General features: G+C 46.0%; 4 protein-coding genes across 8 annotated transcripts; 2 read left to right on the top strand and 2 right to left on the bottom strand.

Moving 5' to 3' along the window:
* Nucleotides 1-48,358: 48,358 nt before the first annotated feature.
* On the bottom strand, nucleotides 48,359-49,185 carry LOC130338364 (uncharacterized; the record flags this gene model as incomplete). The annotated part of the gene is made up of 2 exons (XM_056553984.1): nucleotides 49,024-49,185; nucleotides 48,359-48,940 (listed from the first exon to the last, which is right to left on the bottom strand). Coding segments are annotated over exons 1-2 (670 nt in total), but the record flags the coding sequence as incomplete, so codon positions are not given.
* A 4,459-nt stretch (nucleotides 49,186-53,644) lies between these two features.
* LOC130338369 (oocyte zinc finger protein XlCOF22-like) lies at nucleotides 53,645-109,413 on the top strand. Its single transcript, XM_056553991.1, is given in 7 exon segments — nucleotides 53,645-53,658; nucleotides 56,663-56,789; nucleotides 56,873-56,937; nucleotides 57,104-57,482; nucleotides 59,818-60,200; nucleotides 60,202-60,633; nucleotides 108,669-109,413. Coding segments are annotated over 6 exon segments (1,959 nt in total). The 5' UTR covers nucleotides 53,645-53,658; nucleotides 56,663-56,701; the 3' UTR covers nucleotides 109,281-109,413.
* Nucleotides 75,352-96,872, bottom strand: LOC130338365 (oocyte zinc finger protein XlCOF7.1-like). Of its 4 annotated transcripts, none has more exons than XM_056553985.1 (7): nucleotides 96,833-96,872; nucleotides 95,149-95,296; nucleotides 94,475-94,654; nucleotides 91,554-91,680; nucleotides 91,406-91,470; nucleotides 90,957-91,239; nucleotides 75,352-77,130 (listed from the first exon to the last, which is right to left on the bottom strand). In XM_056553985.1, the coding sequence occupies exons 2-7, from the start codon at nucleotides 95,224-95,226 to the stop codon at nucleotides 76,292-76,294; spliced, it is 1,572 nt and encodes a 523-aa protein (XP_056409960.1). In that variant the 5' UTR covers nucleotides 95,227-95,296; nucleotides 96,833-96,872; the 3' UTR covers nucleotides 75,352-76,291. The 4 variants fall into 4 exon arrangements, with proteins under 4 accessions (XP_056409960.1, XP_056409961.1, XP_056409962.1 ...); XM_056553986.1 differs by lacking the exon at nucleotides 96,833-96,872 and adding an exon at nucleotides 96,799-96,826; XM_056553987.1 differs by lacking the exon at nucleotides 96,833-96,872 and adding an exon at nucleotides 96,719-96,773.
* Nucleotides 97,210-103,586, top strand: LOC130338366 (oocyte zinc finger protein XlCOF7.1-like). 2 transcript variants are annotated; one of them, XM_056553989.1, is made up of 6 exons: nucleotides 97,210-97,298; nucleotides 98,621-98,768; nucleotides 98,971-99,117; nucleotides 102,685-102,811; nucleotides 102,895-102,959; nucleotides 103,126-103,586. In XM_056553989.1, exons 2-6 carry the CDS (start codon nucleotides 98,691-98,693, stop codon nucleotides 103,459-103,461), a joined length of 753 nt encoding a protein of 250 aa, XP_056409964.1. In that variant the 5' UTR covers nucleotides 97,210-97,298; nucleotides 98,621-98,690; the 3' UTR covers nucleotides 103,462-103,586. The 2 variants fall into 2 exon arrangements, with proteins under 2 accessions (XP_056409964.1, XP_056409965.1); XM_056553990.1 differs by lacking the exon at nucleotides 97,210-97,298 and having other exon boundaries at nucleotides 98,727-98,842.
* Nucleotides 109,414-116,558: the final 7,145 nt, after the last annotated feature.

The following is a 116,558-nucleotide window of genomic DNA, read 5'->3' as shown; positions in this document are numbered from 1 at the left end:
ATCTGCAGCGTGATTAACACTTATCCCCTATCCACAGGATGGGGGATAAGTGTTTGATCGCGGGGGGTCCGACCGCTGGGACCCCCTGTGATCTCCTGTAAGGGGCTGCGTCTCTCCCGTGCAGGGGGCGTGCCGGCCGCAGCATGACGTTGCAGCCGGCACGCCTCCTCCATACATCTCTATGGGAGAGGCAGGGAGGCAGCGTTCGTGCTGTAGAACTGTATGGGGACGGGGAGGAGACGGGGCGTCACCCTCTACCTCTAGGTCGACACTACGTCACCATGAGCGCTGATGGCGGCGCCCCGTTAGGGAGATCTCAGGGGGGTCCCAGCGGTCGGACCCCCCGCAATCAAACACTTATCCCCTATCCTGTGGATAGGGGATAAGTGTCACACCGCTGCAGTTGTCCTTTAAGGACCAAGACAATTAGGTCTGTACGCCCCTTATAGCCCCGGCCTGTATTTTATATCAGGGGTGTCTGACGTTATTAGAGAATAATTCTGGTTACGTTTTGTCAATCACGATAATTCTGACTTTATTCTTTTTGTCACACGACGTCCTTCATGTACATAGAAAAAGTAAGAAAATATCATTTGTAGGTTTTTTACAATGCAAAAAATAATGAAGTTTTAAAAACTAGACCCCTCAAGGTATTTACTAGGGGGTACAGTGAGTATTTTAACACCATCGTTTTTTGGCAGGAATCATTACAGTGTTAAAAATTCACAAATCCATCATTTGTGGGACATATTTCCTGTTCATCACTTCTGAAAAGTAGGAAACGCCCCCGATATGTTATGGAGCTGCTCGTCCCGTGTTCGGTAAGGGGAGAAGAGGGGAGGGGAGGAGAGGGGAGGGGAGGAGAGGGGAGAAGAGGGGAGGAGAGGAGAGGGGAGGGGAGGAGAGGGGAGGAGAGGGGAGGGGAGGAGAGGGGAAGAGAGGGGAGGGGAGGAGAGGGGAGGGGAGGAGAGGGGAGGGGAGGAGAGGGGAGGAGAGGGGAGGAGAGGGGGAGGGAGAGGGGAGGGGAGAGAGGGGAGGAGAGGAGAGGGGAGGAGAGGGGAGGAGAGGGGAGAAGAGGGGAGGGGAGGAGAGGGGAGGAGAGGGGAGGAGAGGGGAGGAGAGGGGAGAAGAGGAGAGGGGAGGAGAGGAGAGGGGAGGAGAGGGGAGGGGAGGGGAGGAGAGGTGAGGGGAGGAGAGGGGAGGGGAGGGGAGGAGAGGGGAGGAGAGGAGAGGGGAGGAGAGGGGAGGAGAGGGGAGGAGAGGGGAGGAGAGGGGAGAAGAGGAGAGGGGAGGAGAGGGGAGGAGAGGAGAGGGGAGGAGAGGGGAGGAGAGGTGAGGGGGAGGAGAGGGGAGGGGAGGGGAGGAGAGGGGAGGAGAGGAGAGGGGGAGGAGAGGGGAGGAGAGGAGAGGGGAGGAGAGGGGAGAAGAGGGGAGGGAGGGGAGGAGAGGGGAGGAGAGGGGAGGAGAGGGGAGGAGAGGAGGAGAGAGGGGAGGAGAGGAGAGGGGAGGAGAGGGGAGAAGAGGGGAGGGAAGGAGAGGGGAGGAGAGGGGAGGAGAGGAGAGGAAAGGGGAGGAGAGGAGAGGGGAGGAGAGGGGAGGAGAGGGGAGAAGAGGGGGAGGGGAGGAGAGGGTAGGAGAGGAGAGGGGAGGAGAGGGGAGGAGAGGGGAGGAGAGGGGAGGAGAGGGGAGGAGAGGAGAGGGGAGAAGAGGGGAGGAGAGGAGAGGGGAGGGGAGGAGAGGGGAGGAGAGGGGAGGGGAGGAGAGGGGAGGGGAGGAGAGGGGAGGAGAGGGGAGGGGAGGAGAGGGGAGGGGAGAGGAGAGGGGAGGAGAGGGGAGGAGAGGGGAGGAGAGGGAGGAGGGGAGGGGAGGAGAGGGGAGGAGAGGAGAGGGGAGGAGAGGGGAGGAGAGGAGGAGAGAGGGGAGGAGAGGAGAGGGGAGGAGAGGGGAGGAGAGGGGAGAAGAGGGGAGGGAAGGAGAGGGGAGGAGAGGGGAGGAGAGGAGAGGAAAGGGGAGGAGAGGAGAGGGGAGGAGAGGGGAGGAGAGGGGAGAAGAGGGGAGAAGAGGGGAGGGGAGGAGAGGGTAGGAGAGGAGAGGGGAGGAGAGGGGAGGAGAGGGGGAGGGAGAGGGGAGGAGAGGGGAGGAGAGGAGAGGGGAGAAGAGGGGAGGAGAGGAGAGGGGAGGAGAGGGTAGGAGAGGGGAGGGGAGGAGAGGGGAGGGGAGGAGAGGGGAGGAGAGGGGAGGGGAGGAGAGGGAGAGGGGAGGAGAGGGGAGGAGAGGGGAGGAGAGAGGGAGGGGAGGAGAGGGAGGAGAGGGGAGGAGAGGGGAGGAGAGGGGAGAAGAGGGGAGGGGAGGAGAGGGGAGGAGAGGGGAGGAGAGGGGAGAAGAGGAGAGGGAGGAGAGGGGAGGAGAGGAGAGGGGAGGAGAGGGGAGAAGAGGGGAGGAGAGGAGAGGGGAGGAGAGGTGAGGGGAGGAGAGGGGAGGGGAGGGGAGGAGAGGGGAGGAGAGGAGAGGGGAGGAGAGGGGAGGAGAGGGGAGGAGAGGAGAGGGGAGGAGAGGGGAGAGAGGGGAGGGAGGAGAGGGGAGGAGAGGGGAGGAGAGGGGAGGAGAGGGGAGGAGAGGAGGAGAGAGGGGAGGAGAGGAGAGGGGAGGAGAGGGGAGGAGAGGGGAGAAGAGGGGAGGGAAGGAGAGGGGAGGAGAGGGGAGGAGAGGAGAGGAAAGGGGAGGGGAGGAGAGCGGAGGAGAGGAGAGGGGAGGAGAGGGGAGGGGAGGAGAGGGGAGGAGAGGAGAGGGGAGGAGAGGGGAGGAGAGGGGAGGAGAGGGGAGGAGAGGGGAGGAGAGGAGAGGGGAGAAGAGGGGAGGGGAGGAGAGGGGAGGAGAGGGGAGGAGAGGGGAGGAGAGGAGAGAAGAGGGGAGGAGAGGGGAGGAGAGGGGAGGGGAGGAGAGGGGAGGAGAGGGGAGGAGAGGGGAGGAGAGGGGAGGAGAGGGGAGAAGAGGGGAGGGGAGGAGAGGGGAGGAGAGGGGAGGAGAGGGGAGGAGAGGGGAGGAGAGGGGAGGGGAGGAGAGGGGAGGGGAGGAGAGGGGAGGAGAGGGGAGGAGAGGAGAGGGGAGGAGAGGGGAGGAGAGGGGAGGAGAGGGGAGGAGAGGGGAGAAGAGGGGAGGGGGAGGAGAGGGGAGGAGAGGGGAGGAGAGGAGAGGGGAGGAGAGGGGAGGAGAGGAGAGGGGAGGAGAGGGGAGGAGAGGAGAGGGGAGGAGGAGGGGAGGGGAGGAGAGGGGGAGAAGAAGGGAGGGGAGGAGAGGGGAGGAGAGGGGAGGAGAAGAGAGGGGAGGAGAGGGGAGGAGAGGGGTGGGAGGAGAGGGGAGGAGAGGGGAGGAGAGGGGAGGAGAGGGGAGGGGAGGAGGGGAGGGAGAGGGAGAGAGGGGAGGAGAGGGGAGGAGGGGGAGGGGAGGAGAGGGGAGGAGAGGGGAGGAGAGGGAGGGAGGAGAGGGGAGGGGAGGAGAGGGGAGGAGAGCCATTTGGCTTTCAGGAAATCATTATACAAATTATAGGCTGCACTTCATCTTGTAAAGCTGCACCCGCAGAAGTGACCCCATTATATATACTGCACCCCCAGAAGTGACCCCATTATATATACTGCACCCCCAGAAGTGACCCCATTATATATACAGAACCCCCAGAAGTGACCCCATTATATATACTGCACCCCCACAAGTGACCCATTATATATACTGCACCCCCAGAAGTGACCCCATTATATATACAGAACCCCCAGAAAATACCCCATTATATATACTGCACCCTCAGAAGTGACCCCATTATATATACCGCACCCCCAGAAGTGACCCCATTATATATACAGAACCCCCAGAAGTGACCCCATTATATATACAGAACCCCCAGAAGTGACCCCATTATATATACTGCACCCCCAGAAGTGACCCCATTATATATACTGCACTCCCAGAAGTGACCCCATTATATAAACAGAACCCCCAGAAGTGACCCCATTATATATACTGCACCCCCACAAGTGACCCCATTATATATACTGCACCACCAGAAGTGACCCCATTATATATACAGAACCCCCACAAGTGACCCCATTATATATACCGCACCCCCAGAAGTGACCCCATTATATATACCGCACCCCCAGAAGTGACCCCATTACATATACCGCACCCCCAGAAGTGACCCCATTATATATACAGAACCCCCAGAAATTACCCCATTATATATACTGCACCCCCAGAAGTGACCCCATTATATATACTGCACCCCCAGAAGTGACCCCATTATATATACAGAACCCCCAGAAGTGACCCCATTATATATACAGAACCCCCAGAAGTGACCCCATTATATATACAGAACCCCCACAAGTGACCCCATTATGTATACAGAACCCCCACAAGTGACCCCATTATATATACAGAACCCCCACAAGTGACCCCATTATATATACAGAACCCCCAGAAGTGACCCCATTATATATATACAGAACCCCCAGAAGTGACCCCATTATATATACTGCACCCCCAGAAGTGACCCCATTATATATACAGAACCCCCAGAAGTGACCCCATTATATATACTGCACCCCCACAAGTGACCCCATTATATATACTGCACCACCAGAAGTGACCCCATTATATATACAGAACCCCCACAAGTGACCCCATTATATATACCGCACCCCCAGAAGTGACCCCATTATATATACCGCACCCCCAGAAGTGACCCCATTACATATACCGCACCCCCAGAAGTGACCCCATTACATATACCGCACCCCCAGAAGTGACCCCATTATATATACAGAACCCCCAGAAATTACCCCATTATATATACTGCACCCCCAGAAGTGACCCCATTATATATACTGCACCCCCAGAAGTGACCCCATTATATATACAGAACCCCCAGAAGTGACCCCATTATATATACAGAACCCCCAGAAGTGACCACATTATATATACAGAACCCCCACAAGTGACCCAATTATGTATACAGAACCCCCACAAGTGACCCCATTATATATACAGAACCCCCACAAGTGACCCCATTATATATACCGCACCCCCAGAAGTGACCCCATTACATATACCGCACCCCCAGAAGTGACCCCATTATATATACAGAACCCCCAGAAGTGACCCCATTATATATATATACAGAACCCCCAGAAGTGACCCCATTATATATACTGCACCCCCAGAAGTGACCCCATTATATATACAGAACCCCCAGAAGTGACCCCATTATATATACTGCACCCCCACAAGTGACCCCATTATATATACTGCACCCCCAGAAGTGACCCCATTATATATATACAGAACCCCCAGAAAATACCCCATTATATATACTGCACCCCCAGAAGTGACCCCATTATATATACAGAACCCCCAGAAGTGACCCCATTATATATACAGAACCCCCAGAAGTGACCCCATTATATATACTGCACCCCCAGAAGTGACCCCATTATATATACTGCACCCCCAGAAGTGACCCCATGATATAAACTGAACCCCCAGAAGTGACCCCATTATATATACTGCACCCCCACAAGTGACCCCATTATATATACTGCACCACCAGAAGTGACCCCATTATATATACAGAACCCCCACAAGTGACCCCATTATATATACCGCACCCCCAGAAGTGACCCCATTATATATACCGCACCCCCAGAAGTGACCCCATTACATATACCGCACCCCCAGAAGTGACCCCATTATATATACCGCACCCCCAGAAGTGACCCCATTATATATACTGCACCCCCAGAAGTGACCCCATTATATATACCGCACCCCCAGAAGTGACCCCATTATATATACTGCACCCCCAGAAGTAACCCCATTACATATACCGCACCCCCAGAAGTGACCCCATTATATATACAGAACCCCCATAAATTACCCCATTATATATACTGCACCCCCAGAAGTGACCCCATTATATATACAGAACCCCCAGAAGTGACCCCATTATATATACAGAACCCCCAGAAGTGACCCCATTATATATACAGAACCCCCACAAGTGACCCCATTATATATACAGAACCCCCACAAGTGACCCCATTATATATACAGAACCCCCACAAGTGACCCCATTATATATACAGAACCCCCACAAGTGACCCCATTATATATACAGAACCCCCACAAGTGACCCCATTATATATACAGAACCCCGACAAGTGATCCCATTATATATACTACACCCCCACAAGTGACCCCATTATATATACAGAACCCCCAGAAGTGACCCCATTATATATACTGCACCCCCAGAAGTGACCCCATTATATATATACAGAACCCCCAGAAGTGACCCCATTATATATACTGCACCCCCAGAAGTGACCCCATTATATATACTGCACCCCCAGAAGTGACCCCATTATATATATACAGAACCCCCAGAAGTGACCCCATTATATATACCGCACCCCCAGAAGTGACCCCATTATATATACCGCACCCCCAGAAGTGGCCCCATTATATATACAGAACCCCCAGAAGTGACCCCATTATATATACCGCACCACCAGAAGTGACCCCATTATATATACCGCACCCCCAGAAGTGACCCCATTATATATACCGCACCCCCAGAAGTGACCCCATTATATATACAGGACCCCCAGAAATTACCCCATTATATATACCGCACCCCCAGAAATTACCCCATAATATATACTGCACCCCCAGAAGTGACCCCCTTATATATACAGAACCCCCACAAGTGACCCCATTATATATACAGGACCCCCAGAAATTACCCCATTATATATACCGCACCCCCAGAAGTGACCCCATTATATATATACAGAACCCCCAGAAGTGACCCCATTATATATACAGAACCCCCAGAAGTGACCCCATTATATATACCGCACCCCCAGAAGTTACCCCATTATATATACCGCACCCCCAGAAGTGACCCCATTACATATACCGCACCCCCAGAAGTGACCCCATTACATATACCGCACAACCAGAAGTGACCCCATTATATATACTGCACCCCCAGAAGTGACCCCATTATATATACAGAACCCCCAGAAGTGACCCCATTATATATACAGAACCCCCACAAGTGACCACATTATATATACAGAACCCCCACAAGTGATCCCATTATATATACAGAACCCCCAGAAGTGACCCCATTATATATACTGCACCCCCAGAAGTGACCCCATTATATATATACAGAACCCCCAGAAGTGGCCCCATTATATATACCGCACCCCCAGAAGTGACCCCATTATATATACTGCACCCCCAGAAGTGACCCCATTATATATAAACAGAACCCCCAGAAGTGACCCCATTATATATACAGCACCCCCAGAAGTGACCCCATTATATATACTGCACCCCCAGAAGTGACCCCATTATATATACTGCACCCCCAGAAGTGGCCCCATTATAAATACAGAACCCCCAGAAGTGACCCCATTATATATACTGCACCCCCAGAAGTGGCCCCATTATATTTACAGAACCCCCAGAAGTGACCCCATTATATATACCGCACCCCCAGAAGTGACCCCATTATATATACTGCACCCCCAGAAGTGACCCCATTATATATACCGCACCCCCAGAAGTGGCCCCATTATATTTACAGAACCCCCACAAGTGACCCCATTATATATACCGCACCCCCAGAAGTGACCCCATTATATATACAGAACCCCCAGAAGTGACCCCATTATATATACTGCACCCCCAGAAGTGACCCCATTATATATACAGGACCCCCAGAAGTGACCCCATTATATATACAGGACCCCCAGAAATTACCCCATTATATATAACGCACCCCCAGAAATTACCCCATTATATATACAGAACCCCCACAAGTGACCCCATTATATATACATGACCCCAAGAAACTACCCCATTATATATACCGCACCCCCAGAAATTACCCCATTATATATACTGCACCCCCAGAAGTGACCCCATTATATATACAGAACCCCCACAAGTGACCCCATTATATATACTGCACCCCCAGAAGTGACCCTATTATATATACAGCACCCCCAGAAGTGACCCCATTATATATACCGCACCCCCAGAAGTGACCCCATTATATAAACCGCACCCCCAGAAGTGACCCCATTATATATACAGAACCCCCACAAGTGACCCCATTATATATACCGCACCCCCAGAAGTGACCCCATTATATATACCGCACCCCCAGAAGTGACCCCATTATATATACCGCACCCCCAGAAGTGACCCCATTATATATACCGCACCCCCAGAAGTGACCCCATTATTTATACCGCACCCCCAGAAGTGACCCCATTATATATACCGCACCCCCACAAGTGACCCCTTTATATATACTGCACCCCCAGAAAATACCCCATTATATATACCGCACCCCCAGAATTGACCCCATTATATATACCTCACCCCCAGAAGTGACCCTATTATATATACAGCACCCCCAGAAGTGACCCCATTATATATACCGCACCCCCAGAAGTGACCCCATTATATAAACCGCACCCCCAGAAGTGACCACATTATATATACAGAACCCCCAGAAGTGACCCCATTATATATACAGAACCCCCACAAGTGACCCCATTATATATACCGCACCCCCAGAAGTGACCCCATTATATATACCGCACCCCCAGAAGTGACCCCATTATATATACCGCACCCCCAGAAGTGACCCCATTATATATACCGCACCCCCAGAAGTGACCCCATTATATATACCGAACCCCCACAAGTGACCCCTTTATATATACTGCACCCCCAGAAAATACCCCATTATATATACCGCACCCCCAGAATTGACCCCATTATATATACTGCATCCCCAGAAGTGACCCCATTATATATACCGCACCCCCACAAGTGACCCCATTATATATACTGCACCCCCATAAGTGACCCCATTATATATACAGAACCCCCAGAAGTGACCCCATTATATATACCGCACCCCCACAAGTGACCCCATTATATATACCGCACCCCCACAAGTGACCCCATTATATATACAGGACCCCCAGAAATTACCCCATTATATATACCGCACCCCCACAAGTGACCCCATTATATATACCGCACCCCCAGAAGTGACCCCATAATATATACTGCACCCCCAGAAGTGTCCGAAATATATATACCGCACCCCCAGAAGTGACCCCATTATATATATACAGAACCCCCACAAGTGACCCCATTATATATATACAGAACCCCCAGAAGTGACCCCATTATATATACCGCACCCCCAGAAGTGACCCCATTATATATACTGCACCCCCAGAAGTGACCCCATTACATATACCGCACCCCCAGAAGTGACCCCATTATATATACAGAACCCCCAGAAATTACCCCATTATATATACTGCACCCCCAGAAGTGACCCTATTATATATACAGAACCCCCACAAGTGACCCCATTATATATACAGAACCCCCAGAAGTGACCCCATTATATATACAGAACCCCCACAAGTGACCCCATTATATATACAGAACCCCCACAAGTGACCCCATTATATATACAGAACCCCCACAAGTGACCCCATTATATATACAGAACCCCCACAAGTGACCCCATTATATATACAGAACCCCCACAAGTGACACCATTATATATATACAGAACCCCCAGAAGTGACCCCATTATATATACTGCACCCCCAGAAGTGACACCATTATATATATACAGAACCCCCAGAAGTGACCCCATTATATATACAGAACCCCCACAAGTGACCCCATTATATATACAGAACCCCCACAAGTGACCCCATTATATATACAGAACCCCCACAAGTGACCCCATTATATATACAGAACCCCCAGAAGTGACCCCATTATATAAACTGCACCCCCAGAAGTGACCCCATTATATATATACAGAACCCCCAGAAGTGACCCCATTATATATACCGCACCCCCAGAAGTGACCCCATTATATATACAGAACCCCCAGAAGTGATCCCATTATATATACCGCACCGCCAGAAGTGACCCCATTATATATACCGCACCCCCAGAAGTGACCCCATTACATATACAGAACCCCCACAAATTACCCCATTATATATACTGCACCCCCAGAAGTGACCCCATTATATATACTGCACCCCCAGAAGTGACCCCATTATATATACAGAACCCCCAGAAGTGACCACATTATATATACTGCACCCCCAGAAGTGACCCCATTATATATACAGAACCCCCACAAGTGACCCCATTATGTATACAGAACCCCCACAAGTGACCCCATTATATATACAGAACCCCCACAAGTGACCCCATTATATATACAGAACCCCCAGAAGTGACCCCATTATATATATACAGAACCCCCAGAAGTGACCCCATTATATATACTGCACCCCCAGAAGTGACCCCATTATATATACAGAACCCCCAGAAGTGACCCCATTATATATACTGCACCCCCACAAGTGACCCCATTATATATACTGCACCCCCAGAAGTGACCCCATTATATATACAGAACCCCCAGAAGCGACCATTATATATACAGAACCCCCAGAAAATACCCCATTATATATACTGCACCCCCAGAAGTGACCCCATTATATATACAGAACCCCCAGAAGCGACCATTATATATACAGAACCCCCAGAAGTGACCCCATTATATATACTGCACCCCCAGAAGTGACCCCATTATATATACTGCACCCCCAGAAGTGACCCCATGATATAAACAGAACCCCCAGAAGTGACCCCATTATATATACTGCACCCCCAAAAGTGACCACATTATATATACTGCACCCCCAGAAGTGACCCCATTATATATACCGCACCCCCAGAAGTGACCCCATTATATATACCGCACCCCCAGAAGTGACCCCATTATATATACCGCACCCCCAGAAGTGACCTCATTATATTTACTGCACCCCCAGAAGTGACCCCATTATATATACCGCACCCCCAGAAGTGACCCCATTATATATACTGCACCCCCAGAAGTGACCCCATTACATATACCGCACCCCCAGAAGTGACCCCATTATATATACAGAACCCCCAGAAATTACCCCATTATATATACTGCACCCCCAGAAGTGACCCTATTATATATACAGAACCCCCACAAGTGACCCCATTATATATACAGAACCCCCAGAAGTGACCCCATTATATATACAGAACCCCCACAAGTGACCCCATTATATATACAGAACCCCCACAAGTGACCCCATTATATATACAGAACCCCCACAAGTGACCCCATTATATATACAGAACCCCCACAAGTGACCCCATTATATATACAGAACCCCCACAAGTGACACCATTATATATATACAGAACCCCCAGAAGTGACCCCATTATATATACTGCACCCCCAGAAGTGACACCATTATATATATACAGAACCCCCAGAAGTGACCCCATTATATATACTGCACCCCCAGAAGTGACCCCATTATATATATACAGAACCCCCAGAAGTGACCCCATTATATATACCGCACCCCCAGAAGTGACCCCATTATATATACCGCACCCCCAGAAGTGACCCCATTATATATACAGAACCCCCAGAAGTGACCCCATTATATATACAGAACCCCCAGAAGTGACCCCATTATATATACCGCACCCCCAGAAGTGACCCCATTATATATACCGCACCCCCAGAAGTGACCCCATTATATATACAGAACCCCCAGAAGTGGCCCCATTATATTTACAGAACCCCCACAAGTGACCCCATTATATATACCGCACCCCCAGAAGTGACCCCATTATATATACAGGACCCCCAAAAGTGACCCCATTATATATACAGGACCCCCAGAAATTACCCCATTATATATACCGCACCCCCAGAAATTACCCCATTATATATACAGAACCCCCACAAGTGACCCCATTATATATACAGGACCCCCAGAAACTACCCCATTATATATACCGCACCCCCAGAAATTACCCCATTATATATACTGCACCCCCAGAAGTGACCCCATTATATATACAGAACCCCCACAAGTGACCCCATTATATATACTGCACCCCCAGAAGTGACCCTATTATATATACAGCACCCCCAGAAGTGACCCCATTATATATACCGCACCCCCAGAAGTGACCCCATTATATATACCGCACCCCCAGAAGTGACCCCATTATATATACCGCACCCCCAGAAGTGACCCCATTATATATACCGCACCCCCAGAAGTGAACCCATTATACATTATATATACCGCACCCCCAGAAGTGACCCCATTATATATACCGCACCCCACAAGTGACCCCTTTATATATACTGCACCCCCAGAAAATACCCCATTATATATACCGCACCCCCACAAGTGACCCCATTATATATACTGCATCCCCAGAAGTGACCCCATTATATATACTGCACCCCCAGAAGTGACCCCATTATATATACCGCACCCCCAGAAGTGGCCCCATTATATTTACAGAACCCCCACAAGTGACCCCATTATATATACCGCACCCCCAGAAGTGACCCCATTATATATACAGGACCCCCAGAAGTGACCCCATTATATATACAGGACCCCCAGAAATTACCCCATTATATATACCGCACCCCCAGAAATTACCCCATTATATATACCGCACCCCCAGAAATTACCCCATTATATATACAGAACCCCCACAAGTGACCCCATTAAATATACATGACCCCAAGAAACTACCCCATTATATATACCGCACCCCCAGAAATTACCCCATTATATATACTGCACCCCCAGAAGTGACCCCATTATATATACAGAACCCCCACAAGTGACCCCATTATATATACTGCACCCCCAGAAGTGACCCTATTATATATACAGCACCCCCAGAAGTGACCCCATTATATATACCGCACCCCCAGAAGTGACCCCATTATATAAACCGCACCCCCAGAAGTGACCCCATTATATATACAGAACCCCCACAAGTGACCCCATTATATATACCGCACCCCCAGAAGTGACCCCATTATATATACCGCACCCCCAGAAGTGACCCCATTATATATACCGCACCCCCAGAAGTGACCCCATTATATATACCGCACCCCCAGAAGTGACCCCATTATATATACCGCACCCCCAGAAGTGACCCCATTATATATACCGCACCCCCACAAGTGACCCCTTTATATATACTGCACCCCCAGAAAATACCCCATTATATATACCGCACCCCCAGAAGTGACCCCATTATATATACCGCACCCCCAGAAGTGACCCTATTATATATACAGCACCCCAGAAGTGACCCCATTATATATACCGCACCCCCAGAAGTGACCCCATTATATAAACCGCACCCCCAGAAGTGACCCCATTATATATACAGAACCCCCACAAGTGACCCCATTATATATACCGCACCCCCAGAAGTGACCCCATTATATATACCGCACCCCCAGAAGTGACCCCATTATATATACCGAACCCCTAGAAGTGACCCCATTATATATACCGCACCCCCAGAAGTGACCCCATTATATATACCGCACCCCCAGAAGTGACCCCATTATATATACCGAACCCCCACAAGTGACCCCTTTATATATACTGCACCCCCAGAAAATACCCCATTATATATACCGCACCCCCAGAATTGACCCCATTATATATACTGCATCCCCAGAAGTGACCCCATTATATATACCGCACCCCCACAAGTGACCCCATTATATATACCGCACCCCCAGAAGTGACCCCATTATATATACAGAACCCCCAGAAGTGACCCCATTATATATACCGCACCCCCACAAGTGACCCCATTATATATACCGCACCCCCACAAGTGACCCCATTATATATACAGGACCCCCAGAAATTACCCCATTATATATACCGCACCCCCACAAGTGACCCCATTATATATACCGCACCCCCAGAAGTGACCCCATTATATATACTGCACCCCCAGAAGTGTCCGAAATATATATACCGCACCCCCAGAAGTGACCCCATTATATATATACAGAACCCCCACAAGTGACCCCATTATATATATACAGAACCCCCAGAAGTGACCCCATTATATATACAGAACCCTCACAAATGACCCCATTATACATACAGAACCCCCAGAAGTTACCCCATTATATATACAGAACCCCCACAAGTGACCCCATTATATATACTGCACCCCCACAAGTGACCCCCTTATATATACAGAACCCCCACAAGTGACCCCATTATATATACCGCACCCCCAGAAGTGACCTCATTATATATACTGCACCCCCAGAAGTGACCCCATTATATATAATGCACCCCCAGAAGTGACCCCATTATATATACTGCACCCCCAGAAGTGACCCCATTACATATACCGCACCCCCAGAAGTGACCCCATTATATATACAGAACCCCCAGAAATTACCCCATTATATATACTGCACCCCCAGAAGTGACCCCATTATATATACAGAACCCCCAGAAGTGACCCCATTATATATACTGCACCCCCAGAAGTGACCCCATTATATATATACAGAACCCCCAGAAGTGACCCCATTATATATACAGCACCCCCACAAGTGACCCCATTATATATACTGCACCCCCAGAAGTGACCCCATTATATATACTGCACCCCCAGAAGTGGCCCCATTATAAATACAGAACCCCAGAAGTGACCCCATTATATATACCGCACCCCCAGAAGTGGCCCCATTATATTTACAGAACCCCCAGAAGTGACCCCATTATATATACCGCACCCCCAGAAGTGACCCCATTATATATACCGCACCCCCAGAAGTGACCCCATTATATATACTGCACCCCCAGAAGTGACCCCATTATATATACCGCACCCCCAGAAGTGGCCCCATTATATTTACAGAACCCCCACAAGTGACCCCATTATATATACCGCACCCCCAGAAGTGACCCCATTATATATACAGGACCCCCAGAAGTGACCCCATTATATATACAGGACCCCCAGAAACTACCCCATTATATATACCGCACCCCCAGAAATTACCCCATTATATATACTGCACCCCCAGAAGTGACCCCATTATATATACAGAACCCCCACAAGTGACCCCATTATATATACTGCACCCCCAGAAGTGACCCTATTATATATACAGCACCCCCAGAAGTGACCCCATTATATATACCGCACCCCCAGAAGTGACCCCATTATATAAACCGCACCCCCAGAAGTGACCCCATTATATATACAGAACCCCCACAAGTGACCCCATTATATATACCGCACCCCCAGAAGTGACCCCATTATATATACCGCACCCCCAGAAGTGACCCCATTATATATACCGCACCCCCAGAAGTGACCTCATTATATATACTGCACCCCCAGAAGTGACCCCATTATATATACCGCACCCCCAGAAGTGATCCCATTATATATACCGCACCCCCAGAAGTGACCCCATTATATATACCGCACCCCCACAAGTGACCCCTTTATATATACCGCACCCCAAGAAGTGACCCCATTATATAAACCGCACCCCCAGAAGTGACCCCATTATATATACAGAACCCCCACAAGTGACCCCATTATATATACCGCACCCCCAGAAGTGACCCCATTATATATACCGCACCCCCAGAAGTGACCCCATTATATATACCGCACCCCCAGAAGTGACCCCATTATATATACCGCACCCCCAGAAGTGACCCCATTATATATACCGCACCCCCAGAAGTGACCCCATTATATATACCGCACCCCCACAAGTGACCCCTTTATATATACTGCACCCCCAGAAAATACCCCATTATATATACCGCACCCCCAGAATTGACCCCATTATATATACCGCATCCCCAGAAGTGACCCCATTATATATACTGCACCCCCACAAGTGACCCCATTATATATAACGCACCCCCAGAAGTGACCCCATTATATATACAGAACCCCCAGAAGTGACCCCATTATATATACCGCACCCCCACAAGTGACCCCATTATATATACCGCACCCCCACAAGTGACCCCATTATATATACAGGACCCCCAGAAATTACCCCATTATATATACCGCACCCCCACAAGTGACCCCATTATATATACCGCACCCCCAGAAGTGACCCCATTATATATACTGCACTCCCAGAAGTGTCCGAAATATATATACCGCACCCCCAGAAGTGACCCCATTATATATATACAGAACCCCCACAAGTGACCCCATTATATATATACAGAACCCCCAGAAGTGACCCCATTATATATACAGAACCCCCAGAAGTTACCCCATTATATATACAGAACCCCCACAAGTGACCCCATTATATATACCGCACCCCCAGAAGTGACCCCATTATATATACTGCACTCCCAGAAGTGTCCGAAATATATATACCGCACCCCCAGAAGTGACCCCATTATATATATACAGAACCCCCACAAGTGACCCCATTATATATATACAGAACCCCCAGAAGTGACCCCATTATATATACAGAACCCTCACAAGTGACCCCATTATATATACAGAACCCCCAGAAGTTACCCCATTATATATACAGAACCCCCACAAGTGACCCCATTATATATACTGCACCCCCACAAGTGACCCCCTTATATATACAGAACCCCCACAAGTGACCCCATTATATATACCGCACCCCCAGAAGTGACCTCATTATATATACTGCACTCCCAGAAGTGACCCCATTATATATACTGCCCCCCCCCAGAAGTGACCCCATTATAAATACAGAACCCCCAGAAGTGACCCCATTATATATACCGCACCCCCAGAAGTGACCCCATTATATATACAGAACCCCCAGAAGTGACCCCATTATATATACAGAACCCCCAGAAATTACCCCATTATATATACTGCACCTCCAGAAGTGACCCCATTATATATACAGAACCCCCAGAAGTGACCCCATTATATATACAGAACCCCCAGAAGTGACCCCATTATATATACAGAACCCCCAGAAGTGACCCCATTATATATACAGAACCCCCACAAGTGACCCCATTATATATACAGAACCCCCACAAGTGACCCCATTATATATACAGAACCCCCACAAGTGACCCCATTATATATACAGAACCCCCAGAAGTGACCCCATTATATATATACAGAACCCCCAGAAGTGACCCCATTATATATATACAGAACCCCCAGAAGTGACCCCATTATATAAACTGCACCCCCAGAAGTGACCCCATTATATATATATACAGAACCCACAGAAGTGACCCCATTATATATACCGCACCCCCAGAAGTGACCCCATTATATATACCGCACCCCCAGAAGTGGCCCCATTATATATACCGCACCCCCAGAAGTGACCCCATTATATATACCGCACCGCCAGAAGTGACCCCATTATATATACCGCACCCCCAGAAGTGACCCCATTATATATACCGCACCCCCAGAAGTGACCCCATTATATATACAGGACCCCCAGAAATTACCCCATTATATATACCGCACCCCCAGAAATTACCCCATTATATATACTGCACCCCCAGAAGTGACCCCCTTATATATACAGAACCCCCACAAGTGACCCCATTATATATACAGGACCCCCAGAAATTACCCCATTATATATACAGGACCCCCAGAAGTGACCCCATTATATATATACAGAACCCCCAGAAGTGACCCCATTATATATACCGCACCCCCAGAAGTTACCCCATTACATATACCGCACCCCCAGAAGTGACCCCATTACATATACCGCACCCCCAGAAGTGACCCCATTATATATACAGAACCCCCAGAAATTACCCCATTATATATACTGCACCCCCAGAAGTGACCCCATTATATATACTGCATCCCCAGAAGTGACCCCATTATATATACTGCACCCCCAGAAGTGACCCCATTATATATACAGAACCCCCAGAAGTGACCCCATTATATATACAGAACCCCCACAAGTGACCCCATTATATATACAGCACCCCCAGAAGTGACCCCATTATATAAACCGCACCCCCAGAAGTGACCCCATTATATATACCGCACCCCCAGAAGTGACCCCATTATATATACCGCACCCCCAGAAGTGACCCCATTATATATACCGCACCCCCAGAAGTGACCCCATTATATATACCGCACCCCCAGAAGTGACCCCATTATATATACCGCACCCCCAGAAGTGACCCCATTATATATACCGCACCCCCACAAGTGACCCCTTTATATATACTGCACCCCCAGAAAATACCCCATTATATATACCGCACCCCCAGAATTGACCCCATTATATATACTGCACCCCCAGAAGTGACCCCATTATATATACTGCACCCCCAGAAGTGACCCCATTATATATACCGCACCCCCAGAAGTGACCCCATTATATATACCGCACCCCCACAAGTGACCCCATTATATATACCGCACCTCCACAAGTGACCCCATTATATATACTGCACCCCCACAAGTGACCCCATTATATATACCACACCCCCACAAGTGACCCCATTATATATACTGCACCCCCAGAAGTGACCCCATTATATATACAGAACCCCCAGAAGTGACCCCATTATATATACCGCACCCCCACAAGTGACCCCATTATATATACCGCACCCCCACAAGTGACCCCATTATATATACCGCACCCCCACAAGTGACCCCATTATATATACAGGACCCCCAGAAATTACCCCATTATATATACCGCACCCCCACAAGTGACCCCATTATATATACCGCACCCCCAGAAGTGACCCCATTATATATACTGCACCCCCAGAAGTGTCCCCATTATATATATACAGAACCCCCACAAGTGACCCCATTATATATATACAGAACCCCCAGAAGTGACCCCATTATATATACAGAACCCTCACAAGTGACCCCATTATATATACAGAACCCCCAGAAGTTACCCCATTATATATACAGAACCCCCACAAGTGACCCCATTATATATACTGCACCCCCACAAGTGACCCCCTTATATATACAGAACCCCCACAAGTGACCCCATTATATATACCGCACCCCCACAAGTGACCCCATTATATATACCGCACCCCCACAAGTGACCCCATTATATATACCGCACCCCCACAAGTGACCCCATTATATATACTGCACCCCCAGAAGTGACCCCATTATATATATACAGAACCCCCAGAAGTGACCCCATTATATATACCGCACCCCCACAAGTGACCCCATTATATATATACAGAACCCGCAGAAGTGACCCCATTATATATACTGCACCCCCACAAGTGACCCCATTATATATACCGCACCCCCAGAAGTGACCCCATTATATATACTGCACCCCCAGAAGTGACCCCATTATATATATACAGAACCCCCAGAAGTGACCCCATTATATATACCGCACCCCCAGAAGTGACCCCATTATATATACCGCACCCCCAGAAGTGACCCCATTATATATACTGCACCCCCACAAGTGACCCCATTATATATACTGCACCCCCAGAAGTGACCCCATTATATATACAGAACCCCCAGAAGTGACCCCATTATATATACAGAACCCCCAGAAGTGACCCCATAATATATACTGCACCCCCAGAAGTGACCCCATTATATATACCGCACCCCCAGAAGTGACCCCATTATATATACAGGACCCCCAGAAGTGACCCCATTATATATACAGGACCCCCAGAAATTACCCCATTATATATACCGCACCCCCAGAAGTGACCCCATTATATATACAGAACCCCCACAAGTGACCCCATTATATATACCGCACCCCCAGAAGTGACCTCATTATATATACTGCACCCCCAGAAGTGACCCCATTATATATAACGCACCCCCAGAAGTGACCCCATTATATATACCGCACCCCCAGAAGTGACCCCATTATATATACAGAACCCCCAGAAGTGACCCCATTATATATACAGAACCCCCAGAAATTACCCCATTATATATACTGCACCTCCAGAAGTGACCCCATTATATATACAGAACCCCCAGAAGTGACCCCATTATATATACAGAACCCCCAGAAGTGACCCCATTATATATACAGAACCCCCAGAAGTGACCCCATTATATATACAGAAGCCCCACAAGTGACCCCATTATATATACAGAACCCCCACAAGTGACCCCATTATATATACAGAACCCCCACAAGTGACCCCATTATATATACAGAACCCCCAGAAGTGACCCCATTATATATATACAGAACCCCCAGAAGTGACCCCATTATATATATACAGAACCCCCAGAAGTGACCCCATTATATAAACTGCACCCCCAGAAGTGACCCCATTATATATATATACAGAACCCCCAGAAGTGACCCCATTATATATACTGCACCCCCAGAAGTGGCCCCATTATATATACCGCACCCCCAGAAGTGACCCCATTATATATACCGCACCCCCAGAAGTGACCCCATTATATATACTGCACCCCCAGAAGTGGCCCCATTATATATACCGCACCCCCAGAAGTGACCCCATTATATATACCGCACCGCCAGAAGTGACCCCATTATATATACCGCACCCCCAGAAGTGACCCCATTATATATACCGCACCCCCAGAAGTGACCCCATTATATATACAGGACCCCCAGAAATTACCCCATTATATATACCGCACCCCCAGAAGTGACCCCATTATATATACCGCACCCCCACAAGTGACCTCATTATATATACAGAACCCCCAGAAGTGACCCCATTATATATACTGCACCCCCAGAAGTGACCCCCTTATATATACAGAACCCCCACAAGTGACCCCATTATATATACAGGACCCCCAGAAATTACCCCATTATATATACAGGACCCCCAGAAGTGACCCCATTATATATATACAGAACCCCCAGAAGTGACCCCATTATATATACAGAACCCCCAGAAGTGACCCCATTATATATACCGCACCCCCAGAAGTTACCCCATTACATATACCGCACCCCCAGAAGTGACCCCATTACATATACCGCACCCCCAGAAGTGACCCCATTATATATACAGAACCCCCAGAAATTACCCCATTATATATACTGCACCCCCAGAAGTGACCCCATTATATATACTGCATCCCCAGAAGTGACCCCATTATATATACTGCACCCCCAGAAGTGACCCCATTATATATACAGAACCCCCACAAGTGACCCCATTATATATACAGCACCCCCAGAAGTGACCCCATTATATAAACCGCACCCCCAGAAGTGACCCCATTATATATACAGAACCCCCAGAAGTGACCACATTATATATACCGCACCCCCAGAAGTGACCCCATTATATATACTGCACCCCCAGAAGTGACCCCATTATATATACCGCACCCCCAGAAGTGACCCCATTATATATACCGCACCCCCAGAAGTGACCCCATTATATATACTGCACCCCCAGAAGTGACCCCATTATATATACCGCACCCCCAGAAGTGACCCCATTATATATACCGCACCCCCACAAGTGACCCCATTATATATACCGCACCTCCACAAGTGACCCCATTATATATACTGCACCCCCACAAGTGACCCCATTATATATACCGCACCCCCACAAGTGACCCCATTATATATACTGCACCCCCACAAGTGACCCCATTATATATACCGCACCCCCACAAGTGACCCCATTATATATACTGCACCCCCAGAAGTGACCCCATTATATATACTGCACCCCCAGAAGTGACCCCATTATATATACAGAACCCCCAGAAGTGACCCCATTATATATACCGCACCCCCACAAGTGACCCCATTATATATACCGCACCCCCACAAGTGACCCCATTATATATACCGCACCCCCACAAGTGACCCCATTATATATACAGGACCCCCAGAAATTACCCCATTATATATACCGCACCCCCACAAGTGACCCCATTATATATACCGCACCCCCAGAAGTGACCCCATTATATATACTGCACCCCCAGAAGTGTCCCCAATATATATACCGCACCCCCAGAAGTGACCCCATTATATATATACAGAACCCCCACAAGTGACCCCATTATATATATACAGAACCCCCAGAAGTGACCCCATTATATATACAGAACCCCCACAAGTGACCCCATTATATATACAGAACCCCCAGAAGTTACCCCATTATATATACAGAACCCCCACAAGTGACCCCATTATATATACCGCACCCCCAGAAGTGACCTCATTATATATACTGCACTCCCAGAAGTGACCCCATTATATATACTGCCCCCCCCCAGAAGTGACCCCATTATAAATACAGAACCCCCAGAAGTGACCCCATTATATATACCGCACCCCCAGAAGTGACCCCATTATATATACAGAACCCCCAGAAGTGACCCCATTATATATACAGAACCCCCAGAAATTACCCCATTATATATACTGCACCTCCAGAAGTGACCCCATTATATATACAGAACCCCCAGAAGTGACCCCATTATATATACAGAACCCCCAGAAGTGACCCCATTATATATACAGAACCCCCAGAAGTGACCCCATTATATATACAGAACCCCCACAAGTGACCCCATTATATATACAGAACCCCCACAAGTGACCCCATTATATATACAGAACCCCCACAAGTGACCCCATTATATATACAGAACCCCCAGAAGTGACCCCATTATATATATACAGAACCCCCAGAAGTGACCCCATTATATATATACAGAACCCCCAGAAGTGACCCCATTATATAAACTGCACCCCCAGAAGTGACCCCATTATATATACCGCACCGCCAGAAGTGACCCCATTATATATACCGCACCCCCAGAAGTGACCCCATTATATATACCGCACCCCCAGAAGTGACCCCATTATATATACAGGACCCCCAGAAATTACCCCATTATATATACCGCACCCCCAGAAGTGACCCCATTATATATACCGCACCCCCACAAGTGACCTCATTATATATACAGAACCCCCAGAAGTGACCCCATTATATATACTGCACCCCCAGAAGTGACCCCCTTATATATACAGAACCCCCACAAGTGACCCCATTATATATACAGGACCCCCAGAAATTACCCCATTATATATACAGGACCCCCAGAAGTGACCCCATTATATATATACAGAACCCCCAGAAGTGACCCCATTATATATACAGAACCCCCAGAAGTGACCCCATTATATATACCGCACCCCCAGAAGTTACCCCATTACATATACCGCACCCCCAGAAGTGACCCCATTACATATACCGCACCCCCAGAAGTGACCCCATTATATATACAGAACCCCCAGAAATTACCCCATTATATATACTGCACCCCCAGAAGTGACCCCATTATATATACTGCATCCCCAGAAGTGACCCCATTATATATACTGCACCCCCAGAAGTGACCCCATTATATATACAGAACCCCCACAAGTGACCCCATTATATATACAGCACCCCCAGAAGTGACCCCATTATATAAACCGCACCCCCAGAAGTGACCCCATTATATATACAGAACCCCCAGAAGTGACCACATTATATATACCGCACCCCCAGAAGTGACCCCATTATATATACTGCACCCCCAGAAGTGACCCCATTATATATACCGCACCCCCAGAAGTGACCCCATTATATATACCGCACCCCCAGAAGTGACCCCATTATATATACTGCACCCCCAGAAGTGACCCCATTATATATACCGCACCCCCAGAAGTGACCCCATTATATATACCGCACCCCCACAAGTGACCCCATTATATATACCGCACCTCCACAAGTGACCCCATTATATATACTGCACCCCCACAAGTGACCCCATTATATATACCGCACCCCCACAAGTGACCCCATTATATATACTGCACCCCCACAAGTGACCCCATTATATATACCGCACCCCCACAAGTGACCCCATTATATATACTGCACCCCCAGAAGTGACCCCATTATATATACTGCACCCCCAGAAGTGACCCCATTATATATACAGAACCCCCAGAAGTGACCCCATTATATATACCGCACCCCCACAAGTGACCCCATTATATATACCGCACCCCCACAAGTGACCCCATTATATATACCGCACCCCCACAAGTGACCCCATTATATATACAGGACCCCCAGAAATTACCCCATTATATATACCGCACCCCCACAAGTGACCCCATTATATATACCGCACCCCCAGAAGTGACCCCATTATATATACTGCACCCCCAGAAGTGTCCCCAATATATATACCGCACCCCCAGAAGTGACCCCATTATATATATACAGAACCCCCACAAGTGACCCCATTATATATATACAGAACCCCCAGAAGTGACCCCATTATATATACAGAACCCCCACAAGTGACCCCATTATATATACAGAACCCCCAGAAGTTACCCCATTATATATACAGAACCCCCACAAGTGACCCCATTATATATACCGCACCCCCAGAAGTGACCTCATTATATATACTGCACTCCCAGAAGTGACCCCATTATATATACTGCCCCCCCCCAGAAGTGACCCCATTATAAATACAGAACCCCCAGAAGTGACCCCATTATATATACCGCACCCCCAGAAGTGACCCCATTATATATACAGAACCCCCAGAAGTGACCCCATTATATATACAGAACCCCCAGAAATTACCCCATTATATATACTGCACCTCCAGAAGTGACCCCATTATATATACAGAACCCCCAGAAGTGACCCCATTATATATACAGAACCCCCAGAAGTGACCCCATTATATATACAGAACCCCCAGAAGTGACCCCATTATATATACAGAACCCCCACAAGTGACCCCATTATATATACAGAACCCCCACAAGTGACCCCATTATATATACAGAACCCCCACAAGTGACCCCATTATATATACAGAACCCCCAGAAGTGACCCCATTATATATATACAGAACCCCCAGAAGTGACCCCATTATATATATACAGAACCCCCAGAAGTGACCCCATTATATAAACTGCACCCCCAGAAGTGACCCCATTATATATATATACAGAACCCCCAGAAGTGACCCCATTATATATACCGCACCCCCAGAAGTGACCCCATTATATATACCGCACCCCCAGAAGTGGCCCCATTATATATACCGCACCCCCAGAAGTGACCCCATTATATATACCGCACCGCCAGAAGTGACCCCATTATATATACCGCACCCCCAGAAGTGACCCCATTATATATACCGCACCCCCAGAAGTGACCCCATTATATATACAGGACCCCCAGAAATTACCCCATTATATATACCGCACCCCCAGAAATTACCCCATTATATATACTGCACCCCCAGAAGTGACCCCCTTATATATACAGAACCCCCACAAGTGACCCCATTATATATACAGGACCCCCAGAAATTACCCCATTATATATACAGAACCCCCACAAGTGACCCCATTATATATATACAGAACCCCCAGAAGTGACCCCATTATATATACCGCACCCCCAGAAGTTACCCCATTACATATACCGCACCCCCAGAAGTGACCCCATTACATATACCGCACCCCCAGAAGTGACCCCATTATATATATACAGAACCCCCAGAAGTGACCCCATTATATATATACAGAACCCCCAGAAGTGACCCCATTATATATACCGCACCCCCAGAAGTTACCCCATTACATATACCGCACCCCCAGAAGTGACCCCATTACATATACCGCACCCCCAGAAGTGACCCCATTATATATACAGAACCCCCAGAAATTACCCCATTATATATACTGCACCCCCAGAAGTGACCCCATTATATATACTGCATCCCCAGAAGTGACCCCATTATATATACTGCACCCCCAGAAGTGACCCCATTATATATACAGAACCCCCAGAAGTGACCCCATTATATATACAGAACCCCCACAAGTGACCCCATTATATATACAGCACCCCCAGAAGTGACCCCATTATATAAACCGCACCCCCAGAAGTGACCCCATTATATATACCGCACCCCCAGAAGTGACCCCATTATATATACCGCACCCCCAGAAGTGACCCCATTATATATACCGCACCCCCAGAAGTGACCCCATTATATATACCGCACCCCCACAAGTGACCCCTTTATATATACTGCACCCCCAGAAAATACCCCATTATATATACCGCACCCCCAGAATTGACCCCATTATATATACTGCACCCCCAGAAGTGACCCCATTATATATACTGCACCCCCAGAAGTGACCCCATTATATATACCGCACCCCCAGAAGTGACCCCATTATATATACCGCACCCCCACAAGTGACCCCATTATATATACCGCACCTCCACAAGTGACCCCATTATATATACTGCACCCCCACAAGTGACCCCATTATATATACCGCACCCCCACAAGTGACCCCATTATATATACTGCACCCCCAGAAGTGACCCCATTATATATACAGAACCCCCAGAAGTGACCCCATTATATATACCGCACCCCCACAAGTGACCCCATTATATATACCGCACCCCCACAAGTGACCCCATTATATATACCGCACCCCCACAAGTGACCCCATTATATATACAGGACCCCCAGAAATTACCCCATTATATATACCGCACCCCCACAAGTGACCCCATTATATATACCGCACCCCCAGAAGTGACCCCATTATATATACTGCACCCCCAGAAGTGTCCCCATTATATATATACAGAACCCCCACAAGTGACCCCATTATATATATACAGAACCCCCAGAAGTGACCCCATTATATATACAGAACCCTCACAAGTGACCCCATTATATATACAGAACCCCCAGAAGTTACCCCATTATATATACAGAACCCCCACAAGTGACCCCATTATATATACTGCACCCCCACAAGTGACCCCCTTATATATACAGAACCCCCACAAGTGACCCCATTATATATACCGCACCCCCACAAGTGACCCCATTATATATACCGCACCCCCACAAGTGACCCCATTATATATACCGCACCCCCACAAGTGACCCCATTATATATACTGCACCCCCAGAAGTGACCCCATTATATATATACAGAACCCCCAGAAGTGACCCCATTATATATACCGCACCCCCACAAGTGACCCCATTATATATATACAGAACCCGCAGAAGTGATCCCATTATATATACCGCACCCCCAGAAGTGACCCCATTATATATACTGCACCCCCAGAAGTGACCCCATTATATATATACAGAACCCCCAGAAGTGACCCCATTATATATACCGCACCCCCAGAAGTGACCCCATTATATATACCGCACCCCCAGAAGTGACCCCATTATATATACCGCACCCCCAGAAGTGACCCCATTATATATACCGCACCCCCACAAGTGACCCCATTATATATACTGCACCCCCAGAAGTGACCCCATTATATATACAGAACCCCCAGAAGTGACCCCATTATATATACAGAACCCCCAGAAGTGACCCCATAATATATACTGCACCCCCAGAAGTGACCCCATTATATATACCGCACCCCCAGAAGTGACCCCATTATATATACAGGACCCCCAGAAGTGACCCCATTATATATACAGGACCCCCAGAAATTACCCCATTATATATACCGCACCCCCAGAAGTGACCTCATTATATATACAGAACCCCCACAAGTGACCCCATTATATATACCGCACCCCCAGAAGTGACCTCATTATATATACTGCACCTCCAGAAGTGACCCCATTATATATACCGCACCCCCAGAAGTGACCCCATTATATATACCGCACCCCCAGAAGTGACCCCATTATATATACAGAACCCCCAGAAGTGACCCCATTATATATACAGAACCCCCAGAAATTACCCCATTATATATACTGCACCTCCAGAAGTGACCCCATTATATATACAGAACCCACAGAAGTGACCCCATTATATATACAGAACCCCCAGAAGTGACCCCATTATATATACAGAACCCCCAGAAGTGACCCCATTATATATACAGAAGCCCCACAAGTGACCCCATTATATATACAGAACCCCCACAAGTGACCCCATTATATATACAGAACCCCCACAAGTGACCCCATTATATATACAGAACCCCCAGAAGTGACCCCATTATATATATACAGAACCCCCAGAAGTGACCCCATTATATATATACAGAACCCCCAGAAGTGACCCCATTATATAAACTGCACCCCCAGAAGTGACCCCATTATATATATATATACAGAACCCCCAGAAGTGACCCCATTATATATACTGCACCCCCAGAAGTGGCCCCATTATATATACCGCACCCCCAGAAGTGACCCCATTATATATACCGCACCCCCAGAAGTGACCCCATTATATATACCGCACCCCCAGAAGTGGCCCCATTATATATACCGCACCCCCAGAAGTGACCCCATTATATATACCGCACCGCCAGAAGTGACCCCATTATATATACCGCACCCCCAGAAGTGACCCCATTATATATACCGCACCCCCAGAAGTGACCCCATTATATATACAGGACCCCCAGAAATTACCCCATTATATATACCGCACCCCCAGAAGTGACCCCATTATATATACCGCACCCCCACAAGTGATCCCATTATATATACAGAACCCCCAGAAGTGACCCCATTATATATACTGCACCCCCAGAAGTGACCCCCTTATATATACAGAACCCCCACAAGTGACCCCATTATATATACAGGACCCCCAGAAATTACCCCATTATATATACAGGACCCCCAGAAGTGACCCCATTATATATATACAGAACCCCCAGAAGTGACCCCATTATATATACAGAACCCCCAGAAGTGACCCCATTATATATACCGCACCCCCAGAAGTTACCCCATTACATATACCGCACCCCCAGAAGTGACCCCATTACATATACCGCACCCCCAGAAGTGACCCCATTATATATACAGAACCCCCAGAAATTACCCCATTATATATACTGCACCCCCAGAAGTGACCCCATTATATATACTGCATCCCCAGAAGTGACCCCATTATATATACTGCACCCCCAGAAGTGACCCCATTATATATACAGAACCCCCACAAGTGACCCCATTATATATACAGCACCCCCAGAAGTGACCCCATTATATAAACCGCACCCCCAGAAGTGACCCCATTATATATACAGAACCCCCACAAGTGACCCCATTATATATACCGCACCCCCAGAAGTGACCCCATTATATATACTGCACCCCCAGAAGTGACCCCATTATATATACCGCACCCCCAGAAGTGACCCCATTATATATACCGCACCCCCAGAAGTGACCCCATTATATATACTGCACCCCCAGAAGTGACCCCATTATATATACCGCACCCCCAGAAGTGACCCCATTATATATACCGCACCCCCACAAGTGACCCCATTATATATACCGCACCTCCACAAGTGACCCCATTATATATACTGCACCCCCACAAGTGACCCCATTATATATACCGCACCCCCACAAGTGACCCCATTATATATACTGCACCCCCACAAGTGACCCCATTATATATACCGCACCCCCACAAGTGACCCCATTATATATACTGCACCACCAGAAGTGACCCCATTATATATACTGCACCCCCAGAAGTGACCCCATTATATATACTGCACCCCCAGAAGTGACCCCATTATATATACAGAACCCCCAGAAGTGACCCCATTATATATACCGCACCCCCACAAGTGACCCCATTATATATACCGCACCCCCACAAGTAACCCCATTATATATACCGCACCCCCACAAGTGACCCCATTATATATACAGGACCCCCAGAAATTACCCCATTATATATACCGCACCCCCACAAGTGACCCCATTATATATACCGCACCCCCAGAAGTGACCCCATTATATATACTGCACCCCCAGAAGTGTCCCCAATATATATACCGCACCCCCAGAAGTGACCCCATTATATATATACAGAACCCCCACAAGTGACCCCATTATATATATACAGAACCCCCAGAAGTGACCCCATTATATATACAGAACCCCCAGAAGTTACCCCATTATATATACAGAACCCCCACAAGTGACCCCATTATATATACTGCACCCCCACAAGTGACCCCCTTATATATACAGAACCCCCACAAGTGACCCCATTATATATACCGCACCCCCACAAGTGACCCCATTATATATACCGCACCCCCACAAGTGACCCCATTATATATACCGCACCCCCACAAGTGACCCCATTATATATACTGCACCCCCAGAAGTGACCCCATTATATATATATACAGAACCCCCAGAAGTGACCCCATTATATATACCGCACCCCCAGAAGTGACCCCATTATATATACTGCACCCCCAGAAGTGACCCCATTATATATATACAGAACCCCCAGAAGTGACCCCATTATATATACCGCACCCCCAGAAGTGACCCCATTATATATACCGCACCCCCAGAAGTGACCCCATTATATATACCGCACCCCCACAAGTGACCCCATTATATATACTGCACCCCCAGAAGTGACCCCATTATATATACAGAACCCCCAGAAGTGACCCCATTATATATACAGAACCCCCAGAAGTGACCCCATAATATATACTGCACCCCCAGAAGTGACCCCATTATATATACCGCACCCCCAGAAGTGACCCCATTATATATACCGCACCCCCAGAAGTGACCCCATTATATATACTGCACCCCCACAAGTGACCCCATTATATATATACAGAACCCCCAGAAGTGACCCCATTATATATACCGCACCCCCAGAAGTGACCCCATTATATATACTGCACCCCCAGAAGTGACCCCATTATATATATACAGAACCCCCAGAAGTGACCCCATTATATATACCGCACCCCCAGAAGTGACCCCATTATATATACAGGACCCCCAGAAGTGACCCCATTATATATACAGGACCCCCAGAAATTACCCCATTATATATACCGCACCCCCAGAAGTGACCCCATTATATATTCTGCACCCCCACAAGTGACCCCATTATATATACAGAACCCCCACAAGTGACCCCATTATATATACAGAACCCCCACAAGTGACCCCATTATATATACAGAACCCCCACAAGTGACCCCATTATATATACCGAACCCCCAGAAGTGACCCCATTATATATACCGCACCCCCAGAAGTGACCCCATTATATATACCGCACCCCCAGAAGTGACCTCATAATATATACTGCACCCCCAGAAGTGACCCCATTATATATACAGAACCCTCACAAGTGACCCCATTATATATACCGCACCCCCACAAGTGACCCCATTATATATACCGCACCCCCAGAAGTGACCACATAATATATACTGCACCCCCAGAAGTGACCCCATTATATATACCGCACCCCCACAAGTGACCCCACTAAATATACCGCACCCCCACAAGTGACCCCATTATATATACCGCACCCCCACAAGTGACCCCATTATATATAAAGCACCCCCACAAGTGACCCCATTATATATACCGCACCCCCAGAAGTGATCCCATTATATATAAAGGACCCCCAGAAATTACCCCATTATATATACCGCACCCCCACAAGTGACCCCATTATATATACCGCACCCCCAGAAGTGACCCCATTATATATACTGCACCCCCAGAAGTGACCCCATTATATATATACAGAACCCCCACAAGTGACCCCATTATATATATACAGAACCCCCAGAAGTGACCCCATTATATATACAGAACCCCCACAAGTGACCCCATTATATATACAGAACCCCCAGAAGTGACCCCATTATATATACTGCACCCCCACAAGTGACTACATTATATATACAGAACCCCCACAAGTGACCCCATTATATATACCGCACCCCCACAAGTGACCCCATTATATATACCGCACCCCCATTATATATACCGCACGCCCAGAAGTGACCCCATTATATATACCGCACCCCCAGAAGTTACCCCATTATGTATACAGAACCCCCACAAGTGACCCCATTATATATACCGCACCCCCACAAGTGACCCCATTATATATACAGAACCCCCACAAGTGACCCCATTATATATACAGAACCCCCAGAAGTGACCCCATTATATATACCGCACCCCCAGAAGTGACCCCATTATATATACTGCACCCCAAAAAGTGACCCCATTATATATAAAGAACCCCCAGAAGTGATCCCATTATATATACAGAACCCCCACAAGTGACCCCATTATATATACTGCACCCCCAGAAGTGACCCTATTATATATACAGAACACCCACAAGTGACCCTATTATATATACAGAAACCCCAGAAGTGACCCCATTATATATATACAGAACCCCCAGAAGTGACCCCATTATATATATACAGAACCCCCAGAAGTGACCCCATTATATAAACTGCACCCCCAGAAGTGACCCCATTATATATATATACAGAACCCCCAGAAGTGACCCCATTATATATACCGCACCCCCAGAAGTGACCCCATTATATATACCGCACCCCCAGAAGTGGCCCCATTATATATACCGCACCCCCAGAAGTGACCCCATTATATATACCGCACCGCCAGAAGTGACCCCATTATATATACCGCACCCCCAGAAGTGACCCCATTATATATACCGCACCCCCAGAAGTGACCCCATTATATATACAGGACCCCCAGAAATTACCCCATTATATATACCGCACCCCCAGAAATTACCCCATTATATATACTGCACCCCCAGAAGTGACCCCCTTATATATACAGAACCCCCACAAGTGACCCCATTATATATACAGGACCCCCAGAAATTACCCCATTATATATACAGGACCCCCAGAAGTGACCCCATTATATATACCGCACCCCCAGAAGTTACCCCATTACATATACCGCACCCCCAGAAGTGACCCCATTACATATACCGCACCCCCAGAAGTGACCCCATTATATATACAGAACCCCCAGAAATTACCCCATTATATATACTGCACCCCCAGAAGTGACCCCATTATATATACTGCATCCCCAGAAGTGACCCCATTATATATACTGCACCCCCAGAAGTGACCCCATTATATATACAGAACCCCCAGAAGTGACCCCATTATATATACAGAACCCCCACAAGTGACCCCATTATATATACAGCACCCCCAGAAGTGACCCCATTATATAAACCGCACCCCCAGAAGTGACCCCATTATATATACCGCACCCCCAGAAGTGACCCCATTATATATACCGCACCCCCAGAAGTGACCCCATTATATATACCGCACCCCCAGAAGTGACCCCATTATATATACCGCACCCCCAGAAGTGACCCCATTATATATACCGCACCCCCAGAAGTGACCCCATTATATATACCGCACCCCCACAAGTGACCCCTTTATATATACTGCACCCCCAGAAAATACCCCATTATATATACCGCACCCCCAGAATTGACCCCATTATATATACTGCACCCCCAGAAGTGACCCCATTATATATACTGCACCCCCAGAAGTGACCCCATTATATATACCGCACCCCCAGAAGTGACCCCATTATATATACCGCACCCCCACAAGTGACCCCATTATATATACCGCACCTCCACAAGTGACCCCATTATATATACTGCACCCCCACAAGTGACCCCATTATATATACCACACCCCCACAAGTGACCCCATTATATATACTGCACCCCCAGAAGTGACCCCATTATATATACAGAACCCCCAGAAGTGACCCCATTATATATACCGCACCCCCACAAGTGACCCCATTATATATACCGCACCCCCACAAGTGACCCCATTATATATACCGCACCCCCACAAGTGACCCCATTATATATACAGGACCCCCAGAAATTACCCCATTATATATACCGCACCCCCACAAGTGACCCCATTATATATACCGCACCCCCAGAAGTGACCCCATTATATATACTGCACCCCCAGAAGTGTCCCCATTATATATATACAGAACCCCCACAAGTGACCCCATTATATATATACAGAACCCCCAGAAGTGACCCCATTATATATACAGAACCCTCACAAGTGACCCCATTATATATACAGAACCCCCAGAAGTTACCCCATTATATATACAGAACCCCCACAAGTGACCCCATTATATATACTGCACCCCCACAAGTGACCCCCTTATATATACAGAACCCCCACAAGTGACCCCATTATATATACCGCACCCCCACAAGTGACCCCATTATATATACCGCACCCCCACAAGTGACCCCATTATATATACCGCACCCCCACAAGTGACCCCATTATATATACTGCACCCCCAGAAGTGACCCCATTATATATATACAGAACCCCCAGAAGTGACCCCATTATATATACCGCACCCCCACAAGTGACCCCATTATATATATACAGAACCCGCAGAAGTGATCCCATTATATATATACAGAACCCCCAGAAGTGACCCCATTATATATACTGCACCCCCAGAAGTGACCCCATTATATATACTGCACCCCCAGAAGTGACCCCATTATATATATACAGAACCCCCAGAAGTGACCCCATTATATATACCGCACCCCCAGAAGTGACCCCATTATATATACCGCACCCCCAGAAGTGACCCCATTATATATACTGCACCCCCACAAGTGACCCCATTATATATACTGCACCCCCAGAAGTGACCCCATTATATATACAGAACCCCCAGAAGTGACCCCATTATATATACAGAACCTCCAGAAGTGACCCCATAATATATACTGCACCCCCAGAAGTGACCCCATTATATATACCGCACCCCCAGAAGTGACCCCATTATATATACAGGACCCCCAGAAGTGACCCCATTATATATACAGGACCCCCAGAAATTACCCCATTATATATACCGCACCCCCAGAAGTGACCCCATTATATATACAGAACCCCCACAAGTGACCCCATTATATATACCGCACCCCCAGAAGTGACCTCATTATATATACTGCACCCCCAGAAGTGACCCCATTATATATAACGCACCCCCAGAAGTGACCCCATTATATATACCGCACCCCCAGAAGTGACCCCATTATATATACAGAACCCCCAGAAATGACCCCATTATATATACAGAACCCCCAGAAATTACCCCATTATATATACTGCACCTCCAGAAGTGACCCCATTATATATACCGCACCCCCAGAAGTGACCCCATTATATATACAGAACCCCCACAAGTGACCCCATTATATATACCGCACCCCCAGAAGTGACCTCATTATATATACTGCACCCCCAGAAGTGACCCCATTATATATAACGCACCCCCAGAAGTGACCCCATTATATATACCGCACCCCCAGAAGTGACCCCATTATATATACAGAACCCCCAGAAGTGACCCCATTATATATACAGAACCCCCAGAAGTGACCCCATTATATATACAGAACCCCCAGAAGTGACCCCATTATATATACAGAAGCCCCACAAGTGACCCCATTATATATACAGAACCCCCACAAGTGACCCCATTATATATACAGAACCCCCACAAGTGACCCCATTATATATACAGAACCCCCAGAAGTGACCCCATTATATATATACAGAACCCCCAGAAGTGACCCCATTATATATATACAGAACCCCCAGAAGTGACCCCATTATATAAACTGCACCCCCAGAAGTGACCCCATTATATATATATACAGAACCCCCAGAAGTGACCCCATTATATATACTGCACCCCCAGAAGTGGCCCCATTATATATACCGCACCCCCAGAAGTGACCCCATTATATATACCGCACCCCCAGAAGTGACCCCATTATATATACTGCACCCCCAGAAGTGGCCCCATTATATATACCGCACCCCCAGAAGTGACCCCATTATATATACCGCACCGCCAGAAGTGACCCCATTATATATACCGCACCCCCAGAAGTGACCCCATTATATATACCGCACCCCCAGAAGTGACCCCATTATATATACAGGACCCCCAGAAATTACCCCATTATATATACCGCACCCCCAGAAGTGACCCCATTATATATACCGCACCCCCACAAGTGATCCCATTATATATACAGAACCCCCAGAAGTGACCCCATTATATATACTGCACCCCCAGAAGTGACCCCCTTATATATACAGAACCCCCACAAGTGACCCCATTATATATACAGGACCCCCAGAAATTACCCCATTATATATACAGGACCCCCAGAAGTGACCCCATTATATATATACAGAACCCCCAGAAGTGACCCCATTATATATACAGAACCCCCAGAAGTGACCCCATTATATATACCGCACCCCCAGAAGTTACCCCATTACATATACCGCACCCCCAGAAGTGACCCCATTACATATACCGCACCCCCAGAAGTGACCCCATTATATATACAGAACCCCCAGAAATTACCCCATTATATATACTGCACCCCCAGAAGTGACCCCATTATATATACTGCATCCCCAGAAGTGACCCCATTATATATACTGCACCCCCAGAAGTGACCCCATTATATATACAGAACCCCCACAAGTGACCCCATTATATATACAGCACCCCCAGAAGTGACCCCATTATATAAACCGCACCCCCAGAAGTGACCCCATTATATATACAGAACCCCCAGAAGTGACCCCATTATATATACCGCACCCCCAGAAGTGACCCCATTATATATACTGCACCCCCAGAAGTGACCCCATTATATATACCGCACCCCCAGAAGTGACCCCATTATATATACCGCACCCCCAGAAGTGACCCCATTATATATACTGCACCCCCAGAAGTGACCCCATTATATATACCGCACCCCCAGAAGTGACCCCATTATATATACCGCACCCCCACAAGTGACCCCATTATATATACCGCACCTCCACAAGTGACCCCATTATATATACTGCACCCCCACAAGTGACCCCATTATATATACCGCACCCCCACAAGTGACCCCATTATATATACTGCACCCCCACAAGTGACCCCATTATATATACCGCACCCCCACAAGTGACCCCATTATATATACTGCACCCCCAGAAGTGACCCCATTATATATACTGCACCCCCAGAAGTGACCCCATTATATATACAGAACCCCCAGAAGTGACCCCATTATATATACCGCACCCCCACAAGTGACCCCATTATATATACCGCACCCCCACAAGTGACCCCATTATATATACCGCACCCCCACAAGTGACCCCATTATATATACAGGACCCCCAGAAATTACCCCATTATATATACCGCACCCCCACAAGTGACCCCATTATATATACCGCACCCCCAGAAGTGACCCCATTATATATACTGCACCCCCAGAAGTGTCCCCAATATATATACCGCACCCCCAGAAGTGACCCCATTATATATATACAGAACCCCCACAAGTGACCCCATTATATATATACAGAACCCCCAGAAGTGACCCCATTATATATACAGAACCCCCACAAGTGACCCCATTATATATACAGAACCCCCAGAAGTTACCCCATTATATATACAGAACCCCCACAAGTGACCCCATTATATATACCGCACCCCCAGAAGTGACCTCATTATATATACTGCACTCCCAGAAGTGACCCCATTATATATACTGCCCCCCCCAGAAGTGACCCCATTATAAATACAGAACCCCCAGAAGTGACCCCATTATATATACCGCACCCCCAGAAGTGACCCCATTATATATACAGAACCCCCAGAAGTGACCCCATTATATATACAGAACCCCCAGAAATTACCCCATTATATATACTGCACCTCCAGAAGTGACCCCATTATATATACAGAACCCCCAGAAGTGACCCCATTATATATACAGAACCCCCAGAAGTGACCCCATTATATATACAGAACCCCCAGAAGTGACCCCATTATATATACAGAACCCCCACAAGTGACCCCATTATATATACAGAACCCCCACAAGTGACCCCATTATATATACAGAACCCCCACAAGTGACCCCATTATATATACAGAACCCCCAGAAGTGACCCCATTATATATATACAGAACCCCCAGAAGTGACCCCATTATATATATACAGAACCCCCAGAAGTGACCCCATTATATAAACTGCACCCCCAGAAGTGACCCCATTATATATATATACAGAACCCCCAGAAGTGACCCCATTATATATACCGCACCCCCAGAAGTGACCCCATTATATATACCGCACCCCCAGAAGTGGCCCCATTATATATACCGCACCCCCAGAAGTGACCCCATTATATATACCGCACCGCCAGAAGTGACCCCATTATATATACCGCACCCCCAGAAGTGACCCCATTATATATACCGCACCCCCAGAAGTGACCCCATTATATATACAGGACCCCCAGAAATTACCCCATTATATATACCGCACCCCCAGAAATTACCCCATTATATATACTGCACCCCCAGAAGTGACCCCCTTATATATACAGAACCCCCACAAGTGACCCCATTATATATACAGGACCCCCAGAAATTACCCCATTATATATACAGGACCCCCAGAAGTGACCCCATTATATATATACAGAACCCCCAGAAGTGACCCCATTATATATACCGCACCCCCAGAAGTTACCCCATTACATATACCGCACCCCCAGAAGTGACCCCATTACATATACCGCACCCCCAGAAGTGACCCCATTATATATACAGAACCCCCAGAAATTACCCCATTATATATACTGCACCCCCAGAAGTGACCCCATTATATATACTGCATCCCCAGAAGTGACCCCATTATATATACTGCACCCCCAGAAGTGACCCCATTATATATACAGAACCCCCAGAAGTGACCCCATTATATATACAGAACCCCCACAAGTGACCCCATTATATATACAGCACCCCCAGAAGTGACCCCATTATATAAACCGCACCCCCAGAAGTGACCCCATTATATATACCGCACCCCCAGAAGTGACCCCATTATATATACCGCACCCCCAGAAGTGACCCCATTATATATACCGCACCCCCAGAAGTGACCCCATTATATATACCGCACCCCCACAAGTGACCCCTTTATATATACTGCACCCCCAGAAAATACCCCATTATATATACCGCACCCCCAGAATTGACCCCATTATATATACTGCACCCCCAGAAGTGACCCCATTATATATACTGCACCCCCAGAAGTGACCCCATTATATATACCGCACCCCCAGAAGTGACCCCATTATATATACCGCACCCCCACAAGTGACCCCATTATATATACCGCACCTCCACAAGTGACCCCATTATATATACTGCACCCCCACAAGTGACCCCATTATATATACCGCACCCCCACAAGTGACCCCATTATATATACTGCACCCCCAGAAGTGACCCCATTATATATACAGAACCCCCAGAAGTGACCCCATTATATATACCGCACCCCCACAAGTGACCCCATTATATATACCGCACCCCCACAAGTGACCCCATTATATATACCGCACCCCCACAAGTGACCCCATTATATATACAGGACCCCCAGAAATTACCCCATTATATATACCGCACCCCCACAAGTGACCCCATTATATATACCGCACCCCCAGAAGTGACCCCATTATATATACTGCACCCCCAGAAGTGTCCCCATTATATATATACAGAACCCCCACAAGTGACCCCATTATATATATACAGAACCCCCAGAAGTGACCCCATTATATATACAGAACCCTCACAAGTGACCCCATTATATATACAGAACCCCCAGAAGTTACCCCATTATATATACAGAACCCCCACAAGTGACCCCATTATATATACTGCACCCCCACAAGTGACCCCCTTATATATACAGAACCCCCACAAGTGACCCCATTATATATACCGCACCCCCACAAGTGACCCCATTATATATACCGCACCCCCACAAGTGACCCCATTATATATACCGCACCCCCACAAGTGACCCCATTATATATACTGCACCCCCAGAAGTGACCCCATTATATATATACAGAACCCCCAGAAGTGACCCCATTATATATACCGCACCCCCACAAGTGACCCCATTATATATATACAGAACCCGCAGAAGTGATCCCATTATATATACCGCACCCCCAGAAGTGACCCCATTATATATACTGCACCCCCAGAAGTGACCCCATTATATATATACAGAACCCCCAGAAGTGACCCCATTATATATACCGCACCCCCAGAAGTGACCCCATTATATATACCGCACCCCCAGAAGTGACCCCATTATATATACCGCACCCCCACAAGTGACCCCATTATATATACTGCACCCCCAGAAGTGACCCCATTATATATACAGAACCCCCAGAAGTGACCCCATTATATATACAGAACCCCCAGAAGTGACCCCATAATATATACTGCACCCCCAGAAGTGACCCCATTATATATACCGCACCCCCAGAAGTGACCCCATTATATATACAGGACCCCCAGAAGTGACCCCATTATATATACAGGACCCCCAGAAATTACCCCATTATATATACCGCACCCCCAGAAGTGACCCCATTATATATACAGAACCCCCACAAGTGACCCCATTATATATACCGCACCCCCAGAAGTGACCTCATTATATATACTGCACCTCCAGAAGTGACCCCATTATATATAACGCACCCCCAGAAGTGACCCCATTATATATACCGCACCCCCAGAAGTGACCCCATTATATATACAGAACCCCCAGAAGTGACCCCATTATATATACAGAACCCCCAGAAATTACCCCATTATATATACTGCACCTCCAGAAGTGACCCCATTATATATACAGAACCCACAGAAGTGACCCCATTATATATACAGAACCCCCAGAAGTGACCCCATTATATATACAGAACCCCCAGAAGTGACCCCATTATATATACAGAAGCCCCACAAGTGACCCCATTATATATACAGAACCCCCACAAGTGACCCCATTATATATACAGAACCCCCACAAGTGACCCCATTATATATACAGAACCCCCAGAAGTGACCCCATTATATATATACAGAACCCCCAGAAGTGACCCCATTATATAAACTGCACCCCCAGAAGTGACCCCATTATATATATATATACAGAACCCCCAGAAGTGACCCCATTATATATACTGCACCCCCAGAAGTGGCCCCATTATATATACCGCACCCCCAGAAGTGACCCCATTATATATACCGCACCCCCAGAAGTGACCCCATTATATATACCGCACCCCCAGAAGTGGCCCCATTATATATACCGCACCCCCAGAAGTGACCCCATTATATATACCGCACCGCCAGAAGTGACCCCATTATATATACCGCACCCCCAGAAGTGACCCCATTATATATACCGCACCCCCAGAAGTGACCCCATTATATATACAGGACCCCCAGAAATTACCCCATTATATATACCGCACCCCCAGAAGTGACCCCATTATATATACCGCACCCCCACAAGTGATCCCATTATATATACAGAACCCCCAGAAGTGACCCCATTATATATACTGCACCCCCAGAAGTGACCCCCTTATATATACAGAACCCCCACAAGTGACCCCATTATATATACAGGACCCCCAGAAATTACCCCATTATATATACAGGACCCCCAGAAGTGACCCCATTATATATATACAGAACCCCCAGAAGTGACCCCATTATATATACAGAACCCCCAGAAGTGACCCCATTATATATACCGCACCCCCAGAAGTTACCCCATTACATATACCGCACCCCCAGAAGTGACCCCATTACATATACCGCACCCCCAGAAGTGACCCCATTATATATACAGAACCCCCAGAAATTACCCCATTATATATACTGCACCCCCAGAAGTGACCCCATTATATATACTGCATCCCCAGAAGTGACCCCATTATATATACTGCACCCCCAGAAGTGACCCCATTATATATACAGAACCCCCACAAGTGACCCCATTATATATACAGAACCCCCACAAGTGACCCCATTATATATATACAGAACCCCCAGAAGTGACCCCATTATATATACAGCACCCCCACAAGTGACCCCATTATATATACCGCACCCCCAGAAGTGACCCCATTATATATACTGCACCCCCAGAAGTGACCCCATTATATATACCGCACCCCCAGAAGTGACCCCATTATATATACCGCACCCCCAGAAGTGACCCCATTATATATACTGCACCCCCAGAAGTGACCCCATTATATATACCGCACCCCCAGAAGTGACCCCATTATATATACCGCACCCCCACAAGTGACCCCATTATATATACCGCACCTCCACAAGTGACCCCATTATATATACTGCACCCCCACAAGTGACCCCATTATATATACCGCACCCCCACAAGTGACCCCATTATATATACTGCACCCCCACAAGTGACCCCATTATATATACCGCACCCCCACAAGTGACCCCATTATATATACTGCACCCCCAGAAGTGACCCCATTATATATACTGCACCCCCAGAAGTGACCCCATTATATATACAGAACCCCCAGAAGTGACCACATTATATATACCGCACCCCCAGAAGTGACCCCATTATATATACCGCACCCCCACAAGTGACCCCATTATATATACCGCACCCCCACAAGTGACCCCATTATATATACAGGACCCCCAGAAATTACCCCATTATATATACCGCACCCCCACAAGTGACCCCATTATATATACCGCACCCCCAGAAGTGACCCCATTATATATACTGCACCCCCAGAAGTGTCCCCAATATATATACCGCACCCCCAGAAGTGACCCCATTATATATATACAGAACCCCCACAAGTGACCCCATTATATATATACAGAACCCCCAGAAGTGACCCCATTATATATACAGAACCCCCAGAAGTTACCCCATTATATATACAGAACCCCCACAAGTGACCCCATTATATATACTGCACCCCCACAAGTGACCCCCTTATATATACAGAACCCCCACAAGTGACCCCATTATATATACCGCACCCCCACAAGTGACCCCATTATATATACCGCACCCCCACAAGTGACCCCATTATATATACCGCACCCCCACAAGTGACCCCATTATATATACTGCACCCCCAGAAGTGACCCCATTATATATATATACAGAACCCCCAGAAGTGACCCCATTATATATACCGCACCCCCAGAAGTGACCCCATTATATATACTGCACCCCCAGAAGTGACCCCATTATATATATACAGAACCCCCAGAAGTGACCCCATTATATATACCGCACCCCCAGAAGTGACCCCATTATATATACCGCACCCCCAGAAGTGACCCCATTATATATACCGCACCCCCACAAGTGACCCCATTATATATACAGAACCCCCAGAAGTGACCCCATTATATATACAGAACCCCCAGAAGTGACCCCATAATATATACTGCACCCCCAGAAGTGACCCCATTATATATACCGCACCCCCAGAAGTGACCCCATTATATATACCGCACCCCCAGAAGTGACCCCATTATATATACTGCACCCCCACAAGTGACCCCATTATATATACCGCACCCCCAGAAGTGACCCCATTATATATACAGGACCCCCAGAAGTGACCCCATTATATATACAGGACCCCCAGAAATTACCCCATTATATATACCGCACCCCCAGAAGTGACCCCATTATATATTCTGCACCCCCACAAGTGACCCCATTATATATACAGAACCCCCACAAGTGACCCCATTATATATACAGAACCCCCACAAGTGACCCCATTATATATACAGAACCCCCACAAGTGACCCCATTATATATACCGAACCCCCAGAAGTGACCCCATTATATATACCGCACCCCCAGAAGTGACCCCATTATATATACCGCACCCCCAGAAGTGACCTCATAATATATACTGCACCCCCAGAAGTGACCCCATTATATATACAGAACCCTCACAAGTGACCCCATTATATATACCGCACCCCCACAAGTGACCCCATTATATATACCGCACCCCCAGAAGTGACCACATAATATATACTGCACCCCCAGAAGTGACCCCATTATATATACCGCACCCCCACAAGTGACCCCACTATATATACCGCACCCCCACAAGTGACCCCATTATATATACCGCACCCCCACAAGTGACCCCATTATATATAAAGCACCCCCACAAGTGACCCCATTATATATACCGCACCCCCAGAAGTGATCCCATTATATATAAAGGACCCCCAGAAATTACCCCATTATATATACCGCACCCCCACAAGTGACCCCATTATATATACCGCACCCCCAGAAGTGACCCCATTATATATACTGCACCCCCAGAAGTGACCCCATTATATATATACAGAACCCCCACAAGTGACCCCATTATATATATACAGAACCCCCAGAAGTGACCCCATTATATATACAGAACCCCCACAAGTGACCCCATTATATATACAGAACCCCCAGAAGTGACCCCATTATATATACTGCACCCCCACAAGTGACTACCTTATATATACAGAACCCCCACAAGTGACCCCATTATATATACCGCACCCCCACAAGTGACCCCATTATATATACCGCACCCCCATTATATATACCGCACGCCCAGAAGTGACCCCATTATATATACCGCACCCCCAGAAGTTACCCCATTATATATACCGCACCCCCACAAGTGACCCCATTATGTATACAGAACCCCCACAAGTGACCCCATTATATATACCGCACCCCCACAAGTGACCCCATTATATATACAGAACCCCCACAAGTGACCCCATTATATATACAGAACCCCCAGAAGTGACCCCATTATATATACCGCACCCCCAGAAGTGACCCCATTATATATACTGCACCCCAAAAAGTGACCCCATTATATATAAAGAACCCCCAGAAGTGATCCCATTATATATACAGAACCCCCACAAGTGACCCCATTATATATACTGCACCCCCAGAAGTGACCCTATTATATATACAGAACACCCACAAGTGACCCTATTATATATACAGAAACCCCAGAAGTGACCCCATTATATATTCCGCACCCCCACAAGTGACCCCATTATATATTCTGCACCCCCACAAGTGACCCCATTATATATACAGAACCCCCACAAGTGACCCCATTATATATACAGAACCCCCAGAAGTGACCCCATTATATATACAGAACCCCCAGAAGTGACCCCATTTTATATTCAGAACCCCCACAAGTGACCCCATTATATATACAGAACCCCCAGAAGTGACCCCATTATATATACAGAACCCCCAGAAGTGACCCCATTATATATACTGCACCCCCAGAAGTGACCCCATTATATATACAGAACCCCCAGAAGTGACCCCATTATATATACAGAACCCCCAGAAGTGACCCCATTATATATACTGCACCCCCAGAAGTGACCCCATTATATATACTGCACCCCCAAAAGTGACCCCATTATATAAACTGCACCCCCAGAAGTGACCCCATTATATATACTGCACCCCCAGAAGTGACCCCATTATATATATACTGCACCCCCAGAAGTGACCCCATTATATATATACCACACCCCCAGAAGTGACCCCATTATATATATACCGCACCCCCAGAAGTGACCCCATTATATATATACTGCACCCCCAGAAGTGACCCCATTATATATATACTGCACCCCCAGAAGTGACCCCATTATATATACTGCACCCCCAGAAGTGACCCCATTATATATACCGCACCCCCAGAAGTGACCCCATTATATATACTGCACCCCCACAAGTGACCCCCTTATATATACAGAACCCCCACAAGTGACCCCATTATATATACCGCACCCGCACAAGTGACCCCATTATATATATCGCACCCCCACAAGTGACCCCATTATATATACCGCACCCCCACAAGTGACCCCATTATATATACTGCACCCCCAGAAGTGACCCCATTATATATACCGCACCCCCAGAAGTGACCCCATTATATATACAGAACCCCCAGAAGTGACCCCATAATATATACTGCACCCCCAGAAGTGACCCCATTATATATATACAGAACCCCCAGAAGTGACCCCATTATATATAGCGCACCCCCAGAAGTGACCCCATTATATATACCGCACCCCCAGAAGTGACCCCATTATATATACTGCACCCCCAGAAGTGACCCCATTATATATATACAGAACCCCCAGAAGTGACCCCATTATATATACCGCACCCCCAGAAGTGACCCCATTATATATATACAGAACCCCCAGAAGTGACCCCATTATATATACTGCACCCCCAGAAGTGACCCCATTATATATATACAGAACCCCCAGAAGTGACCCCATTATATATAGCGCACCCCCAGAAGTGACCCCATTATATATACCGCACCCCCAGAAGTGACCCCATTATATATACTGCACCCCCAGAAGTGACCCCATTATATATATACAGAACCCCCAGAAGTGACCCCATTATATATACCGCACCCCCAGAAGTGACCCCATTATATATACCGCATCCCCACAAGTGACCCCATTATATATACTGCACCCCCAGAAGTGACCCCATTATATATATACAGAACCCCCAGAAGTGACCCCATTATATATACCGCACCCCCACAAGTGACCCCATTATATATATACAGAACCCCCAGAAGTGACCCCATTATATATACTGCACCCCCAGAAGTGACCCCATTATATATATACAGAACCCCCAGAAGTGACCCCATTATATATACTGCACCCCCAGAAGTGACCCCATTATATATATACAGAACCCCCAGAAGTGACCCCATTATATATACTGCACCCCCAGAAGTGACCCCATTATATATATACAGAACCCCCAGAAGTGACCCCATTATATATACTGCACCCCCAGAAGTGACCCCATTATATATACCGCACCCCCAGAAGTGACCCCATTATATATACAGAACCCCACAAGTGTATTGTCTGGACCAGGGAGCGCTCTGATTGGTCCTTGGTCTTCTAGCAGTGACGCGCGGCTGTCTGTGACAGTTATAGTTCCTGATGGATATATCCGCCATGTTGTGGGAATAATCATCCGCTCATGGTGAATATATCCATCACTGGGTGTTTGGGTGATCGTCCCCATTCATACAGCATTTCTGCAGTATCGGTGTCCATTGTCATGTCAGAAAAGGGATCCAATGTATACTGGACCCGTCTCATTCAGAAATGACTGGAGCTGCTACAGTATATGTTAGAATCACTTTTATTGACATGATGCTGACGGATACCTGTAACATAACGCTGAAACGCAGTATGAACGGGACGCAGTGTAGGGTCACATAGAGCGCAGAGTATTTCACACTGCGGATGCCCCCGGCAGTCACAAGGGCAAGATCACTGCTGCGGCTGGGTAGCTCAGTGTGTCCGCTCATGACTGCCGGCGGGAAATCCACCGCTATGAGTGGACACACAAAGATACCCAGCCGCAGCAGGGAGCTCACTATTGTGACTGCTGCCGGGCATCCGCAGCATGTAATATGGGATGTGCGCCGTGTAATCCTACACATTATGCATTTTTATTTTTCATTTATTTAATAAATGTATTTTTTATTTTTACACGGTCCAAGCAGTGCAGCAGGCCCCTGCCTGCCGGGGATTACACACAGCACCCCGCGGTCGTGCTGCGGGGTGCTGCAGGGAAGACAGAGAGAGCTCCCTCCGTCAAAACACTTACAGCCCACGGTCACTTCTGATCGCGGCTGTAAGGATTGAACTGCTGGGACCAAAGTTTACTTCGGTCCCGGCAGTGCGACAGGGTCCCAGCTGTATGTTACAGCCAAGTCCCTGCCACAATCTCTGGGTACACTGGGCAGTACCCACAAGAACTATTGACGTGTATACTCCTCCAGGTGCAGGAATGTGCATCCCCCCTGGACATGTATACTCGTCCATGGTCGTTGTCATGTTAAAGGAAAACTCTAGTACATGAGTACTTATCCCCTAGTCACAGAATCCTGTGGGGATAAATGTCTGATTGTGAGGGGTCCGACCACTGAGACCCCCGCGATCTCCTGCCTGTCATCCCGTTTGTATATCTCTGGCTCTCCCATAGAGATTTATAGAGAGGTATGTCGGGCACCTCTTCATGCAGTGGTTGACAGTAATCCCTGCACGGAGCAGAGGTCACTTGTGCCCAGAGGAGCTGGGAGGCCCCCAGTCTGAGATATGTTTTGGGGGAGGGGGATGGTAATCCAAAATTTGGCCTGTAGTCCCAGAGATTCTAGTTACACCAATACTTCCCCCAAAATATTATTGTAGCCGGTGACTGAATAGAATCTGTGACCCTTCTCTGTGTTTAGTGATCACTACTTACCTGGGTGGTTACCTGTAGAAATGTCCTCCTTATACTGCTCATCACCGCTCACATCTGTCTCTTCTGCTTTTACTATTATGTCTGGAGCATTAATATAGATCAGATCTTTCCCTGTAGGAATGTCCACCTTATACTGCTCATCACTGCTTACATCTGTCTCTTGTTCTTCTTCCTTTATATCTGTAGTATTAATATAGATCAGATCTTTCCCTGTAGGAATGTCCTCCTTATACTGTTCATCACTGCTCACATCTGTCTCTTGTTTTTCTTCCTTTATATCTGTAGTATTAATATAGATCAGATCTTTCCCTGTAGGAATGTCCACCTTATACTGCTCATCATTGCTTACATCTGTCTCTTGTTCTTCTTCCTTTATATCTGTAGTATTAATATAGATCAGATCTTTCCCTGTAGGAATGTTCTCCTTATACTGCTCATCACCGCTCACATCTGTCTCTGCTTCTTCCTTTATATCTGTAGCATTAATATAAATGAAATCTTTCTCTGTAGGAATGTACTTCATATTCTGTTCATCAAGAGGACGGGGACACCTCTCTGGTGCTGTTCTCTTACTGGATCTGACTGTAGGGAACACATACAGAGACTGAATTCATTCTTTACATACAAATAATGAGAGGACGTGTGTATATAGTCATGTCTATTACCTGGTGATGTGAGGGGCTGCTGATCCTCCATCATGACCTGATCCTTGTACTGATCCTTGTGTCCTTCTACATACTCCCACTCCTCCATGGAGAAATAGACCGCCACGTGCTGACACCTTATAGGAACCTGTATTGTGAATAAACATTTAATTCTATACAATTCCAGGATGTTATATGGAGACATTTGAGGGGATATTCCTGCACATGATTTATCTTCTTGCTCTCGGATGATGAGGTGAATACTTGTCGGGGCAGATCCTCTATATTATGGTCACATGTCCTGAACTGACCCCAAGTCTGATGATCCAGCTGTCAGTTCAGCTCATTATACCCAAATCGCCCATCCCATGGAGTGTAAGGAGTTAAGTGATATTTCATAGTATCACTGCTCCCCTCCCCCGGGACTATATAGATGGCTACTTACTGTCTGGTCCCTAAGGATAGAATTGGCAGTGCTGTGCGCCACTTAACCCTAGATAGACTGGTTGTTCTTATCCCAGTGAGTAGAAGGGACAATAAGCAGCTATCTGTATAGTGTGTGGCCCCAAAAAGTTAAGTGGCAATGCATCACCACCATTTAACTCCTTCATGGCTGACTGGGCAGGAGGTATATAATGTATAGCCATGGGCACAGCTCCGGGGCAGGAGACGCATAAAATCTGACATATCTTCTGCTCTTGTGCAGGAAACCCCTTTCAGAGCAGGGACTCCTGTCATTAAAGTGATAAGATTTGGAGGGGAGGTAGGCTGCTGCCAGTCTATGAAGCACAGTCAGGAGTTCAGCACGATTCATAGCCCCTAGGTCCTACCTGCTATCAGCATCTGGGACTCATTGCTAATGCCGGACATCACCAATGCCAAAAATCTATTTCTGGTAGCTCAGTGGAGCTGATAAGGACACCCACAGTGAAATAGCGGGGTCCCGGTCAGCTGAGAGAACGGGTGGAGGTCCCTAACCTCACTCCACGCTGTCTGAACGACGCTCCAATCCTGCAGGCAGCCTCAGCATCACAGCATTGATCAGTGTATGTAATCTATAGATTCCATGTAATAGTCTACTACAGGGACTGAAAAACTGGGAATAAGGTAAAAAGAACATTAACTTAATGTGAATAAGCCCCTCCCCTAATAAACGATTGAATCTTCCCCATTTACCAATTTTTTAAAATAAAATTGCGTAAACGTAAAAAAATACAACTTCATGGACCAAAAGAAAAGTCTTAAAAAACGATCAAAAAGTCTCATTAAAACTAAAGTGTTTCCGATAAAAATTACAGATCACAGCACAAAAATTGACTTTCATACATCCCGGTATACGGAATAATAAGAGAGTTATAGGGGTCAAGGTAGGACGATCTGATACAGACTCATTATTGTACAAAAAGTTCGAATTTTTTTATATTTTAAAAGTATTAAAATAAAACCTATATAAATCATTGATCATTGTAATCGTTTGGACCTACAGAATAAAGAGAATTATTACCGTAATGTGCACTGCGTATAAACAGAAGACCCCAAATTTCACCCCACAAATAAAAATTTTTGTCCCTTGTTGTAGATTTTGCAGTAAAATGAGTGATGTCATTACAAGGTACAAACCGGTGGTGAAAAAAAACAACAACAAGAACAAGAAGCCTCATATGGGTTTGTAAAGAGGAAATCACAATCATTATGGCTATTAGAAGACGAGAAGGAAAACATTAAAAAGAGAAATCACTGTGTCCTTAAGGGGTTAAAACGCAAAACTGTTGGGTTCTGAAGGGGTTAATAGTAGAACAAAACATCTAACAGCAACATGTGACCTCACACATACCTCCACCTGCAGAGCTGTACAGGAGCCGTGTACTTACAGGACCTGCGATGATGTCACAGTCATGTGATCAATCGGGACTCTGCTGTCACATGACCATTCTCACAGGTCCTTAACTCACCATCCCGTCTATCCTGCACGGCTGACCTCCGCCCACTCCTGTCACATGATCCTCCCCACAGGTCCTTCAGCCTCAGTCACATATTTACTGCTATACTTTGCCCCCAAATGTACTGGTCACATGATTGTGACATCATCACAGGTCCAACACCTCCAGCATGTAGCAGATACAGAGCAGGTCCTGGTGGGGCAGTCACTGCTGTTGTGTGTGGAGATCTCTCAGAGCGGCAGCCCCTGATCATGTGACTCCTCCTCCTCCTCCATGTGACTGATCACATGACGGTGACATCATCGCAGGTCCTGTAAGCACACGGCTCCTCTACAGATAAAAGTATGTGTGTGCGGTCACCATCAGATCAGGATTATTGGGGATGTTTATTATTAACCCTTAAGGACACAATGTATATTTACATTCTGTGCCCCATATGGGACTTTGAGGTGAGCTCAGGAGCTATAAGCAGCCAGGACTCACCACTAATGACGCGCATCACCATTAACCCTTTAGATTCCATGATCAAAGTCGATTGCAGGATCTAAAATGAGTAAAATGCAGTTGTTGGGGGGCGGAGTCTAGATCAGCTGAGATGAGGGCCGGAGGGCCCCTTACCGTGCTCTGTGCTCAGATCGGTGCTCTAAGTATACAGACACATCCACAGCCTGTATAAGCCGAGCACCGATAACACTGATCACTATGGCAGAGCGTTATTCAGGGTTTGTAATAGAAGCCCCTCCCCTAATAAGTTTATATCCCATTTTTGTAATAAAATAATGTAGGTGGGCGTGGCTTAGACATGGCGCTGTACGGTTGTTTTTCTAGGGAGCGCCGTGCCGACCAGCGGTTGTTTGCCTGATTTCCTGCCTATACTGCCCCCAGGGGATGTCTGGATGGTGAAGGTATCAGGTCACTTACCCGCCCATCCTGTCACCTGATCAGTCTCTTTTCTCCGGGTATCAGCCACTTCTTCCATACAGGACTATGTAAGCATCAGGTTTTTTAAGTTTCTCCCGCGCCCCTATTATTACTATAGACAGTGTTTCCAAACCAGCGTGCCTCCAGCTGTTGTAAAACTACAACTCCCAGCATGCCCTGACAGCCAAATGCTGTAACAGCTGGAGGCCCCCTGCTTGGTAAACACTGACTCCGGTGGTGGCCCAGACCCTGCGTGTGTAACGGTATATGATGCTCGGCCTCTGCTGCAGGTAATAGCAGGTTCTTCCGGGGGGACATATCGCAATTCACATAAAATCCTGATGTAATTGTGATGTATATTGTGCCCCCTAGTGGACACATTTCAGTATTTTTCATTGGACAATGTCATATTGAATCCCTCTATTCTTCTCCCTGCTCTGATGAAGACGTTCTGAATACACCGCAGCCTCAGAGATTAGGAGAAATGGATTCACAACGTCTTCAGCAGAGCAGGGAGAGCGACCTCAGAAGACCTGGAGGACCAGAGCGCCACCACTGGACGGGAGAGGGGAGTGCGCTCTAGTCTCTTATTTTACAGCCCTCGGACAATGGATTTTGTTTTATAGAGAAATCTGAAAACTCCTATAATGTCTCCTCAGATGTTTCCCAGATTATCTCCAGGAAATGGATTTTATTTCTCCATAGAATCTGATGCGGTTTATCATCGTCTCCTCTTCTTCCCTTCAGGTTTCTCCAATCCAGGATCCTCTGCTGATATCTTCTATATAAGAGAATTCTCCTGGATGACCCATCAACCATGGAGAGAGACAGGAACAAGATGGCCGACAGGATCATAAACCTCACCCTACAGATACTCTTCCGGCTTACTGGAGAGGTGAGGGATGCTGGGAGTGATGTCACAGGACCTCATTCTTATCTATGTAATAACAGATGGATATGACTGGAGAGGTGAGGGATTCTGGGAGTGATGTCACATGACCTCATTCTTATCTATGTAATAACAGATGGATATGACTGGAGAAGTGAGGGATTCTGGGAGTGATGTCACATGACCTCATTCTTATCTATGTAATAACAGATGGATATGACTGGAGAGGTGAGGGATTCTGGGAGTGATGTCACATGACCTCATTCCTATCTATGTAATAACAGATGGATATGACTGGAGAGGTGAGGGATTCTGGGAGTGATGTCACATGACCTCATTCTTATCTATGTAATAACAGATGGATATAACTGGAGAGGTGAGGGATTCTGGGAGTGGTGTCACATGACCTCATTCTTATCTATGGAATAACAGATGGATATGACTGGAGAGGTGAGGGATTCTGGGAGTGATGTCACATGACCTCATTCTTATCTATGTAATAACAGATGGATATGACTGGAGAGGTGAGGGATTCTGGGAGTGATGTCACATGACCTCATTCTTATCTATGTAATAACAGACGGATATGACCGGAGAGGTGAGGGATTCTGGGAGTGATGTCACATGACCTCATTCTTATCTATGTAATAACAGATGGATATGACTGGAGAGGTGAGGGATTCTGGGAATGTATGTAGTGATATTAATGTGTCTCTCCATACACAGGATTACACAGTAGTGAAGAAGTCCTCTAGTGGGCGCTGTCGGGCCCCTGTGTGTGAAGGATGGGGAAGAACCCTGAGCCCAATCCCGGGGCCCCCACCTCACTCCCTGATACATGAGGAAATGGATGAACAGAAGATCCTAGAACTCATCAACAAGATGATGGAGCTGCTGACTGGAGAGGTGACCCTGCTGGGACATTATACAGTAATGGAGGGGTCTGGTGATGACTGGAGAGGTGACACTGCTGGGACATTATACAGTAATGGAGGGGTCTGGTGATGACTGGAGAGGTGACACTGCTGGGACATTATACAGTAATGGAGGGGTCTGGTGATGACTGGAGAGGTGACACTGCTGGGACATTATACAGTAATGGAGGGGTCTGGTGATGACTGGAGAGGTTACACTGCTGGGAATGCTGGGACATTATACAGTAATGGAGGGGTCTGGTGATGACTGGAGAGGTGACACTGCTGGGAATGCTGGGACATTATACAGTAATGGAGGGGTCTGGTGATGACTGGAGAGGTTACACTGCTGGGACATTATACAGTAATGGAGGGGTCTGGTGATGATTGGAGAGGTGACACTGCTGGGACATTATACAGTAATGGAGGGGTCTGGTGATGACTGGAGAGGTGACACTGCTGGGACATTATACAGTAATGGAGGGGTCTGGTGATGACTGGAGAGGTGACACTGCTGGGACATTATACAGTAATGGAGGGGTCTGGTGATGACTGGAGAGGTGACACTGCTGGGACATTATACAGTAATGGAGGGGTCTGGTGATGACTGGAGAGGTGACACTGCTGGGACATTATACAGTAATGGAGGGGTCTGGTGATGACTGGAGAGGGGACACTGCTGGGATATTATACAGTAATGGAGGGGTCTGGTGATGACTGGAGAGGTGACACTGCTGGGACATTATACAGTAATGGAGGGGTCTGGTGGTGACTGGAGAGGTGACACTGCTGGGACATTATACAGTAATGGAGGGGTCTGGTGATGACTGGAGAGGTGACACTGCTGGGACATTATACAGTAATGGAGGGGTCTGGTGGTGACTGGAGAGGTGACACTGCTGGGACATTATACAGTAATGGAGGGGTCTGGTGATGACTGGAGAGGTGACACTGCTGGGACATTATACAGTAATGGAGGGGTCTGGTGATGACTGGAGAGGTGACACTGCTGGGAATGCTGGGACATTATACAGTAATGGAAGGGTCTGGTGATGACTGGAGAGGTGACACTGCTGGGACATTATACAGTAATGGAGGGGTCTGGTGATGACTGGAGAGGTGACACTGCTGGGACATTATACTGTAATGGAGGGGTCTGGTGATGACTGAAGAGGTGACACTGCTGGGAATGCTGGGACATTATACAGTAATGGAGGGGTCTGGTCATGACTGGAGAGGTGACACTGCTGGGAATGCTGGGACATTATACAGTAATGGAGGGGTCTGGTGATGACTGGAGAGGTGACACTGCTGGGACATTATACAGTAATGGAGAGGTCTGGTGATGACTGGAGAGGTGACACTGCTGGGACATTATACAGTAATGGAGGGGTCTGGTGATGACTGGAGAGGTGACACTGCTGGGACATTATACAGTAATGGAGGGGTCTGGTGATGACTGGAGAGGTGACACTGCTGGGACATTATACAGTAATGGAGGGGTCTGGTGATGACTGGAGAGGTGACACTGCTGGGACATTATACAGTAATGGAGGGGTCTGGTGATGACTGGAGAGGTGACACTGCTGGGACATTATACAGTAATGGAGGGGTCTGGTGATGACTGGAGAGGTGACACTGCTGGGACATTATACAGTAATGGAGGGGTCTGGTGATGATTGGAGAGGTGACACTGCTGGGACATTATACAGTAATGGAGGGGTCTGGTGATGACTGGAGAGGGGACACTGCTGGGATATTATACAGTAATGGAGGGGTCTGGTGATGACTGGAGAGGTGACACTGCTGGGACATTATACAGTAATGGAGGGGTCTGGTGATGACTGGAGAGGTGACATTGCTGGGACATTATACAGTAATGGAGGGGTCTGGTGGTGACTGGAGAGGTGACCCTGCTGGGACATTATACAGTAATGGAGGGGTCTGGTGATGACTGGAGAGGTGACACTGCTGGGAATGCTGGGACATTATACAGTAATGGAAGGGTCTGGTGATGACTGGAGAGGTGACACTGCTGGGACATTATACAGTAATGGAGGGGTCTGGTGATGACTGGAGAGGTGACACTGCTGGGAATGCTGGGACATTATACAGTAATGGAGGGGTCTGGTGATGACTGGAGAGGTGACACTGCTGGGAATGCTGGGACATTATACAGTAATGGAGGGGTCTGGTGATGACTGGAGAGGGGACACTGCTGGGAATGCTGGGACATTATACAGTAATGGAGGGGTCTGGTGATGACTGGAGAGGTGACACTGCTGGGACATTATACAGTAATGGAGGGGTCTGGTGATGACTGGAGAGGTGACACTGCTGGGACATTATACAGTAATGGAGGGGTCTGGTGATGACTGGAGAGGTGACACTGCTGGGAATGCTGGGACATTATACAGTAATGGAGGGGTCTGGTGATGACTGGAGAGGTGACACTGCTGGGACATTATACAGTAATGGAGGGGTCTGGTGATGACTGGAGAGGTGACACTGCTGGGACATTATACAGTAATGGAAGGGTCTGGTGATGACTGGAGAGGTGACACTGCTGGGACATTATACTGTAATGGAGGGGTCTGGTCATGACTGGAGAGGTGACACTGCTGGGAATGCTGGGACATTATACAGTAATGGAGGGGTCTGGTGATGACTGGAGAGGTGACACTGCTGGGAATGCTGGGACATTATACAGTAATGGAGGGGTCTGGTGATGACTGGAGAGGTGACACTGCTGGGACATTATACAGTAATGGAGGGGTCTGGTGATGACTGGAGAGGTGACACTGCTGGGACATTATACAGTAATGGAGGGGTCTGGTGATGACTGGAGAGGTGACACTGCTGGGAATGCTGGGACATTATACAGTAATGGAGGGGTCTGGTGATGACTGGAGAGGTGACACTGCTGGGAATGCTGGGACATTATACAGTAACACCACTGGAGGGGTCGGGGTGATGACTGTATCATTATGTGTCAGGTTCCTATAAGGTGTCAGGACGTGGCGGTCTATTTCTCCATGGAGGAGTGGGAGTATGTAGAAGGACACAAGGATCAGTACAAGGATCAGGTCATGATGGAGGATCAGCAGCCCCTCACATCACCAGGTAATAGACATGACTATATACACACGTCCTCTCATTATTTGTATGTAAAGAATGAATTCAGTCTCTGTATGTGTTCCCTACAGTCAGATCCAGTAAGAGAACAGCACCAGAGAGGTGTCCCCGTCCTCTTCTTCCACAGGATGATCAGGTAGATGGAGATATTCCCTATGATCTGTAGAAGGGCTGTGAAGCTCTTGTGGTCAGTCCCCTCACCCTCCATGACTCCTCATCTCCTGCTCATCTATAACATCCCACGTGACTTCTCCTACTGTCTGATGACTTTTACTATATTTCTTCCACATCTTATGAATCAGGGAGATGATCCGAACAATATTAATGCTCCAGAGACAGATGTGAGCGGTGATGAGCAGTATAAGGAGGACATTCCTACAGAAAAAGATCTGATCTATATTAATGCTACAGACATAAAGGAAGAAGATGAGACAGATGTGAGCGGTAACGAGCAGTATAAGGAGGATATTCCGACAGGGAAAAAGCTGATCTATATTAAAGCTACAGACACAAAGGAAGAAGAAGAAGAGACAGATGTGAGCGGTGATGAGCATTATAAGGAGGACATTCCTACAGGGAAAGATCTGATCTATATTAATGCTACAGAGATAAAGGAAGAAGAGACAGATGTGAGCGGTGTTGAGCAGTATAAGGAGTACTTTCCTTCAGGTAACCACCCAGGTGAGTAGTAACCACTAAATGCAGAGAACAGTCCTAGATTCTTCTTGGTCACTTGCTGCAGTTATTCTTGGGTGTAACTCTATTGGTGTAACTAGAGGTTTTTGGGAGGCTCCAAGGCAAATCTTAGACCACAGGCCCTTCTGTGCGCTCTTACTATAGATTCTACACCTTTTATGCCCCCACACTATTACTGTGCCCCACAGACTGTTCTGTATCTTCTGTTCACCCCACACTGTGTATATACCCACTTTGTTCCAGTGGAAGAATAAATACCTCTCCCCATCATCCCCCCAGAGCGGCTGTGTCCTCCGGCAGATGTCACCTGGTGTTGGCTGCTTTATGATCTGATCATGTGGCCTGTACCTGGCAGACATTACTAGCTGCTCCAGAACACTGCCTGCGGGATACAAGTGGGGTGGAAATCATGGGGCAGAGAGAAAAAGAAGCGGAGACAGTTGAAGCGGTGCTCCCCCGAGGAGCTGAGACATATACCCCGGACCCCCAGAGGAGCCCCCCCTGCAGCCATGATCATTACACCCCTGGATGGAAACATTGCTGCTCAGTAGAGACTGGGAGGAAGAGACCTCGATGACGGACGATCAGTCATAGACCCTATGGGAAGGACAGTTCAGCTAAAGCCATGTCAGCAAAGTGAATGTACAGGATATGAAGCTTGAAAATAAGAACAAGTCTTAGCAGTTTAGGCTTCTGGTCGGTAGAGTCTAGTCAGGTGATCAGGTTGGTCTCATTAGGTGAACTGCAGTGATCAGACTCCACCTCTCTCTCTGCAAAGTCAGAAGAATCATGGGAAATGTAGGCAGGATGAGAAAACCATTTATGTTCTGTGGCTTAAAGGGGTACTCCGGAGGGGAAAAAGTTAAAATCAACTGATGACAAAGTTATACAGATCTGTAAATTATTTTAATTTAAAAACCTTTACCCTTCCAGTACTTATCAGCTGCTGTATGCTTCAGAGGAAGTTGTGTAGTTCTTTCAGTCTGACCACAGTGCTCTCTGCTGCCACTTCTGTCCATGTCAGGAACTGTCCAGAGCAGGAGAGGTTTGCTATGGGGATTTGTTCCTACTCTAGACAGTTCCTGACCGGACAGAAGTGTCAGCAGAGATAAGTACTGGAAGGGTTAAATATACACTGCAGGGAGCTTAGTGGAGCTGATCGGGATCATCGCGGGGAAATCGCGATGTCCCGATCAGCTGAGAGGATGGTGGGAGGGCCCTTAACTGCCTCCTCGCTGTCCGATCGGTTCTCCAAGGCTCCAGTCCACCATGTCAGGCTGGAGTAATGGAGTACTGATAACACTGATCAATGCTATGCTGCAGTATTGTTCAGTGTATGTAATCAAGGATTGTATGTAATAGTCCCCTATGATTTAACCCCTTCCCTAATAGAAGTTTGAATCACCCCCTTTTCCCATATAACAAAAAATAAACATATGTGGTATTGACACATGTGTAAATGTCCAAACTATAAAAATTTTACGTTTCTAAAACCGCACGGTCAAGATACCAAAGTCCAAAATTTCGTATATTTGGTCACTTTTTATACATTTTTTTAGGGTATACAAAGTGAACAAAAAGTCCCATTAAAAAAATGGTACAGATAAAAATTTACACACCCTGTATACGGAAAAATAATAGTTATAGGGGTCAGATGAGGACAAATTTAAACATGCAAATTTATATACAAAAAATTCTAATTTTTTTAAATGAAGTAAAACAAAATCAAACCTATATAAGTTGGGTGTCCTTATACCGTATGGACCTACAGAATAAAGGTAAGGGGTCATTGTTACCGAAAAGTGCTGCGTAGAAACGGAAGCCCCCAAATGTTACAAAATAGTGTTTATTTATTATTTGCCTTCGCCGTAGATTTTGTGGTGAAATGATTGACGTCATTATAACGTAAAATTAGTAGCGCAAAAACCAACAACAACCTCATATGGGTCTGTAGGTAGAAAACTGAAAGCGTTCGGATTTTTAGAAGGTGAGGAGGAAGAAACAAAAGTGAAAAAACCCTTAAAAAGTCCTTAAGGGGTTAAAGCATTTTTTAAAATTAAAGCATAAGGAAAACTCTACAAGATGATACTGACCTGATGGATAAGTATAACGTCAGTTGTGACATCACGTTATATGGTAGGTGATGAAAAAATCACAAATTTGCAAAATTGTACTTTATTTCAATTGAATTTTATCCCAAATTTGTTTTCTATTTCACAGTAAAATTGGTCCCACAAAAAACAAACTCTCATGTGACTCTAGATGGAAAAATGTAAATAAGGTTAATACTCAAACATATAATCTGTGTTATTCTCTGCAGATTCTTGTAGCAGGAGATCAGAGGAGAATCTTATATCTTCAGATTATAAAGCAGATGATGATATCACACAAGATACATATGAAGAACATTCCATTATCCCAGATACACCCTCAGCCCTTCACAGCCAAGATCTGTCATCTCATCCTTATATACAGGTCCTGTCTTCTCACTCATCACAGAAAGGTCACAGAAGGGGTGTTGGACATCAACGAGCTCATACAGGAAAGAAACCATATTCATGCTCAGAATGTGGGAAATGTTTAATTAAGAAGTCAAGTCTTGTTGAACATCAGAAAATTCACACAGGAGAGAAACCATTTTTATGTCCAAAATGTGGTAAATGTTTTATTCAGAAATCAGCTCTTGTTCAACATCAAAGAACTCACACAAGGGGAGAAGCCATTTTCATGTTCAGAATGTGGGAAATGTTTTACTAAGAAATCAAATATTGTTAAACATCAAAGAACTCACACAGGGGAGAAGCCATTTTCATGCTCAGAATGTGGGAAATGTTTTACTTGCAAATCAAATCTTCTTAAACATCAGAGAATTCACACAGGAGAGAAGCCATTTTCATGCTCAGAATGTGGAAAATGTTTTACTGAAAAATCACGTCTTGTTCAACATCAAAGAACTCACACAGGGGAGAAGCCATTTTCATGTTCAGAATGTGGAAAATGTTTTACTGAAAAATCACATCTTGTTCAAGATCAAAGAACTCACACAGGGGAGAAGCCATTTTCATGTTCAGAATGTGGGAAATGTTTTACTGAAAAATCATGTCTTTTTAAACATCAAAGAACTCACACAGGGGAGAAGCCAATTCAGAGCAATAAATGATGCAGATAACACATCTATATATTCACCATGTACATAGGATATCTGACATTTATACATATATCATATACTGCATCTCCAAACTTGTTCCCAATTGATAATAAAAGTTTTCTTTTAGAACGTAGTCACCGATCCAGCGATGTCATCACTATAGTTTACATGGTAGGAGAAGAGTGTGATATATGGTTGTGATATTCATTGCTCCTCATGGAGAAGACCCAACAGGCATAATCCATGGGGAGCTGCTACTGGAGACCCAAACACCTCACAGAGAAGGGACTTATTCCAGTGATGAAGAATTCCAGGACGGTCCGGGCTTCACCTGCTGAGACCCTTTTAGAAAGGTTGTGTTATCCCGATCCTAGCTGATCATGTGGCGTCCGATCACTGGACACCTCACTCTGTGCTCGGCTGTTTCTGCAGCTCCCATAGTGAATGTACCTCCTCCCTACCTGGGGACACTGGGGTCCCTGTTATTGAGATACAGGGGTACATGACACAACCCCCTCACCACCCCGTGATGTACTTTTTTTTTTTAAATCAGATATTTTTATTAATAGTTTAACCATTTTTAAACATACAACAATATTTCCCCAACAATAAACCCCCCACCCACCATACATACAAACAATCTGTCACTTCCCTCTACAGGAGCAGGAATATACACAAGCAGTAAACTATAGGTTTCAATATACTCAAATTCCACTAGGGAGACTCCCCCAATCCCAGCGCACACGACTCCAGCATGCAGCACCCCCAGGCAATCCAACACAGCCACCAGAAGAGGAGAAAAAGAAAAGGGCAGACAAGGAAGAGAGTGACATACAGAGAGTCCCCAGACCATAAGCCAATCCTAAGATATACACAGGCCGAGGGGTCACAAGCAATTACGAACCAGTCCTCAGGGGGTCAAAATGGTGTACCCAGGGTCCCCAAATATTATTAAATTTCCATTCAACGTTACGTTTAATATATATCCCTTTCTCCAAGCGTACTATCTGCCATATTCTGTTAATAAGATCAGCTACACCCGGAGGAGCCGGTCTAATCCAATACTGCGCAATGAGTTTCCTGGCTTGGTACAGCACACGTAAGATCCCCACCTCTCTCATGGAAGGTTCCCTATCACATCCAATAAGACCAAGTAAGCATACCTTAGGTTCTCTAAGCAGAGTAACCCCATAAACATCCCTGACAAGGCGTAACACATCAGCCCAATAAGCATCTAAAACGGGGCACTCCCACATCATGTGAAGCAAGTGAGCCTCCAACTCCCCACACCTAGGGCAGGCAGAGTCGGACCGTACACCAACCTTATATAAGAACAGAGGGGTCTTATACACCCTATGTAGAAAGAACAGCTATGACAGCCTGTTAGCCTCCGACAGAGACAACGACGGGGTAAGCGACAAGACTATACACCATTCCTCATCACTCAGCCCACCAAGGTCTCTCTCCCACTTATGTCGGACCGTCAAAGGGAACTGTTCATGGTAAAAACTCAATAGCTCACCGTACAGCCAAGAAATAACTCCAGCAGATTCCCGTCTCACAATAACCGATTCTAGGACCCTGTTAGTTTTCACCTCCATCAGCCGCAGACGATTTTGAGTTTCGTACACGTGACAGAGTTGCAGGTACCGATAAAACGAGGAGCGCGGTAAAGCAAACTCCTCCTGCAAGTCCGTGATGTACTTTTATGTCCTGGGCGGGATTACTTTCCCGACTGTCTTGGCAGTGTAACCCTATGTATGCCACAGTCAGTACTGATTGTGGCATCTATAGGGTTAAACTGTCTTGCTCCCCCAGTCATGGCCTCCAGGTCTACCAGGCGCTGTTGCCTATGAGGCCCGACCTCGGTAACACTGACAATTATTATACCGCGCTGTAGTACAGATGTATGGTGGTGTAGTATAACAGCGATTAGACGAAAGCAGCTTCAGGTCCTAAATAAAAACGTATGGTCCCTGTCCCAATAAAGCCATATATTATTACAAAAAAAACTCCAAAACATACATAGCAGGTATTCTCTGTACTAACTTGTACTTTAACCCCTTCCCGCAGAATGTCATATATAAACGCCGGGTTGTGCAGTGCGTTCGCGCATCCCGGCGTTTATAAATGACATTCAGTTAACCCGGCGATGCGCAGCATCGCACGGGTTAACTGGCAGAAGTCTTGCTGTTTCCAGCAGGGGACAACTTCTGCTTCACCCCCAGGACCATCCATTGATGGTCCTGGTCAGCGATCACTGTGATTGGTCCCTGTGGACCAATCACAGTGATCTGGGGTGAAAGTTCAGATCCCCCGCACTGCCCGCCCCTGGAAGTCGGGCAGAACGGGGGACGAAGGCTGCAGGGGCTCGCGGGGACCTGCGGCATAGGTGGGGGAACACGTGGGGACCGGCGGACTTACCCAACCCAGCGGCGGGACCGAGGAGCAGCGCGGGACCGGCCACGTGGACGAGCAGCGACGGGTAAGTATGTAGTCCTCAGAGGCAGCAGTGAAGATCTTCACTGCTGCTTCTAGGAGTCTGAAAACTACAACTCCCAGCATGCCTAGACAGCCTTTGGCTGTCTGGGCATGCTGGGAGTTGTAGTTTTGCAACATCTGGAGGGCCTCAGTTTGGAGACCATTGTATAATGGTCTCCAATCTGTGCTCTTCCAGCTGTTGCAAAACTACAACTCCCAGCATGCACTGACTGTCCAGGCATGCTGGGAGTTTTAGTTAAGCAACATCTGGCCCTTCAGATGTTGCCGAACTACAACTCCCAGCATGCCCTTCAGCTGTCTGGGCATGCTGGGAGTTGTAGTTTTGCAACAGCTGGAGACACACTGGTTGGGAAACATTGTTTCTAACTCAGTGTTTCCTAACCTGTGTGCCTCCAGCTGTTGCAAAACTATGACTCCCAGCATGCACTAACAGACCATGCATGCTGGGAGTTGTAGTTTTGCAACATCTGGAGGGCCCCAGTTTGGAGACCATTGTATAATGGTCTCCAATCTGTGCTCTTCCAGCTGTTGCAAAACTACAACTCCCAGTATGCACTGACTGTCCAGGCATGCTGGGAGTTTTAGTTCAGCAACATCTGGCCCTTCAGATGTTGCCGTACTACAATTCCCAGCATGCCCTTCAGCTGTCTGGGCATGCTGGGAGTTGTAGTTTTGCAACAACTGGAGACACACTGGTTGGGAAACATTGTCTGTTTCTAACTCAGTGTTTCCTAACCTGTGTGCCTCCAGCTGTTGCAAAACTATGACTCCCAGCATGCACTAACAGACCATGCATGCTGGGAGTTGTGGTTTTGCAACAGCTGGTGCACCCCCCCCCCTGTGAATGTACAGGGTACATTCACATGGGCGAGGCTTTTACAGTGGGTTTCTCGCATCTTGAGATGCAGCAAATTTTGCGCTGGGAAACTCGCTGTAATCCCCCGCCCATGTGACTGTACCCTAAAAACACTACACTAACACAAAATAAAATAAAAAGTTAAAAACACTACATATACACATACCCCTACACAGCCCCCCTCCCCCAATAAGAACGTCCGGTACACCACTGTTTCCAAAGCAGAGCCTCCAGCTGTTGAAAAACAACAACTCCCAGTATTGTCGGACAGCCGTTGACTGTCCAGGCATGCTGGGAGTTTTGCAACAGCTGGAGGCACCCTGTTTGGGAATCACTGGCGTAGAATACCCCTATGTCCACCCCTATGCAAATCCCTAATTTAGGCCTCAAATGCACATGGCGCTCTCACTTTGGAGCCCTGTCGTATTTCAGGGCAACAGTTTAGGGCGACATATGGGGTATCGCCGTACTCGGGAGAAATTGCGTTACAAGGTTTGGGGGGCTTTTTCTTCTTTAACCCTTCATGAAAAGGAAATGTTGGGGTCTACACCAGAATGTTAGTGTAAAAATTTTTTATTTTTTACACTAACATGCTGATGTTGCCCTATACTTTACATTTTCACAAGAGGTAAAAGGGAAAAAAGCCCCACAAAATTTGTAACGTAATTTCTCCCGACTACAGAGATACCCCATATGTGAGCGCAAAGTGCTCTGGGGGCGCACAACAAGGCCCAGAAGGGAGAGCGCACCATGTACATTTGAGGTGATTTGCACAGGGGTGGCTGATTGTTACAGCGGTTTTGACAAACGCAAAAAAAACAAAACCCCACATGTGACCCCATTTCGGAAACGACACCCCTCACGGAATGTAATGAGGGGTGCAGTGAGAATTTACCCCCCACAGGTGTCTGACGGATCTTTGGAACAGTGGTCCATGAAAATGAAAACTTGTACAGCCCACTGTTCCAAAGATCTGTCAGACACCAGTGGGGGGCAAATGCTCACAGTACCCCTTGTTACGTTCCTCAAGGGGTCTAGTTTCCAAAATGGTATGCCATGTGTGTTTTTTTTTGCTGTTCTGGCACCTTAGGGGCTTCCTAAATGCGACATGCCCCCGAGCAAAATTTGCTCTCAAAAAGCCAAATATGACTCCTTCTCTTCTGAGCATTGTAGTTCGCCCATAGTGCACTTCAGGTCAACTTATGGGGTACCTCCATACTCAGAAGAGATGGGGTTACAAATTTTGGGGAGTATTTTCTGCTATTAACCCTTGCAAAAAGGTGAAATTAGGGGGGAAACATACATTTTAGTGGAATTTTTTTTTTTTTTTTTACATATGCAAAAGTCATGAAACACCTGTGGGGTAATAAGGCTCACTTTATTCCTTATTACATTCCTCAAGGGGTCTAGTTTCCAAAATGATATGCCATGTGGGTATTTTTTGCTGTTCTGGCACCATAGGGGCTTCCTAAATGCGACATGCCCCCCGAGCAAAATTTGCTCTCAAAAAGCCAAATATGACTCCTTCTCTTCTGAGCATTGTAGTTCACCCATAGTGCACTTCAGGTCAACTTATGGGGTACCTCCATACTCAGAAGAGAAGGGGTTACAAATATTAGGGGGTATTTCCTGCTATTAACCCTTGGAAAAATGTGAAATTTGGGGGGAAACACACATTTTAGTGAAAAAAAAATAATTATTTTTTACATATGCAAAAGTCGTGAAACACCTGTGGGGTATTAAGGCTCACTTTATTCCTTGTTACGTACCTCAAGGGGTCTAGTTTCCAAAATGGTATGCCATGTGAGGGTTTTTTGCTGTTCTGGCACCATAAGGGCTTCCTAAATGCAACATGCCCCCAAAAACCATTTCAGAAAAACGTTCTCTCCAAAATCCCCTTATCGCTCTTTCCCTTCTGAGCCCTCTACTGCGCCCGCCGAACACTTTACATAGACATATGAGGTATGTGCTTACTCAAGAGAAATTGGGCTACAAATATAAGTATACATTTTCTACTTTTACCCCTTGTAAAAATTTAAAAATTGGGTCTACAAGAACATGCGAGTGTAAAAAATGAAGATTGTGAATTTTCTCCTTCACTTTGCTTCTATTCCTGTGAAACACCTAAAGGGTTAAAATGATGACTGAATGTCATTTTGAATACTTTGGGGGGTGCAGTTTTTATAATGGGGTCTTTTGTGGGGTATTTCTAATAAGAAGACCCTTCAAATCCACTTCAAACCTGAACTGGTCCCTGAAAAATAGTGAGTTTGAAAATTTTGTGAAAAATTGGAAAATTGCTGCTGAACTTTGAAGCCCTATGGTGTCTTCCAAAAGTAAAAACTCGTCACTTTTATGATGCAGACATAAAGTAGACATATTGTATATGTGAATAAAAATTTTTTTTATTTGTAATATCCATTTTCCTTACAAGCAGAGAGCTTCAAAGTTAGAAAAATGCAAAATTTTCAAATTTTTCATCAAATTTTAGGATTTTTCACAAGGAAAGGATGCAAGTTACCACAAAAATTTACCACCATGTTAAAGTAGAATATGTCTCGGAATCAGAATGATAACTAAAAGCATTCCAGAGTTATTAATGTTTAAAGTGACAGTGGTCAGATGTGCAAAAAACGCTCTGGTCCTTAAGGCCAAAATGGGCTTGGTCCTGAAGGGGTTAAAGGGGTACTCCGGTGGAAAAACTATTTATTTTTTTCTTTTTAAATCAACTGGAGCCAGAAAGTTAAACATATTTGTAAATTAGACTCCAAATAAATCCTCCTGAGGACTAGAACCGTCCACCAGGGTAGTAGAAAACAGTGTCCCAACTAACAGCATATACTCCAAAAAATAGGGAAACACTCCAAAATTATAATGAAAATATAAACCAACTTTATTAAAGTACACACAATATAAAATGTATTAAAATGACACTCACAGGAAATAGATCACGGAATACAAGCAAAAAGGTAGGCCAGTAAAAAAAATGACAAAAAAAGTATCACACCCGGAATCTGCGGAATCTGTAGGCGCTATATAAATAAATAATTATTAAATTATTACTATTATTCTACCATAGTAAATTATTACAATCCTAACAATAGGAGTAAATAGGCAGAGAGGGAGATAGACGCCGTAAATAATACACAAATACATGATGAGCCTTACCAAATACACATGCAATACCCCTACATATGTTTTGCTCCGTTGAGCTTCCTCAGGGGGCGTGGCTACCAACGGGTATAGTGACACTATTTATATGCATATGCAGCCAATAACAATAATCCATGTATGCATCGCTCTATCTGTCCTCCAATAAACACAATCCTACCTTACTCCGCTTGCCGCCTGTAACACGTAATATATCCTGTTCCGGCCGTAATACCGGAAGTCTTACACCCGGCCGGATCACGTGCTCAAAATGGATCACATGACCGGCCGGTGAAACAGCTCTCGCGAGAACTGTGTATCGAAGATGGTGCACATCTGGCAGTATAATGCAGTGAATAGAAGCGGGCTGAGTAACCGTAGCAACGCTGAGACGCTTGCGCATGTGCAGGTAAGAATATAGTAGTAACGCACCGCTAACTAGAGTCAAAAACAATAAGGGAGATCAAAATAAAAAAGAAAAGAAAGAAAAAGCAAATCAGAAAAGCCACCAGTGTTATATGTGTACAAAAAAGTGATAAATGTGAAAACAAGTGTATGTAACAATAAAGTGTTATACCTACCACCATCCGGAAAATCAAGTAAGTGAAAAGAACAAAGTGAATGAAGCACCCGACATCCCAAGTATGATCTGAAAAAGAAAGTACATGAATGAATATAAATATAACATAATAAATCTAGTATAATTCTAATATATAAGGTGCAACAGTGCCACCTACTGGTACATAATCATAAAGTGCAAAAAGTAGTGTATTATGTAGTTATATATAAAAAAAATTATAGTGTCTATCAATAAATGATATAAAATATATAAATATATATATAATATAAAGTGCTAATCAGTATAAAAATAATGACTATATAATGTGCGACCAATAAAAGTCATAATAAAATAAATATGATAATGAAATAAATATAAAAAATAATGTGTATGTAAGGAAAATAGTGTAATAAAGTGCTAGAGTGTATATATGAAATATTGTGAAAAATATTTAAAAAATTATATAATAATATAATGTGTATGTGAACTAAGTATATATAATCCATAATGATAAATAGTGGCATAAAATTATAAGTGTATAAGACAAAAATAATAATAATAATGAAAATAATATTATTAATAATGAATTTAATGATGAAAGTTATAATTAGTAAGGATAATAGAATAACTAAATAATAATATATTTTTGACTCATAAAATTTATCAGTGAAATAATTGTAAATAAGGAGGGTACCCTCAAAGATTGTAATAAATATTATAAATAAGAAATGTATCCCAATAATAATAAGTAAAAAACCACAATGTATATTGGATAAGGCTCATCATATAAGAAAAAAACTGATACGAGAAAGAGGAAAATCCGGATGGAGGCATCATCCCAAAGCAGCAAGCTGAAAAAATAACAAATATGACATAAGGAGGAGATAAGAGGAACAAATATGACTACACATATAAACATAAAAACCATAATAATAAAAAATAAATAATAAAGGGGGAATTATGACTTACCGATAATTCGGTTTTCTTGAATCATCACATCAGCACCACAATGAGATTGCTCCCCATTGACCCTAAAGGAACAGGAAGCACAAAGAGGTTAAAAGGCCCCTCCCCGGACAACCCCTCAGGGTTTACAAATGACTAAGAAGCATACATATAAATAACTAAACATACGTACACTACTTAGGGAGGGATTAAAGGGTGCTGATGTGATGATTCAAGAAAACCGAATTATCGGTAAGTCATAATTCCCCCTTTTCATATCATCATCACATCAGCACCACAATGAGACATACCAGATAAATGATGTCTAGGGAGGGACTACAGCTTGCAGCACTTTCCGTCCAAAGGCCAAATCCTGAGACGAGGCTACATCCAATTTGTAGTGTTTAAAGAAGGTGCGAGGTGTCAACCAAGTCGCTGCTCTGCAGATCTGCTCCAATGAAGCAGAAGATTTTTCAGCCCAGGAGACCGCCATTGCTCTGGTTGAGTGAGCTTTTAGCTGTTCAGGAACTTGTTCTCCAGATCTTCTGTAAGCCTCAGCAATAGATGACTTCACCCATCTGGCAATAGAGCTTTTAGAGGCTTTCTTCCCTTTATTAGGGCCCTGGAACTGAATAAAGAGATTTTGATCTTTCCTCCAATCCTTGGTCTGTTGTAGGTAGAAAAGGATGGTTCTCCTGACATCCAAGGAATGGAATATCTCTTCTTTTTTATTTTTTGGGGAATTACAAAAGGTTGGTAAGATAATATCTTGAGACCTGTGAAAGTTTGTTACCACTTTCGGTAAAAAAGCTGGATTTAATTTCAGTATAATTCTGTCTTCAAGCACGGTAAGGTAGGGTTCTTCAATTGATAATGCTTGAATCTCACTCACTCTTCTTGCAGTTGTGATGGCTGTCAGGATGACCGCTTTCCAGGTTAGGAATTTTATAGAGGAGTCTGAAAGTGGTTCAAAAGGTTCCTTGGTGAGACTAGAAAGCACTAAATTGAGATCCCAAGGCGGAGACAGGTTAGATATTTTCGGCTTCAGTCTTGACACCGCACCAAAAAATCTTCTGACCCACTTATGCTCCGCGATACTTGTATAAAAAAAGCAACCTAAGGCTGCTGCCTGTACTTTCATAGTACTGATGGATAATCCTTTGTCAAATCCTTCTTGAAGAAAGTTTAAGATTTGTGGTATATCAGGGTTCAAAGGATTTGGAGGGGAGGAACCACACCAGGAGACAAATTTTTTCCATTGTTTCCAATAAATAGCCGAAGTAGAAGGTTTTTTGTTTTTTAATAGATTATCTATTACTCTGTGGGACAGGCCCCTCTGAATCAACACTGACCGCTCAAAAGCCAGGCTGTCAACTGCCGGTTTGTTAGATCCTTGAATAGTAGAGGACCCTGCTGCAGGAGATCTTCTCTTACTGGTAGAGGGTAAGGGTGATCTATGGAGAGATGTTGAAGTAGAGTGTACCAACCTCTTTTGGGCCACCTATGAATATCACTTTGGTCTTCTCTATCCGTATCTTCTGTAGAGACCAGCTGATCAGAGGGAAAGGAGGGAACGCATAGGCTATGTTGAAGTGCATCTACTTTCTCCGGGAGATCGCCTGGAAACAGGGAAAATAATTTGTTTACCTTCCCATTTTTCCTTGTGGCGAATAGATCCACTTCTGGAATGCCCCACTTCAGGACAAGATCTTGAAAAACTTGTGGATTGAGCTCCCATTCCCCTGGATTGATCTGATATCGGCTTAAATAATCTGCTTGGATGTTTTCGCTTCCCTTGAGATGCACAGCAGAAAGTGACAATATCTTGTCTTTCGCCCAAAGAAACATCTTTTCTGTCAAGGCTTGTAGAAGGCTGTGTCTTGTTCCTCCCTGATGATTTAGGAAGGCTACTGTGGTAGCGTTGTCGGTGTAAACCTTCACATGATGATTTCAGATTTGATGTTGAGAAGCCTTCAGCGCCTTGAATGCGGCTTTCAGTTCTATGAAGTTGGAGGCGCGCAGACGAGTTTCCTCTGACCAAGTGCCCTGTAGGTAAGAATTCTGAACATGCGCGCCCCAACCTCTTTGACTGGCGTCTGTTGTGACTGTCACCACAGGAAGGGGAACCCAGGATACTCCTTTTTCCAGGTTTTTCCTCTTCATCCACCAAATGAGAGAATTTTTGACAGAAAGAGGAATTTTCGTCTTCTTCTCCAGCGAACTCTGCGAGCGGTTCCAGACTTTGAGAATGTGTTTCTGAAGGATTCTTGTGTGACTCTAGCACCATGGGACTGCTGGAATGGACATAAAAGACGGAGTCTCCTGCTGAACAATCCTGGCCGTACAGGAATTACATAAGGATTTTAAGGTAATTTTTCAAAGCATATGGCACATTTCTTAGGCTTGACTTGAGGGCCAGATACTCACTGGGCTGATCGACTTCCCTAGCTCCGCAGACTCAGAGCGAATTGCAGAGGTAGCGTCCATTTTAGCATAAGACATAAAATGGGTGAGTCTTACCTTTAAATAGCCCAGCTGATTCGGGTTTTGGCGCCTTCCAATCGGCGTCCCCACGTGCAGCACCGCCCGGCCATGATTCAAAATCCGCGCTGAGAGAGGAGGCGGAACTTCCGGTCTCTGGCAATCCCAGCACCCTGCGCAACGTGATGTCACACGCCAGCGCCGGAACCGCCGGAGACCAGAAAAGACCAGGGGGGACACGCGCGTGCGCCCGAGGTCCCGCACGCCTATCTCCCCGCTGCTTAAACTCACCGAGCGCCGTGGCGGAGACTTGGAGGGTCCGGGAGACTAGCGCAGAGCGCGCAACCCGGAGCGGCATCTGAGAGGGGGAAATCCTAGGACGACCGACCTCTGCCGCCTGGCTTGGCCCACACCGATCCTGACACCAGCCCCAGGACCAGGAGGTAAAACCTCAATGCTTCCTAAAGGAACAGGAAACACTGAGGGGTTGTCCGGGGAGGGGCCTTTTAACCTCTTTCTGCTTCCTGTTCCTTTAGGATCAATGGGGGCAATCTCATTGTGGTGCTGATGTGATGATATGAAAAAATAAAATTATTTGTGGGACAAAATGTAAAGAAAACATAATTTTACTGTTCAGTGCTCTGCCATAGGATAGCCCTGATCAGTGATATCTGCACTCTTCTAATATAGTCTGATTTGAGGGGCGACTTTGGCCACCATTTGGACTATTGTATTGTATGCCCCCCATGATTCCTCTGCATACAATACAATAGTCCAGCAATTGATCGATTGCAGCATCTGAAGGGTTAATGGCGGACATCAGCTGCATGACCCGCCGATTATGAAGTGAGAGGAAGCACCTGCACTCACCTATGTACGTGACGTAAACGTACATCACGGTGCGCTACGTACCAGGATATTATGACATTTTCCCCTGTGGATATGGTATTTGGTAAGACGTTTCTGGAGTCGCTTCAATTGCCCTCGCTGACCTCCGATCACCAATATGCTCTTAATGGGGACTTCACTGAAGATGAAGTTCGGCAGAACATTAAAGGTCTTCATAATGCGAAAGGGCCGGGCCCTGATGGTTTCTCCGGTGAATTTTATAAGGTCTTGATTGATGAAGTGACGCCCCCATTAACGTCTTACTTTAACCATCTCCTAAATTCTGGCTCTCGGCCTTTGCACTCAAACACAGCCGTCATTAATATCCTTCTAAAGCCCGGCAAGGATCCCCTCCTGCCCCAATCCTACCATCCCATATCTCTTATTAACCAAGACCTTAAGCTAGTGTCTAAAATGCTTGCTGATCGCTTAAGTCTGTTTCTGCTCTTGTTGATAGGTCCTTCCCAAGTGGGCTTTGGGTCATCAGTGACTAATATCTGCAAAGTGTTAACTGTCGTGGATAGGATGCAGCACCGTCCTGAGCCTGGGGAACAACCACTGTTTCTGGCACTTGATGCCAAAAAGGCATTCGATAATGTCAGGTGGGACTGGCTTGGGATGGTGTTGGACAAGGTTGGCATTACTGGTCATTTCCATAAATTTTTAGGGGGTCTCTATGCTTCCCCCCCCAGGCACAAATTCACACCAGGCATATTATCTCCCTCCTTCCCTCTTTTTAAAGGGATGCAACATTGATGTCCCCTGTCCCCTCTTTTATTCAATCTGGAACCTTTAGCCGTCACCTGGAGGACTCTGATTTGTATCAGGGCATTGCAATCCAGCGCAAAACAGTCAAATTGACCCTTTTTGTGGATGATGTTTTGATCTTCCTAGCCAATCCGAGTGCCCATTACACCCCCCTGATGTCCACTTTAGCTCATTTTGGTACCTCCTCTGGGTATAAAATCAATCAACTAAAAAGTGAACTACTCCCGCTGGGACCCTCTAGGTCTACCTCTTATTGGAATACCCTGGGAATACCCGGGGATCTTGTCAAGCCCCATATCACTTACTTAGCTATAAAAATTGGTAGAGACCCCTCTTCCCTCTACACCTTGAATTATCCCCCTTTGTTCGAGCAGATCCAGGATGAGCTTCGTCGCTGGCATCAATTACCAATCTCCTTCCTAGGCAAATGTCATTTGATCAAAATGATCAGCTTTCCTCGACTCTTATACCAGTTACAAACCCTGCCTGTTTTATTTAAACATAAGGCTGTGAGTACTCTAAACTCAGCCTTCACATGCTTTATATGGGCGGGTAAGCGCCCGCGAATTGCCTTACAAAAAATTATGCTTAGTAGGGCTGATGGCGGTGTGGGTTTTCCCAACCTCTGTGGCTATAACTCTTATGCCTCTCTAGACATGTCATGGATTTATATAACCTCTCATGCCTCTCTAGACATGTCATGGACTTATAGAACCTCTCATGCCTCTCTAGACATATCATGGACTTATAGAACCTCTCATGCCTCTCTAGACATGTCATGGACTTATAGAACCTCTCATGCCTCTCTAGACATGTCATAGACTGGCTCCATGAGTCTAGTTTTCATTCCAACAATTCTCTGGAGGCGGATCTCACTTCTCCTTGGAATTTGGTTTTGTGCCTCCATATCCGCATCCCATGCCTTCCCACCCATATAATGCGTTCATTAGTAATTATGGACACGATGTTAACGTAGAAAGCTGTTTGTAGGGCCTATGGTCTACCTTTTTTGCTATCTGGGCGTCTCAATCTCTGGGGTCATCCAGAATTTCTCCACGGCAGAGAGAACAGTTTGTCTGAGGTTTGGCGTAGCAAGGGGATAAATGTGGCAAGACAGTTGATGCATGCCGAGGAAAGACAGTGGCTCCGCCCGCAGGAAATTACTAACTTCTCTCTGCCGCCTTCTCATTTTCTCCAAGTGTCTCAACTTCTTTCTTTTTGCACGTCCCGGCTCAGGAACTGTCCTCCGAATTGTCTTCCTCCTCTTTTGAAGACAAGGTAGGTCCATAAACTAGGAAGGCGTCTATTTCGGCTTTGTATAGATACTTTAATGACCGTCTTTTAAAGGTCTCCAAACATACACTTTTTGCTAAATAGGAGTCAATTCTTCAGGATCCTGATGTACGCGAGCGGATATTGGGGGGTTGGTGAAAAGTGAGGGTTAATGTCATCAATGAGCGCTGGTGCGAAAAAATTTTTAAGCTAATGCACTTTGGCTACTTGGGCTTTAATATCCCGGCTACCTCTGCATTCCCAGACAGACATACTGCCTGTCCGAAATTCAATACTCCCGACAGGGATTTTTATCATGGCATTTGGTCCTGTTCCAAGTCGCAGAGCTTTTGGGGGGACGTTGTAGACTATATCACTAGGTATTGGACCGTTCGGGTTCCATTGACTCCTCAGTCTGTTGATCTTTCTGTTGCAAAGTACGCGCATAATTATGTGTGACTGGATAAAGACTCCCATGCCGGCCATAGCCGATGTGGTAGGTGTAGGTGGACAGACTGGACACAGAAAGACACAGAGAACACAATGCGAGGAAATTCTTTGCAAAGTGGCGTACTTTCCTGTCCGCTCACTATACCAAAACCCAATTGATGCCATAGTGTTACTTTTCCGTCACACTGAATGGTACTCCCTGGCGTCCCTTACTAATACCCTTGGTCCTCTTCGTCTTTCAGCTGGTCTGGAGTGAGCTTCCTGGGGTTTCACATGTGTCTGCAGGTCTTCTATCTTTTCCTTTTCTTTGTCTTTCGTGGCCCCCTCCCCTCTTCCCCCTTTTCGTGTGTTGTATTGTTATATTTTGTTCTGCTTGTCTGTTTGTTTGTGTGTCAGCTTATTGGTCTTGTGTTGTCGGTGCACATGGGTGGTTGTATGCTCTGTCCTATTTATGCCGGTATTTAATGCTAGTGGAGAGGTTAACATCAAAGTCATATATTACCTTGCTATTATGACCTGTTTATTGTGTTTTACTTTCTTGACTCTGAGGGTACTGCACTACTCATGTCTGTTACACCTGTGCAATGTAGTTAAACTTACTTTTATTGCTGTTCTTATAAAATTGAAAAAATCTAATAAACAGTTATGGTTAGAAGAGACGATCTTCAAGGGAGACGCGCGGATCCTGTCTGATGCCTTGAATTAAAGTCTCTATAATCATAATGAGAAGGGGGCGGGGACAACACTGACGCGTTACATTCCCTATACACAACGTCAGGGACAATATTACATTTATTATAAGTCCAGTGTGCGGAGATGAATGTAAGATAATAAATCATATAAGAAAGAAAATGTTTATTGACAATTGGTAACAAGTTTGGAGATGCAGTATATGATATACAGTGGTCCCTCAACATATGATATTAATTGGTTCCAGGAGAACCATCATATGTTGAAACCATCATATGTCGAGTTCATATGTCTATGTAAAAATGGTAATTGGTTCTGGGGCCTCGGAACCATTGTATGTTGAATACATATCTCTATGGGAAACTGCTAATTGGTTCTGGGATGACCATTGTATGTGGAGTGTATGGGGAGTGTTTAACAAACCAGGGTGCCTCCAGCTGTTGCACAACTACAACTCCCAGCATGCATGTACAGCCATTGACTGTCTGGGCATGCTGGGAGTTATAGTTTTGCAACAGCTGGAGGCACACTGATAGGGAAACATTGATGTATGGGGTGTATAGTGTGTATATGTATTGTATGTGATGTGTGACATCGGATACAGTACTGTACAGTTCTTTATATACCTTCAGGGGGGGACAGAATGTCCTCCATTACCATCCTGCCGACTACAGCTCTATAGGAAAGGAAGGGGAGGGCAGCCAGCAGCTCATTGGATGCCTGCAGCAAGATGCTGCAGGCTATTGGCTATGGCTGCACTGGGGGGGCGGGGCTTACACGGAGCTCACAGTGGAAGCCTCCGTGAGTTAGCAGGACAGCATGTGAGTAACAGGAGGCAGAACGGGGCACATTAAACAACTGTCAGTTGCTGAAGTTGTCAGCGCTGTCAGATAGCTGTTTGTACGATGGCCCCGACACACAGCAGCATCATATGTCGAGGCTGCCTTCAACATACGATGGGCTCTGAGAGGCCATCATATGTTGAAATGATCATATGTCGGGGCCATCATAAGTCGGGGGATCACTGTATGTATAAATGTCAGATATCCTATGTACATGGATAATATATAGATGTGTTATCTGCATCATTTACTGCTCTGAATTGGCTTCTCTCCTGTGTGAATTCTTAGATGTCTAACAAGACTTGATTTGTCAGTAAAACAATTCCCACATTCTGAACATGAAAATGGCTTTACCCCTGTGTGAGTTCTTTGATGTTTAACAACATCTGATTGCTGAGCAAAACATTTCCCACACTCTGCACATGAAAATGGCTTCTCCCCTGTGTGAGTTCTTTGATGTTTAACAAGAGTTGATTGCTGAGTAAAACATTTCCCACACTCTGCACATGAAAATGGCTTCTCCCCTGTGTGAGTTCGCCGATGTTTAATAAGATCTGATTGCTGAGCAAAACATTTCCCACATTCTGCACATGAAAATGGCTTCTCTCCTGTGTGAGTTCTTTGATGTGAAACAAGATGTGATTGCTGAGTAAAACATTTTCTACATTCTGAGCATGAAAATGGCTTTTCCCCTGTGTGAGTTCTTTGATGTGTAACAAGATGTGATTGCTGAGTAAAACATTTCCCACATCCTGAACATGAAAACGGCTTCTCTCTTTTGTGAGTTCTCTGATGTACAACAAGACCTGTTTTAAAAGTAAAACAGTTCCCACATTCTGAACATGAGTATGTTTTCTTTCCTGTATGAGCTTGATGATGTCCAACACCCCTTCTGTGACCTTTCTGTGATGACTGAGAAGACAGGACCTGTATATAAGGATGAGATGACAGATCTTGGATGTGAAGGGCTGAGGGTGTATCTGGGATAATGGAATGTTCTTCATATGTATCTTGTGTGATATCATCATCTGCTTTATAATCTGAAGATATAAGATTCTCCTCTGATCTCCTGGTACAAGAATCTGCAGAGAATAACACAGATTTTATTATCAGTATTAACCCCTTAACAACCCAGGAAATGTAAGCTTTTGTGATATAATTTTTTTCTCCTCTCCTCATAGCCACAACTTTTAAAATGTATCCATCTACACTACGTTTGAGAGCTTGTTTTTTGTGGGACTGATCTTACATTATATCAACAAGCATTAAAATATTAAGTCCGGTCCATACAATCACATCGATATCTAATTTGCATAGTTTTCATTACGCTTTACTACTTTTTAAAAACAATTACAACAAAAATAGCTTTTAAATTTTTAAAACAAAAATGTTTAAATATTATTGGAGGGGGGTCATTTACATTTTTAAAACATATTTAGAATTTTATACACTTTTTGGTCCCTCTATAGGACTTGTATGAGCAGTCATTGGATTGCTCATACAAATCAGTACAGTATGTATTTACTGCATTGATCCATCAGAGCCGACCATAGTCAGGCTGTATCAATAGCAGAGTCCCGGCAGTGACAGAGTCCTAGCAAAGGCCTTGGGCTGCCATGACAATGGATGAGCCCCCCATGTTCACTTCGTGAGGAGCCAATCCAGACCACTGCTCCGCCAATGATTCTCACTAAGGCTGTTTAATCGTTGATGTCAGCTTTGACAGTAGCATCTAAGTGGTTAATAGCCAGCACCAGAGATTGCTCCGTGTCTGCTATTAGCAGCGGCCCTCAGCTGATGAATGTGGCCAAGAGCCACCAGGTATAGAGGGGGTAAATAAACATAATGGGTCATTAAGGGGTTAAACGTTTCATATATTCATAGTTACATCTTGTCCAGAATATTACACAATGGAACAATCTCCTCATCCTACCTTGTGTTCTGTCTCAAACCCAATGATCACTGTGTAGAGGTCAGAACACGGGGCCACCAGAATTTTCGCAACAGGGCCCATAATAACTGATTTCTCCTGAGGTGTCCGGCTGCTTTGGGATCATGGTGCACACAGAACAGAGGTAGCCTGAGTTTTTTAGGCACAAAACACCCATCACTCAGGTGGCACTAGTACATATAGGGCTAGAATACGGTCAGCAGGTATGACTGGTATGTAAAACCTTTTCTTCTACTGTTACTGGGGAATCATTCCCTATTAAGTAATTTCTTAACTGTGGGTCACAATATATCATCTATTTGCTCCAATGCCCGGACAACCTACAATATGTCGGTAGGACCATTGGCTGTTTCAGGGAACGCCTGAACAAACACGGCAGCAACACAGCACATGGGTTCCTACTGCATAGTGTTTCACATAACAGAACGCCACAATGGCCATTTCAACTCCATATGGGCAACTCCCATTGAACAGGTGGCTAAAGATGTGAACCAGAGATATAACTCACTAAGGAGAAGACAAACCCTCCGCACCCTGTCCCCCGGGGTCTGAATGAAATGATTTAGTGTAACCTTTAATACATTAACCATCCTGATGTTTTCTCTTATAAACACTCCCTTTAATATCCAAATACATGTGCGAATAATAATTGCACTGTGCTCTGATTTTGGCCTCCAGTCGTTTCACACTGAACATCCACATACATGTCAGTGTGCACGCCCATACTTATGTTTATTTATCTATTTATCGCTTCCTCTTCTATATGTTTTTATATATTTTATGTAATATATATATGTATTTTTATATATAAGTATGTTTCATGTATTTATATCCCTATATACACCTCTTATACACCTGCTGGTTGCCCGTATGACTATATAGATGATTTTAGTATCCCTTTCTTATTATCTTTCTCTATTATGGCTCATCACGCCTTTCTCTATAAGTATTATATTGCTTTATATTACATTTTCAGTATCATGGTAATATAGCACTATGTTCTTCCTATTACCAGCTCTTTGTATTGCCTCTTGTGTATACTGTTTACATTCTTGTCTCTTATACTACTTCCCCCTCTCGCACACACATTAGCTGGTTATGTCACCATGCACTCCCCTACACAATATATTCAGTGTTGCACATACATAACTGCCGAACTGTTCCCAGCACAGTTAGTTTATTATGACGTTGCTGCTGAACTGCTGCCAGCGATCACTGGCGCCGCGCATGGCTCACAACTGCTGATGCCGACGCTCACAGTCCACGCTGACATTTACTGACAGTCTAGCTTTCTCCTGCCGGGGTCTCCACTCTGATGTTTGGGCACCTGTAGTCATGTGATGACCGCTCCATAGTGAAGCATCCGTGACTACACCTCTCTGTGCTAAGCAGTGGTTTTCACAAGCGCATCATCACATGGCTATACGCTTCTCTTGACGTCAGCTTTGTTTAAATCTGAAATCCGGATGTTCTCAGCAGCCCGGATGTGGCCACCACTGGCCCAATTTTCTATTCTGTTTATTACTTCAATCCTACTGTTACAGCGAGCGCTCCGATCCCCGCCTCCGGATCGGAGCGCCCTCTGCCTACCTCCGCTGCCCCCGGTCCTCGGCGTCTCCCAGTCAGAGACACCGACCGGGAGCGCGGGTCCTATTGTCCTGGGGACGCGGCTCGCGTGGCTGCTGGCCACCGCTCACGTGCCGCGTCCCCCTCCTTCTCACCTGCGCTCCGGCGCGCTGCGGCCCCGTCCTCGTCATTCCGGCTCACGCGGCCCCGCTCCCCAGGGCGCGCGCGCCGTCTATGGTAAATATAAAGGGCCAGCGCACCAATAATTGATGCGCTGGTTCCCGATTCCCCCACTGTGTCCCTGCCTATTTAAGAGCTCTTCCCCTTCCTGCCCTTGCCGGATCTTTGTGCCTAGTGCCATTTTGAAAGCGTTTCCTACAGTTGTGTTTTGCCTTGCCCGTTGCCGTACCCATTGCTATTGTCCTCTCGCCTGTGAACCTTGCCGCCTGCCCTGACCTTTGCTACGTCCGACCACGCTTCTGCCTTCTCCTTTGTACTACGCCCGTCTCAGCAGTCAGTGAGGTTGAGCCGCTACCGGAGGACACGACCTGGTTGCTACCGCCGCAGCAAGACCATCCCGCTTTGCGGCGGGCTCTGGTGAAAACCAGTAGCAACTTAGAACCGATCCTCCAGTACGGTCCACGCCAATCCCTCACTGACACAGAGGATCTACCACCAGCCTGCCGAATCCTGACAGTAAGATCCGGCCATGGATCCCGCTGACGTTCCATTGCCTAGTCTGGCGGACCTCACCACCATTGTCGCCCAGCAAGGTCAACAGCTGGCTCAGCTAACCACTATGATTCAGCAGCTTCTGCCGTCTCAGCAACAGCCAGTACCTCCGTCTGCTTCTGCCGCTTCTTCTCCTCCTGCAGTTGCTTCCGGATCCAGAATCCGTTTGTCCTTGCCGGACAAATACGACGGAGACCCCAAGCAGTGCCGAGGGTTCCTGTCTCAGTGCTCCCTCCATCTCGAGCTACTCTCAGATCAGTTTCCAACTGAGCGAGCCAAGGTTGCCTTCATCCTTAGTCTGCTTACCGGGAGGTTCCTGGCCTGGGCTACACCACTTTGGGACCGCGCTGATCCTGCCACCACCTCTGTACAGAACTTCTGCCGGGAATTCCGTAACGTTTTTGAGGAACCCGCCCGGGTTACCTCCGCAGAGACTGCCATACTGAACTTGACCCAAGGAGGTTCTTCTGTGGGGGACTATGCTAAACAGTTCCGCACACTCGCCGCAGAACTTAATTGGAACAATGAAGCCCTCTGCGCTACTTTCAAGAAAGGACTTAATTCTGATATTAAGGACGTCCTTGCAGCTCGAGAGCTGCCTTCTACCCTCTGTGACCTCATCTTGCTGGCCACCAGGATTGATAAATGTTTTTCTGAAAGACAAGAGGAACTCCTCCAGGAGAAAGAAAAGACTCGTCCAAGACGTTTTCCTCGTCTGGCTCCCGTTTTTTTCCGTCCACCTCAACCTGTTCCTGGGCCTCCCGCTGTGGAAGCCATGCAGGTGGACCGGTCTCGCCTGACCCCACAAGAACGAAGCCGTCATAGAGACGAAAATCTATGTCTGTACTGCGCCAGTACCGAGCACTTCCTGAGAGACTGTCCTCTTCGTCCTCTACGTTCGGGAAACGCCCGCACCTAGTAAACGTGGGAGAGGCGTTGCTGGGTGTGGATTCTTCCTCTCCACGACTCATCTTATCTGTGCAGTTGTTCCTACCGTCCAAGTCCTCCTTTACGGCTGCCGCCTTCTTGGACTCCGGGTCTGCTGGCAATTTTATCCACGCCTCCTTGGTCGAGAAGTACCGAATTCCCATAGTCCGTCTGTCTAAACCCTTCCTCATCTCTACTGTAAATGGTGAGAGACTTTCTGCCACGGTTCAGTACCGTACCCAGCCTCTTCGGATGGACATTGGGATATTTCATACAGAGGCTTTGGAGTTTTTTGTCCTTCCTTTTTGTTCCTCAGAGCTCCTGCTGGGTCTTCCGTGGTTGCAACGCCATTGTCCTGTCCTTAATTGGACCACCGGGGAGATTCTTCGCTGGGGTTCATCCTGCTCTAACCGATGTCTCAAGCCTGCTCCTATTAAACGAGTCCCGCCAGTGCTTCCACCCCCGGGTCTTCCCAAGTCTTCCCACGATTTTGCAGATGTCTTCTGTAAGAAACAAGCAGAGACTCTTCCACCTCACAGGCCTTATGATTGTCCTATTGACCTGCTACCTGGTTCTTCTCCACCTCGGGGCAGAATCTATCCTCTCTCTCCTCCTGAGACTCAAGCCATGTCTGACTATCTGCGAGAAAACCTTCAAAGAGGGTTTATTAGGAAGTCTTCCTCCCCTGCCGGAGCCGTTTTTTTCTTTGTCTCTAAAAAAGATGGTTCTCTCCGCCCCTGCATTGACTACAGAGGACTTAATAAGATTACCATCAAGAACCGCTATCCTCTGCCCCTGATCTCAGAACTGTTTGATCGTCTCAGAGGTGCTAAGATCTTTACCAAATTGGATCTTCGTGGGGCTTATAACCTGATCCGCATCCGAGAGGGAGATGAATGGAAGACCGCCTTTAACACCAGGGATGGACACTTCGAGTATCTGGTTATGCCCTTCGGTCTCTGTAATGCTCCTGCGGTCTTCCAGGAATTTGTTAACGATATCTTCCGGGACTTGCTTTATACCTGTGTGGTAGTATATTTGGATGATATCCTTATATTCTCCTCTAACCTGGACCAGCACCGGGCTCATGTTCGTCAAGTCCTCACTTGTCTTAGAAGAAACCGCCTGTATGCCAAGATCGAAAAATGTCTCTTTGAACGTTCCTCCTTGCCATTTCTCGGTTACATCATCTCTGCTCAGGGATTGCAAATGGATCCTGCTAAGCTTTCCTCAGTTCTAGATTGGCCATGCCCCACTGAACTCCGGGCCATACAAAGATTCTTAGGTTTTGCTAACTACTACAGGCAATTTATTCCACATTATTCTACCCTGGTGGCTCCCATAGTGGCATTAACCAGAAAAGGAGCTAATCCTAAGACCTGGCCTCCTGAGGCTGAAGAGGCATTCCTTCTTGAGGTGGATGCATCCTCAGTGGGAGCCGGAGCTGTGCTTACCCAGAAGTCGTCCAAGGGTAAGACCATAACCTGCGGCTTCTTTTCTAAAACTTTTTCCTCCGCTGAAAGGAACTACTCCATTGGGGACAGAGAACTGTTGGCTATTAAGCTGGCCCTAGAGGAATGGAGACATCTTCTTGAGGGTGCTCCTCACCCAGTGAACATTTTCACAGACCATAAGAACTTAGCCTACCTCCAGTCTGTCCAGAGACTGAACCCCCGTCAAGCCTGTTGGTCCTTGTTTTTCGCCCGCTTCAACTTTGAGATTCATTTCAGTCCTGCTGCCAAGAACATTAGGGCTGATGCCCTTTCTCGCTCTTCTGACGTTGTGGGGGACCTACCTTCTCCCCAACACATTATCCCACCTGAACGTCTCATCTCTGTGGCTCCCACGGACATGCGCCTACTGCCTCCTGGCAAGATCTACATTCCTCCTCGTAAACAGCTACAGATTCTCAAGTGGGGCCATGCTTCCCTTTTTGCTGGTCATCCTGGGGTCAAGAAGACTCTTCAACTAATCTCTCAAAGGTACTGGTGGCCCTCTCTGGAGAGAGACGTCACCAAATTCGTTCAATCCTGCATGGTCTGTGCCCGTGACAAGGTTCCCCGTCAGAAACCAGCGGGCCTTCTTCTGCCCCTTCCTGTGCCTGAGACCCCCTGGTCTCACATAGCCATGGACTTTATTACTGATCTTCCCTCCCCAAGTAATTTTGGTTGTGGTGGATCGGTTCTCGAAGGTGGCTCACTTTGTGCCCCTGCCTGGTCTTCCGTCCGTGCCTGAACTAGCCAAACAGTTTTTTCTTCACATCCTCTGCCTCTACGGTCTTCCCAGACACATCGTCTCGGACCGTGGAGTGCAGTTTGTTAAAAATTCTGGAGGGCTCTCTGTGGTCAACTCGGAGTCAAATTGGACTTTTCCTCCTCGTACCATCCACAGTCTAATGGTCAAGTGGAGCGAATCAACCAAATCCTGGGAGACTATCACCGTCATTTTGTGTCTTCCCGTCATGACAATTGGTCGAATCTACTCCCGTGGGCGGAGTTTTCTTATAATTTCAAGTCATCCTCCGCCTCCAACAAATCTCAGTTTTTCGTGGTGTATGGTCGTCATCCCCTGCCACCTCTGCCTCTAACCACCACTTCCTCTTCTGTACCTGCTGTCGAAGATCTTCTTCAAGACTTCTCTTCCATTTGGCAAGAGACCCACTCAGCTCTCCTCAAGGCTTCGACCCATATGAAGATCCAGGCCGATAAGAGTCGCAGATCTCCTCCAGAATTCCGTCCTGGGGACAAGGTGTGGCTTTCTTCTAAGTACGTCAGATTCAAGGTACCAAGTTACAAGCTGGGCCCTCGTTTCTTGGGTCCCTTCAGGGTCAAAAGCCGCATTAATCAGGTTGCCTACCAGCTCCATCTTCCTCCCTCCCTTCGTATCCATAACTCTTTCCATGTCTCCCTCCTTAAACCCGCTGTCTTTAACCGCTTATCTCCCAAACTTCTTTCTCCCACCCCTGTTGCTGGTACCTCTGACATCTTCATGGTCAAAGAAATTCTAGCTTCTAAGATCTCCCGGGGGGAAAGATTTTTTTTGGTTGATTGGGAGGGCTGCGGCCCTGAGGAAAGGTCGTATGAGCCTGAGAGTAACATCTTGGACCGCAGCTTCGTTCTCAACTTTCTTGGTTCAAGAAGAGGGGGAGACCTAAGGGGGGGGGGGGGGGGTACTGTTACAGCGAGCGCTCCGATCCCCGCCTCCGGATAGGAGCGCCCGCTGCCTACCTCCGCTGCCCCCGTTGTCTCCCGGTCAGAGACCGGGAGCGCGGGTCCTATTGTCCTGGGAACGCGGCTCGCGTGGCGGCTGGCCACCGCTCACGCGCCGCGTCCTTCTCACCTGCGCTCCGGCGCTGCGGCCCCACCCTCGTCATTCCGGCTCGCGCGGCCCCGCTCCCCAGGGCGCGCCGTCTATGGTAAATTTAAAGGGCCATCGCACCAATAATTGATGCGCTGGTTCCTGATTCCCCTACTGTGTCCCTGCCTATTTAAGAGCTTTTCCCCTTCCTGCCCTTGCCGGATCTTTGTGCCTAGTGCCATTTTGAAAGCGTTCCCTACAGTTGTGTTTTGCCTTGCCCGTTGCCGTACCCGTTGCTATTGTCCTCTCGCCTGTGAACCTTGCCGCCTGCCCTGACCTTTGCTACGTCCGACCACGCTTCTGCCTGCTCCTTTGTACTACACCTGTCTCAGCAGTCAGTGAGGTTGAGCCGCTACCGGAGAACACGACCTGGTTGCTACCGCCGCAGCAAGACCATCCCACTTTGCGGCGAGCTCTGGTGAAAACCAGAAGCAACTTAGAACCGATCCTCCAGTACGGTCCACGCCAATCCCTCACTGACACACAGGATCCACCACCAGCCTGCCGAATCCTGACACCTACCTATTATTAATACATTATTCATGCATCCTCCTATTTCTTATTTTAACTAAGTGTATTTTTACTACTGATGTTTAATTTGTACTGTTTTAACTGTATACCATGTGATGAGTGTTTTCTCAGGCCCCTCCCACTAAGTTGTTGGCGCCTTGTTTGCACCTATTAAAAGTCTGACTGTATTCACTGTATGTATACTGATCTGAAGAAGGGTGTGGCTCTCCCGAAATGCGTAATCTTTTTATTTGTTTTATTCAAATAAACCTTCCAGTGTTTTATACTTTTGCATCTCTGGTTTTGGTTTGTTACGGAATCAGCAGCGCCTCTTCAAGGTTTTTTCTCACGTTATTACAAGTATAAATGCTGATGTCAGCTTTGACTGTAGCATCTAAGTGGTTAATATCCAGTATAAGAGATTGCTCCATGTCAGCTACTAGCAGCGGCACTCAGCTGAAGAATGCAGCCAAGATCCACCAGGTAAAGAGGGGCTGCAGCAGAGTCCGCTTGATTTTAAGAAGATTTTAGTATATGTTCTGTCGAGGCGATTTCAATAAGATTCTGCTGCACTGTGCACACAACGGAATTTACAGATCAGACTTGACGATTCTTTCTGCAGATTCTGCTTGGAAATGTATTTCAGTCTATGAGACGCCGCATTTCAGAACGGTCCTACCGCCCGTCGGATCATTTAAATGTGCAAAATGTCGCTCATGTTTTCTGGGTGTTCATTCCGCAAATTTTCAGCCATTTGAACCCGGCCTTAGTGTTCTTAGTGCCAAGAAGAAAGGAGACACATAATAAAATGGGGAGAAGAAGAAGAGAGCCCACCTAGCCTGTCCTAGAGATAAACATTTGGCCGCAGGGAGGTAAATGAAGTGTTTGTGCTCCATAAGAATTAGAATAGGTCCGGTAGTACCCACAGACAAGTGCGGCCACTCCTTGAGGGACAAATGATGGCCACTGAGGAAAGATTCCTGGTAAGAAAGCTATAAGGATAAAATGGTCTCTCTGGGGTAGGAAGGTGAGGCACCTATTCTGTCTCAGACGCATCGTATGAACGGGGAAGCTGGGTTGTGGTGACCCAGGATGGGAGCTGTGGTGACGGCAGCTTTCAGAGTGTAAAACGTTTGTGACCTTCGTGGAATTCACATTTCTCCAGTTTGTAATACAGAACAATCTCTCACAACGTAGCAATGCAGCTAATGATTACAGCGCCGGAACTCTGCATATACTAAACGGATGTGAGTAAGTGACCCCTCTTTGTAAAGCTGTTTACCCCACTATATCCCCGTATATTGGCTTTAGTGTGGAGAACAAGGGGTCAGATTCTCTATAAGTTACTTTGGATAAGACTGTAATGTGATTGAGGCCCCTGAGATTGATACAGGGCCTCAACTCACCAATCCCAGGGGCCCCAACTCACCAATCCCAGGGGCCTCAACTCACCAATCCCAGGGGCCCCAACTCACCAATCCCAGGGGCCTCAACTCACCAATCACAGGGGCCTCAACTAGATTTATGTATGAACCCCTGGGACAGTCCGTCTGTAACATACTCCTCTATGGCTTGGTTCTCTGCCACAAACAGAGGGTAGACTCGGCCCTTTGGGGGTATAGCACCTGGTTGAGGCTCAATGGTACAATCATGGGGTCTGTGGGGAGGTAGTGCCCCCTGCCTACATCTTATCAAACACATTGCTGTACTCCTGGTATACTTTAGGAAGAGAAGATCTTTGTCGTGTACAATTATACGACAGACCGAGGAGATACAAACCAACCAAACCGATCTATATGTAAAGGTAGAAGCAAACTGAGGGGACCAAGACAAACCTCAGCTGTGACCCAGTCCAAACGGGGATTATGTCTCTGGAAACAAAGAACCGAGCACAACAGGATAATGCCGAGAGATAATCACCTGGAACTAGAGGGTCTCCTGGTAAAGTGCCCCCAACACCACAGACAAGGGAACTGTCTCATGGATAAGGTGAGGGGGCTGTAAGGGTCTTCTATAAATCACTTCCATGGCCAGTGGACCCAAAGCTGGAGTGGGATAGAGTTTTTGGCTACAAACACATCATCAAAATAACCATCAGCACTGGAGACCACGAGGACCTGCGTGACCACCGATGAAATATACCATGATAGGATAATCCTAATCATAGCTTTGTCTTTGTGGAACTCTGGGGATGAAGAAAGCCCACCCAATATCTGTCCCTAGCAGGACCCCAAGTGTTTCCTCACCGGGTTTGGCATGATCTGAGCAAAGGGCCACAATAAAGACACATCCCCTCCCCCTAATATATTCCTTCTCCTCCACGGAAAGGGGGGTGGTCCTGAGCTGCATTGGTTTCACCGTTTCAGATGATCCAGGAGGCCACAATCTCATCTTGTATAATATCGGAGAGTCCACGAGAGAACGTGTCCACCAGCGCTTCCTTATGCCAGCACACTTCTGCTGCTACAATACAGAACTCTATTGAATTCTTGGCCACAGTTCTCGTCCCCTGTTACATGGACATGAGCTGCTCTGCCGCAGAGGGAGAACGGACAGGGAGATGAAATGTCTCTGTAGTCGTAGATAATACGTTTATCAGTCTCCAAAGAGGATTCACCGGGGATAGAGCGTTATCAGTAAGGAGGGAGATCAGGAATCCTTGTATTCCAACTGAATAAAGGAATATACAGCAGAAAAGACTGACAGGACACAGGGCTTAAAGGGGTACTCTTTTTAACCCCTTAATGACGCAGGACGTATATTTACGTCCTGCGCCGGCTCCCGCGATATGAAGCGGGATCGCGCCGCGATACCGCATCATATCGCGTCGGTCCCGGCGCTCATCAACGGCCGGGACCCGTGGCTAATACCACACATCGCCGATCGCGGCGATGTGCGGTATTAACCCTTTAGAACGGCGGTCAAAGCTGACCGCCGCTTCTAAAGTGAAAGTGACCCGGCTGCTCAGTCGGGCTGTTCGGGACCGCCGTGGTCAAATCGCGGCGTCCCGAACAGCTGACAGGACACCGGGAGGGCCCTTACCTGCCTCCCCGGTGTCCGATCGGTGAATGACTGCTCCGTGCCCGAGATCCAGGCAGGAGCAGTCAAGCGCCGATAACACTGATCACAGGCGTGTTAATACACGCCTGTGATCTGTGTAGAAGATCAGTGTGTGCAGTGTTATAGGTCCCTATGGGATAACAATGATCAGTGTGTGCAGTGTTATAGGTCCCTATGGGACCTATAACAGTGCAAAAAAAATTTAAAAAAAAGTGTTAATAAAGGTCATTTAACCCCTTCCCTAATAAAAGTTTGAATCACCTCCCTTTTCCCATAAAAAAAATAAAACAGTGTAAAAATAAAATAAAAATAAACATATGTGGTATCGCCGCGTGCGTAAATGTCCGAACTATAAAAATATATCATTAATTAAACCGCACGGTCAATGGCGTACGCGCAAAAAAAATTCCAAAGTCCAAAAAAGCGTATTTTGGTCACTTTTTATACCATTAAAAAATGAATTAAAAGTGATCAAAAAGTCCGATCAAAACAAAAATCATACCGATTAAAATTTCAGATCACGGCGCAAAAAATGAGCCCTCATACCGCCCTGTACGTGGAAAAATAAAAAAGTTATAGGGGTCATAAGATGACATTTTTAAACGTATAAATTTTCCTGCATGTAGTGATGATTTTTTCCAGAAGTCCGACAATATCCAACCTATATAAGTAGGGGATCATTATAATCGTATGGACCTACAGAATAATAAGGTGTCATTTTTACCGAAATATGTACTGCGTAGAAACAGAAGCCCCCAAAAGTTACAAAATGGCGTTTTTTCTTCGATTTTGTCGCACAATGATTTTTTTTTCCGTTTCGCCGTATATTTTTGGGTAAAATGACTAATGTCACTGCAAAGTAGAATTGGCGACGCAAAAAAATAAGCCATAATATGGATTTTTAGGTGGAAAATTGAAAGTGTTATGATTTTTAAAAGGTAAGGAGGAAAAAACGAAAGTGCAAAAACGGAAAATCCCTGAGCCCTTAAAGAAGATATCCCATGCAGCAAAGAAAAAAATAAATACCTAGCCATTCCATAGTATATTCACCTACCACCTCTCTGACATGTTTGTGATTTTTTTTCCGGCCCCCATTCACTGGCTATTCAGCTCATAAATTCCAGTTACTTCCTGGTTATGGTGGCTATGCCTGTGATCTCAAAGACTACATTTCCCTGCATGCACTGCTCACATTTCCTGCTCTCAGCTGCCTGAGCAGAGAGCTTGTTACCACCCCTAACTCAGTGCTGCTCAGCCAATCACTGCAGAACAGAGGGAGGACAGTGTGAATATTCATCAGATGGGAGGGGCTAAGGCCGAGCACAGGGAGCTCTCTGCAGCACAGGGGTTTTCTGGGTAATTGTCACGTCACGGCCCCTGGATGCTGCTGATAACAGTCTGAATAGGGGGTCGCAAGTCATGAAAACCTGAAACAGCTGAATTTCCTGTCAGACAGAAGAATGCAGATAAAGCTTGTTTCTAAGCAGCATTGGTAATGGAAGTGATTTACAAACCTATATAACTTTACCTTCAGCACTAAAAGCTGAACAATTGTTTACTGTGAGACTTGTCCTTTAAGGGGTTAAGCAACTGATGCTAGAAAGTTATTCAGAATTGTAAACTACTTCTATTTAAAAATCTTAATCCTTCCAGTACTTATCAGCTGCTGTATGCTCCTGAGGAAGTTGTGTAGTTCTTTTGTGTCTGACCACAGTGCTCTCTGCTGAAACCTCTGTACATGTCAGGAACTGTCCAGAGTAGGAAAAAAATCTCCATAGCGAAATTATCCTACTCTGGACAGGTTCTGACATGAACAGAGGTGGCAGCAGAGAGCAGTGTGGTCAGACTGAAAAGAACTACACAACTTTCTCTGCAGCATACAGCAGCTGATTAGTATCGGAAGTAGGGATCGACCGATTATCGGTATGGCCGATATTATCGGCCGATAATCACGATTTTGGGCATTATCGGTATCGGCAATTACCTTGCCGATAATGCCACGCCCCCACCGCGACCGCCCCCCCGAACCGCAGCACCGCGTCGCACCCCCCACCGCACCGCCCCCATTGCCTCCCCCATCCCCGGTTTTATAATTACCTGTTCCCAGAGCCCACGCTACTTCTTGCTCCTGCTGCGTCCTGCGTTACGCTATGCGCAATGACGAGTGACGTGACTCAGTGTGCACAGTGACAGTTCAGGAGGACGCCATCGGAGCCAGATGTGGAGTGGACCCAGGTAATTATAAAACCGGAGATTGGGGAGGCAATGGTGCCGCTGCGGTGCGGGGGGTTGGTCGCGGTGCGGCGGGTAAGGGGGGGGGGGGGTGGCGGGTGTGGTGCGGTGGCGGCGGTCGCGGTGGTGGGGGGAGCGGTGGCGCTGATAGGTCTCAGGACCCCCGGACAGGCAGGGGGAGAGAAGCGGGTGGCGGCGGCGGTCTGTGGCACCGCAAAAGCCACTGCAGTGCATTGATTTAAAGCGCCCGCTTTAAATCAATGATCTACAGAGGAGTTGCGGGGGGATAAATAGCCGATAACTTATACCGGAATATCGGTATAAGTTATCGGCTATCGGCCCTAACCTCCACCGATTATCAGTATCGGCCCTAATAAAAACGATATCGGTCGATCCCTAATCGGAAGGCTAAAGATTTTTAAATAGAAGTAATTTAACTTTCTAGCATCAGTTGCTTAAAAAAAATAGTTTTCCATCGGAATACCCCTTTAAAAAAATTCCATTAAAAACTATTAAAGTCGGTGACTAAGCAGAATCTGTGACTGTTCTCTGCATTTCATGGTTACTACTCACCTGGGCGGTTACCTGTAGGAATGTCCTCCATATACTGCTCATCACCGCTCACATCTGTTTCTTTTTTTTCCCTTAAATCTCTAATATTATTATAGATCAGATCGTTCCCTATAGGAATGTCCTCCTTATACTGCTCACTGCTGCTTATATCTGTCTTTTCTTCTTCCTTCATGTCTGTACCGTTAATATAGATGAGATCTTTCTCTGTAGGAATGTTCTCCTTATACTGCTCATCACCGCTCACATCTGTCTCTCGAGCATTAATATTGTTCGGATCTTCTCCCTGATTCATAAGATGTGGGAGAAATATTGTAAAAGTCATCAGACAGTAGGAGAAGTCACGTTGGATGTTATAGATGAGCAGGAGATGAGGAGTCATGGAGGGTGAGGGGACTGACCACAAGAGCTTCACAGCCCTTCTACAGATCATAGGGAATATCTCCATCTACCTGATCATCCTGTGGGAGAAGAGGACGGGGACACCTCTCTGGTGCTGTTCTCTTACTGGATCTGACTGAAGGGAACACATACAGAGACTGAATTCATTCGTTACATACAAATAATGACAGGACGTGTGTATATAGTCATGTCTATTACCTGGTGATGTGAGGAGCTGCTGATCCTCCATCATGACCTGATCCTTGTACTGATCCTTGTGTCCTTCTACATACTCCCACTCCTCCATGGAGAAATAGACCGCCACGTCCTGACACCTTATAGGAACCTGACACATAATGATACAGTCATCACCCCGACCCCTCCAGTGGTGTTACTGTATAATGTCCCAGCATTCCCAGCAGTGTCACCTCTCCAGTCATCACCAGACCCCTCCATTACTGTATAATGTCCCAGCATTCCCAGCAGTGTCACCTCTCCAGTCATAACCAGACCCCTCCATTACTGTATAATGTCCCAGCAGTGTCACCTCTCCAGTCATCACCAGACCCCTCCATTACTGTATAATGTCCCAGCATTCCCAGCAGTGTCACCTCTCCAGTCATCACCAGACCCCTCCATTACTGTATAATGTCCCAGCAGTGTCACCTCTCCAGTCATCACCAGAACCCTCCATTACTGTATAATGTCCCAGCAGTGTCACCTCTCCAGTCATCACCAGACCCCTCCATTACTGTATAATGTCCCAGCATTCCCAGCAGTGTCACCTCTCCAGTCATCACCAGACCCCCCCATTACTGTATAATGTCCCAGCAGTGTCACCTCTCCAGTCATCACCGGACCCCTCCATTACTGTATAATGTCCCAGCAGTGTCACCTCTCCAGTCATCACCAGACCCCTCCATTACTGTATAATGTCCCAGCAGTGTCACCTCTCCAGTCATCACCAGACCCCTCCATTACTGTATAATGTCCCAGCAGTGTCACCTCTCCAGTCATCACCAGACCCCTCCATTACTGTATAATGTTCCAGCAGTGTCACCTCTCCAGTCATCACCAAACCCCTCCATTACTGTATAATGTCCCAGCAGTGTCACCTCTCCAGTCATCACCAGACCCCTCCATTACTGTATAATGTCCCAGCAGTGTCACCTCTCCAGTCATCACCAGACCCCTCCATTACTGTATAATGTCCCAGCAGTGTCTCCTCTCCAGTCATCACCAGACCCCTCCATTACTGTATAATGTCCCAGCAGTGTCACCTCTCCAGTCATCACCAGACCCCTCCATTACTGTATAATGTTCCAGCAGTGTCACCTCTCCAGTCATGACCAAACCCCTCCATTACTGTATAATGTCCCAGCAGTGTCACCTCTCCAGTCATCACCAGACCCCTCCATTACTGTATAATGTCCCAGCAGTGTCACCTCTCCAGTCATCACCAGACCCCTCCATTACTGTATAATGTCCCAGCAGGGTCACTTCTCCAGTCATCACCAGACCCCTCCATTACTGTATAATGTCCCAGCAGCGTCACCTCTTCAGTCATCACCAGACCCCTCCATTACTGTATAATGTCCCAGCAGTGTCACCTCTCCAGTCATCACCAGACCCCTCCATTACTGTATAATGTTCCAGCAGTGTCACCTCTCCAGTCATCACCAGACCCCTCCATTACTGTATAATGTCCCAGCAGTGTCACCTCTCGAGTCATCACCAGACCCCTCCATTACTGTATAATATCCCAGCATTCCCAGCAGTGTCACCTCTCCAGTCATCACCAGACCCCTCCATTACTGTATAATGTCCCAGCAGTGTCACCTCTCCAGTCATCACCAGACCCCTCCATTACTGTATAATGTCCCAGCAGTGTCACCTCTCGAGTCATCACCAGATCCCTCCATTACTGTATAATGTCCCAGCATTTCCAGCAGTTTCACCTCTCCAGTCATCACCAGACCCCTCCATTACTGTATAATATCCCAGCAGTGTCACCTCTCCAGTCATCACCAGACCCCTCCATTACTGTATAATGTCCCAGCAGTGTCACCTCTCCAGTCATCACCAGACCCCTCCATTACTGTATAATGTTCCAGCAGTGTCACCTCTCCAGTCATCACCAGACCCCTCCATTACTGTACAATGTCCCAGCAGTGTCACCTCTCGAGTCATCACCAGACCCCTCCATTACTGTATAATATCCCAGCATTCCCAGCAGTGTCACCTCTCCAGTCATCACCAGACCCCTCCATTACTGTATAATGTCCCAGCAGTGTCACCTCTCCAGTCATCACCAGACCCCTCCATTACTGTATAATGTCCCAGCAGTGTCACCTCTCGAGTCATCACCAGATCCCTCCATTACTGTATAATGTCCCAGCATTTCCAGCAGTTTCACCTCTCCAGTCATCACCAGACCCCTCCATTACTGTATAATATCCCAGCAGTGTCACCTCTCCAGTCATCACCAGACCCCTCCATTACTGTATAATGTCCCAGCAGTGTCACCTCTCCAGTCATCACCAGACCCCTCCATTACTGTATAATGTCCCAGCAGTGTCACCTCTCCAGTCATCACCAGACCCCTCCATTACTGTATAATGTCCCAGCAGTGTCACCTCTCCAGTCATCACCAGACTCCTCCATTACTGTATAATGTCCCAGCAGTGTCACCTCTCCAGTCATCACCAGACCCCTCCATTACTGTATAATGTCCCAGCAGGGTCACATCTCCAGTCATCACCAGACCCCTCCATTACTGTATAATGTCCCAGCAGTGTCACCTCTCCAGTCATCACCAGACTCCTCCATTACTGTATAATGTCCCAGCAGTGTCACCTCTCCAGTCATCACCAGACCCCTCCATTACTGTATAATGTCCCAGCATTCCCAGCAGTGTCACCTCTCCAGTCATCACCAGACCCCTCCATTCTTGTATAATGTCCCAGCAGGGTCACCTCTCCAGTCATCACCAGACCCCTCCATTACTGTATAATGTCCCAGCAGTGTCACCTCTACAGTCATCACCAGACCCCTCCATTACTGTATAATGTCCCAGCAGTGTCACCTCTCCAGTCATCACCAGACCCCTCCATTACTGTATAATGTCCCAGCAGTGTCACCTCTCCAGTCAGCAGCTCCATCATCTTGTTGATCAGTTCTCGGATCTTCTGTTTCTCCATTTCCTCATGTATCAGGGAGTGAGGTGGGGGCCCCGGGATTGGGCTCAGGGTTCTTCCCCATCCTTCACACACAGGGGCCCGACAGCACCCACTAGAGGACTTCTTCACTACTGTGTAATCCTGTGTATGGAGAGACACATTAATATCACTACATACATTCCCAGAATCCCTCACCTCTCTAGTCATATCCATCTGTTATTACATAGATAGGAATGAGGTCATGTGACATCACTCCCAGAATCCCTCACCTCTCCAGTCATATCATCTGTTATTACATAGATAAGAATGAGGTCATGTGACATCACTCCCAGAATCCCTCACCTCTCCAGTCATATCATCTGTTATTACATAGATAAGAATGAGGTCATGTGACATCACTCCCAGAATCCCTCACCTCTCCAGTCATATCCATCTGTTATTACATAGATAAGAATGAGGTCATGTGACATCACTCCCAGAATCCCTCACCTCTCCGGTCATATCCATCTGTTATTATCGATAAGAATGAGTTCATGTGACATCACTCCCAGAATCCCTCACCTCTCCAGTCATATCCATCTGTTATTACATAGATAAGAATGAGGTCATGTGACATCACTCCCAGAATCCCTCACCTCTCCAGTAAGCTGGAAGAGTATCTGTAGGGTGAGGTTTATGATCCTGTCGGCCATCTTGTTCCTGTCTCTCTCCATGGTTGATGGGTCATCCAGGAGAATTCTCTTATATAGAAGATATCAGCAGAGGATCCTGGATTGGAGAAACCTGAAGGGAAGAAGAAGAGACGATGATAAACCGCACCAGATTCTATGGAGAAATAAAATCCATTTCCTGGAGATAATCTGGGGAAACATCTGAGGAGACATTATAGTCACAATGATTTCGGATGAGTTCTCCTCTATGATGACGTCCTCGGAAATTACCAGAAAATCTTTCAGAATCTTTGGCGGCAAAGAATCAAATACAGAAGAACAAACACCGAGAACACGAAAAGAAAGACAAGAAGGTAAACGTAAAGAAAAGAGAAGGAAAAGGGAGGATAGAGGGTGAAGGGAAACAAGGGGGGGAGGAGCATAAGGAGGGAATGGACGACCAATCACATGACCCAGCAATATAGCAGAGAACACGCTGGAGGACACAACAGGACGGCGACTCCACAGGATCCTGGAATCACATCCACGGGGGCCACGTCTGGTAGAATCTATCATGAGACTCATGGATGGCGACTAATCTATCACCTTGGACACCAGAGCCGGAGGAGATGGGAAGATTTATAGGATGTGGGAGATGAAGGGTTAATGTATCATTTTACTATATTTTATCTATAGATCAATGTCTGTCCCCTCCCCCAGAGAGAGGAGAAGATGTCTGGGGGCGGAGTCACCTTTATAGGGGTTCATTTTGTCACCTCACAGCCACGCCCCCTCGTGATGTCACACCACACCCCCTCATGATGTCACAGCCACACCCCCTCGTGGTGTCACAGCCACGCCCCCTCGTGGTGTCACAGCCACACCCCCTCGTGATGTCACAGCCACACCCCCTCATGATGTCACAGCCACACCCCCTAAATGTCACAGCCACACCTCCTCATAATGTCACAGCCACACCCCCTCATGATGTCACAGCAACACCCCCTCGTGATGTCACAGCCACACCCCCTCGTGATGCCACAGTCACACCCCTTCGTGATGTCACAGCCACACCCCCTCCTTTCATGTCTATGGGAGGGGGCGTGTCGGCAGAGCCTGGATCCACAGAGGAGTCGGCCCAGTTCTCCATAAACCTCCTTCTACAAGATGGCGGCGGCCGGGGAGACATGTGGACACCGCGGGGAGAGAACCAGAAGGAGAAGAAGAACCTGACATATTAGAGGTAAAGACATAACAGGAATAGGGCCACAAGGACAGGAGGGCGGGGCTTCTAGCTGGGGGCCAACTGGGCGGAGATATAGGAAATGAGTAAAGATGGCGGAATAACACAAACAGCAGCAGAAACAACACAATATATTAACCCTTCTCTCACCAGGAGCAAAGATAAAATAATATTAAAGTAAAAAACACAAAAATACATAAAAATAATCCCCAAAGGAGAAATCCCAGGATGAGGGGATCGGCCTCTATATAGGGGAGGGGGTGCGATTAACCCTTGTAAGGTTTTATTGTCAGTACAATGCATGGGTCATACCAGTGTGCGGGGGGAGGAATATACCATCTGTGCTGCTGGAGGGACGTAAGAGAATCCTGACAGGGAGAGAACACACCTACCTGTATCTGTAGAGGAGCCGTGTACTTACAGGACCTGCGATGATGTCACCGTCATGTGATCAGTCACATGGAGGAGGAGGAGTCACATGATCAGGGGCTGCTGCTCTAGGCTCATCTGCTCAGTGTATGCAGGACTCTACTGTCACATGACCATTATCACAGGTACTTCAACTACAATCTCCTCTATCCTGCACTGCTGAGCTCCGCCCACTCCTGTCACATGATCCTTCCCACAGGTCCTTTAGCCACAGTCACATCTATACTGCTTACTTTGCCCCCAAATGTACTGGTCACATGATTGTGACATCACAGGTCCTACACCTCCAGCATGTAGCAGATACAGAGCAGGTCCTGGTGGGGCAATCACTGCTGTTGTGTTGTGTGTGGAGATTTCTCAGAGCAGCAGCCCCTGATCATGTGACTCCTCCTCCATGTGACTGATCACATGACGGTGACATCATCGCAGGTCCTGTAAGCACACGGCTCCTCTACAGATACAGGTAGGTGTGTGCGGTCACCATCAGATGAGGATTATTGGGGATGTTCATCATTAACCCTTAAGGACACGATGTATATTTACATTCTGTGCCCCATATGGGACTTTGAGGTGAGTTCAGGAGCTATAAGCAGCCAGGACTCACCAGTAATGACGCTCATCGCCATTAACCCTTTAGATTCCATGATCAAAGTCGATTGCAGGATCTAAAATGAATAAAATGCAGTTGTTGGGGGGCGGAGTCTAGATCAGCTGAGATGACGGCCGGAGGGCCCCTTACCGTGCTCTGTGCTCAGATCGGTGCTCTAAGTATACAGACACCTCCACAGCCTGTATAAGCCGAGCACCGATAACACTGATCACTATGGCAGAGCGTTATTCAGGGTTTGTAATAGAAGCCCCTCCCCTAATAAGTTTATATCCCATTTATGTAATAAAATAATGTAGGTGGGCGTGGCTTAGACATGGCGCTGTGCGGTTGTTTCTCTAGGTAGCTCCGTGCCGACCAGCGGTTGTTTCCTGATTTCCTGCCTATACTGCCCCCCAGGAGATGTCTGGATGGTGAAGGTATCAGGTCACTTACCCGCCCATCCTGTCACCTGGTCAGTCTCTTTTCTCTTTTCAGCCACTTCTTCCATACAGGACTATGTAACCATCAGGTTTTTTAAGTTTCTCCCGCACCCCTATGATTACTTAAGACAGTGTTTCCAAACCAGCGTGCCTCCAGCTGTTGTAAAACTACAACTCCCAGCATGCCCTGACAGCCAAATGCTGTAACAGCTGGAGGCACCCTGCTTGGGAAACACTGACTCCGGTGGTGGCCCAGACCCTGCGTGTGTAACGGTATATGATGCTCACCCTCTGCTGCAGGTAATAGCAGGTTCTTCCGGGGGGACATATCACAATTCACATAAAATCCTGATGTAATTGTGATGTATATTGTGCCCCCTAGTGGACACATTTCACTATTCTTCATTGGACAATGTCATATTGAATCCCTCTATTCTTCTCCCTGCTCTGATGAAGACGTTCTGAATACACCGCAGCCTCAGAGATTAGGAGAAATGGATTCACAACGTCTTCAGCAGAGCAGGGAGAGCGACCTCAGAAGACCTGGAGGACCAGAGCGCCACCACTGGACGGGAGAGGGGAGTGCGCTCTAGTCTCTTATTTTACAGCCCTCGGACAATGGATTTTGTTTTATAGAGAAATCTGAAAACTTCTATAATGTCTCCTCAGATGTTTCCCCAGATTATCTCCAGGAAATGGATTTTATTTCTCTATAGAATCTGGTGCGGTTTATCATCGTCTCCTTCTTCCCTTCAGGTTTCTCCAATCCAGGGTCCTCTGCTGATATCTTCTATATAAGAGAATTCTCCTGGATGACCCATCAACCATGGAGAGACACAGGAACAAGATGGCCGACAGGATCATAAACCTCACCCTACAGATACTCTTCCGGCTTACTGGAGAGGTGAGGGATTCTGGGAGTGATGTCACATGACCTCATTCTTATCTATGGAATAACAGATGGATATGGCTGGAGAGGTGAGGGATTCTGGGAGTGATGTCACATGACCTCATTCTTATCTATGGAATAACAGATGAATATGACTGGAGAGGTGAGGGATTCTGGGAATGTATGTAGTGATATTAATGTGTCTCTCCATACACAGGATTACACAGTAATGAAGAAGTCCTCTAGTGGAAGAACCCTGAGCCCAATCCCGGGGCCCCCACCTCACTCCCTGATACATGAGGAAATGGATGAACAGAAGATCCGAGAACTCATCAACAAGATGATGGAGCTGCTGACTGGAGAGGTGACCCTGCTGGGACATTATACAGTAATGGAGAGGTCTGGTGATGACTGGAGAGGTGACACTGCTGGGACATTATACAGTAATGGAGGGGTCTGGTGATGACTGGAGAGGTGACCCTGCTGGGACATTATACAGTAATGGAGGGGTCTGGTGATGACTGGAGAGGTGACACTGCTGGGAATGCTGGGACATTATACAGTAATGGAGGGGTCTGGTGATGACTGGAGAGGTGACACTGCTGGGGCATTATACAGTAATGGAGGGGTCTGGTGATGACTGGAGAGGTGACACTGCTGGGAATGCTGGGACATTATACAGTAATGGAGGGGTCTGGTGATGACTGGAGAGGTGACACTGCTGGGACATTATACAGTAATGGAGGGGTCTGGTGATGACTGGAGAGGTGACACTGCTGGGACATTATACAGTAATGGAGGGGTCTGGTGATGACTGGAGAGGTGACACTGCTGGGACATTATACAGTAATGGAGGGGTCTGGTGATGACTGGAGAGGTGACCCTGCTGGGACATTATACAGTAATGGAGGGGTCTGGTGATGACTGGAGAGGTGACACTGCTGGGACATTATGCAGTAATGGAGGGGTCTGGTGATGACTGGAGAGGTGACACTGCTGGGACATTATGCAGTAATGGAGGGGTCTGGTGATGACTGGAGAGGTGACACTGCTGGGACATTATACAGTAATGGAGGGGTCTGGTGATGACTGGAGAGGTGACACTGCTGGGAATGCTGGGACATTATACAGTAATTGAGGGGTCTGGTGATGAATGGAGAGGTGACACTGCTGGGACATTATACAGTAATGGAGGGGTCTGGTGATGACTGGAGAGGTGACACTGCTGGGAATGCTGGGACATTATACAGTAATGGAGGGGTCTGGTGATGACTGGAGAGGTGACACTGCTGGGAATGCTGGGACATTATACAGTAATGGAGGGGTCTGGTGATGACTGGAGAGGTGACACTGCTGGGACATTATACAGTAATGGAGGGGTCTGGTGATGACTGGAGAGGTGACACTGCTGGGACATTATACAGTAATGGAGGGGTCTGGTGATGACTGGAGAGGTGACACTGCTGGGACATTATACAGTAATGGAGGGGTCTGGTGATGACTGGAGAGGTGACACTGCTGGGACATTATACAGTAATGGAGGGGTCTGGTGATGACTGGAGAGGAGACACTGCTGGGACATTATACAGTAATGGGGGGGGGTCTGGTGATGACTGGAGAGGTGACACTGCTGGGAATGCTGGGACATTATACAGTAATGGAGGGGTCTGGTGATGACTGGAGAGGTGACACTGCTGGGACATTATACAGTAATGGAGGGGTCTGGTGATGACTGGAGAGGTGACACTGTTGGGAATGCTGGGACATTATACAGTAATGGAGGGGTCTGGTGATGACTGGAGAGGTGACACTGCTGGGACATTATACAGTAATGGAGGGGTCTGGTGATGACTGGAGAGGTGACACTGCTGGGACATTATACAGTAATGGAGGGGTCAGGTGATGACTAGAGAGGTGACACTGCTGGGACATTATACAGTAATGGAGGGGTCTGGTGATGACTGGAGAGGTGACACTGCTGGGACATTATACAGTAATGGAGGGGTCTGGTGATGATTGGAGAGGTGACACTGCTGGGACATTATACAGTAATGGAGGGGTCTGGTGATGACTGGAGAGGTGACACTGCTGGGAATGCTGGGACATAATACAGTAATGGAGGGGTCTGGTGATGACTGGAGAGGTGACACTGCTGGGACATTATACAGTAATGGAGGGGTCTGGTGATGACTGGAGAGGTGACAATGCTGGGACATTATACAGTAATGGAGGGGTCTGGTGATGACTGGAGAGGTGACACTGCTGGGACATTATACAGTAATGGAGGGGTCTGGTGATGACTGGAGAGGTGACACTGCTGGGACATTATACATTAATGGAGGGGTCTGGTGATGACTGGAGAGGTGACACTGCTGGGAATGCTGGGACATTATACAGTAATGGAGGGGTCTGGTGATGACTGGAGAGGTGACACTGCTGGGACATTATACAGTAATGGAGGGGTCTGGTGATGACTGGAGAGGGGACACTGCTGGGACATTATACAGTAATGGAGGGGTCTGGTGATGACTGGAGAGGTGACACTGCTGGGACATTATACAGTAATGGAGGGGTCTGGTGATGACTGGAGAGGTGACACTGCTGGGACATTATACAGTAATGGAGGGGTCTGGTGATGACTGGAGAGGTGACACTGCTGGGACATTATACAGTAATGGAGGGGTCTGGTGATGACTGGAGAGGTGACACTGCTGGGAATGCTGGGACATTATACAGTAATGGAGGGGTCTGGTGATGACTGGAGAGGTGACACTGCTGGGACATTATACAGTAATGGAGGGGTCTGGTGATGACTGGAGAGGTGACACTGCTGGGACATTATACAGTAATATAAGCGGTCTGGTGATGACTGGAGAGGTGACACTGCTGGGACATTATACAGTAATGGAGGGGTCTGGTGATGACTGGAGAGGTGACACTGCTGGGACATTATACAGTAATGGAGGGGTCTGGTGATGACTGGAGAGGTGACACTGCTGGGAATGCTGGGACATTATACAGTAATGGAGGGGTCTGGTGATGACTGGAGAGGTGACACTGCTGGGACATTATACAGTAATATAAGGGGTCTGGTGATGACTGGAGAGGTGACACTGCTGGGACATTATACAGTAATGGAGGGGTCTGGTGATGACTGGAGAGGTGACACTGCTGGGACATTATACAGTAATGGAGGGGTCTGGTGATGACTGGAGAGGTGACACTGCTGGGACATTATACAGTAATGGAGGGGTCTGGTGATGACTGGAGAGGTGACACTGCTGGGACATTATACAGTAATGGAGGGGTCTGGTGATGACTGGAGAGGTGACACTGCTGGGAATGCTGGGACATTATACAGTAATGGAGGGGTCTGGTGATGACTGGAGAGGTGACACTGCTGGGACATTATACAGTAATGGAGGGGTCTGGTGATGACTGGAGAGGTGACACTGCTGGGACATTATACAGTAATGGAGGGGTCTGGTGATGACTGGAGAGGTGACACTGCTGGGAATGCTGGTACATTATACAGTAATGGAGGGGTCTGGTGATGACTGGAGAGGTGACACTGCTGGGAATGCTGGGACATTATACAGTAATGGAGGGGTCTGGTGATGACTGGAGAGGTGACACTGCTGGGACATTATACAGTAATGGAGGGGTCTGGTGATGACTGGAGAGGTGACACTGCTGGGACATTATACAGTAATGGAGGGGTCTGGTGATGACTGGAGAGGTGACACTGCTTGGACATTATACAGTAATGGAGGGGTCTGGTGATGACTGGAGAGGTGACACTGCTGGGACATTATACAGTAATGGAGGGGTCTGGTGATGACTGGAGAGGTGACACTGCTGGGAATGCTGGGACATTATACAGTAACACCACTGGAGGGGTCGGGGTGATGACTGTATCATTATGTGTCAGGTTCCTATAAGGTGTCAGGACGTGGCGGTCTATTTCTCCATGGAGGAGTGGGAGTATGTAGAAGGACACAAGGATCAGTACAAGGATCAGGTCATGATGGAGGATCAGCAGCCCCTCACATCACCAGGTAATAGACATGACTATATACACACGTCCTCTCATTATTTGTATGTAAAGAATGAATTCAGTCTCTGTATGTGTTCCCTACAGTCAGATCCAGTAAGAGAACAGCACCAGAGAGGTGTCCCCGTCCTCTTCTTCCACAGGATGATCAGGTAGATGGAGATATTCCCTATGATCTGTAGAAGGGCTGTGAAGCTCTTGTGGTCAGTCCCCTCACCCTCCATGACTCCTCATCTCCTGCTCATCTATAACATCCCACGTGACTTCTCCTACTGTCTGATGACTTTTACAATATTTCTTCCACATCTTATGAATCAGGGAGAAGGTCCGAACAATATTAATGCTCCAGAGACAGATGTGAGCAGTGATGAGCAGTATAAGGAGGACATTCCTACAGGGAAAGAGTTCATCTATATTAATGCTACAGACATAAGGAAAGAAGAAGAGACAGATGTGAGTGGTAATGAGCAGTATAAGGAGAACATTCAAACAGAGAAAGATCTGATCTATATTAATGCTACAGACATAAGGAAAGAAGAAGAGACAGATGTGAGTGGTAATGAGCAGTATAAGAAGAACATTCAAACAGAGAAAGATCTGATCTATATTAATGCTACAGACATAAAGGAAGAAGAAGAGACATGTGAGCGGTGATCAGCAGTATAAAAAGGACATTCCTACAGGGATAGATCTGATCTATATTAATACTACAGACATAAAAGAAGAGACAGATGTGAGCGGTGATGAGCAGTATAAGGAGGACATTCCTACAGGTAACCGCCTAGGTGAGTAGTAACCACTTAATGCAAATTCTGCTCAGTTACCGGTTGTAATATGCTTTTATGGACTCCGATGGAAAAAAAAAAATTATCAGCTGGTGCTAAAAAGTTATTCAAAATTATCTTTAGCCTTCCAGTACTCATCAGCTGCTGTATGCTGCAGAGAAAGTTGTGTAGTTCTTTTCAGTCTGACCACACTGCTCTCTGCTGACATCTCTGTCCAGGTCAGGAACTGTCCAGAGCAGGAGAGGTTAAAAACAAACAAATAAACAAATGTTTATCTCTAGGACAGGCTAGGTGGGCTCTCTTCTTCTACTCCTGATTTTTTTAATGTGGTCTCCTTTCTTCTTGGCTAAGGCCGGGTTCAAACAGCTGAAAAAGTGCAGAAAAAACACCCAGAAAACACGGGAGACATTCCGCATATTTGAATGATCCGATGGCCTATAGGACGGCTCAGAAATGCGGCGTCTCATAGACTGTAATGTATTTCAGAGCGGAATCTGCAGAAAGAATACACAAGTCTATCTAGACAAGATCTGTAAATTCCGTTGTGTGCACAGTGCAGCAGAATCTTATTGAAGTTGCATATACTAAAATCCAAGTATCGCTCTAGAGGTCCATGTAGCAGAAGCTCCAGACTGACTGTAAGGCAATTAGTGACACCCTCCTTGAAGATCCGGGATAGGGTATGGTTGTCTACCCGAAACTTGATTCCCTGCACTTCTACCCAAAAAAATGGCTCCCCTGTATATTGGGCCCTACCACGTACTTTGACAGGTTAACCCGATTTCCTATGGACTTAACCTCGCGCCCTCCATGCGGACTTCCAAGGTCGTACACATTTTATTCTTAACCACTAAAGGACTCGGGGCGTACCTGTACGTCCTGAGTCCCATTACCGGGGTCTAAACCGTTCTCCCGAGCAGAGAAAGCTTCAAACCCCATGGGTCCCAACAGCTATCAGCAGCCGGGACCCAAGGTTAATGCCGGGCACGGCCGTTCGGGCCGATGCCCGGCATTAACGCTTTAGACGCCACAATCAAAGTTTATCACAGCGTCTAAAACAAAACCCAAAGTATCCCGGCAGCTCAGCGTAGCTGATCGGGACTATTGCGACAAAATCGTGATGTCCCATCAGCTTACTGGACGGCGGGAGGGTCCTCACCTACCTCCTCGTCGTCCGATTGGCGATCTACTGCTCCATGCCATTACCCCCCCCCCTTTTCCAATTTTTTAAAATAAAATGATGTAATAAAAAAAAATAATAATCTAATGTGGTACTGCCATGTGCGTAAATGTCCGAATTAATAAAATATAATGTAAGCTAAACCGCACATTAAAAAAATACCTTAGTCCAAAATCGTGCATTTTTGGTCACTTCATATAAAAATATTAACAAAAAGCCATGAAAAAGTCCCATCAAAACAAAAATGGTACCGATAAAAACTACAGACCACGGCGCAAAAAATTAGCCCTCATATAGCCCGGTCTGTGGAAAAATTAGGGGTCAAAATTAGTTATAGGGGTCAAAAGATTATTTTTTAAAATTAAGTTTTAAAATAAGTAATGTCATTACAAAGTGCAATTGGTGACGCAAAAAACAAGCTTTTATATGGGTCTATAGGGGGGAAATTAAACTTGTTATGATTTTTATCTTCTAAAAATCATAACACGTAATTTCCCCCCTATAGACACCTATGACTTGTTTTTTGCGTCACCAATTGTACTTTGTAATGACATTACTTATTTTAAATCAATAACAATAAGGAGGAAAATTGCAAAAATGAAAATTGTTTTGATTCCTTTAAGGAGTTAAAGTTGTTGTTATGCAATCACTACACCTCACTACACCTTGACAGGGTCAGATTATGAGGACTGCAGTATCCTTGACTCCCATATGTCCAGGGGAGGCCTCCAGTATCTAATCCTCTGGAAAGGCTATGGACCGGAGTAACAGTCCTGGGTTCCAGCTACACATGTACGTGCTCCGGCCCTTCTCCGTGCCTTTCATGCTTAATCCCTTCACAAACCTGTTGCTCCCCTATGTGGAGGGTTTGTTTAGAGGTGGGTACTGTGAGGGCTCTTGTCTTTCCTTCGCTCCACTGCTGGTTTCTCAGACAGCAAAACCTCAGCTGTTATTATTGAGCAGCTACTTATTTCCCTGGCTACCTTTTAATCAGCCAGCCCCTTCCCTGCTGGGTCCTGGCTATTTAACGGCAACAGTTCAAAGACCACGGAAGGGCAGAGGCAGTCTGATCTCCAAGCGCATTACTGTTGTTCCTGATTGTGATTCCATTTATGACCCTGGTCTGGGACCCTGGTCCACTCAGGCACTGAGCAGTCATTCAGCGATCGGCACCAGGAGGCAGGTAGGGGGACCCTCCTTGTGTCCTACTGCTGCGTTTTCACTGCAGCGGTCCCAAACAGCCCACTGAGCTAGCTGGGGGTAGTTTAGTTTCACTTTAGATGTGGCGATCAACTTTGAACGCTGCATCTAAAGGGTAATAGCATGCGGCACCACGATCAGTGCCACGCGCTATTAGTTACTGGTCCCGGCTGTGGCCCCGCGTTATAGAAAGGGAGGAGACTCGGGGCATACAGGTACTCCCTTGGTCTTTAACAGGTTAATGATGTAGCCAGTTATAATTTTTGCATTGCTTTTATTTTTTCCTCCTCGCCTGTTAATAGACACAGACATGTTTTTTGCCGGATCCACTGTACTTGATAATGAAATCCTTAATTTCTTCATTTCCATAAAATCTTCTATAAAACTGGAAAAAATGATTATTTGTGAGGTGAAACTGAAAAGAAAATGCAATTTTGCTAATTTGATTCTTAGGTCAGTACGATTTAAACGATTCCCAATTTACATATTTTTTTATGACTAGTTTAAAAAAAAAAATAATTCTTTAAAAAAAAAATATATATATATGCTTAAATATGCCCTGAGCTTACTCCTTTTAATCCCCATAGCAAACCTCGGCTAAACTGGGCGTTTCCCGAGACAGGTGTCATCAGAGAGGACTTAGACAGAAAAGAACAACCTTAACTTCAGAAGCTCATAAGTACTGAAAGGATTAAGATTTTTTAATAGAAGTAATTTATAAATCAATTTAACTTTCTGGAGCCAGTTGATATATAAAAAAAAAATTTTTTCTGGAATACCCCTTTAACCTTTCCTAAAGTGACAATGCTTTCTTCACACATTACACAGTATAATACATGGTAAACATATGTTCATGGGGGGGGGGCAGGTGCAAGTGGGGGGCCCAGGGGACACTGAGGGGAGGTTGCCCAACAGGACAGCAAGGGTACTTGGTAATAACTCCCATACTGTGCCACCACATGTTACTCTGCCCACAGACACCTTATCCCCTACCCAAAGGATAGGAGATAAGATGTCTGATCACGGGGGTCCTGCAGCTGTGATCTCCGTGCAACACCCGGCATTCTAAACAGTATGTTAACAACGCCGAGTTTGGGCGGCCGGGATGTGATGTTATGTCACGCCCCCTCCATTCATGTCTATGGGAGGGGGTGTGGCATGATGTCACATCTCCGGCCGCCCAAACCAAGCATTCTAAAAAAACTTTTAGAACGTCGGGTGCTGCAGGGAGATCGTGGCGGTCCCCAGTGTTAGGACCCCCACAATCAGACATCTTATCCCCTATCCTTTGTATCCTGTGGGCGGAGCACACCTTTAAAATTCCCGGTAGAGGGATGCACTGGGATTGGGATCACGCGGGACCCAACTCCAAATACGCAGACGGTCAGGAGGCTGCTGCGGGCGGGCAGTCAGGCACTATGGCTGCGGGTCTCACACTCAGAGTGCCCCTCCCAGTAGTCTCCTCCCCCTGCCACCGGCTAAGGTGTCATTTTTACTGAAAAGTGCTCTGCATAGAAATGGAAAGTTTACATGGGGAGTATGTGCAGAGCATTGCACCCTAGTGTCTGTACATTCCTATGTTATTGAGCGGGATTGGACAAACATTTTAGTGGGAGCGGGTGGGAATGGAACAAACATCCTACGGGTACGGGCGGGATTGGTAAAAAAAAAATCATTGGGAGCGGGCGGGAGTGGGATTGAACAACCAGTTCTGCGCAGGCTCTAGTTCCCGGTTTAGGTTGTATTGTGTCTGTAGTCAGTGACTGTGTTATGCAGCTGTCCTCACTCTGTATACATCATGCTGTGCTGAATGGGATTTTGTCATAGACTTCCATGGTCTGTACTTACACTGTACGTCTCTTTACTCACTTTTTACTAAAATAAGTTTAAATAAAAATAAAAAAAACAGAGTAAAAGATAACGCTATGTTATACATACCGATCGTACCAACCTGATCTATGAGGAGAACAAGTCAATTTTACTGCACATAACATGATTGCTAGGACTCTGTCACTGCCGGGACTCTGCTATTCATACAGCCTGTCTATGGTCGGCTCTAATGGATCAATGCAGTAAATACTGTACTGATCTGTATGAGCAATCCAATGACTGCTCATACAAGTCCTATAGAGGGACCAAAAAGTGTATAAAAAAAAATCTAAAAATGTTTTTTGTAATTGTTTTTAAAAAGTATTAAAGTGTAACAAAAACTATGCAAATTAGATATTGCTGTGATTGTATGGACCTGACTTATATTTTAATGCACAGTTAATACAATGTAAGATCGGTCCCACAAAAAACAAGCTCTCAAACGCAATGTAGATGGAAAAATAAGAGTTATGGCTATGAGGAGAGGAGGGGAAAATGAAAACACAAAAGCTTAAGGATTGTTAAGGGGTTAATAAGGGTTGTTAAGGGGTTAATACTAATAATAAAATCTGTTATTCTCTGCAGATTCTTGTACCAGGAGATCAGAGGAGAATCTTATATCTTCAGATTATAAAGCAGATGATGATATCACACAAGATACATATGAAGAACATTCCATTATCCCAGATACACCCTCAGCCCTTCACAGCCAAGATCTGTCATCTCATCCTTATATACAGGTCCTGTCTTCTCAGTCATCACAGGATGTTCAGCAAAATAAAGGTCACAGAAGGGATGTTGGACATCAACAAGCTCATACAGTATATAAACCATATTCATGTTCAGAATGTTGGAAATGTTATACTTCTAAATTCGATCTCATTGTACATCAAAGAACTCACACAGGAGAGAAGCCATTTTCATGCTCAGAATGTGGGAAATGTTTTACTTCTAATTCAGGTCTTGTTCAGCATCAAAGAACTCACACAGGAGAGAAGCTGTTTTCATGTTCAGAATGTGGGAAATGTTTTACTATTAAATCAAGTCTTGTTAGACATCAAATAACTCACACAGGAGAGAAGCCATTTTCATGTTCAGAATGTGGGAAATGTTTTGCTCTTAAGCCAACTCTTTATAAACATCAAATAACTCACACAGGAGAGAAGCCATTTTCATGTTCAGAATGTGGGAAATGTTATACTGAGAAAGCAACTCTTGTTTACCATCAAAGAACTCACACAGGGGAGAAGCCATTCTCATGTGCAGAGTGTGGAAAATGTTTTGCTAAGAAATCAATTCTTCGTGAACATAAACGAACTCACACAGGGGAGAAGCCATTTCCATGTGCAGAATGTGGGAAATGTTTTACTCAACAATCAAGTCTTGTTAATCATAAAAGAACTCACACAGGAGAGAAGCCAATTCAGAGCAGTAAATGATGCAGATAACACATCTATATATATCCATAGGATATCTGACATTTATACATATATCATATACTGCATCTCCAAACTTGTTACCAATTGTTAATAAAAGTTTTCTTTCTTATATGATTTATTATTCTTATATTCATCTCCGCACACTGGACTTATAATAAATGTAATATTGTCCCTGACGTTGTATATAGGGAATGTAACGCGTCAGTGTTGTCCCCGCCCCCTTCTCATTATGATTATAGAGACTTTAATTCAAGGCATCAGACAGGATCCGCGCGTCTCCCTTGAAGATCGTCTCTTCTGAACATAAGACGCTGCAGATACTTTTATTTATCACAAACCCTAGACCAGCGTTTCCCGTCTTGACGTCTATTTTCGGTCTCAGATCCTAAAATCCATTTTTCTATATGAGAAGTCGTCAATATCTCAGCGTCCCCCGGGTTCAGTAAACATCGGTGTAATTCTTTTCCTTTTCTTTGTCCTCCCCGGGGTATAAAATCCCTAGAGATCTGATCACATCTGGTACAAGATCTCTTTACTTCACACTTTGCGCCATTATTACACGGATTGAAGACCCAGTTACACACTCGTAAATTCCCATATATGTCGTGGATTGGAAGGAAAAAGGTTTTTAAATCTTATATTTACCAATAATATTTTATATTTTACAGTCCGTCCCTATCATAGTACGGAATTGTTATTTTTCTTCTATCCAATGGTTATTCTGTAATTTTGTTATGATTCAGAAGAGACCACGTGTCCCGTATAGACGCTCACCCTGAAGACATTTGTAATATCATAATTAACAAATTTAACAAAGCTTACTTACCCCTAACATAAGACCATATGTAATCATTGATAAGAGATCACTTTGTATCTGATATATACTGAAGGTTAGTGAAAGTCAAGATGGCTGTCATGTAACCACGTGTAGTGTCATGTAACCACGTATAGTTAGTCACTGGCTAGGGAGAAACAACCTAAGACCATATTTGTAGGTTGGCCGCATTACCACATAAACTGAAATAGAATCTATACATTTAAGGACTTGTTATGTATCCAATGAGGCCTAAGCTAATAGTATATAAGAAGGCCATTTGGAACAAGTAAGAGGGTTAACACGAAGAAGGTAACACGAGGAGGATAACGCAAGGAAGAACAACAACATTCCCTCTGCCGGCCTCACAACTCACACTATCTCTCCTACACATGAAGGAATGCTCAAGGACCAGGAGATATGAACTTTTCTATCTTCAATCATTTTATGTAAGGAACTCTTTCTTTGTACATTATTTACTTCGTGCCTGTATTTAACCTCTTTGGTGTGCATTAAATATACTCTTGGATTTCTGGAAGTGGCTTGTGAAGTTTGTCCGCAAAAGCCTAAAGCTTGTCAATCAGCACGCAGGACTATTTATTCTTCATATGGCGAGCCGCCTGGATGCTTCTCCTGACCTTTGCCCTCTAGTTTGCTGAGGGGGAGTTGAAGAGTGAAGAACACATGTTCACTGCAACCTATCGGGACAAAAGCTACAGAAAGAACCTAGACGCTGCTGCTGCGACAGGACACAAGCTACAAGTATACAGACCAGAGTCACGAGGGAATTTCTCCACCAAGTGAAGCAGGTAAACATGGATTTTATTACCTCTTATTCTAATAAAAGTAATTTATCTTTTCAGTTCGCTAACTGTACAATTAATGCGGAGCTATGGACTGAATTGTATAAACAATGTGAGGAACAGAATAAGTAGATAGATAAGAAAATATTTTGTGTAAATGAGGTTCAGAAAAAGATTAATAATGTCTTACATATGGTAATTTAATGACCTGATTGTTGCCGATTTACAACCTAGACAAAGTCTTTGCATGATTAACCAAAAAACAGATAATCAACGTAACACTGCATGTGATGACGTAGAATGTGATTCGGATGACGGTGGCTGCTAAAATTGTTATTTCTTGGCTCAACAGTTAGAACTGTATGAACAACAGTTGGATTGTAAAAACCAACTCGTGTCCAAATTACGTTCACAAGAGGTAGCCGCTCTCACCCGAGGAAAAGGTGCTCATAGGATGAATTCTTATGTACCACCTACAGTAAATCCGGAGACAGAAGAAGCATTAAATAGAGATGAGTTAGAAAAGCGAAAATTGCAAGATAGGGCCACAAAATAACTCTAAAAATACATGACCAACACATCAAGATAGTAAAAGACATCCCGCAGTACAATGACAAAATGGATGCCTTTCATAACACTGACGTTTTTGAAACTAACACAAATAAGTACTATCTCACCGACGAGCAGAAAAATAAGATATACCGGCTGTGGCTCCCATCTCACATGGCTAACAGACTTCAGGACTCCCCTAGAGATGATGGTATTGGAAGTTTTGTGCGTGCTACAGACAGTGACAGGTTAAAACAACTAATCTTGTTTACTACTGGTGACTCCTCTCTATCACTTGATTTGATAGAAAATTTTGAAGTCACTTCACAAGAAGACCCTTTTGCGTTCTTGTTGAAGTTTGATAAGGCGTACAGAATGGTCATGACTGTGCCTGATGAAGAGGAACCACGAACTATGATCACAGCATTTGTCAGGAAATTTAAATATTTAGATCCTGTTTCACTCAAACTAGCATCAGACGCACCATCCTTGACTGATGCAGCCACATTTATTGACCACATAAGGAGATTAATAAAAGTGTCTAACATGAGAGTAAAGGTAGCGACTGTCCAGGGACATACTAATGACTGTCCTAAGACTCAGGCTAACTCTGCTAATCCAAAATTTTTTTTACTAAACAGAGAATGTACAGATCAAATGTCAATTGTTACCATTGTGGTAAAAAAGGACATTTGAAATGGCAATGCAGATTGTTCCTGAGGTCGAGGGATTTTGCCCCTTGCCCTAAGAAACAAAGTTTTGGAAAAGAGAATGGATTAGTGCCAACAGCTCCACCTACTGGTGAGCAGAGTCATAAACAAGTATGCGAGCTAACTCAAAATAGTGAAGGCAAGAATGTCCAGAGACATTTAACCCCTCCTAAATGACTAGATATGAATTAGACTTCGGAATCTTTGATGTATGTGGCTCCTATATCACTTGATGATTGTGGGAGACCATATGTCAAAGGCAGACTACAAGGCAAAGATCTGACATTCTTACTTGACACAGGGGCACAACTGAGTGTTAGTGTTGAGTGGCATAGGCCATATTCGAATTTGCGATATTTTGCGAATATATGACGAATATTCGTAATATATTCGCAAAATTTGCATATTCGTAATATTCGCGTTTTAGTTTCGCATATGCAAAAATTTGCATATGCGAAAATTTGCATAAGCAAAAATTCGTGTATGCAAATTTTTACATATGCGAAAATTCGTGCACCAGTCTCACACAGTAGTATTAGAGCCTTCTTTACACCACACAAGCTGGAAGCAGAGAGGGGTGATCACTGTGATGTGTACTGTGAAAAAAAAAAAATACGAATATTCATAATTTCGAATATATAGTGCTATATTCGCGAATAAAATTCGCATTGCGAATATTCGCGAGCAACACTACTGAGTGTTACTAATCAATCCATGCATGTCACATCCACCTCACCTGTTTGCACTATTGTTGGCTTTAGTGGGAAACGTTATACGGCAGCTAAATTGGCTAGTAATGTTTTGTTGAGATTCCTGGCTACTTGATTATAACATTGACATCTGGCATTGTCCTAGCTCTGAGAACATTTTGGGGGCTGATGTAATGAAAGAGAGGTTGGGTCATTGATTTGGGGAACCAGGTTATTTGGAGAAGTACTAACCTTAAGGGTACGTTCCCACACGGCGTATTTTGCTGCGTATTTGCTGCGTATTTGGTGCTGCGTATTTTCCTACCCATTGACTTCAACAGAGAAAATAAAATATGCAGCAGCAAATACGCCGTGTGGGAATGTACCCTAAAAAGTCTGTGACAATAGATCCAAGTGATTTCAGTACTGTAGCTGTTATTGACTTAATTGAGGAAGCCTCCCATAACCATGTTTGGCCAGAAATTGATTGTGATGATTTGACTCTTGTTGAATTTGTGAAAAAACTTCAGTTTTTCTGGGCGCAGTCAAAGAATGAGGTAGGAAGTTTGAAAGATGTTGAAGTTAAAATTGAAGGGCCAGATCTAAGAGCGCAGAAACAGTACAAATTGCCTCCAGATTCAATCGAGCCATTGTCCAAAATCATTGAAGAACTTCTTCAACAGGGTGTCATACGCAAATCAAATTCTGTAACAAATTCTCCATTATGGGCTGTAAAGAAACTAGACAATTCTTACAGAATGCTTCTGGATTTGCATATGATCAACAAATGTACTCCAAATGTGGCGCCTATTGTTGTCGATACCCCTGACATTGTGTCTCGATTAAATGCAAAGACAACGTTTTTCTCTGTACTGGATGTCAGTAATGGTTTTTCAGTAAACAGATTGCCAGGAATTGTCAGTACAAATTTGCTTTTACTTTCCTGGATGAACAATATGTATTTTGCAGGTTACCACAAGGGGCTCACATGTCACCTAGTGTGTTTCATCAGGCATTGGCAAAGGTGTTATCAAAATTCTCCAGACCAGATTGTATTTTACAATACGTTGATGATATCTTGTTGGCAACAGAGAGTAGAGAGGAACATCTCACTTTACTAGCTGAATTGTTTGATCTGTTGTACGAGTCAGGATTGAAATTGAATCCGAGAAAGGTCCAATTACTGAAGACTGAGGTTCAGTACTATGGGGTTTTGATCAGTTCAGGGCAGAGACGTCCTTTGCAGGAAAGAGTAGCAGCTGTAGCTGCATTGCCTGTTCTGACAACATTTAAAGGTTTGAGACAATTTTTAGGACTTGTCAATTTTTCCAGAGAGTTCATTGAGGGCTTTGCTGAAAAAGCTAAACGGTGGGAGTTCATTTTGCTGTTAAAGCTACAGAACACATTGTAGGGTTCAACAGACTTACTCTGCAGACTCCTTATTCCACATTGAAATTGCTTCTTGAAAAAGGTGTCCCGGGAGTGTCTCATCAAAGGTTTGCACATTGGTTGTTGTCTTTGTCACCAAAACAGATTGAAGTAGACCAAAAGGCCAAATATGTGCTTCCACAGTTGATGCAATATGAAGGTAACTCTCATGAATGTCTTGAGACATTTCAGGGCGAGTGTCCATCTCTTTTCAGGAAAGAAGCAGAGGAAACTGATGAACCAGTGTTTGTGGATGGTTCTAGGTTTTGTTTGAAAGGACAATACTTTACAGGATATGCCATTTGGTTTCCAAAGACAGGACGAGCTATTAGATTGCCAGGACATTTTTCAGCACAGAGAGCAGAAATTGAAGCTGTTAAAAAGGTGTTGGAAATTGATGAGAAAGAGAACAATGGTCCTTTGGTTATCTATAGTGATAGTTCTTATGTTGTAAGATCACTAATAGATTACTTATCTGTGTGGAAAAAACGAGGTTTTGTGGATTCATCTAACAAAATTCTAACTCAGGTTGATGTTTTGCAAACTATTTTTGAGCTTGCTTCTAAAAAGCCTAGTCATTATGCTATTGTCAAGATACCAGGTCATAGCAAAGGAACTAGTGATTTTGTTCTGGGGAATGAGAAGGCAGATTCTCTGGCTAAGGAAGCAGCATTTATAGGACAAATAGTGGCAGAACCAGAACCAATGGAGGTATTACCAGTAAGAGGTAAGGAAGTAAATGTGCCTTCATTCATAGATGAGCAGATAAAGGATCAGTTCATTGTGAATTGTAAGGATAATATAACACCTCCCTTTGTTTGTGAAAATGGAGTGATGTGTTATGAGATGCAAGGAAATTTTACTTCCAGTTGTACCAAAACACTTGCAGACAGAATTTACCCGCTATAATCATGAAAGTTTAGGTCATGTGGGTCAGCAGAAATTGCTGGAGATTCTCAAAGAGAAGTTTTATTGGGACAAAATGGAGGGTACTGTTCAAAATGTTGTGCAGTCATGTCTAATTTGTGCCCAAGTGAATCCTAGGCCTAAAGGACAAAAACCTCCACTTCTAAGAATTGCACCTGCAGATGGTCCATGGTCTACATTGCAGATTGACTACATAGGTCCCTTACCTTCAGGTAAACAAGGTCTCAGGTATGCTTTGGTTGTGGTAGATGTTTTTTATAAGTGGGTAGAAGTGTTGCCTGTCGATGATGATGTCGAAGATGATGCATCGTCTACGGCAAGGGCATTGGTGAATCATGTATTCTGTACTTGGCGGATCCCAAGGTTAATTTCTTCTGACAGAGGAAGCCATTTTACTGGCAAGGTCATGCAGGCTGTGTGTGCAGTACTGGGAATACGTCAACAATTTCATGTTCCATACCATCCTCAATCCGCAGGTATTGTTGAAAGAATGAACAGAACAATTAAGACGAGAATTGCGAAAATTCTTCTGGACAAAGGAAATACTTGGGTTGATGCTGTACCTTTGGTATTGATGAGTATTAGGGGAACAAGCTCTGCTACTACCCAGTATACACCTTTTGAATTAATGACAGGAAGGAAAATGCCTTTGATTTTTCCTCATGAACCGTTTTTGTCTACTCCACAGAAAGATGCTGTTGTGAGAACTAAGTGGTTGCAGGTACTTCAGGAAAATTTTAAAGCAATCCTCCCCCATACAGCATCAAGGATGCAACGCATGGTACCGCCTCATTCTTCTAAATTTGTCAAAGGAGCATCAGTGATGATTAAGACATTTAGAAAGGCGGGACCATGGGAGAGTAATTGGGAAGGTCCTTTTGAAATTCTTGACACCATGGGTCAGGTTATGATTCTTGTTCAAAGAACAGAGAATACATTGAGAAATACCCGAAGGCAGCAAAAGCTGTGGGTACATTTGGATTAATGTAAATTATATGTGTATAATTAATTTCTTTATCTATTCTTGCAGGAAAAAGGTCTGCAAGGAAAAATGGAAGAGCAAGACCATCCATTATTGGAAAAAGACTCTGCAGAGAAACATCCGTACAGGAGGCGTGATATTAACCTAGGATTCTACGTATTGATTCCATGGATGCTGATATTAAGCTTTGTGATTGTTGTGTTGTTTACAATATATCCAGAATCAATTGGAATTGATAATAAAGCAAAGGATTTGATACCGAAGACATCATTATCAATCAAATCAAGAGAAGTTCTAGAAGATCGATTGCTGACATCAGACATTGATACATCAAAAGGTATCGTTGGAACTTTGAGATTTGGTTATGGCAACAGAG

Source organism: Hyla sarda, unplaced genomic scaffold (assembly GCF_029499605.1).
Source record: "Hyla sarda isolate aHylSar1 unplaced genomic scaffold, aHylSar1.hap1 scaffold_518, whole genome shotgun sequence".
NCBI lineage: Eukaryota > Metazoa > Chordata > Amphibia > Anura > Hylidae > Hyla > Hyla sarda.
The sequence above is the reverse complement of the archived record's forward strand: the minus strand, read 5'-3'. Positions and strand labels throughout refer to the sequence as shown.

Excerpts from the sequence above, each read along its gene's own strand:
- LOC130338365 (XM_056553985.1), bottom strand. The coding sequence starts at position 95,226 with ATGGAGAGAGACAGGAACAAGATGGCCGACAGGATCATAAACCTCACC. Across the intron at positions 94,655-95,148 it reads TCTTCCAGCTTACTGGAGAG|GATTACACAGTAGTGAAGAA; the intron begins GTGAGGGATTCT and ends CTCCATACACAG. Across the intron at positions 91,240-91,405 it reads TTCTCCCACAGGATGATCAG|GGAGAAGATCCGAACAATAT; the intron begins GTAGATGGAGAT and ends CTTATGAATCAG.
- LOC130338366 (XM_056553989.1), top strand. The coding sequence starts at position 98,691 with ATGGAGAGACACAGGAACAAGATGGCCGACAGGATCATAAACCTCACC. Across the intron at positions 98,769-98,970 it reads TCTTCCGGCTTACTGGAGAG|GATTACACAGTAATGAAGAA; the intron begins GTGAGGGATTCT and ends CTCCATACACAG. Across the intron at positions 102,812-102,894 it reads GCAGCCCCTCACATCACCAG|TCAGATCCAGTAAGAGAACA; the intron begins GTAATAGACATG and ends TGTTCCCTACAG.